The sequence below is a fragment of the Acomys russatus genome, chromosome 19 (genome assembly GCF_903995435.1).
Source record: "Acomys russatus chromosome 19, mAcoRus1.1, whole genome shotgun sequence".
NCBI classification, from domain to species: Eukaryota; Metazoa; Chordata; class Mammalia; order Rodentia; family Muridae; genus Acomys; species Acomys russatus.
In genome coordinates this window covers 62,921,174-63,063,510 of record NC_067155.1, presented here as the reverse complement: position 1 = coordinate 63,063,510, position 142,337 = coordinate 62,921,174, and the positions used below count along the sequence as shown (strand labels likewise).

Below are 142,337 nucleotides of genomic sequence, written 5' to 3'. Positions count from 1 at the left end.
GAGCTCAAACCACCAGATGTACCTCCACCCAGAAAGGGTGGTCCACGTCCTTTCTGCTGGCTTCTGCGGGGCACTGCAACCATGTACACAATAACAGACAACAAATACAGGCCATGCAAATTCTCAAAACACAAACACACACAGACACACCCAACACACACACACACAACACACATAAAAGGTGGCCACCATGAGTCAAATGACGCAAAGGAAAACACAGAAAAGAAGGGAAAATTACAAAAGGTAAGGAGAAAAACAGTTGAGCATCCATGTTCCAGCCAACTCCATGTCAGCGGCCATGACAGCAGCAAGCACACACCAAGAAGGGAGCAGCATTCTGGTCCCCCCGCCAAACCCGCCATGGTGCCCCCTCCCTCCGCCCTCTTTCGCCATCTCGGTCCACTGGCAGTTTCCACCGCACACACAACACATACCTCACGTTAGGCCCTCAAGAGCACCAGCACCTATGGTCTGTGTTGGCGGTTTCCAGGGGTAGGCCACAACAGTTGCATCTTTCGTGCAAAGGAAATTTCAGGAAGCAGCTCGGCCTCCCCTCCTGAGCAGGAAAAGAGGGGAACATGAGGTCAGTGGGGGCGCGTCGTCGCGCTTAGTTAGAGGCACAAGCTGCCTGGAGCTCCCTTTGGTTTTTTTGACCATCCCTTCCGCGAGTCTCTGTGTTGGTGACAGCGGCCTGTTTGGGATGGCGCTCGCTGGACCTTCCTGTGGGTCCAGCTCAGTCGGCGGCGTGCTGGTTATGCAAACCTAAGCACATCCGCGTGTGATACCAGAAACCGATGTGTAAAAACCAGTGTGGTGGTGGGCTTCTGTAATCCCCAGCACGGGGGAGCAGAGCCAGGGAGATGCCTGTGCCACTGGCCAGCCAGTCCCTCGGCCTATTGGGTGAGCTCGGGGTCTCCACTGAGAGATCGTTAGCCTTAAAAAAAGATTACGGAACAGTACTAAGAATAATGCCCAATGGTGAACCCTTGGCCTCCCACACAACACGCATATATGCAAATGTGTAACATAACACGGGGAGTTCTAAAAACCCTAGAGAAAGGGCTTCCTGACAACACCAGGGTTGGCGCACGAATGGGAGTGTTAAGCAAAGCCTAGATGTGACCCTGGGTCCCCAAAACCAGATGCTGGGGCCCTCGGGGACATAAGAACGAGTAAGGAAGAGCCCCAGAAAGAGGGTGCGGGATGATGATAGACTGAAGCGAAAGCAAGCAGTCACTCACTGTGCACTTGTAAATAGGACACGTGAGGAAAACAAGCAGGGATTTGGGGGTGGTCAGGAGGGCCCTCTGAGGAGAACTGACACAATGGGCAGGACAGAATGCATGACAAGGACACTCATCTAGGCCAGTGGTTCTCGCACCTGGGGGTCTGCCGCCCCTCAGGGGCCTGGAAGACCCTTCTAAGGGGTCGCCTAACACACATTGGAAAACAACAGATATGTACAGTATAGTTCAAATAGGTAAGCAAAAATTGCAGTTATGAAGTAGCAAACGAAAATTTTGATGGCATGGGTCACCGCAGCACATAGGAACTGTAATTAAAGAGGCCAACAGTAGTATGGGAGAATGGGAGAACCGCTGCTCTTGGCAAGAAGGTCCTGGGGCAGGAAACAAGCTCTGAGAACTGGCATTGGTGAATGGAGTGTAGCTGGCTGTGTGTATTCCTCAGGTTGCAAAGAGGACGGGTGGGTCCCAGCAGAAACCTCCCCAAAACGGCAGCGCAGCCTAGAACAGAAGCACTGGTGAGCATGGTCTTGAGATTTGTATGATGGAATGGCCCCACAGGGCCCCCCCCCTAAACAGGACATTTCTAGTGTATAGATACTCTCGTGTGAGCATCTTAAAGTTCTAAGGGAGTCTCTCTGAGGCTGGTAAAGTCTTAGAACTAAAATATCTCTGAAAATCATCTATTTTAATTGGTCACTTATAATCTCGTGTTTTTCCTTTGTATTCAGTTACACATTAGCTCTTTTCCTTGTCGTTTTGACAAGCTGTCCCGCCTGCCAAAAACAGCATAGAGGGGTAGGGGTGGAGAGGAGGGTTTTAATATGTGGGGCTCACGCTGAGGAGACCCGGAGATGGGGTTGTGGGTGGGGGTGGGGGTGGGGGGTGGGGGGGGGGGGGGGGGGGGGGCGGGGGGGGGGGGGGGGGGGGTGGGGGGGGGGGGGGGGGGGGGGGGGGGGGGGGGGGGGGGGGGGGGGGGGGGGGGGGGGGGGGGGGGGGGGGGGGGGGGGGGGGGGGGGGGGGGGGGGGGGGGGGGGGGGGGGGGGCGGGGGGGGGGGGGGGGGGGGGGGGGGGGGTGGGGGGGGGGGGGGGGGGGGGGGGGGGGGGGGGGGGGGGGGGGGGGGGGGGGGGGGGGGGGGGGGGGGGGGGGGGGGGGGGGGGGGGGGGGGGGGGGGGGGGGGGGGGGGGGGGGGGGGGGGGGGGGGGGGGGGGGGGGGGGGGGGGGTGGGTTCCCAACAACCCAAACCACCCACCAAACCACCACAACCCCACCACCCCCACAACCCCACCAAAACACCACACCACAAACACCAACACCACACACAAACCCACACCAACCCCCCAACCCACCCCCACCCAACCAAACCCCACCCCCAACAAAACAACCCACCAACCCCCGCCAACCACCCCCCCCAAACAACCCCCACAAAACCCCACACAAACACAAACAAACCACCCAACCCCCAACCAACCACAAAACCCCCAACCAAACCCACCCAAAAAAACCACCCACCACACACAAAACCCCACCACCACAAAACAACCCACCCCACCCACCAAAACAACAAAAACACCACCAACACCCACCCCCAAGGGCGACACCCCAACGGCCACATGCCCAGGCAGAGAGGGAGAACATCTGAAGCACCTTTGGGGGTCTAAAATCAACATTCAATTGGTCTACAGATGTGCTCATTCCTCTGAAGGGAAACTGGCGGCTCTCACAGAGGACCTGGTCGTTGCTCCCAGCGCACACGTGCACACACACACACACACACACACACACACACACACACACGCACAACACACCAAACACACGCACACACACACACCACCACACACACACCCCCACACACGGAGGCGCACACACACCATCCGGGACCCAGCTCTTCAAAGGATCTGACCCCTCGCTGGCTCTGCAGCCACCAGACACATGTGCGACACAAATACAAGGGTGTGTTGGTGTCCACTCCATTACGTCCCAGAGACTGAAGACAGGATGAAACAGGAAAACAAGAACGAGCAGTAAGAGACGGCACACAGAAACGCACCAGACACTCATTAGCCTCCGGTTACTACAAAGTCTCCCCTGAGATCCATACGTACTAATGGGAAGGTTTTCGCTCTCGTTCTGAAGCTCCAGGGGTCGTGTGACGGGATGGTTTCCCTATTGCCTTTGTGTGGGGCATGCTTCACGGTGGGAGCGCAAGGAGACTGAACTCTGCCTGCCTCGTGCCAGCACTAAAAGGAAAGGAACCCTCAGGGGGTCACACGGGTCCTTCAAGCCCCCATCCCTCACAAGGTCCCTTCCCCTTTTGAAGGTGAGGCGCGCCCCCGCCCCACGCTGCCACACTGAGGACTGGGCCATAGCCGACAACGACTCTGGGAGGCGGGGGAAATGTCAGAAAGTTGTCTGAGTCACAACCGCTCCACGACATAAAAGATGACAAAAAAAAAAAAAAAAAAAATACTACAAAGTTACAAAGAAAGTAACATCCAACATAATGGCAAACAACACTTAATCCCGGGACGCAGAGGTAGAGGCATGAGATCTCTTGTGAGTTTGAGGCCAGAGCCTGGTCTACATAGAAAGTTCTAGACCACAGGGCTACATAGTGAGAGCCTGAATAACAATAATAATAAATAATAACAACAACAATAATAAGGAATACAGACCACTTCAAAGCCCAGGTTTTCGTCGCATCACATCACCAAGACCACCGGTGTCCTCCAAGGCAGGGAAGGACACAAGGGTTTGCACGTCACAGGACCCCTCTGCCTCAGCGCTGTCCCAGTGTGCTCCCTCATTCTCCTGGGAGGCACATCGGGTCTGCCGCCACACACACACAAGTAACAGGCAGTGCGGCCCAGAGCTCTTATAAGCCCCCGCCTGTCAGCTCTCTCGCTTGTTCATGAGTGACATCTGTTGGAGAACGGGCTCCTTCTGGCGTTTCTCATGAGAATGGTGTCCATAGTGTTGATCTGAAATGTCTCATTCAACCTCCTCTTTGATGAGTTTCACCAGATTGTTCTGAGAGGACTCTGTACAGATGCTTTAGGATGGAGGAAGGATAACTGTTAGCCCCACCTCCCCCTCTGCAGTCCCTGTGAGATCATCAGCGGGGCACAACCGCTCTGTCCTCTGCCACCCACCCCACCCCCCCACCCCCGACTTTGCCTCCCCCCAATCCCCACCGCATATATCCAAGACTGAGAGGCTGTGAAAGCCCTAGTCAAAGCAAACCCTTCCTCCCGGGAGCGTATTCCTGCGCGGCAATTTTGTCACAAGTAACATAAAGGTCATGCAAACCCTCACCTCCGCCTCCGCGGCTCGGAAGCCAAGGGGCTGTGGCTTGTGGTAAGCCAGACAGCTGGCCAGAGGTCCAGGAGAGTCTTCTTTCTTTTGACTTCCACCTCATAGAAGCACAACCCAGTTTATACTGTACCCTGGCGGCACGCGAATCCTGGGATCTAACGGAAGCCCTCATAGGTTGCTGCGCCCCACTGAGGCTGTCCTGGCCCTAAGGTCCATTCGTCTGCGGCTCCAGAGTCCTGACCTCACACAGAGGAAGCCAGTCGGGTTGAACCTGAGGCCTTCCAGAGAACCTTCGGATATAGCGAGATACCTAAGTCGCATTCCGCGGCCGTCCGGAATCAGCCTCATCTCCAAGGGCACGGGCAGAGTTTTACCGAGAAATCGCACAGAACAGAAGCCTGCGCTGTCATTGAGTAGGCATTGTCGTTTAAAAAAAAAAAATGTTGGTTACAGTGTGACCCCTAAGAAAAACAAGCTGCGATAGACAACGTATCTGTGCATGGGTGCATGCACATGCGTGTCTATGTGAGCACGCTTTCAAGGTTGGTGTCATCATGCTGCCTCATATTTGAACATGTACACTGTGTTGTGTGCCGTGTGCATTTGCATACAATTGTGAGTGGGTTCCACACATGTGTGGGGAGGACAGAGGCCACAATCAGTGTCAGCCTTTTGCCTCCTCGCCGTGCCACCCCCTTATTTCGTGAGGCGGGTTTCCTCCCTGACCTGAAAGCTCATAAGTCAGTACAAACAACGACAAGCAGCTCCCGCACTTGACCCTCTGGTCCCCGCCCTGGAGTAGAAATTGCCACCAATACCTGGCTTTCAGTCCCTGCTGGGGACTCAAACTCAGATCCCCCTGCTTCCTTGCAAGCCTATACGTACTGAGCCAACCCCTCCCCATGCAGGGCTGGTTTCAGCGTTCAAAAACAAATCTAGTTTGGCAGTTTGCTTGGCTCTGTCTTGGAGCGTCTCTTCTCTGCTGCCTGAGGAGGTGCAGCTGGGGCAGGGGGTGTCCTCTCGGGAGTGCTAAATAACCAAGAGCCTGCACTTGCACTTGCTGCATGTTGTGTTTTCAAATCCGAAGAGAAACCTCAAGCGCAGCCACTGAGTAAGCGGCTGCCCGCAATCGAGCGTTTTACACACACACACACAACACACACACACACACACACACACACACACAACCTACTCGGCACTGGCCACCCAGGGGAAGACAGGCAGTAGTACACTCAGACTGCCAACAAGGATGCATTTCTCTCTACGGGGGCGGGGGCGTTTTTATTTTCCTATGAAAAGAAAAAAGAAAATATTGTACGCTGAAACTGCATGTTGTTTGTGGGGTTGTTTCACCTGCCTGGGCCTGTACACCAGTCCTCCACAGTTGCAAAGCATGCGGGAAGCGGAATGCAAACACCCGCTGTGCCTGGTATCTCCAGCCAGCGCACCGCTTCCGGAGACAAGAATGCTTCCGAAGGCGCCTCACACACGTTGGCGTCTCTTCCTTGATGCTTTTAAATAATGTCCAGCTTCAGTCCAGCCGTGGTCTGCAGCCTGCTTCCGGGGGTGCCACAGACGTGGGGCTCGGCTGCCCCAGCTCTGCCTACCTCTACCTGGTCGTTCCTTCATGCGGCTCCATCGTTGATAGCTCTGCTCACCGATTCTCACACTCGGGATCGCAGGGTCCACCTCCACGGCTTCTCCCCTGCTTACATTCTCTCAGCATCCTACCTGAACTGACACGATAGCAGCCTGGCTTGTCTCGGCGACCCCTCCAGTCACTCAAACCATCTCTAGAGAGTTAACTGGCAATGACTTTCGGTCAGCTTAGAAAAAACGCGGGCGGCCGCCCACAGCGAAGAGTGTAATCCCATTCTCTCTAATGAGTTTGTTTTTTTCGTAATCTGCTCCAGTCCCAGGTTTTCTTTCTGGGCAAATGGACCTGTTCTTCACGTCATGGCGGCCTGTCTTGGCATCTCTGAACAGGCCACTTGTTTGTTTGTTTGGTTTTCCGAGACAGGATTCTCTGTGTAGCCGGGCTGTCCTGGACCTCGCTTTGTAGACCAGCTGGCCTCGAACGCACAGGACTGTGTGTGTGTGCACACGCGCGTGTGCGTAAGTGTGCTCGCGCGCACATGCCTGCCTGCCACATCTGTGTGCATGCGTACGCATCTGTCTGTGTGCATTTGTGTGTGTATGTGTCTGTGTGTCTATGTGTCTGTGTGTGCATGCATGCTGACATGCCTACGCCAGAAGCCACTTGGAAGGAGCCTTGCAGATCTGTATGCACCTGTCTGTGTGCATTTGTGTGTGCAAGTTTGCGACTGTGTGTCTGTGTGCATGTGTCTGTGTGTCTGTCTATGCATGCATGCTGGCATGCCTCCGACAGAAGCCGCTTGGAAGGAGCCTTTCAGATGTGTGTTAAGAGTCGGATCCAGGCTGCTCTCTTCCCAGCTCTTCTCCTCCGCCTTCTGCGTCCTTCCTCCCTCTGGGACTCCCGCCTCCACTTGCTCTCTAGTCCCAAGTAACCTTCTCCTCCTCTCATTCTCCATTACCAGAAAGGGTTCTGCTGGGTGTGGTGACACATGCCCTCAGAAAGCCAAGCAGGAGGACCCTGCATTTGAGGCAAGCTCAGCTACACAGCGGACCCTGTCTCAAAACACTGACACGCTAGGCTGTTGTGAGCATCAGGTCAGGGGCTGGGGCAGGTGGGAAGAAGAGCTGCTGGGGTGTCAGTGAGGTCACGCAGGCTTACCCAAGGGTCGCTTGCATATAAACCCTTTCTGGAATGAACAGAGTGCAGAATTTTGCAGGAGCCTCCTAGACTCCTGGAACCTGTGGCTCTTGTGTGGCACCATCACTTCCACAGACCGCGTGTGTCTCAGACCTAGTTAGGGTTTGGAACTTGCTCCAGCCCGAGCCCCGCCCCCCCATCACACCTCTGCCCTTGCCTGTAGCCATGTCATCCTACAAACTCAGCATTACCCTAACCTTAGGCAGATCTACCACATGCAGGGAGTCACCAGAGAGCCAGGAGCTCATGTGCTAATTAATTAAGTCAGGAAATCTCCCACTGAGCCCCTCAAAGGGCAGGTACGAGGGACACCAATCACCATCCATCCATCCACCCACAAATCCCCACGCTCCGGCCGCCATTCACTTAGGGCGATGTCCTAAGGCATGCTGTACATGAGGCACAGCCTACCCCCACCCCCAACTTCACAAAACATTCTAGACAGGGCCACTAACGGCAGGCGGTTGTTTGACCAGAGGGTGTTACCCAGCCAAATGGCACAGAAGTCCTACACTAGAGTATTCACAGAGTGAGTGTGTACATGGGGGGGGGGGGGTTTTGCTCTCCCAGAAGGGTGGGGTGCAGCTCAGTGGGTAGAGTGCCTTCCCTGACCCCTCCTCAATCTACAAAGCCCCAGCATCCTCTAAACCAGGCATGATAGCACATACCTGTAATCCCAGCCTTTTGGTGGTGGAGGCAGAAGGATTCAAAGTCCAAGGTCTTTCTGGCTATGTAGTATGTAAAGCCAACATAGAGTACATGAGACCTTCTCCATCCGCCACCCCCGCCCCAAATGAAGTAAAGGATGCTGGGAAATAGTCTGAGACCCTCCCCCGCCCAAGAGGATAGTAGAGCAGGGAACAGGTACAGAGATGAGACGAGAAACAGGCCATGGGAGGAGGGGGCCGAGAGAGCGTAGGAAGGAATGTGATACGATCCCATAAACCTTGTGAAAAGAACTCATCGCTCCTCAACAGAGATCTTCTGTCCCTTTAACATGGTCCCAAGTAAGGCCAGAGAGGGCGTGGGGGCAGGTAGGGCAGACCTTTCTGCAGGATTCTTCTCATAAAGGTCTTTAAAGGAGAACCAGGAAGGAAACAAGTGGTGGTTCTGTAGCTACCACCCTCCGTTTCTCTAAACAAACACACAGCGAGCAGGCTGGGGCCATCCTGGGAAAGCAATTCCACCCAGTAAGTAGTCCTTGGAAAGAGAACAGTTGACTCTGCCTCATCTCAGCGGAAGTGCGGGACCCACGTGTCCTATGCAAATACAGCCACAGGCAAACTAGACATTGAGCTGACTGGCCCAGGGCCAGGGTTCCCCAGGTCCCCAAGGAGTAGGGAGGGCAGAGGCACTGGCCTCTCTCTGGCCTTGGCTGCCTGCTCCTGTGGCTCCATCAGCTCAGTTACTGACATGTGGGCACGAGCGCATGATCAGGGCTTTTCCCCAGCTGAACCGTTGTTCTAGAAGCGTTGTTACAGCTATACCACCCACCTGGAGTGGAAGCCAGCGCTCCTGTGATCACACTCAGCACCAAGACCAAGTGAGAAAGTGGTTTCCTGAGACTCAGAGACGGATCTGCTACTCACCAGTTCCCAGAGGCTCCATCGGGCCACCGCCAGGCTCCTGATGCGACTGCCCTTGGGTCAACTGCTGCTGTGTGTCAATATGGCAACTCTCTTGACAGCCCCATGCAGCTCGTACTGGCTGTCCTCCCCGTCTCTGGGCCAGGAGTTTAGCTGGGGTTGGCAGGGTCCCTTCCCAGGGTCTCACAAGGGTAAAGTCATTCAGGGCTGTGATGTCATGGGAGAGTTAACCAGGCAAGAATGCAATTCCAGGTGTGTGTGTTTGCTGTGACCTATTGCATTCTGGCCTTGGATTTTCACTGACAGTGGTTTGAGGCTGAATTCTCTGCTCCTAGGGCCTTAACTCTCCTTTCCTTGCTGCAAAGGCCCTTCCCAATCTGGTGTCTTGTGCCTTCTGAGGGCCTCAGGAGAGGAGGAACAGCAAACACCAAGTGCAGCCGTGCAGTCAAATCCACTCATGTTGGCAGAGGCAGGTTGGCTCCAGATTTTCCGTGGCTCCCAGAGTTCTCATGCCACCCCCAAAAACACTCTGTCCTGCACTCCTTCTTCTCAGAGACAGGATCCCTTACAGGACCCCAGGCCACCCGCACATCTGGTTCTCCCTCTTCCTCACGTTGGCGTCAGGGAGGTTAGAGTCCCCTGCCCTGGTGTTTAGATCCTTCCAAACCCCTGATGGCTTGCTTTTTCTCTAAGGACATTGGGGACACTCACCACCTCTGTTTCATTTACAAGTGGCCTGAGTAAAAGTGACCTGGTTTGTCTTGAGGCTGGTCTCCTGGGAAGGCACTCTGCAGAGGGCCACCTCCCTCCCTCCCTCCCTCCATCCCTCCCTCCCTCCCTCCCTCCATCCATCCATCCTTTCAGTTCTACCACACAATTAAACCTCTTTCACATTTTCTTTGCCCCTCCACAGTTGAGCACACTGCCAGTGTGTGGTAGACTACATCAATTACCCTGCTTAGCAGGTATGCTTGGACTCACAGGGAAGCCAACAGACTGCACAGGTGGGCCCAAGGATGTAGAATTCCACCTTAAGTGCCCCCACCAGCTGCCTCCACGTGGATTGGGGCATCAGAAGTGGCATCCTGATTCCTAAGCTTAATTCAGTCACCCCTGGAATGCTTGGTTCTCAGGAATCCGTACGTTTCACCCAAGACTTGGGCCATTTGGTCCAGCCCAGAAAAGAACTGTAAGCTGCATTGTCAAATAAGGTGCACCCAGTGCAGTCAGATTCTAGAGAGAACCTCATACACACAGTGGTGTTTTAGGTTTCAGGAGATATGTTAGACACTGTGTGTGTTTGTTACATGTGGTGTGTGTGTGTGTGTATTATGTGTGTGTGGTGTGGTGTGTGTCTATGTATGGTACATGTGGTATGTGTGTGTGTGTGTGTGTGTTATGTATGTGTGGTGTGGTGTGTGTGTGTGTGTGTGGTGTATCCATACATGTACACAGAAGTTCTCATACAAACAAGACCAGCTGTCACCAACTGAAAGGAGCGTTGGTGGGAGCTGAGAGAGGCAAGCAGCCATGCGTGGGGTGGTCACGCGTCCACTGAACCCTTTATTCTCCTACACGTGCCCTGCCATGCCTATCAACACCAAGCCCATATCCAGACCCTCGCGCCTGAGTTCACAGGGCAGCAGTCATGGGAGTATGGGCTGAATGCTGGGTAATGGGACCCACTGGGTGCTCTAAGCAGGCACTGTGCTTTTACAGTTAGTAAAAACATGCTTTGAGGGCTGGAGAGATGGCTCAGTGGTTAAGGGCACCGACTGTTCCTCCAGAGGTCCTGAGTTCAGTTCCCAGCAACCACATGGTGGCTCACAACCATCTATCATGAGATCTGGTGCCCTCTTCTGGCCTGCAGGTGTATATGTGGGTAGTGCAATGTATACATAATAAATAAATAAATAAATCTTTTAAAAAATAACATGCTTTGAGCAGGACAGGCTCATGGGCGTGCAGAGGGACTCTAGGCGGGCAGGAAACAGTGCTCACGTATTCTGAAGGATTCATCTCCGGCTACCTTAAGTGAAAGTCAAATTTCTGCGGCGGCGTAAATGGTGGCTTGTGTTGAGCAAGCACGTCAGATTTCTGGACCATAGGGCCTTAGGGGATTGTGGTGCCACCTCCTTCCAGAAGCATCAAAAGCCACACTCAAGAAAACCCAAGCTGGGGCTGTGGAGGTGCCTCAGCCAGGACACTGATGGACATTTATGCGTGAGGACCTGAGCCCTCGCCCCCACAGTACTCATGTGGAAAAGTCAGGTGGAAAAGCATGGCCCTGCAGTCCCAGCAGGGAGGAGGCAGGCACAAGTGGATCGCTGGTGTTCACTGGCCAGCACAGGCTAGCCAGCCGAATCAGCCAGCCCAGGCTAGCCTCAGACACCAGAGCAGACAGCATGCCAAGACAGAATGCCCAACGGTGAACTATGCTCCACACACACACACATGTACCCAATCATTACACACACACACACACACACACACACACACACACACACACTCCCCCCCCGACATGTACCCAATCATCACACTCACACACACACACACACACCACAAAGAGAAAAGAGATGGCTTGGCACTTATGAACACGGATCCCTCTTGCAGAAGATCTGGATTTGGTTCCCAGCAGCCATGTTGGATGGCTCACAACCATGTGTAACCCCTGCCCCAGAGGGTGTCACGTCCTCTTCTGGCCTCTGCGGGCACTGCACTCATGTACACATACAGACACACAAATACAGGCCATGACAAATTCTTCACACACACACACACACACACACACACACACACACACACACACACATAAAAGGTGCCACCATGAGTCAAAATGACCAAAGGAACCAGAAAGAAGGGAAAATGACCAAAGGGAAGGGAGAAAACAGTGAGCATCCATGTTCCAAGCGGCCATGACAGCAGCAGCACCAAGAAGGGAGCAGCAAGTTCTTGTCCCCCCACCCGCCATGCCCCCTCCTCCGTCCCTCTTGCCATCTGGTCACTGGCATTTCCACGCACACCACACATCCTCACTTTAGGCTCCTCAAGAGCACCAGCACCTATGGTCTGTCGGTTTCCAGGGGTAGCCACACAGTGTGCATCTTTCTGCAAAGGAAATCTTCAGAGAAGCAGCTCTGGCCTCCCTCCTGAGCAGGAAAAGGAGGGAGGAACATGAGGAGGGGGGCTCGGCTGCGCGCTGAGTTAGAGGCACAGCTGCCTGGAGCTCCCTTTGTTCTTTGACCATCTCCTGCGAGCTCTGTGTTGGTGACAGCGGCTGTTTGGGATGGCGCTCGCTGGACCTGGGGAGTCAGCTCAGTCGGCGGAGTGCTTGTTATGCAAACCTAAGCATCCGCGTGTGATACCCAGAACCGATGTGTAAAACCAGTGTGGTGGTGGGCTTCTGTAATCCCAGCACTGGGGACGCAGAGCCAGGGAGATGCCTGTGCGCACTGGCCAGCCAGTCTCGCCTATTGGGTGAGCTCGGGGTCTCCCACTGAGAGATCTTATCCTTAAAAAAGTTACTGAACAGTACCTAAGGAATAATGCCCAATGGTGACCTCTGGCCTCCACACACGCATATGCAAATGTGTACATACACGTGAATTTCTAAAAACCCTAGAGAAGGGCTTCCTGACAACACACAGGGTGGCGCACGAATGGGAGTTAGCAGCCTAGATGTGACCCTGGGTCCCCAAACCAGATGCTGGGGCCTCTGGGGACATAGAACAGTCAAGGAAGAGCCCCAGAAGAGGGTGCGAGGATGATGAGACATGAAGCTAAAGCAAAGCAGTCACTCACTGTGCACTTGTAAATGACACTGTGAGGAAAACAGCAGGGATTTGGGGTGGTCAGGAGGGCTCTCTGAGGAGACACTGACACATGGGCAGAGGACAGAAGTCATGACAAGGACACTCTAGGCCAGTGGTTCTCGACCTGTGGGTTGCCGCCCCTCAGGGGCTTGAATGACCCTTTCTAAGGGGTCGCCTAACACCATTGGAAAACACAGATATTTACAGTATAGTTCATAATAGTAGCAAAATTGCAGTTATGAAGTAGCAACGAAAATTTATGGCTGGGGGTCACCGCAGCATGAGGAACTGTATTAAAGGGCCACAGTAGTAGGGAGATGGAGAACCGCTGCTCTTGGCAAGAAGGTCCTGGGGCAGGAACAAGCTCTGAGAACTTGGCATTTGGTGAATGGAGGTTAGCTGCTGTGTGTCTTCTCAGGTTGCAGAGGACAGGGTGGGTCCCACAGGGTCAACCTCCCCAAACGGCAGCGCAGCCGTAGAACAGGAGCCCTGATGTGAGCAATGTCTGGATTTGTATGATGGAATGGCCCCCACCCCTAACATGACATTTCTATGTATAGACTTCTGTGAGCATCTTAAGTGCTAAGGAGTCTCTCTGAGGCTGGTAAATCTTAGAACTAAAAATAGTCTCTGAAAATCATCTATTTTATTGTCACTTAATATCTCGTGTTTTCCTTTGTATTCAGTTACACATTAGCTGCTTTTCTTGTCGTTTTGACAAGCTGTCTGCCAAAAACAGCATAGAGGGGTAGGGGTGGAGAGGAGGGTTTATTGGGGCTCACTCTGAGGAGACCCTGAGATTGTCAGGCCCAGGCAGAGAGGGAGAACATCTGAAGCACCTGGTCTAAAATCAACCTTCAGGGGCTACAGAGGTGGCTCAGTCTCTGAGAGGACTGGCGGCTCTCACAGAGGACCTGGGCTTTGCTCCCAGCGCACACGTGCACACACACACACACACACACACACACACACACACACGCACACACACGCACACACACACACACACACACACACACACACACACACACACACAGAGGCTCACACCATCCGTGACTCCAGCTTCAAAGGATCTGACCCCCTCTTCTGGCCTCTGCAGCCACCAGACACACATGTGCTACACAAATACAAATGGTGTGTTGGTGTCACTCCATTACGTCCAGAGACCTGAAGACAGGATGACAGGAAAACAAGACACGAGCAGTAAGAGACCACACAGAAACGGCACCAGACACTCATAGCCTCCTGTTACTACAAGTCCCTGAGATCACAGACGTACTAAGTGGGAAGGTTTCGGCTCTCGGTTCTGAAGCTCTCAGTCTGTGACTGATGGCTCCTATTGCCTTGTGTGGGGCAGTGCTTCACGGTGGGAGCGCAAGGGAGACTGAACTGCCTGCCTCGTGCCAGCACTAAAAGGAAAGGAAGCCCTCAGGTCACACAGTCCCTTCAATCCCCATCCCTTCAACAAGGTCCTTCCCCTTTGAGGCGCCCCCTCCCAACGCTGCCACACTGAGGACTGGGCCCTAGCGACACGGACTCTGGGAGGCTTTGGGAAATGATCATAACAGTTTGTCTGAAGTCACAACCTCTCCCGACATAAAAGATGACAAAAAAAAAAAAAAAAAAAAATACTAAAGTTAACATCAACATAATGGCAAACACACTTAATCCCGGGACTCAGGAGGTAGAGGCAGGAGGATCTCTTGTGAGTTTGAGGCCAGAGCCTGGTCTACATAGAAAGTTCTAGACCAGCCAGGTCTACATAGTGAGAGCCTGAATAACAATAATAATAATAATAACAACAACAATAATAAAGTAATACTAGGACCACTTCACAGCCCAAGGTTTTCGTCCATCACCATCACCAAGACCACCCGGTGTCCTCCCACAGGACAGGGAAGGACACAAGGGTTGCACGTCACAGGAGCCCCTCTGCCTCAGCGCTGTCCCAGTGTGCTCCCTCATTCTCCTAGGAGGCACATCGGGTCTGCCGGCCACACACACACAATAACAGGCAGGGCGGCCCAGAGCTCTTATAGCCCCCGCCCTGTCAGCTGCTCCTCGCTTGTTACCTGAGTGACATCTGTGGAGAACGGGCCTCCTCTCTGGGCGTTTCTCATGAGAATGGTGTCATAGTTTGGATCTGAAATGTCTCCTTCAACCTCCTATTTTGATGAGTGTCCCCAGCTGTTCTGAGAGGCTCTGTACAGATGCTTTAGGATGGAGGAAGGGATCACTGTGTAGCCCCACCTCCCCCTCTGCAGTCCTGTGAGATCCTCAGCGGCACACCTCTCTGTCTCCTGCCACCCACCCCACCCCCCCCCCCCCCCCGCCTTTGCCCTCCCCCCAATCCCCACCGCATATTCAAGACTGAGAGGCTGTGAAAGCCCCTAGTCAAAGCAAACCCTTCCTCCCGGGAGCTATTCCTGTCCGGCATTTTGTCACAGTAACATAAAGGTCATTCAAAAACCTCCGCCTCCTCGTCTTCGGAAGCCAAGGTGGCTGTGGCTGTGTAAGCCAGACAGCTGGCCCAGAGGATTCCGGGAGATTCTTCTTTCTTGACTTCCCACCTCATAGAAGCACCAAGTCTATACTGTACCTGGCTTCACGCGAATCCTGGGGATTCTAACTGAAGCCCTCATGATGTGTGCTGCCGGCCACTGAGGCTGTCCGTGGCCCTAAGGTCATTTTTTCTGCGGCTCCCAGAGTCCTGACCTCACACAGAGGAAGCCAGTCGGTTGGACCTGAGGCCTTTCCAGAGACCTTCTGATATAGCGAGATACCTAAGTCCATTTCCTGCTCCGTCCTGAAATCAGCCTCATCTCCAAGGGTCACTGGCCGCTTTTACCGAGAAAGTCTCACAGAACAGAAGCTGCGCTGTCATTGAGTAGGCATTGTCGGTTAAAAAAAAAAAAAATGTTTTTTACAGTGTTGACCCTAGAAAAACAAGCTGCGATACAACGCATCTGTGCATGGGTGCATGCACATGCGTGTCTATGTGAGCACGCATTTGCAAGTGTGTGTCATCTATGCATGCTCATATTTGAACATGTACACATGTGTGTGTGCACGTGTGCATTGTGCATACAAATTTGTGAGTGTGTCCACATGTGTGCGGAGGACAGAGGCCACATCAGGTGTCATCCTTTTCCTCCGTTCACCCCCTTATTTCTTGAGGCAGGGTTTCTCCCTGAACCTGAAGCTCACTAAGTCAGCTACAACGACAAGCAAGCTCCCCACTTGACCCTCTTGTCCCCGGCCCTGGAGTAGACATGTGCCACCATACCTGGCTTTCACGTCCCTGCTGGGGACTCAAACTCAGATCCCCCTGCTTCCTTGCAAGCCCTATACGTACTGAGCCACCTCCCCATGCCAGGGCTGTTTCAGCTTTACAAAACAAATCTAGGTTTGCATTTTGCTTGGCTCTGTGCTTGGAGCGTCTCTGCCTGAGGATGTGCAGCTGGGGCAGGGGGGTGTCACTCGGGAGTGCTAAGTCACCAAGCCTGCACTTGCACTTGCTTCATTTTGTGTTTTCACAATCCTAAGAGAAACCTCAAGGCTCAGCCACTGAGTAAGCGGCTGCCCGCATCAGAGCGTTTACACACACACACACACACACACACACACACACACACACACACACACACACCCTAGCTCTGCACTGGCCACCCAGGGGAAGACAAGGCAGTATCACTCAGACTGCCAACAAGGATGCATTTCTCTCTACGGGCGTTTTTATTTTTCCTATGAAAAGAAAAAAGAAAAATATTGTACGCTGAAACTGGGCATTTTGTTTGTTTGTTTGTTTCACCTGCCTGGGCCTGTACACCAGTCCTCCACAGTTGCAAAGCCTGCTGGGAAGCCTGAATGCAAACACCGCTGTCCTGGTGATTTCCAGCCAGCGCACCGCTTCCAGGAGACAAGAATGCTTTCCCGAAGCTCCTCACACCCGTTGGCGTCTCTTCCCTTGATGCTTTTGAAATAATGTGCCAGCTTCAGTCCAGCCGTGTCTGCAGCCTGCTTCCGGGGGTGCACAGACGTGGGGCTCGGCTGCCCCAGCTCCTGCCCTACCTCTAGCCTGGTCGTTCCTTCATGCGGCTCCATCGTTGATAGCTCTGGCTCACCGATTCTCACACTCGGGATCGCAGGGGTCCAGCCTCCAGCTGCCTTCTGCCTGCTTCCATTCTCTCAGCATCCTACCTAACTGACAGCGATAGCAGCCTGGCTTGTCTCCGGCTACCCCCTCCATGTCACTCAAACCATCTTCCTAGAGAGTTACTGAGGCAATGGCCTTCGGGTCCAGCTTAGAAAAACGCGGGCGGCCGCCCATCAATCAAGAAGTGTAATCCCACATTCTCAGATGAGTGTTTTCGTAATCTTGCTCCAGTCCCATTTTTTCTTTCTGGTCCAATGGACCTGTTCATTCACCCCTGTCTTGGCATCTCTGAACAGGCCACTTGTTTGTTTGTTTTGGTTTTCCGAGACAGGATTTCTCTGTGTAGCCTTGGCTGTCCTGGACTCGCTTTGTAGACCAGGCTGGCCTCGAACTCACAGCGATCCACCTGCCTCTGCCTCCCGAGTGCTGGGATTAAAGGCTGCGCCACCATGCCCAGCCCACTTGTTTATTTTTGTTCACCTCTGCCTTTAATTTTAACTGTTTTCCTAACTGGGATTTTCAGCTCCCTTCCCTGTGGCCCACATAACCAGCGCCTACCCATCTCATCTCTCCGCCTCTAGTCCTGAGCTAACCCTGCCGTTAGGGTTTGAATCTGAAACAACGTGCCCGAAGGCTCAAGAGTTGAGTGTTACTAGCTGATGGCACTGTTTGAGGGAGGGTGTGACACCTTCCGATGGAACGTCTCTAGCTCTGTCTCCTCTTCCTGACCCATGTCCAATGAAGTCTCCTGCCACGGAAACCCCACCACGACTCCTGCGGATAGACTTAGTTCTCTCAAGCTTTGAACAAAGAGAGACCGTTCCTCCCCAGGCTGTTTCTGTCAGAGGTTTTGCCACAGTGACAGAAAGGGAACTGGGCCACGTTGCCCCCTCCAGGCTCCTGCCACACTGCTGTCAGGCTTCCCCTGGCGTTCTGTAGCAGGGAACAGTCTCCAACTGTGGTAGCCTACAGGAAGCAGACAGCGAGGAGCACTGAAGCCACAGAAAGAAAACCCAAGACGACCTGCATCCGCGGTTCTCAGCCTCCCCAACACCGCAGCCCTTTAATACAGTTCCTCTTGCTGTGGTGACCTCTCCCCCCCCACCATAAAATTACTTCCATTGCTTCACCACTGTAATTTCGCTATTGTTATGAATGGTGGTATAACTGTCTTACGTGCAGGATATCTGATGTGTGACCCCGGTGAAAGGGTTGTTTGACCCCCCAAAGGACAAAAAGGGGGTGTGACCCGCAGGTTGAGAAGCCCTGATCTAGAGCATGTACAAAGCCCTAGAATGTGACAAGGGGTAGAGTTGTCACCAAGGACCTCAGAAAGAAAGTCCAGGACCCCGTGGACAGTGCTGTGAACTCTGCTAACCACGTGAAGGGGGGTGGGTAGCATTCTTCTGTCTTCTAGAAGCAGAAGAGGGACCATGGCCTCAGTCACCCTTTGAGGCCAGCGTTGTTCTGATTCCAAAGATGGACAAAGACGAGGATAAGGTGGAGACCAGAAACATGGGAGTCTCCACTTCCCTCACATTTTAGAATACCCAATAGATATCTTGGGGTTTGGAGCCAAGTCCAAACCCCAAATCCATTTACCCAGCCACCATGTTCACATGGCCTGCCGGCTGCTTTCCACGTGGGGCAGCTAGGGCTTGTGAGTCTCAAGTGTGCAAGAACTGTGCTTCATAGATGTGTCCATGTGATTACATAACACAATCTGACCACACACACACACACACACACACACACACACACACACACACACACCCCTTGGTCACTCCCTCCTCATCAGTCTCCTTTTGTGTCACATATACAGACGTGAGCTTATGTGTCTGTATAAAACATAGGATCCACAAATGAGAAAAAAGAATTCAATATTTGTCTTTCTGAGTTTGACTTAAAACGCTGAATATGATCATTTCCGGTTGCATCATTTTCCTGCAAATGACATCATTCATTTTCTTTATGCATTTCATTTTTCTTTATTTGTGCTTCTGTTGGTGGCTGATTCGACAACTCAGCTGTTAGGAACAGCACCGCAATAAACATGAACGGTGGTGTCCTAGTTTCATTTCTGTTGCTGTGATAAAATACCTGGAAAAATGCAACTTACAGGAGAAGTGTAACTGGACTTTTTTTTTTCTTTTACTTTGTGGGTTCCTTACTCTCTTCCACCCTTCCAACCCCCAACCCTTGGTAGGAGAAAAAAAAGGATGGAGGGAAAAGGGGGGCCATCACTATCGTTAGACAACCTCCTGCTGATCAGGGGCACTGAGTTCCTTGGGTCAAGTTTGACCTTTGCCATGAGGATATTCAATTTCTTCTCCTACTCAGTTTGTGCATGACCACTGGGAAAATGGCAACAACAGAAACCAGCAATCAACACATCAGGAGGAGGAGCAGCAGCTGCCACAGCCTCGGTCAGGGATCTAGTACTTTATATCCCCTCTCAAGAGTCCCCAGAATCCCAAATGCCAGACACTTGCAGAAACTATCTGCAGCTGACAAAATTACACCCTTGCTAGAGCACCAGGCAAAAAATAGTCACCTGCTGTGGACCATCTGAAGCATCCCTGTATCCTACACCTGGGATTAAATGCAAAAAAAAAAAAGTATTCCCAGAACATTTCCATGTCTTTAAAGAAATGAAAAGCTCTCGCTACAGAAAAGAGAGCTTATGTCAGGTTATATATAGTGTCAGGGGCATCAGGATGATAGGTGCTCCAAATGGCTAGACGCATCACACCCATAGTCAAGAGCAGAGACGAGATGAGTGAATTTACACACACTCCCTTGCTTGTGTTCAACTCCACCGCTCTCTACCACAGCTCAGGTTCCCCTGCCTAGAGGATGGTGCCGCCCACAGAGGGCTGGGCTCTTCCCACATAGGTTAACCAAATAAAGACCACCCCCCACAGACGTGCCCCATGTAGACAAGCCCTCATGGAGACTCCTCCCATGTGATTTGAGGTTGGATCAAGTAGACGGTTAAAGCTGAGATAGGTTATCTCTCAAGTGTTCATTTGGAGTCCTTTGAGCAAACACACTGGAGTGGTTCTGTTCTCAGCTTTTGGGGAACCTCTACACACGGCTCTACGCTGATTTCCACAGCAACTGCAGGAATTCGTGTCCCCAAGCCCCATCCAAGGGTTCCCTTCTCTCTGCTTCCTCGCCAACATTTGCTCTCTTGTTTTCTTGATGACAGCCTTTCCGGCTGGAGCCAGAGTGAGTCTCAATGTGTTCTTAATTTGCATTTCCCTGATGGCTAGTGGTGTTGAACATTTTCACATGTTTACTGGCAGTTCCAACTGGATCAAAGCCCTCGGTGTCAGACCTAAGCCTCTGAAACTGTCAGAGGAGAAACGCAGGAAGCACTTCAGGATATATAGACACGGGCAGGGTCTTTTCTGCAAAAGACTCAGACATGAAAGAGACAAGAGCCAACGAGTGGGCTTTGTAGAATTAAAAGGCTCCCACCCAGCACAGGAAACAGCTGCGTGAAGAGGCAGCCCACAGGATGGGAGAAAAATCTCTGCCAGCTACACTCTAGCAGACTAATATCTACAATGCACAAATAACTCAGAATGCTTATACCAAGAAATCAAGCAACGCCATCGGTAAACAGGCTACTGAACAGACCGGTCTCAGCAGGGCTGATGTGCCCCTGTGTGCTGACACAGTCTGGCGTGACACCACACGTGTGTTCAGAAAGCATCACCATTCTGAACACTGTGGAGTTTACATTTTGGGATTAGGAATGTTGCTCTGTGGTTCACATGTCCTCACCGAAGACGGTCCCCAAGAGAGGCACCGCGGCCACCAGCAGGACATGCTGCCCTCTCCTCCTTACCTTGGTCCTCCTACTCCATACTGGCTCTGCCTGTCACTGTACCTTGGGCAAGTACCTACCCAGAATCCTTTGCCCTGAGCTTATACTTCCTGGATAACTCCAGGTGATGCCTGAGCTAGGAGGACGTGGCTTTATGTCTCTTTGCCCCTGGCCACACATTCAGCACCTAAAATACCATCAGCACATAGCATCACTCAATGCATAAATATTTGTGAATGTAAAATAGATCTTTGGGGTCCTGTGCTCCCCGCTCTTCCTGTGCACTGTTGCTTCATTTCCACTCCCCTATAATATAGATGCCATTTTTTATTTGCACTTTAAAGATGGGGTCTCAGGCTCAGAGATGTCAAGAGACTTGTCCAAGGTCACCCGGTTGTGATTGGAGCACAGACATGTCTGGTCTACGCTCAGGCCAAGGCGCTGTGTTCGGATCTTACACCTGCTGCCCTCTCCACCACGGTTAGTCATTCAAAGATCTTATTTCTATTTTTAGTTATGTGTGTGGATTTGTGCAAATAGGTGAAATAAACTCAGAGACCAGAAGAGGGTGCTGGGTCCCCTGGAGCTGGGGTTTCAGCTGGTTGTGAGCCACTCCATGTGGTGTTGGAACTGAACTCAGATCCTCTGGAAGAGCAGCAAGAACTCTTAACTTTATCCCCTGCATTTGTGCAGCATGACCAAGGCCCTGGGCTTCATACACAGTGCTGGGTCTGCTTTGCTGGAGAGAGGTTTCGCATAGCTTCTAGCAAATTCTCAAGAGATCATAGACCACCCAAAAAACACAAAGAGCCATATACCAGCTTAAAAACAAAAAAGCAAAAAATTCTGTATGTGTGTGTGTGTGTGTGTGTGTGTGTGTGTGTGTGTGTGTGTGTGTTTTCATGGGTATGAGAGTGCATGTGTCATAGCAGGTGCGTAAGGTCGGAGGTGACAGCAGGTGTCAGTCTTCACCTTCCACCTTGGTTCAGAGGCCTCACAGTAGGAGATCTGGGATTACAGATGCTTGCTGCCACGCCCAAGGCTTCTGTGCATTCTGGGAACTGAACTCAGGGCCTCATGTTTTGGGACCAGGGCTTTACCCTTCGCTCCTGCCACATGCCAGCTTTGCTGACCTCCGTGCTCGGGATCCAGAATTTGATCTGAAGGGGTTTTTTCCCCTCCTCTCCCCTCCCCCTCAGGAGGCAAATGCTAACTTCAAATTTAAACTTTAGACTCCAAACTGAATAAGCACAGGTGCTCTAGAAATGGGCCCCAGGGACCCAGATGGCCTTAGCATCTGAAAAAAAAAAAAATCAAGAAACAAAAAGAAAAAAAAAAATCAGAAAGGAACATGAATGATTATGTTTTCTCCTCCTGTGTCTTAGAGCAATGCCTTGGACTCGCTTTGTACCCTGATGACCTTGAACTTGGCCTTGAACTTTGAGCCCTCCAGGCTCCCCCAAGGGACAAGTACCAATGAAGTCTCTACGTGTCTCCATAATCAGGGATGGGAAAGTGGGTGCCACATCCCATTGGCCAGACCTTGGTCATGTGCTCCTCACAGACCGGAGATAGAGCCAAGTCTAGGAACTCCCCGAGGACGGAGGAGGGAACTTTCATGAGGAAAACCTGGTTATTAGCAGAGATACAGCGGCCCGGCACGAACACACACTGCCATGCCAAAGGTCACATGCTGCACTGTGCCAGGCGGGCAGAGTCCGTTTGGAGGCTGGAAATATGAAAGGCTGCGGGATCAGGAGCACAGGAGGAGTCAGAAGGCAAATCCTAGACAGTGACATTTACCAGGGATAAGTACAAGCTTGTGTTGGGGCCTTTTAAATGGCACACGCGGTGTAGATGGGTTGGTTTGTAAAAAAGCTCAACAGAAATAAAATTAACAGATTCCTGTTGCAAGGAAACTAACCGTGAGTCAGAAGGGAACCTCCTTATCTTAGGCCATTCTGAGAGAGAGGTAGCGGGGCAGGAGGTAGTGCTGTCTAACCTGGGTCCTGAACTTGGTTTTGTCTCTCTCTTGCAGAGGAGCGTGCCCAGGCCAGCGGCTGGAGCTGGGGACAGCCTGCGGGGCGTGACTGAAGAATTGGACTTTTTTTTTTTTTAACTTGTGAAGCAGGAGAAAAAATGACAGAACCACAGAGAGCTGACACTTGTAAGAGAACAAGGGGCTGGAGCGATGCCTCAGCAGTTAAGAGCACTGGCTGCTCTTCCAGAGGTCCAGGGTTCGATTCCCAGCACCCACATGGAGGGAGGCTCACAACCATCTGTATGTAATTCCGGTTCCAGAGGCTCTGGCACCCTCTTCTGGCCTCCAAGGGCACGGCGCACATGTGGTGCACAGACATATATGCAGGCCAAATACCCACATATTTGAAAATAAATAACATTTAAAAAAAGAAAGAAAGAGAGAAAGAAGGGACGCTTGTGAGCTCAGTACACTAGGGGTTCAGTCATTGGCTGCATTAACGGAGGTGCCACAGTCGGCCCACATTCCAGAAGGACGCTTAGAGAAATTCAGCCTTCCCAAAACTCCCTCTGTCTCAGTCAGGGTCACTACTGCTGTGATGAAACACCGTGGCCAAAAGCCACTAGGGGGAGGGCAGGGTTGATTTCACTCACAGTTCCGTAGAACAGTTCATCGTCAAAAGTGGTGAGGGCAGGAAGCCAAGCAGGGCAGGAACCTGGAGGCAGGAGCTGATGCAGAGGCCGGGGGTGGGGTGGGGTGCTGCTCACTGGCTTGCTCCCTCTGGCTTGCTCAGCCTGCTTTCTTATAGAGCCCAGGACCACCAGGCCAGGGATGGCCCTACCTATAATGGGCTAGGCCCTCCCCCATCAGTCACTAATTAAGAAAGTTCCCTACAGCTGAATCTTAAGGAGGCATCTTCTCAATTGAGGCTCCCTCCTTTCAGATGACTCTAGCTTGTGTCAAGTTGACAGAAGACCAGCCAGCATGGCATCTGGTAGAACTCTAGAGTAGAAGAGGTTAGAACATGTCAGACTCAACGCTCGCAGCCTCCTGTCAGATGCCACACAGAGCCGCAACAGGCACAAGAGCTCAGTAGTCCAAAGAGCTTATGGCCTTCAGGAAGCCAGCATCTTACTTGACCCAAACACCTCCCTTTGCCTCCTCGAAACATCAGCTAATCCTAGAAAAGAAAGCTTTAGCAACACAGGAGAGCGTGCTCAGAGCCTACCCTGTAAGACCTACAGGTGTGGGGGGGGGAGTGGGGGGGGAAGTCTAGGATCCTCCGCACTTCTTTCTTTGTTGCCACAAAATACTTGCCAAAGGCAACCAAAGGAAAGGGCTTGTCGTAGCTCCCAGTGGCAGTGCACAGTGTGTCGAGTGCACAGTGGGTCGTGGCAGGGAAAGCAAAGTGCTAGGAGCTCGGCTGCTCACCATGCGTCACTGTCAGGGAGCAGCGCAGGTGGGCTCTGGTGCTCTCTGCGTCCGTTTTTCTTTCTCTTTGGCCCCGGACTGTGGCCCAGAGGTGGTGCAGCCTGCTGGGAACCCCCTTACTGGGCACACCCAGTGTCTCCTCGGCGACCCCAACCCCAGCCCGGTTACTATGATGACCAACCATCGCTGCATACGCAAGGCCAGTATCGCCACTTACAAGCCTCCACACAGAGCAGGTGTGAGCATATGTCTTACCTAAGGGGGAACTCCTGTGTTCCCATGGCCGCTGGGCAGGGTGCTAAGACAGAGAGTTCCAGAAGTCCTCTGGGCCTATTATCACTTCCACTTTTGTTCTTTTGGTCCACTGAATCTCAGAACACAGGCCAGGGAACACAGCTCCACCTGCTATTGGCTGGTGCTTTGTAGAGCAGAGGCACAGGCCATTGAACTGAACTACAGCAAGCAATAACCCACCAGCTTCACTCCGCCTCCAAGCTCCTCCACCTCCGCCCTTGACATAAGGATTGGAAGCACCGCCCTCTGTGTCTTTGGAGCATGCACACTCACATGACTAGGTAGCACATGGGCAGACTAAGACGAAGGAACACCTCCAGCGCAGACTTGTTACAAAACCAGGTCACACATTCGGGTGGGCACAAGGGAGGGATGTGGAGGAGACCGCGGGCCTGGCCAGGGCTTTCTGGGCAAACAGATGGAAAGGCATGCCAGGAGAGGGGGCAGTCTTCCTGAAGGCACAGAGGCAGAAAACTGCCCAGGTGGCATGAGAGGGCGCCAGAGAGGGATGGAGTGGCCAACCAGAGGCCAGGATGTTAAGGGGTCCTGGGTGCCCCACAGACAAGCTTGCCTGTGTCCTGAGAGCATGAGGAAGAGTCTGGAAGGCACTAGGTGGAGGTTGGTGGCAGCCAGGTGAATATTCGAGAAGATCTTGGGTCAAGTAGAGGCAGACGTTGCAGGCGCGGGGGGGGGGGGGGGGGGCTGCTTCTGGGGCTGCAGAGAGTGACTGGGTTGGGGAGGACAGTACTGACATGGTGATAGCCCTCAGGGAGATGGTGGCACCTGGGCACGGTTGCTCCTCTCATCCGGAAACTCTGACAGCACAATGCTCGGCAGGCAGCTCCAAGCTCACACAGGCATGGAGCCAAGCTTGCCTTCTCTCAGCTTTTATCACTCCCCGGTCTTTCCCAACTGACACCTTATTCTCTGGAAGCCATTGAGAAATGGGACATACAGAAGTCTCCAGAGGGAGAAGGAACTGCCGAGGGCCCACAGCTGTTCACACATGGGCACACAGCCTTCTCCACCAACCAGCACACACACACACACACACACACACACACACACACACACACACACACACACACACACCCCTCCATAGGCACACAGCTTTCTCCACCAACCAGCACACATACACACACACACACACACACACACACACACACACACACACACCCCCTCCACAGGCACACAGATTCTCTCTCACACACACAGAGACAAAGAGGCACACAACCTCTACGTACACACACACAAACACAGGCACATGCAAAATATGCACACACACACAGAGGCATGCACGTGCACACATGGGCGCACACACAGGCACACAGCCTCTCCCCCCACAGGCATAGGATATGCACATTCTCAGGCACACAATGCACACATGGGTGCACATGCAAGCACACACACAGACACACATATAAACACACATGTACACACAGGCACACCCCCTCCACCACCCTCCCGTCTCCTAGGGGATCTGGTTTCCTCCTGGGTCCATCTGCTCTAAGTCTTGCTGGCTTGTTGCCATTTCACATAATTAATTACTTCAAAGCACAGAGGCCCTCCATGCTCGCAGGGCTAGGCGCCAGCTGGCTGGTGAAGGAGCGATTTGCCGTGGCTCCCACAGTAGGGCAACTTGTCCAAAGCCCCCCAGTTTCTGCAGAAGCATCTGCTACTGGCTTGGCAAGGGCCAAGTTCTTGCAGTAACTTGGTGACATGGGTGGCACTTACAGACAGTGAGGCCACACCACTGTCCTTTACCATAAAAGGGAGTGAGCCCAGCCAGCTCAGCTGGGACCCGATGTCATTTATCCTTGTCACTTAGTTGCTAAGCCCAGAAGTTGTTCATCCCACTCCAGCAGGGGTGAGGTGACTGGACTTCAAAATCTTTGGAGAAAAGGGAGAATAAAATTAAAGTGGCCGTGGTAGAAGTACAGCTCAAGAGTACAGTGCTTTCCTGGCACTCACAAAGCCCTGGCATCAATTCCCAGCACCTCACAATAAAAACAACTAAATAATTAAGTGGCTGAACACAGCCCAGGAGCCTGAGTCCAAGATGAGGCCCCACGCTTTCTGAATTTTGCACACGGTAGAGTCTGCTAGAATTTCTATTTGCCCAACCAAAAATATATATTCACCAACAATCCCCTAAGTGCAAACATGCCTGAACCCCAAAATGTATATTCACCAACAATTCCCTTAGTGCAAAATGCCTTGAACCCCAATAAACAGCTAGAACTTTGTCAGCTGCAGGTGGTGGAGAACTTGAGCTGCGGAAACTGGATGTAATTAGTTTCTGCGTTTGAACTGCCCAGGGTCTGTGTAGCTTGGTCCCAGGACTCCAGTGGTTTGTTGTTGTTGTTGTTTTTTGAGACAGTGTTTTTCTATGTAATAGCCCTGGCTGACTTGAACTCACTTTATAGACCAGTCTGGCCTCGAACTCACAGCGATCCGCCTGCCTCTGCCTCCTGAGTGCTGGGATTAAAGGCGTGCGCCACCAGGCCCGGCTAACTCCAGTGATCTTATCAGGACCCTTCTCTCAGGTTCAGTTTGCATCTCAGAGTCAGGTCCCTGTAAGGAACCCACGCCCATCCTGAACTCCAGGGCGAAGCCTCCGTGTTCTCAGGGATCCAAGCCTGGCACACCCAGGTTGCCCCACACTGAGGCCAGTGAGTGGCCCGCTGAGCAAGAACATTCCAGTCTGCATCCTGAGTGTGGAGAAAGCTTCCTGGAAATTTGGAAAATGGACATGAGTGAATGTCTGCACCTTCATGAGTCAGGGGCTCTGTTTCTACATAAAAAGAGACGTGTACAAGCATGTTGGAAGCACACATGTGTGCATACAGGGCCCCTTGCTAACATTCCAGAGTTCTCGAACCATCCCAGAGCAAGGTTCCTGGCCTCTGAGAGCCGAATGCCTCTGTTACAAAAAGAGCAATGTTCCTTAAAGCCAGAGTAAGAGAGAAACAGAATTCTAATGACATCATCCGAACCCAACCCACCGCCCCACCCCCCACCTCCCCCTACCCCCCTATCCCCACCTCCCCCTACCCCCCTATCCCCACCTCCCAGATGAAGCCACACCTGAAAGTCTGCCTTTACCAGGCCGACAATACACATAGACCTTGGGCACCAAGAGCCGCCTTCTCAGAGCAAAATCAACCTTGGCACCTCCAAGGCAGCAGCCTGGTCCTAGGAGCTCTTGCCAGTGGCCTTTGCCTCTCCTAACATCCTTTCCTTGCTGAAGCCTGCTCCCTGGGTGGCTGTTTGCACCCTCAGCATCCAGGCTTGGATGGTAAGTCACACCCACACATCGCTCCACTTAACATCCCAGGTAGCCGTGAGGAACCACACAGCTCTTAGGCCAAGAACCCAGTCTATCAGCACCAAATGAACCCATCCGTGCCTACAAGGGCAGAGAGGGCTTCACCTCCCATCATGCTTTGAGCTGTGGTTGTTCTCAGGCATTGTCAGGGCCCTTCCCTTGGGGGGACCGGGGAGAGAGCAAAGGACACAAGAAACCAGTTCTAGCCCCACACTGTCCCTGCCCACGCTCTGGTTTCTCCCCACAATAACCTGCCTGTTTGAAGGTGGCCTGTGCAAGGCTCTTTTTCCTCTGGGGAGGGGGGAAGAGGTGTATCTAAAATAGGCCAGGGCCTGGGCCTGTGGCCAACTGTGGGTGAAACTGGGTCAGGCTTGGGGGCAGGAGCTCAGGGATGGGCAGCTGGACAGCTCCAGTTGACTGTTCTCCCTTTGTGCTGGGCGCTGGGCTGTGCACTCAATATTTGTGACCTCCTGAGCCCTCCCTTGTGCTACACTGGAATGAATGCATTGGGATCTACAAATTACAGAGGGGGAAACTGAGCCTTAGGAACTCAGGGTGCAGGGCTCCAGATCCAAAGTCCAAACATGCAGTAAAGCAGATCCCGCGGATAGCTTGGCCACCTGGCATCTTGGTTCTTGGCTCAGACTGACTGACGCCTGGGGGCCTGAAGCCGTGGCTGCTGCTTCATTTACCAGGTTTTAAGAGAGGTTAAGGAATGAGAAGAGGCTAAGATCATGGCTTCCGTGCAAACGGTTTTAAGTTTCGAGTAAAACAGAGAAGTGTTATCTTGCTTCAGGCGTGGCTGGATCCAGGTGTCGATGCAATTTCCTTCCTTTCAGACCTCTCTTCCTCGGCAATCTCTGCACTACTCCGTCTATAAGGCAAGAGGACAGGTGATTGGATCCAAACTGGATCTCTCTCCTCTCTCTCTCTCTCTCTCTCTCTCTCTCTCTCTCTCTCTCTCTCTCTCTCTCTCTCTCTCTGTCTCTCTCTCGCTGTCTCTCTGCCTCTCTCTTCTCTCTCTGTCTCTCTCTGTCTCTGTCTCTCTCTGTCTCTCTGTCTCTGTCTGTCTCTCTCTCTCTCTCTGTCTCTCTCTTCTCTCTGTGTGTGTCTCTCTCTGTGTCTCTCTCTTCTCTCTCTGTCTCTCTCTGTGTGTCTCTCTGTGTCTCTCTGTGTATGTCTCTCTCTCTCTCACTCTCTGTGTCTCTCTGTCTCTGTCTCTCTCTGTCTCTGTCTCTCTCCCCCCCCCCCACATATTTCCCCCTATTCCTTTCCCTCCTCCTCTCTCAGCATCTATATAACAATCTAAAGAAAGGTTTGGACTAGTGATATGCCATCAGCAGTGGGGACACCAAGGAAGAGATGTCGCTGTCAAAGCCAGTGCCCCCACCAAGGCCAGGGCAGTATAGAACAAGGTCAGAGTAGGAAAGTTCCCATCATACTTTGCTTTCCTAGCACAGCCCTTGACCTGTGCATCCACTAGAGTTAGGAGTTAGACTTTATTTCAGAGCACACAAGAAGAGACTGGGTTTGGCTTTCAACATCAAGATGAGACTAGGTAGCTAAGTCCAGCCTCAAGGAAGGTTCCTGCCTTCTAAACCTTAGCAGGCACTGCAGCAGAAGGCTTGGGACCATTCACACACACCTGGCAGCAGGGGGGGTGGTGGTGGTGGTGGTGGTGGTGGTGGTGGTGGTAGGCGGGGTCTCTTCTTGTACCCTGACTATGGCACCAGCTCCCTGGTGGAAATGCAAGGTGTGTAGGGCGGGGGGCGGAGGGACAATAAGCCCGAACCCTGACATCCACATGCAGGACTCTGGCAACATTCCAGATCCAAATGAGAACAGCTAGCAAACGCCATGCTAAGAGTCTCTGGGAGGTCTGCCACGGCCTCTAGATGGCGTGCTGTCTCTAACCCTGCAGACCTGACCATAGGCCCGAGTCTCAGCAGCCCTGACAACACCCCGGCCCCAGTGCAGTCCCCACAGCCCGCCTCTGCTTGCTCTGCATAAGCTTCTGTTTTTATTGCTGCACACAATACTGACAAAAGCAGCCCCAGGAAGGACGGGGCATACTGCAGATCCCAGGTGACGCACAGCCCATCACGGTGGGAAGGCTTGGTGACGGGGTGCGAAGCCGCTTTCACGAGTGAGTCGCATGTGCAGTCAGGAGACAGAGAGAGGCGACGGCTGGTCCCCCTGCTTCTCCTCTTTCTTCAGTCCACGTCCCCAGCCCATGGGACGCTGCCACCCACACTCAGACTAAATCTAAACTTCATAGACACCTCACTCAGAGCTGTGTCTTCTAGGTGATTCCACACAGTCCAGTCAATGAGGAAGACGCCCACCCACGGTGTGCGCTGAGTGGCCCAGGAGGCCCTGCGGAGCCTCAGCACTCTGCAACGCCAGCTCCTTCCAACTCACTGTATCCATCTGTGCTCAAAGTCTTCACCCCCTCAGCTCTGTGGAGGGACCCCAGCGACAAAGTGAGCCTGCCTCGGTGCTGGCTTGGTCCCCGCACAGCTGTCCCCGTCTGCTGAGTCTTTTCTTTCCTTTTGAGATCTGCCCGCTTTGGGCCTCTGAGGAGCAGGTGCCTCCTAACAACTGCAGTTTGCCATGGGTATTTTTGGTCCCCCAATCTTGGGAAAGTGCAGGGACACCGCTGGCAGCCTGGGGAGAAGATGGAATGGCCCCTCTCAAACCCTAGCCAGCGCGTGTCCCGAATGGCGATGAGGGAACAGGACTCCTTGCCCGCCAGGTGACTGTGTGTGAGCCGCCTGCAGACAGAAGCTGAGGACGGTCCATAGCAATTTGGGAGTGGCTCAGGCCTCGGGTTGTGACCCGTGATTCCTGTACAGCTGCAGCTGGAGGTTTCAGGTCTTCTCTGTGTGGCCTCTCCGTAGGTGCTTGAGTGTTCTCACAGGGTGGCAGCCTGTACTCCACAGGGAGAGAGCCAGGGGCCCTCGTGTCAGTTACAATTTGGATACAAGGTTGTCAAAGACCCATGTATTGAAGGCTTGGGCTCCAATTTGTGGTGCCTTAGGAGGCGGGGCCTAATGGGAGGAAGTTAGGTCATTGGGGCTATGAAGGGGGTATATAGGGACACACACACACACACACACACACACTTCCTGGCTCCCATTATCCACATACTTTTCACCACAGGCCCAAAGTGAAAAAGTCTATGCAGCTTAGATAGAAACCTACAAAACCTTTCTTCCTTGTAATCCCTTTGTCTCCGGTATTTTGTCACAGTGGTAGTCCTATCCCTACTAGGTTCTGCCACCTCTCAGCATGCTCTCTGTGTGACAAGAGTCAGTGAGTTCAGGTTACAGCCAATAACACACCCCATCTCTGGAAAGAAAGTCAGGGCGTGCCTGCAGGCTCTGAAACAGAGCAGACACAATGGAAGAATGAAGCTCAGCTCCCAGTGTTTCCCTTCTGGGACGGTCTCCACTCTACATGGCACACACGGGATGGAGGGCCGCCATCTACCCTTCCACACAAAATGAGTCCTGTGACCTTCTCAGGCCAAGAGGAGGCTTAAGTGACCATTTGCCAGTCCTGAGCCTAGCCCTCGGGAGTTGGCATATTGCCACTCACTTGCTCATCTGCCACCATCAACAAGAGACGAATAGGCCCAGGGTAGCCCACTGACTCTATTGGGGGACCCTAGACGTGGGGCAGGAGGTAGCTATCAGCCTGTGGGACAGGGGTTAGCTATGCAGCAGGGTCCAGCCTGGCCACGCCCACTCTCAGGATACACAGGAGCATAAACATGTATTATCCTGTGGTCCCGGGGTACAGATGTACAGTACAGCCTTACTGCGGTCACTCTCCAGGGACCCACCCCACAGGCTCAGCAAACAACCCATGCTGAGTTGACGTCCGCCGTACTCCACAGCTGTGTGGTCCTGGACAAAACGTGTAACAACCACGCCAGCTCCCTAACGGGCATTTCATAATGTTTAAGATCACATCTCAGAGTGAGCCGACTGAACTGTACATGCCTGTAAGTCCTGTATTTGGAAGACTGAGGCAGGAGGATTGTAGCCCAACCATGTAACAAAACTTGACTCAGTGGAGGTAGGGGGAAGGGGCTGATGGAGGGTGGGAGAATGAGAGGAAAGGAGAGAGAGAAAGAAAGACAAGGGAGGGGAGGTGTCCTAAGGTGTCCTGCGCTCTCCGCATTCCACATTCCCTGACAACTCACCCCTCTCCAGCTGGACCCAGAGCCCCACTCCAGCAGGGCCTGTGAGCCTCCTCCACTGCAGGCCCTGGCTCTGCTCCTGGTGTCTCGGCTCCAGCCTTCTGCCTCCCTGGGCCACACAGTGGCTGGTGGGCTTATGTCTACAACAGCCACACTGGGCTCCCAGCTGGTTCTCTAGTCATGGCTGGGTGACTTTAGAAAATGACTAGAGCTCTGTGCTTTCTCCTTAGCTGTAAATGGCTAACGAGATCCAAATGGCTCGACAAACCAGGTGACCCTAATGACATACAACCGCCACCAGGTCAACTACCACCCCATCCTGGCAGGTGATGTAAATGACAGCTCTCAGCTGGGGCTGGTTCTAGGATCCTGGAGAAGATAAAGTAGGCTGTCCGGCCCTTGGACACAATGTTGCTAGCCAGGCGTTTGCATAGCTCATGCCCTCCCACACCCCACAGTCATCTCAGAGGGCTGACAGTGGGACCCTCGCTGGAGTGCTGTGGTCCTTGATACCTGGTGATCCAGGGAACAACTTAGGGTGAAAGTAATCCAAAATGTTTTTATTCGTTTCTTCTCTGTTGCTGTGGTAAGACACCAGGGCCACTGCAAGTTATAGGTAGAGGGTTTATTTGGGCTTTTAATTCCAGGGGGATGAAGCCATCGTGGTGGGAAAACATGGCAGCAAGCAGTCAGACCAGAAAGCCAAGTGCTAGCATCCTTAACTGCAAGCAAGAAATAGAGAGAGCAAAGTAGAAGTAATGCAAGGTCTTCTAAGCCCTTAAAGCCCACTGCCAGTGACTTACCCCACCACCCACCGCCCACCGCCCACCACCAGTGATGTACTTACCCCAGCGCCCACCGCCAGTGACGTACTTTCCCACAAGGCCTAGCTTCCCAAGCCCCGTGCCACCCAAAGCTCTAGAAACAGCGCCAACTGGGAACCAAGTCCTCAAATGCCCAGGACTATAGGGCACATTTACTCAAAGCCACCACAATGCTCAAAAATACGGCCCTTTCTAGGTGGCTTCGATCCAACTGTAGTTGAATCAGAGGGTACGGGGTCTCGGATACAGGAAGCGCCACGTGAACTGATGGCATCTGTGCTCCACTGGAGCTGAAAGGCTGAGCTTCCCCCTCAGACACCCTTGGGCATCAACCGTAGCTGTGGATGCTGTTTAACGGGTCTGCTGGAATCCTGCCGACTACGCCAGTGGAATCGCTCCCAGGAACTGAATGTCTAGTAAAAATGTCTGCTTCTCCTGTCTCCACTAACCTCCTTTCTCTCCTATCTAGGGTAGGTGGGTTGGAAAGAAGGTGTAGGCGTTAAAGAGCCCCAAATAAAGTAGGTCTGGGACAGTTCGAAGCCTACACTAGGAACCTGCTTGTTCACCCTCCCCAGAAGCTGTGCCCACAGGGCCACTGTCGCCTGTGTGTTTCAAGGTGTGCTCCTCTGCTCTGGGCACAGTCTGTGGCAGTAAGCGACTTTGGGATGGGAATTCCTCAGACGGGACGCAAACCACAGACTCAGGTGCTCTGACTCCCGCAGTGGGTCTCTGTGAGGGTGACGGCGTCCAGCGAGTTCCTCCCTCCCCCTCCCTTTCCATCTTTTATTCCAAGCTTGTTTTGATCTTGTGGTTGCCAAGATACCAGTGCTTGGTGGCAGTTTCTGAGAGGCCGTGTGGTCCACTTTGTATGAGGTCCACTCCCTGCAAAAACACAGTGGGGGGCCAAGCTTGGGGTTCAGGCCAGGGCACAGGAGGGAGGGACAGGGTGTATGGTGGGGACTACGGGATGAGGGGGGCAGGTCCCCAAGTGCTGTGACATTTAGCAGAGTCCACCCAGCCAACTCCCGGCCCTTTTGAACCTGTCTCTTTCCTCCAAGATGACTGCAGCACATGCCCAAGTAATGCAAGTTCGAGGCCAGCCTGCACAACTTTCTGAGGCCCTGTTCACAAATGAGATTTTGGGGGGAAAAAACTGAAAGGTGTGGGGGAACAAAGAGAACCAGGGGTGTAAATCAGTGGTCAAGCATTTGCCTGGCATCTGCCTGGTTCTAGATTCAATCCCTAGCTCTGCCAAGATAGCAAATAGATAGACGATAGATAGATAGATAGATAGATAGATAGATAGATAGATAGATAGAAGATAGATAGAAGATAGATAAGAAAGCTGTGTGTTTTGAAGCACCATAGAGCTTCCCATTGCATCTGAGCCTGTTTTTATGTGTCAGTTAACACACACACACACACACACACACACACATACACACACATGCACACACAGTCTACATTTTTCTGAACAAACAAAACTGGTCACAACAGAACGCAGTATCTGTGGGAACTCTGTAAACAAAAGTATCTGAAGCAGAAAGCAGAAGAATGCGCTCTGACTCATCGGCTCATGTGGGGAACAGGACCACAGAGTGTGCTCACAGGGGAAACTCTCGGGTCTCCCACACAAGTCTCCAGAGGTCTCGCCCTGCACCCTAGCATCTGCAGAGACATGGAGAAGTCTGTTCATATTTTCCACACATTGGACACCCCCAAGCATTAGCCAGATGTGCTATCCTCAAGGTTATGGCACCAGGGGACACCAAATTTGTCCAGGACTCCCCAGTGCACAGCAGCCTGGGTAAGGTGCTGTCAAAGAGAGGCAGTAGTGGATGTCTCTGTCCCCCTGGCACCTTCTTGGTGCCTGTCTGTATGTTGGTTTTCTTGTTTGCTGCTTTGAAAACAAAAGCAAAAACAAACAAAACAAAACAAAAACCCCAACTTCCTGAATAAGTCAGGGCTAAAATTCAGTTCTTTTCATTGAAAAACTGATGCCAAGGTAACAGTTAAGAGGCCAAATGGGGTTGTCATCGGTACCCCACATATGTTCCCTAGGTGACGAAGGTAGCTGCTCCACAGCGGCTTGTCCTGTTCCCCACAGCCCCCCATCTGAGGCCAACAACTGTGGGCAGTGCCCAAATGCGCCCATGAACAAGGGGCAAGAAGCTAGGGGTGGGAATGGGGGGCAGGGGGGAGAGAAGGGGAGGGGAGCGAATGTGTGTGTGAGCAGCCATGTGTGGCAGGTGTGGGCAAAAGAACACTACAGAGCTCGTCTCCTCTGTCTCTTTTTATTTATTTTTGTTTGTTTTGTTTAGTTGTTGTTTGTTTTTTGAGACAGCCAGGACCTCATGCAATTCAGGCTGGCCTTGCACTCCCTACCTAGCCAACAATGACCTTGGACTTCTGACCCTTCTGCCTCTAAGACCCAAGAACTAGGAGTCCAGATACATGCCACCATACCAGGTCGATGAGGTGTCAGGGTTGGAACCCACGGCTTCTCTCATGCTCCGAGCAAGTGGCGGTCCACCTTCCCCAAACCGCTCCTCTACCTGGAAGCCCCACCCCCATCCACTTGTAGTAATGGCTGTGTACATACCAAACACACATGTACACAATAAATGTGTGCCTTGGTCTATGGGAGCACAGAGGATCAGACCAAGGGACTGAGGCTTTGGGCCTCAGTTTCCCCATCTTAGCATGGATAGTCTTGACCCTTAACCCTGCCATTCTAAAAAGCTTACATTAAAGCATACACATAGGAGATACAGACAAGTGTGTACTTCCCTTAACTTGGCCCTGAAGTGTCCCCCACCCCCACCCCTGTAGCCGGCCTGACCCCACCCAGTGTCATGACCCCCCGCCTAACTGCCCCTAACGCTGACAGCTCTCACTTGACCACTTGCCAAGCTCAAGTCTGAAGATGTTCCTCTTTGGCACTCTGATGTTGTGAGACAGGGCACAGCCCAATGACACGCAGAGAGGTCCTGGAGTGAAGGACACCTTCTCCATGCCCGGCTGGCAACACAGCCATGGCCGGTATGAGACACGTCAGACACATCGGTAGCCCCATTCCCGTGTCCCGGCAGCTGGACCCCGAGCGGGGACTCCTGTTTCACACACTGCCCTCAGCCAAGCCGAGCAGACCACACACATCCTGTTTCCGGGGAAGAGAACCAAACACACACACAGTCCTGCTGAATCCCATGACACATGCCAGAGTCTGTGCTCTTGGAAGAGACTCGCAAGTGTTCGGCAGCTGGTAGATAGTGCTCATAGGAATAGGAAAGCCATCTGACTTCAATAACCTGGCTGGTTCCGCCATAGCCTCCTACCCTCACGTGACTGATGCTAAGTCACTCATCATCCATCTGTTTATTCATCATTCATTCATTCATTCATTCAAGCAAGCTCAGCCGTGCACCAGGCTCTAACGATGCAGAGCTGGCATCTCCCTTCATAGAGACCTCAGCCCAGGAGAAGGGCATGATCAAGGAATTAGACAAAATGATATAAAACCACCTTTGTGGGTTTGGAGAGATGGCTCAGTGGTTAGAGCACCAGCTGCTCCTGTGGAGGACATGGGTTAAGTTCCCAGCACCCACATGGTACCTTACACCCTCCAGTTCCAGGGGAATCTGATACCTCTTCTGGCCTCTGAGGGCGCCAAACATGCATATCACACACACACACACACACACACACACACACACACACACACATACACACAAGTATACATATATATATATGTAAAACAATGATACACATAAAATAATGAAGTAATTAATTAAACAGTTATTTTTTCAATCTGGAGACAGTATGCCAGACCACCAAGATCCCTACAAGAAGCCTCCAGAGGCTTTGATCTCCGCTATCCATCCCCTTTACCAGGTATCCAGCCTTAGCCAGAGAGGTTGAGGTGCACACTGGGGGGGGGGGACGCTGCAAAGCACCCACAGGCAGCTGGGAAAGTGAGGAATCTCCCAGCTCTAACGCGGTGGCTCCCACATCAGAGAAATCAAGTAAGCCAGGCGCTGGCGGCTTCTTCTGTGCTGCTGGGAGCTTGCCGGTGTGGCAAAAGGTCCAAAAGCTGGTGCTGAGTGATACCAACCTCACATAAAAGCCATCAGCTCTTCGCGGGTGAGGTCCCTAGGGTGTGAGTGAAGGAACACCCCAGTGTGGGCCCTCGATGGTTCCCCCCTGCTGAGAACATCCGCGTTTGGAGACGGGAGGGCTCAGCTGGGAAGGAGAGGAGGGTGTCTTTGCACCTTTGCCCAGCTAGCAGCTGCCGCACACCTGCTCTGTACCAGAGACTGTGTGATGCAACACAGTTGCTGACTGGGGGGGGGGGGAGAGGTTGATGAATAGATGGGGGTCTAGTGAGGGTGGGAGAGGAGGGTTACTAAGGATGAATAGAAACCTCCTACTCTGAGCCTAGAGGAAGAAGGGAAGATGACTGAGCGAGGGACCCCAGTTCAATGCTGAACTTCTGACTTCCAGGTGAAACATTTTGGAAGACGTTAACAAGCCAGCACCAGATGTCACCTGAGGCCTATAACAGGGCCACCCCTGGGGAATTCCTAGAGAGAGGCTGTCTGTGTACTGTCTAGTTTTATGTCAACTCCACACAAGCTAGAGTCATCTGACAGGAGGGAGCCTCACCTAAGAAAATTCTTCTATAAGGTCCAGGTTGTAGTCAAGCCTGTGGGGCACTTTCTTAATTAGTGACTGATACGGGAGAGCCCAGCCATGGTGTGTGGGGCCATCCCCTGGGCTGGTGATCCTGGGTTCTATAAGAAAGCAGGCTGAGCAAGCCAGGGGGAGCAAGCCAGTGAGCAGCACCCCTCCACGGCCTCTGCATCAGCTCCTGCCCCCAGGTTCCTGCCCTGCTGGAGTTCCTGTCCTGACTTCCTTTGATGAGAAGAGTGATGAGAACAGTGTAAGCTGAATAAACCCTTTCCTCCCCAGCTTGTTTTGGCCCCGGTGTTTACCGCAGCAATAAAGACCCTACAAAGGCTGGCTTACTGATCAGAAATGTAGGAACGCGAAGGGGTTGCAAAGTTGCCAAGTCCAGAGCCAAATTGTCTCGGGGTATCTTCAGCCCTTTGATCTATGCTGCCTTTCTCTGTGCCTGGCCCAGCAGCCTTTGCGGCCACTAGGTACCTCCTTTGCAATGTCCACAGACAGACTGAGACAGGGATCAGACGCCTGGCACGGAGCTCGGATGTGCCGCCCCCCACCCCCGCCGGCGTTGCTGCAACCTGCTACCTTATGCCACCACCAATACTTAAAAAGTGCCTTGATTGGTGGCTTTTCTTTTGTTCTGTGACTACAGAACTTCACGAGACACTGGCCGTGTGTGAACGTGGTGTTTAGGGATGACAGGACTGTGTTCCCAGGCCACACATCAACTCTTTTTGAACAATGTTTTTATATTTTAAATGCTTGGGGGCCGGGGGGGCGGGGGGAGTGGAACCGAAGTTTTTTGTTTGTTTGTTGTTTTGGTATAAGGGAGAAGGAAATTCAAGTTTCAGATTCCTGGAGTTTCATGGAAACTGGCTAGCGCTGTGGTTTACACACGCGCGGGGCCCTTCCTACAGAAGACACCTCTCACCCAGCTCTTTTCTAGAAAGGCTCGTGGGCGCCCACGCGAGGCAGTCAGCGCAGAAGCCTGGAAGAAGCTACCCTAACCCCAAGAGATCCTGCTGTGAGGAAGACAAGAATAAACATTTTTCATTTGGCCTCCGCGGCTGTTTGTGTTCTGACTTTTGTTACAGGGATTGGAAGCATACGACGAAAAGCTGATCTTTCCCTGCAGGTACCTTGCGCTGCCAGAGTCTGTGCGTGCCCGGCACGCGTTCCTGCGTGGGACCCGGAGGGCTCACAGCGCTGCTTTGGGGGCGTGAGGTGGAGTGGGGGGGAAAGAGTGATGGGGGGAGCGAGGCCCCGCCCACCTCGGTGACTGACGGTTCGTTGAGGGTGGCGCTTTGCTGACACCTAGTGGCCAGCAGGAGAAGTGGCTCCCAGAGGTTTGGGAAGAGGGTGGGGTCCAGAAAGGATGTTTGTGGGCTTCCAGGACAAGTCGGGGGATGTAAGGAGGGAGGGAGGGTGATGGACAGATCACACTCCACAGTGGCAGACAAACGGGGGCCAGGGGTTCGGACCAGCCACCAAGTTCTGAGTCCAGGTCCGAGAGAACCTGTAGCGTTCTGGAGTTCACAGACCCCGTCCTGCCCCCACGGAAGCCCACTCCTGATGTCCCCAGTGTCTCAGCAGAAGATTGTGTATGGTGAGGGTGGCTATCACCAGATGTTCTATTGGCTGGTGGGACCTGTGTCCCACTCACACAATCTGGACTCCTCAGGATAGTGAGGAGCCAGTCACAAAGATGTCACTCAGCTGCACCTTCCTCCTGGGGCACTGGCCATTGCCATGAAGGGAGGACAGAGGACGCCAGCACCCCAAGGAGCATCCACCTGGGTGTGTCCAAGTCACCTCAGCTGGGGCCCAGCCAGCTGCTCATTCAGCCACGTGAGCTTTCCCTGCCCAGAGCCACCCTCGGCAACCCACCTCCCCCAAGTGCAGACCTTCAAACAAAAGACGTGACTGTTCAAAGTTTTACCACTTACTTTGTGAGAAGCTGATCATTCAGCAGTGGGTAACTGCTTTCCCTGGCAGCACCCAACCCTCCTGGGCACCCACGTATCATGGCCATCGTCACGCACTCCTAATCTCTCAGAACCCAACCAGCCAAGCCGCTTTGTTGTTGGGTGTTTCGTTTGGTTTTGGTTTTGTTTTCAGAGACAGGGCTTCTCTGTGTAACCTTGGCTGTCCTGGACTCACTTTGTAGAACAGGCTGGCCTCGAACTCACAGCCATTCGATCTGTCTGCCTCTAAAGGCCTCCGTGGACCACTGGGCCTGGCTCTCACAGCCAAGCCTCTCAAGCTTTGTGGGTGCAGGCAGGGCTGAGGCGTGGGGGTTGGGGGAGGGGATATAACTCACCATGCCTCTTGATTGCCCCACTTTGCACATCTGTCCATTTGCCAGGGCTGCTGATTACCTCGACTTCACCTGGAAAATTCCACACCTCTTTAGACATTCTGCCCTCACCTGGCTGGGGAAGGTGGATGGCTCTTTTCTGTTGCCACCACCACCTTGGGAGTTTTCTGTGGGTGTGGTTTCTGTTTGATTGACATACTGGCAGTTCAGCTCCTCCCACAGGCTGAGCGGAGCCTGCTCCACCTGTCTGCTGCCCCTCGCAGCGTTCTTAGGACTTTCTCCGGTGACAAAAGCAATGCACCCTTCTTAGTGTGGTGTGTCAGGGCTTCCTAAAGGAACAAATAATGACGTAGTAAATACATAATAAAAAGAGATTCATTCTGCTGGCTCAGACAGCCAGGCTATAGTCCAGCAATGGCCCCTCACACCCTGGAGAGAACCCAGGAGCCACCAGTTCACAAGGCTAAATGCCCGGAAGCCCCGGTACAGCTGTGCAGTCTGGGAGGTTCCTGCAGAGCGGCTGGGCTTGGCTCCACATAGGAAAGCTGAAGACGCTGGAGTCTGGGGTCCGAACAGGGTGAGTCAGCGGCAACAGATACTCTCGCTCATGCAGGGGCGAAGGCAGGTGGGCCCACCCTGATCTCATCAGTGGACCTCTTTATACCCAGGCCTCCCATTGGAAGGTGCTGCCTCCCTCGTGAGGGTGGTCACCACCCTCAATTGCTCCACAGGTGAGTCCAGTCCCCTCAAGCTGGCAATGAGGTCAACAGTCGCACATAGCTCTCCATGACTGCGTGTGGTGTGTCTGTGTCTGTTTTCCCTTCTCATAGGGAAACCTCGTGTTGGATTAGAGGCCCCTACTCCAGTGCCATCAAATTACATCTGCTCCAGCCAACATCCAAATAACGCCCCTCCCCCTCCCCCACAATTTGAGCTCCTGGAGGCCCGGTGAATGATGATGCAACTGGATCTACAATACCCAATCACCTTGGCTCAACCTCCCCATCCAGTTTAGTCTCAAGAAGAAAGTATCCCCTGAAGATGGTGGTTGAAAATGAGCAAGGAAATGGAATGTGTAGTGATTCCCTCCTGCTGTGGGTCAAGTGGGACTCCTGCTGCAAACAGAGAGAGAGACAGAGACACAGGGAGAGACAGAAACAGAGACAGACAGAGACACAGAGAGACAGAGAGACAGAAACACAGAGGCAGAGAGACAGAGACAGAGACAGAGACAGACAGACAGAGACACAGAGACAGAGACAGACAGACAGACAGACAGACAGAGACAGAGACACAGAGACAGAGACAGACAGACAGAGACAGAGACAGACAGACAGACAGACAGAGATAGAGAGACAGAGACAGAGATAGAGAGACAGAGATAGAGAGAGACAGAGAGACAGAGAGAGAGAGATTGGTGCTGAATGCTGATTTGCAGCTGAGGGGCCAAAAAGATGCTCAGTGGCTAAAAGCACTGGCTGCTTTTTAGAGGACCTGGGTTTGATTCCCAGCATCCACAGTTCCCAACCATCTGTAATTCATTTTAGGGGGTCCAGTTCCCTCTTCTTGGATCCAGTACCAAGCAGACACTAATGAGGTGCACATACATACACACACAGACAAAACACACATACACATAAAATGAAATAAATAAATCAAAAACATTTTTAATAATAAAAAGGAGGCCGGGGGCTGGAGAGATGGCTCAGTGGTTAAGAGCACCGCCTGCTCTTCCAGAGGTCCTGAGTTCAATTCCCAGCAACCACATGGTGGCTCACAGCCATCTATAATGTGATCTGATGCCCTCTTCTGCAGATAAAGCACTCATATACAATAAATAAATCTTTTAAAGTAATAAAATAAAAAGGAGGCAGGATCTAGAGCAGGGAGCCAGAGTCACTGGGATGCCATCCTGGGAAGTCATGACTCCAGTCTGGTGGGATGAGGGGCGTCCTTGCCAGAGTGACCTCAGAGTGACCTCAGCCCCTTCCGTACACAGTTGCTTCCCTGCCATTGCTCCACCCTGCCACCCTTCCAAGGGGACTCCTGTGTCCAGAGGAGGTGGCTGCTGGCCTGAGGAACTAACTTCTTGCTTTGTAAGTAGCCAGCCTCTGGTATGTTGTTATAGCAACTGGGCACAAACTGATAATGCCGCCTCGGTGTCCCATTCTTCCATGTTGGAGAGGGCGCTTCTAAAGAGCCTGTAGATGGACAAGAGCACCCGAGTGTTCCTGCAGACTGCAGCCTTGGGGACCCCCACCTACAAAGTAGAGCTTGGTAGCAGCGGGGGCAGAATACGTAGGAGGCGACAGGGACAGAGCATACAGCCCAGGAACAGACCCCATGTGGGTTTCTTCCCCTGTAAGCCAGCAGCTGCCTAGAGTGGGAAATAAAAAATAAAAAAACCAAAGGAGAAACTGGGTCTTACTGCCTTCAGTGCACAGAAATCACCTCCAGGAAAAGGATGAGCATACACTGCGAGCAAAGCTCTGGGGCATTCGAGGGTGCTGGAGACTGGATTTGTGTCCTGGGGTTAGCAAGACTTGTAAGGCCCGTGCAAGCCATAGGGGGGAGCTTGAGGTCTGAGTCTGTTCAATTTTAAGACAATACCCATAGCTAGCAGAGGGGAGGGGCGGAGAGTTAGACCGCAGCGCCCACCTCACACCGGAAGCTACAAAGGGGAAGAGGACCAGCATTGCCCACACGTGTCTGTCATCTCCATCCCTGCTTATCCCTCCTAGGAGCACCTTGGTTCTGAGAGGTCACCTGGGTCAGTCCTGTCAGTGACCTCCTGGGTTGTGATCTCCTAGCCTAGCCACACGGGGGACCAAACCAACCCCAACACAGAGCAGTGGAGCCGAGCATGCACGGAACACGTGGCTAAAGCTTCTCTCAAGATGTGGCAGACACAGCAAGGCCTTGCTTGGATCCTCCACCAGACACAAAACAACTCCAAAAGCCATGGTCCACTCTGTAGTAATGACTGGGCGGTGACAGTGGCAGAAGGTGGGCCAGGCACCTGTCACCCATCTTGAGAGTCACTGTTCACAGACATGTTTGAGCGTGAGGCTCAGAACGTCGGCCACATTGCCCACATGCAAGGTAAATCAAACAGACAAAGGCTCAGAGAGGCCGCTGGTGTGTTCTAGGTCACACAGCTACGGAGCGGCAGAGATGCAGGATTCAACGGGGCCTTATCGCAGACCTCAGCCCAGTTGCCTGCTAACTGCCCCTCTCCCTCCCTTTTCCTCCCTCCCCACACATATGTACACATGTGCACACACATGTGCCCCAGGCACACCCCATGATAAAAGATCTACAGCAAACAAGTTGCAAGCCACACTTTATTCACTCTGGTTGTCAGGAGGCTCCGGGGTGGTGGGCCTGGCTCCTGGGGAGGGGAGGGTCAGGGCTTTAGCTGGAGGAGTGGAAGGCGCCTCGCTGGTGCCACTGCATGTCACGGATGCGACGCACAGACTGCACCTGGGGGTGAGGGGCCCCGAAGTCACTGTTGTCCTTGTAATCCCCTTTCTCCAGCAGGTACTGCAGGCCACGGTAGCCGGGATATTGGTACCCAACCCACCTGAAGGCAGAGGTGTAGGGGGAGAGACGTGTGAACTGAAAGGAGAAGCCGGTGGGGGTGTCCTGACATCAAGAGGTGTAGGGAAGACCAGGACACCCCGCTGTACCCCAATCTCTAACACTGCACCTCTCCTTGCTTCCCTCTCCTGATGGGAAACTCACTATCTTCCAGCACAAACTGGATATTCCACAAAAGCTTAGACTCACACGGGCACTTGTGCCCCCTCAGGACATCTCCATCTTGGCCCCATGCCTAGCAGCAAGGCTCAGGGTGAGGGGGAGACAGTGAAAACCCTCTATTCAAGCCTTCACCCGGCAGAGCGTACTTGGAAACGGCAACCTTCTCCAGGCTGAGAGACCTGCCCAGAGGACACTGGACACCTCCACTCCTGCCCTGCCGTCCTGTGCTCTGTCATGGCCACATTCAACAACAGAGACCAGGAAACCACCGCCTCAGAGGCCTCCTCTCACCACAGGGCCGCTGCACCCGCAGCTTCTTTGGACGGCTTTTGGGCTCTCTTTGCCCTGTAATTCTAACCCTGCCTTGGCATCTCGGCTATGGCTGTAGGCTGCCGACTGTAAGCACCACCCCAGTACACACTGCCTGAGGATCCGCCTAGGACTTCCTGTGTGCCCCCGTCCATAGGCCAGAGGCCAAGGTCATGTGTCAAAGGGGAGTTCCTCTTTGTCACTGTTTGCTGCCTCAGGGGTCTGTAGAGGCGGAAACTTTGCCTTCTCCTCCGTGAGCTACAACCAGTCCACCTGTGTCACCTGCTCCCTCCACCCGCCTGGGCAACCCTGGGGGACACAGTCAAAGACAGGACTTCCCATAGTCTACAGGCTGGCGGTTCCCACCCCATGGTCTGCCAGGACTCAGGGTCCTGGAGGCTGAGGTCTGGGGTCACACTCACGTGCCGCTCTGCACGCGCACAGAAGACACCTTCTCCTGGTACCCATGGGCGTGGAAACTGGGTACGTCATCATCTACGATCTCCATCTTCTTCCCGGTGAAGTTGGGGTTCTCATACAGAATGATCTTGTGCTCTTGGCTGTCCTGTGGGCGAACAGGGTGGGTGGGGCCTGGGGGTGCCCCTCCCATCCTGTCCCACCCTCCCCACTCCACCCCCACCTCTGCCAATACGCCCGCCTCACCGTGGGACAAAGGCTGGGGACTGGATGCTTATGGGACTGGCGGGCTCAAATCCTGTTCTCAGGGAGCATTTGATTCTGAGACTCTGGGTCCCCCCCAACCTCCAGCTTTTGGGTTCCTCCAGCCCCCTCCCGACTTCCACTTCCTACTTCATAAACAGCAGCGACCTGCACACAGACAGCGTGCTGGCTTCTGGTGGCCGCAGCAGGCACAGGGTCTCCCACCATCTCCAGACCTACCGCCCCTTTAGCTCTTGTTCCATCCTTCCAGCAGTTCCTTTTTTTTTTTTTTTTTTTTGAAATTGTTATAGTTTTTCAGATTACATCTCCATTGTTATCCCCTCACTTGTATCTTCCCACTCCCCTGCCTTCCTTCCTTCCTTCCCTCCCTCCCCCCCCCCCCCTTTTTTTTTTTTTTTTTTTTTTTTTTTTGTCCCTTTCAGCAGCCCCTATACCATGCGACACAAGAGAAGACTGAGGCTCAGAGAGGTCAAGTGACTGGCCCAAAATCACACAGCCGAAAGGAGCAGAGTCTACACAAGAGCCCATGTCTGCGGGGAGCTCTGGGAGGCACAAGTTTGGCTTTGGAAGGTCTGAGCACAAAACTGAGCATTGCTGAGTCTCTTTCCCTCCTCAACAGTTCACACGCTAGTAAGAATCAGGGTCCGAAATAGACCAGAAGCTCACACTGGCTGAGTCCTGACTAGAGGTTAATGCACCTTCAGCTCCCTCCTCATGATTGCTAACTGAGCCTGGCCCTAAGGGACATGGCCCACAGGATATCACAGTTGTCCTGGGAAATGGCATCGCCTGGAGCTGGGCTAGGAATGAGGGAGTCTCCGCCAACAAGAACTAAAGCCCCATTTTGAGACGAGCAAATAGGCTCGCAGAGGCCAAATGCCACAGTGGTGGGTCACAGCACAGTGTGGGTCACAGGTCCCCTGGGCCCTGTCCCTCTGGCCCCATGGTTCAGGAGAAGGCAGGAAGACGCGAAGGGGCTTACCACTTTGATGGGCCTCAGGGAGCTGAGGGAGTCTGTCCTCCGGCTGCTGGTCCAGGAGTCCCAGCGTGGGTATTCACCCTTTTCAAACACAAACTGCTCGCCTTTGCAATTGGCCTGCTCATAGCCCACCCAGCTGAAAGGCACAAGACAGGGCTAGTGAGTTCCTCTGCAGGCATCCTGGGGCAGGGCCTGCCAGCTCAGCTGCACCAGCCCCAAGCACAGAGATGGACCTTGGTTCTCTAGAACTCAGGCCCCACCGCCCTCAACACCTGCAGTGCACAGGAGAATTGAGTGACAAATCTGAAGGGCAGCTTGGCTACAGATAACAACACATACACCCTGCATCCTAAGACCAAGAGGATGCTGAAAGCAAGAACCAGTCCTGAACACAGAACAAGAGCTGCACGGCTCTGTCTAGTGACACTGGCCACTGGGCACAGCATGCATGCCTGAGCCTGGAGACCACAGCCAGGCACCATCGGCTGGCTGTTGAGCTCTGGACCATGAGGTCACCCAGGCCATATAGCTTCACTCACAGCAGGCTCCAGAATCGATGCTTCCGTTGTCTCTTTATATGTAAACTCCTGGAGTCACGGTAGAGAGACACCTAGTGGCCACTTAGTGCTGGTGAAAGTGGATCAAGACCTGCCTGTGACTTGGGACATCAGCTGCCTTGTAGGCACTGTGGAAACTATTGTATCCCACTTTTTAGGGAACAGCAGCAAGAAAGCGAGTGAGCACTTGCTAAGAGCATGTGATTTCCCTACAGATATTTTCTGCTGGTGATTGTTGAATCCAGGACGTGACACTGTGGGTGTGAGGTGGGACGCCTTGAGACGGCGTGGCCCATAGAGGAGGCGGGAACCTCAAATGCCTGGGGCTCTCCAGGGCAGAGACCATGACCGTGGTGGCCACTCAGATCTAAGTCAGTTGGTGAGAGAGGCAACTGCGTCTGTCAAGCACACTAAAAGGAAGATTTACATCGGATGGAGCGAGTCTGCTTTAGGCTCTGTGATCTTGAGAACGGCAGTCAGAGCTCCAGCAGGACTGGACAACACTGACTGTCATGATGTCGCTTACAACACCTTTATATCTCCATTGTTACATCTCTAGATGTAGCCTAGGGCTCGAGCCTGCACCAGCCAGGGCTGGGTGGATAAATTAGGAAACACATACAAAGCCACCACACAGAGTGACAGACGACACAGGTCCACAAACTCAGCTGGACACACATATGAGCAGGAGATCTGGCCGGATGTGAGTTACTGGGCTCTAAGCCCAGGAGTCCGAGGTGGGGCCCTGCTCTGAAAGATGACGATGTAAAGTATGACTTATGACACGGGTAACGCTGTGCTGTCTCCTGACACTGCACAATACCATCCAAATACAACCTTAAAAACACCCAAAGAAGCAACAATATGAAAACAAAAACAAGCCAGAAAAAAAAAATCTAGATTTATGGCAAAATCTTAACGGATATTTCTGAAGGGCAAGCTAGAGTCAAATTTGGGGGCAAAAGGATGACTTTTTCCTGTGCCATTCCTTCTTGCTATTGAGCACGTATTTTAAGCAGTGCACAAGAATTTTTTTTTTTCCTTGAATTCCAGAATTCCGGGGAGTTCAGAACCCACCTGGGCCAAGTAGTGAGACCCTCAAAAAATTTAAAATTTTAGTTTTAAAAATTAAGACATATTCTGAGAGAAAGAGTGTTGATATATATAAAATAGTTTCCAAGGGCAACAGATAGCTCAGTGGTGGTGGTGGTGGGGGTTGCCAAGCATAGGTAAGGCCATGGGTCTCACCCTCAGTAACTACCATCACCATTACCCTCACACAACACACACACACACACACACACACACACACACATGCGTGATCAAACACACAAAAACTTATTTTCAATATTAAAAATTTGCTTGGGAAATCATCCCATCAAGTGATAAAAGTGGATGAGGTCAGAAGTGATACCCAAAGGGGGAAGACTTGAGTTCTCCTGAGGCATAGCCTGGTTCCCTGCACACGTTAGTAACTGCACCTGCTCAGGCTTGCTAGACTCAGACTCCAGGGGGTCATCACACTCAGCAAATTCTCCTAAAACCTGGTTGGTGCAGGACCCCTGAACCACCAGATATACTTGTCTACTGACTTGTTGGGGTCACTGGTGTTCCCAAACTCAAAAGCCATCTAGAGAGGAGTGCTGAGGGAGGTGAGGGACACCATGGCCTTTGTACACCTTACTGCATGGCGAGGGGAGAGGCAGCCCCCCGTAATTACATCTCCTGTCTTGAGCAGAGATAGGGCCTGAAGTGTGACAGCAAAGGTGTGGAAAGTGCATATCAAGAGAGAGAAATCCAAGGTCGGACGCCACACAGCCTAGAAGCTGCCTGGCTGGGACTTGAGCCCAGCTTCTCTCTGCCTCCTAAACATAAGCTCCCTCTCGGCTGCCAGACCCCAAAATCCTGCCCCCATCACTGCACAGCCTAGGAGCACAGAAAGGTCAGACAGTCCCGATTCAACACCCTGACTGGTGTCTCTGACAGCCCCAGGCTGGGTGAGACCCCCCTCCCTCCCAAGACACTCACGGTCCAGCCTGTACCAGGACAGAGCCTGTCTTCTCCATGCCGGTCTCTTTCAGGTTGGGGCAGGGCCCGCTGAGCTCGCGAGAGTGGCCCTGGAAATTCTCCTGCTCAAAGATGATGATCTGGAAAGAACGAGAGAGGGTTGAACAGGGTCCGAGCAGCTGGCTCAGAGTCCCGGGGTTGCAGGCTTTCGCCCCTCCAAGTCAGAACAGGCATAAAGCGTAAGTGAGGGCCTGAGACCTGGCGCCTGCAGATGCTGCTCTCTGAGCCTCAGTTTCCCTGTCGGTAAGATGGGTGGCAGAGCCAACCAGGAACGGGGGAAGCTGTCAGGATGGCAGGTGTGGTGGTCAGCTTTTGTGCAGTCACGGGAGACTGTGTGTCTGTGAGGTGCTGGAGATGACACCAGGGTCACTCACGCCACATGCCCAGCAGCCACTCTCCCCTAAGCAATACCCCAGCTTCTCATGAGTACATTAACTGGGGCACCAGCCACAGATCAGGGTGTGAACTTGTGTGATACAGCAGAAACAAGCAGACAGTGTGCAAGCTGAGCATGCACACCAAACCTGAGAGCGGGACAAAAGGCAGTTTCGTGGCACTGATTCTAGGGTACAGCAGCCCAGACGCTACATGCCACTCAGCTCTCAGAAGGTGCAAAATCCCCCTCCACAGACACCACACAGCCCTTCCTGTGTCTCCTGTAAACCCCCACGTTCCTGGGCCTTCAAGCCTCTACCCATGGCAAGCTTCAGGACTTCCTGTGCCCGGCATAGGAGATGGATCTTGGTAGAAATCCTCCTCTTACCTCGAGCTGCCCTCACATGAGCCCTGGGCAGGGGGCTCAGCAGGGTCCCAGTAAGATCCCAGTAAGACCATGCAGAGTGAAGAGACCCACAAGGCCTTGCGGCCGCGAGCTAAGTATGAATAGAGTCCATGTTTGCAGCTCCACTTTAGGACAGGAGCCTTCCCAGGCACTCAGCCCTGTCCTCAGGGCCTGCAGCCACTGCTGGTGGAAGAAGTGGGCAGGAGGGGGGTGAGGCATGGGGTAGCTGCAGGGTCAGCAAGGTCAGCCCTGGCTGGGAGAAAGCACTTCTGTTTCCCAGGCTCGGGATTACTGGGATAAAGGGAGCAACAGGAGTAGCCAGGAGGGCTCAGGGATGGATTCTGTGGCTCAGTTCAGCCTTCACGGTCACTGGCCCCTCCGCACAGCAGTGGAAGGCCCCCTGGGAGGAACCGCACTTTCCAGCTCGGCAGAACCTGTTTGCAGGGGGCACCAAGAAGATCTAGAATGTGGCCTGGGATGTAAGGGCTTCCTGGGGAGTGGCCAGTGTGGAGGGTCCAGCTGCCCATGCATTTAGGAAGCCTTGGGTCCCAGGAGTGCTGTACCCTGTTGCCGGTGTGGGAAATACTGATGACTGCTGTTATTAACACAGTTATTGTTTCTATGGAGTCGACATTCTTTCCTATTGGTTAACCCTTGAACCAGCACTGCCCATTGCAGAAGCCACTAGATGCACAGCCCTGCACACGCAGCTAGCTGGAATGTGGGCTGCTCAGAGGAAGCACAGATCTGAAGACAGGCAGGGTGGACGTGAACTGTTTAACAAGGGAGAATATAAAAATCAATTAACCTGTTTCTTTCTTTTGACAATTTCCACTGTGACTGTTGATAGATTTTAATTATGTATGTGTTCACGATATATATGTGAAATCACTGTACATCTGTGACATAATAAAATATATGTGCTGTCACTATATATATGTGATGGCACGGTGTATTTATGATGTCACAGTGCATATGTGACATCACAGTATGTGTGTGGCATCACTGTATGTATATGTGATGACACAATGTATTTATGACATCACAGTGCATATGTGACATCACAGTATGTGTGTGGCATCACTGTATGTATATGTGATGACACGGTGTATTTATGACATCACAGTGCATATGTGACATCACAGTATGTGTGTGATGACATCACAGTATGTGTGTGATGACATCACAGTACTGAAGAGCTGTGCTCTGAAGCTAGCCACCTCATTTTTCTTCAAACTCGCCCAGCTCATTGGCAACCTTTGTGCCTCTGCGCATGCTGCTCCCACTGCTCCATTCTCTGCCCCTATGTTCACGAGGTTGCTCCATCACGTGATCCCAGTCACCTCCTCATGGAGGTCCCTACTAAGCACTAAGCTGACACACCATTTGCTGTGTACGCCAGCCCTCAGGATCCCCTTAACCTACTTAGTGTTCAGTGCCTTCCTCTCCTCCAGGCTATAGGTCCCCTGGTTGCTGACGTCACCCACTGAAAGGGAAGCTCATGGGGAGGGAAATGAGGAGGTGGGGGCTGAGCCAGACTGGGTGTGGCCAGCCTTTGAGGTTGGAATAAGCGCCACCCCCTCAGAAGTGTAGGCATCAGAACGCAAAGCAGCCTCTGGAGAGGGAAGGTGGCGGGGCTAAGCCTGGATTGTTCTACATGTGACTGACACTCCCCATTGCATAAGGCTGATGTTCAGAGAAGTCAAGCCACTAGTCTGGGCCACACAGCGGGAGTGGGGCTGAAATCCTCTCCAGTTGGCACTGGGTCTCTGCCCCAGTCTCAGGTAGGCCCATGCACAGTAGCATGTGGGGCAGCAGAGAAGCAGAGAAATTTAATTCTCTGAAGTCTGAAGGTGACACTAGGTATCTGGGTGGGAAGGGGCATAGGGAATGAGCCCCAGGTGCGAGGCTAGCTGGGAGGAGGGGCACAGGAGCCCCAGGTGTGCAGCTAGCTGGGGGGAGGGGCACAGGAGCCCCAGGTGCGAGGCTAGCTGGGAGGAGGGGCACAGGAGCCCCAGGTGTGCAGCTAGCTGGGGGGAGGGGCACAGGAGCCCCAGGTGTGCAGCTAGCTGGGGAAGACTGAGTCCCCTGAGGAACATGACAGAGAAAGGGCACCAGGAAGGAGGAAGCTGACCTTGCAGAGGGGACTGACCCACCCTCCACACACACACACACACCAGCAGGGTACCCACCTTAGGATCGAGGGGCTGCGGCTTGCCCGCCTGCATCTGGTGGTCTGAGGCCATGGTGGACTCTCTGGTGTCGAGGTGACCTGAAAGAAATGACAGAGCTGTATGAGGCCCTTGTTGGCTCTCGGCTTTCAGCTGCCTTAGGACTTCTGGGCCAACCCTGGTACAGCCCTCAGCCCTTTTCTCTTTGGCTTGGTTTTAGATTTTTCTGGAAGCAGCCACCTGGCCTCTGGCCTCACCTTCACTGGGAATCCAGCCCAAGTCTAGATGGAAGAGTTCTCCCACTCTCTCCCTTAATTTCTCTCACCTATTTCTAGACTCTTGTGTTGTGGAGTCATGTTGGAAGGCTCCCCTGTGTCCACTTCCAGCTCGTCAAATTCTCTACCTTTTAGGTGTTGAACTCAGTTGGACCAGACCAAGTGCTCACAGCAGCTGAAGGGCCACCCATAAGTCCCATCCTCTCCCAGTGCCTCAGTTTCCTGCTCCGTACACCAGGAAAGCAATAGAGGTACCTCATTATCTCTGTGAGCCAGGACTCCAAACACACAACTGGGTGCATCTGACTGTGCCCTGGAACACACACACACACACACACACACACACACACACACACACACATTGCACCCAGGAGGGGACAGCCAGGGTGGCATGATCAGGGCCATTTCCAGGGGACTTGGTGACACCGAAATTCCAGTGCTCAGAAAAAAGTGCCGCTGAGTTCAGCCCATAAGTTTCCCCCAAGGCCGACCCGAGGGAAGCTACAATGACTGACATGAGGAAGCTGTCTCAGCGACCTAGACGTGCTCAAGGTGAGGCCACCTCTGGATCACAAGCCAGATGCATCTTCCTTTCCAGCACCCAGCAGGAAAGGGGTGCTGAGAATCTGGTTAATACATTAATGGGGGAGCCTTGTCCAGGCACTGGCTATGCACCAGGCCAGTCTACTATATTGCTTCTTAACCGATGGCGGAAGGGCTTTGACGACCCCTTCTACCCACTTAACAGAAGGGGGAAACTGAGTCCAAGTGCTGAAGTCACTGCTCCACGCTTCCCAAAAAGGAGGAAAGAAGAGCAAAGGGCAGAGCAAGCGGCAGAAGCCTTCTTACCAGATCGCCAGCCCCCGCGAGTGCCGTGAAGCCCAGCTGGTGGGAGGTGGTATTTATACCTTCCCCAGGGGAGCTGGTGCCAAGATGGGTGAGCACTGCCTCCCTGCGGAAAGCGGGGTGAGAATGCAGGCTAAGCCTACACCAAAGCCCGGGTCAGCAAATGCCCACAGACATTGTGTCTCCACACAATAATGTCATTAGCTTTCAGATTCGGCTGCGCCAGTGTGTCAGGCGGCCCGGGCAAGGAGATGCCCAGTTTGCATGCATCAGCCATCCTGCTGCCAGGACGGGGCCATGCCAGGTTCACGGGTGCAGTCACCAGGCTTGGGGCACAGCAGACAGAGGCCATCTCAGTGTCCCTGGGGAAAAGCAAGCAGAAGGGACACTTTAGGAAGAGACCAACATTCATTCACTCCTCCACTCCTCCACGTCATCCTGTGCCAATCCACCCACCTACCCACCCATGCATCATTCACTGGCCTGGCTCGTTTTATGTCGACTGGACATAAGCTAGAGTTATATGAGAGGAGGGAGCCTCAACTGAGACAATGTCTCCATAAGCTCTGGCTTTGGGACATCGCCTTAATTAGTGATTGATGGGAGGGGGAGGGCCCAGTCCATTGTGGGAGGGGCCATTCCTGGTCTGGTGGGCTTGAGTTCTATAAGAAAGCAGGCTGAGCAAGCCAGTGAGCAGCACCCCTCCACAGCCTCTGCGTCAGCTCCTGCCTCCAGGTTCCTGCCCTGCTTAGGTGCCTGTCCTGAAGTCCTCCCATGACGAACAGTGACAGAGAAGTGTAGGCCAATAACCCTTTCCTCCCCAACTTGCTTTTTGGTCATGACATTTCCTTACAGCAATAGAGACCCTGACTAAGACAGTGCATCTACCTAGATTCTTGTTATTCAGCCGGCAATCTCACCAGCTCGCCAGTCACCACGAGTGCAGAACGACTCCTATTCAGCCGCAATTCACTAATCTACCTATATATCATTCATCCACTCAAACGGCCCCCATCTGTCTATCCATCCATCCATCTACTTAGCCATAATTATCCATCCCTGTCTATCTGTCCATCTGTCCACCCACCCATTTGTCTGTCTGTCCATCCAACTATCCATCCACTTATTCACCATTTTATCCACTCACCTATCTGTCCATCTGTTTCTTCACTCATCCAGCCATCCACTAGGGACAAGTTCTGTTCTTTGGTCACTGACAGAGTCCTCCTCAGGCCTGTCCGAGTCAGGCACCCACACTTCGTGATAAGGAGTTAGCATGGGAGAAAGATCTGACAGCAATGGGATTTTATTCCAAGAAACCAGATTAACAATTCAAGCGTACTGAGTGTGGCCAAAGTAGGCTAGGGCCTGATCCTGCAGGGACAAGGTGGGCTAGGAGGCTGGCTGAGGAGTAAACTTCTAAGGGACCCTGGCTGCCCATGTCTGCTGTCCTTCAGTGGGGTATGACTAGGAATGGGTCCTGACGTAAGAGAAGTCTCTCCGAACTTTACTGCTGTCCCGCTGGAGCTCATGTCTTCCTACAGCCCAGGCTGTCTTGACCTTGAACCCAAGGTCATGCAAAGAGAGAGATGGTACTGAGGCCAAGATAGCAAAACCTCTCTCATCACTTTTCCATTCTCTCAACAGCCACACATGCGCCCGCGCGCACACACACACACACACACACACACACACACACACACACACTTACACACTCACACACATGTACACTTACACCTACCACATACACACCAGATAGTACACAAATACACACACATCACATAGTACACACACACCTGTGTGTGTTCCTGAGTCCTCTGCCCATGCCGTTTCTCACATGTCCCAACACCCTTCCTCATGTATTTCCCACCTGCAGGTCATCATGAGGGCAGAGGTGTCTCCTGCCCAGCTTGCTTTCTGTGCCATCTTCAAAGCCTGGAGCCTGACACAGACCAAGCATTAGAAAATGCATGGCTTGAAGCAGCAGACACCTGGCATGTAGAGATGAAGAGAATGTGAGAGATTGGGGATGGGAAAGGGGGCTATAAAATGTTGTTTGTGAACCTGACCCAGGTATGCAATGCATGAACTCACAGCAGCTGTGGCTACAAGGTCCAGCCAAGTCAACATTTCATGCTCAGGGGAGGAGCAGATACTGGGCCACCCCTCGTGGAGGAGCTGTTGGATTGGGTGGCTGCTCGAGGAGGGAGAGCCATGTTTCCTCAGTGTGTGGCTACCGGTTGGCTGTCTGTTGTCCTGGTGATGTTTTATGATTCGTAACAGTAGCAAAATTACGGTTATGAAGTAGCAGTGAAAATAAATCTGTGGCTGGGGTCACCACCACAGGAGGACCTGTGTCAAATGGTCAACGCGTTGGAAGGGTGAGAGCCGCTGATCTAAGGTCACCCAAGAAGAGAGACCCTCAGTTAGAGAACTTCCCCTTCATGCTGGCCCACGGCTATGTCTGCGGGACATTGTTTTGACTGTTAATGTAGGTGCATGCAGCCCACTGTGGTGACACCATCCCCAAGCAAGGGGGCCTGAGCTGTGTAAGAGAGCCAGCTGAGAGGGAGAGCAATCCGGCAGGCACCATTCCTCCGCGGGTGAGCTGTGCCTTGGGTTCCTGCCCTGACTTCCTCAGTGATGGCCTGTGGCCTGACAGTATGAGATGAAATAAATGCTTTCCGTCTCTAAGTCAGAGCGTCTTTATCACAGCAACAGAAAAGCAAAGTAGAACATCCATGTAAAGTCAGACAAGCACGTCACCCTGTTAGCATACAAAGTTGCTTTTGTTTATAATAAATCACAAATTTATATGCATGTGAAGTATTGTCTTAAATATATATATACACACATATACACACACATACACACACATGTATGAGTGTTCTATACGCATGTACACCTGCATGACAGAAGAAGGCATCCCCATATAGAGGATTGGGAGCCACCACATGGCTGCTGAGAAGTGAACTCAGAACCTCTCAAAGAGCAGACAGTGCTCTTAACTGCTGAGCCATCTCTCCAGCCGCTGTCTTAAATAAGGATAAATTTCTAAATTATCAGGAAATATTGACTGTTTTGTGTCTGTAGCCCCGCCCCCACCCATCACATAAAAGAATTCTCAGGTGAAAGGATCCTTAGTAGAAAACATCTCAGAAGCCTCCTCCCCCCCTCCCACCCCTGCAGTCAAGTTTCCTTCTTCAAACCAGGATGGGGTAGGGCTAAGTACCTAACACATGGCTATTATAGTGTTGGGTCAGTCCTTTCTCAGAGGAGGCAGACTGGAAGCCATCATAGAAAGCACTTGGTGGCCTCATCCCTGAAGAAATTCATTGCTTGGGCCAAACCATCTTCTGAGCTTTCTATGTTTCTTGTTTTCTGGCTTGCCATTCAAAGGAGGACATGCTGGGGGGACAGGGTCAGCAGCAGCCCGAGCCTTTGTATTCAGTTGATTATCCATTGTCCATTCAGGTCACAGAGCCTCCCGATAGTACTCGTGGGAACTGATTCACATCCCCTCCCCAACCTGAGTACAGCTCTCTGCTGACAGGTCCACAAGCTCTCGAAGCCCTTTGCTGTTTTGCAAACCTTGTGTGGAGGGAGCTACAACTTAGCTACCTCTGCACCCTCTGGACATGCACAGGCTCAGCCCATAGTAGGTCCTCAGAAAATGTGTGTGCAGACTGACTGAGAGAGAAAGAAGGCTCTACCCAGAAGGAGGAGTCAAGACCAGAGCCCCAGGCTGGACTGTTTACTGGGGTCTTGGGAGTGCCACAGGCAGAACACAGATAACATTTGAGATCAGGTTGTCATTGGGGCTTCCAACATCAGTTCATGGGCATGCTAGGTCATGTGACTCCTTCTAGCCAAATAACCTTGCCACAGGCCAGTTCTGAGTGAACTCTTTAAAAGCTCTCTCCTCCTGCATGTTTTTAGGATGGCAGAATCTCTGCCCAGAACACCCATGTGTAACCAAGCTCCTGCTGACCAGGACAGGGGTACGAGGGAGAAACATGAGGCCCGAGGCCCTGTCAGTACAGCCAGCTCGACCGATGCCCAGAAGAAAAGGCTCGCCTTCAGTGGCTGTGAAGACAGCAGGCCTGGGTGAACCTTTTGGACAAACACAACATAGTCCTTAGATGAAAAGCAGTGGGGACTCAAAATGCTTCTTAGATCATCCAATTGGGAAGAATCCATTTTCTTAACCAATGTATGTTATTATAATTTATTAACCGAGCGTACGTCGTCACTTATAACCCGACCAACCAAAATAACAGGAAATGAGGATTAAGGACCACAACAACAAAGCCGTAAAGACATCAGTTCTGAGGACCAATTCTCCTGGCGTAATTGGCAGGATTTCTTCTGCTGGAACCTGGACTACCCAGAACCCAGAACCTCAGCAGGAGCCGGAGCCCCGAAGCCTTCCCTCGAGTGGTTCTCTCTAGGAGCGTCTCAAAGTGCAGCGACCAACAGCCAAAACTATCCCAAGTCTCCAAAAAGCCCACCTCCAGTTCTGGGCTCATTTATATAATCTCCTCCCAGAGTCTGTTCATGGGATCTTTTCAGCTGGCAACAATCAAGCTCCCACAGGAGGTGGTTGGTCTTCAAGTGGATTAATATGACCTGTTCTCTCACAAGACGGTTCCGATCCCACTCTTGGGATTGTAAAGAAAATAGGTTTATCTCTCCTTCAGGAATCTATCCAAAGGGACTGTGACTGTTATCTGTAACACCCCTTTGGTGTCTTGAAATGAAATTAACTACAGCCCATCTTCACACAGATTCTCAGAACAAAGCTGTTAAGAAGGCCTATCTTTAACTGGGCTGTACAGACTGCCTTGATACAATGTCGCATTAGCTACCGGCTTCGACAAAGCCGGGGCAGGGTGAAGAGAAAGGCAGGTGGCTGGCCTACCTTGAACTGTAGGCTAAAGAATGGTGCGATACAATGTTGCAATAGCTTAGGGCTTTGACAAAGCTAGGGTCGGGTGGAGGAAGGAAGGCAGCCGGAGGTTTCTGTTTTCAACCGGCACAGCATTTGGCTAGGGCGTTATTATTGAGTGAATGTGCGTTAGTATCTCTCTACCTTAAGCTTGTTCAAACACCATGAGAAAAAAATGCCTGGGTGCCAGGATGGTTCTACCTGAGGGGTAAGGACCCTGGGCTAATCAAGTGGCAGCTCTGGGGAAGTTTCCTCCTCAGCAGGAGACCTCAGAGCCAGCTGCCTGGCTGCAGAGAGCCCTGAGCTGCAGCCAGGGGCATAGGAATGCTCAGTGCACAGGGAGGGCAGTCATAGCTGCCTTGGGAGTACCGTGAAGGTCAGCACAGTATTAGCAGCCCCTGTGTGGGGACAAGGGGCTTCGGAGCAGCCTGGGAGTCCTGGTCCTCCCCCTTGAAAGCTGTGCCACTGAGGGCAGCGCATGTCAGCTCTCTGTACCTCTGTTTCTCTGCAAATCAGATTGGTTTCAGCTACGGCAGCCCTATGCTCTGGTGGCTTATGTCCCTCTGCCTCCAGCAGGGCATGGCACTTGCCACATAAAAGAATAGCAATGGGTTTAACTGGCAGATAGGAGAATACGGGAGACATGAGTGACACGGGCACGGATGGGAGAAAGGAAGGACAGACAAACTGACAGATGGAAGGAGGATAGATAGCTCTATCTATGGATGGATGATGGATGGATGGATGGGAAGATAGATGGATGGTAGCAAGGATATATGAATATATATGATGGAAAGAAGAAAACATAGAAGAAAAAGAAGGAAAAATGGGTAGATGACAGATGAGTGGGTAGGAAGATGGATGGAAGGACGGATAAATGAACAGATGAGAGGGTGGACAGGCAGACGGACAGCTGTTCAGATGCAGGCACTGGTGGCAGAAGTAAGCTTGTGGCAGAGAAGACGTGGTCCTCAGCTGACAGGACTAGATTTGGGCACAGACGCACCCCCTCCTCCCTGCCTTGCCTATCTTGGCCCCTGAAGCAGCCCCACCACAGGAAGTGACGCAGACAGGGCAGCATGGCTGGTGGGCTTTATTGATCAGGGTCGGGAGGGCACACCGGCATTGTCCCCTAGGACCCACATCCTCAGCTGCTCAGGAAACAGCCACGCTTGTGCCACTTCTGGTCACGGATGCGTCGCACGGACTGCAGCTGCGGCTGATTGGCGTCCCACTCATTCCAGTGGCGGAACTCGCCCCGCTCGAACACGTATTGGCGCCCACGGTAGCCGGGGAACTCATAGCCCACCCACCTGAGGAGAATGGGTGAGTGAGGTGAGGCGCGTCCCTCCAGTCGCCCTCCACGCTGCTGGTACATCCCTTTAAAGCTCTTTAAGGCCTGCATTTGCTATGCCTCCCACCTATCTCAAGTCCTCCTTGGCTCCCCAGCGCCCCTGGGATGAATCTAACCATCCACCCTTCTCCAAGCGTCTCTTGCCTCACCTCTCCACACATTCCATCCCCCAGCCCTTCATCCCACCGTGCGGCAGAGTCTGAGCCTTCGAACCCGCCATCCCTTCTGACTGATCTGTTCTTCCTTGCCTGACCTTCTATCTCCTGGGAGGTCACACATACCCCTGGGGCTCTCAGAGGCACCTCTACCAGTGTGCCCGTCACACTCACCATCAGACTGACGTAACTGAGAGAAGGGCTACCCAGCTCTAAGTGCCCACAGGACCCCCATCCCTGCTGCTCAGGAAAAAGCCACCGAGTACACTCTCAGCATCACCTTTCCAGGCTCCATCCCAGGTTCAAACCCACAAGGGAAGGGAAAGGCAAGGTGACCCCGAGGTTTTGTTAGGGGAAACAGCAAGCCAGCTCACAGCTACTCGCTCCAGACTCTGATAATAACAGAGACTGTAAGATCAAGGTCACCCTGAGAATTCAGGTCTCCAGGCCTAGGAGTTAGGGGAGCCATAGGGACCTGGGTGTAGACCACACGGTGGGGGCTAGTTACAAAACCAAAACAACAAAACCGGCTAGGAGTCTAGGCTGCCTAGGAACCTCAGTGGAGCAGGAGGCTGGTGCTGAGGCATTCTCATGGGGGGAGGGGAGAGGGAGGGGGAGAAAGGCAAGAGAGAATAAGGAGGGAGAGAGGGGAGGGACGGAGGGAGAGAGAGGGGGGGGGAGAGGGGAGGGAGGGAGGGAGAGAGAGAGAGATTATGAACTTGTGCACAGTACTGGGGATAGAGTTCAACTCTTGAACATTGTTTGGTTTGGTTTGGTTTGGTTTTTAAGAAAGCCAGGATTTCCTCCCAGTAGCTCTGGTTGTTCTGGAACTCCCTCTGTAGATCAGGCTGAACTTGAACTTACAGAGATCCACCTGCCTTTGCCTCCCAGGTGCTCTGATTAAAGGCGTGCACACTACCGTGCCCTTACCGCAACTCTTGGATTTTTGAGGCAGGACCTGGCTCTGGAGCTCAGGCCACTTTTGAACTCTTACTCTTCCTGGCGAGCTCCTGGGTGCTAGGATGTTGGACCAGTCCACCACTTCCTCCAGCACGCGGGCTCTGAGTGCGGATGGGCTCAGAGCCACTGGTGGCTGTGGTGAGCCTGGTGCTACAGGAACAGCCACCAGGGAATAGGGCTGGAGTATAGGGGGCTGGGGGTTCCCTTACGTCCCATTGATGACTCGGATGCTGGCCACACGGTCCTGGAACCCGTGGGCCCACAGGCTGGGCACATCATCATCCACTATCTCCATCTTGCGCCCACTGAAGGCTGGGTTCTCAAACAGGTGCAGCTTGTGGTCTGGGCCATCCTGGGAGAAAAGGTCAAGGGTGAGAGGGGGCCACAACCAGAACAGGGAGAATCTTTTCAACGCAAGAGAGCAGGCCTCAAGACAACCCCACCTCCCGCGGCTGAGCAAGACAGGGGAAGGCGACTGGACAGATCTCATTCCACCCGTCTTCACCACCAGAAAGAGAAACTGAGGCTCAAAGGGCACCACAAAGACTTAATGTTCCAGCCTCCTCTCTCCTAGGTTGAATCTGGCTTCATCTTCCTGGGTTCTCTTCCCCTGCTAGCTAAAAACAACTCTGTCCAGACACTGGGAGGAGGAGCTGCGGTGGCTTCTGTGTGGATGGAGCAGTGGTTTGGTGGTTCAGTGGCCTCACAGACCGTGTCCCCTTCAGGAAGTGTCAGGCAGGAGTGCGGACTGTCTTGAAGTGATTTTCTGGGCTTTTGAGCTCTGTGTTTCTTTTAGCAGTATTGATCTGATGAGCCTGGACTATGAGGCCTCTTGGGTTAATTAGGTTACTATGAGAGGGTCCAGGGTCATGCCCGGATAGTTCAGGACTGGGATCCTGTGCCCTTCCCCAGGGCCCACTCAGCAGCCAGCTTTTTCTCCCTCCATACCATTGTTGAGGAAAGAATCTGAGGCCTGTCCAGGCAGGATCGCAGTGGCCACACACACACACACACACACACACACACACACACACACGGATAGCAACAGCCCTGACTCACAATGTGCAAAGGCCGGAGAGACAGGAGAATGTCACTGCGTCGGCTGCTGGACCAGGCATCCCAGCGAGGGTAGTCCCCCTTCTCCAGGACAAACTGCTCCCCACGGAAGGCCCTGCGCTCGAACGCCAGCCACCTGAGAGTGGTAGGAACAGGGTCACCTCTGGGGTGGCTGAGCAGGGACCCACATGCAGGAGAAAGGGCATACCTTGACTGCACACCCTCCCCATCCCTAACCCAGGACAGATGCCCTGTACAGCCTGCTGCTAGGGGGGCTCCGGGACTGATGCCCTAGTCCAGAAGCCTATCAGGGACATGCTGAGAGTCCACGTGTGTCCACGCTTGGGAGGAGTTTTGATAAAAAGAAAAAAAAATCCCCTAAAGTGACTGCCATAGGCTGACCAAAAGATCCATGGGTGAGGGGCTGGAGCTCTTGCTCAGCAGTTAAGATCACTGACTGCTGCTACAGGGGCCAAGGTTCAAGTCCCAGCACAGATGGCAGCTCATGGCCGGCACAACTCCAGTTCTGGGAGATCCAGTGACCTCTTCTGGCCACCAAGGGTACTGCAGGCACTTGGTGCCAAGGCCTGCCCTTTTCCCCCCCCCCCCCCCCCCCCCCCTTGTATCCACCCATCCACTTTGCTTCCCTTGCTCTCTGAAATCCACACCACTGTTTGTCCTCAGGTGAGGAGACACAGCTGGCAGACATGCGGCCCAAGTTTATAAACAGAAAGTTCCAGAACCTAGACTTGATCTCAAGGCCAGAGCTCAGTGCCCTGCACAAGGGCCTGCTGCCTCGAGGGCGAGCTCCAGGCACCTAGCTTTTCTGGCCTCAGTTCCCTCTGCTACGCCAGTGATAAAAAGGGCGGAGCCCTCCTGCTCTAATGCATGTGAAACTCTACAGCCTGGTGCCTGTGGAGAACAAGAGAGGGTATGGGGTTCTCTGGAACTGGGGCTACAGAAAGTCGTGAGCTGCAACGTGGCTGCTGGGACTTGAAGCCAAGTCCTCTGCAACAACAGGAGTAGGTGCTCTTAAGTGCTGAACCATCTCTTCAGCCCCTATTTATATAACTGTATACAGCTGGTGTTAATTTGGTGTTTCATCTCTGAACTGGGCGCCAGCTGGCCTCCCTCCTGTTCCTGCCACACACCACAGTGATCTAAAGCCAGGATTCTGACGTTTTATGAATCGGGAAACTGAGGCAAAGAAAGGCAGGGTGTGGTCTAAGGGCCCAGGGCAGAACTGGGGCTGAGGCTGGGGCAGTGGGCACTGGCCAGGTACTCACGGTCCAGACTCCACTTGGATGGAGCCCACCTTCTCCAGCAGGCTGTCGGTGAGGTTGGGACACTCGGCTGAGAGCTCACATCGCTTTCCCTGGAAGTTCTCTAACTCATACACAGTCACCTGGAATGACAGAGGTGAGAGCCTTGCCTCCAAAGTCCCTCCCTCGAAACAGCAGGGGGCGGGGCACCTGCTCCCCCCCAGCCTGAAACACACAGGTCTGCAGCGCCCCCTGGTGGCCACAGTGAGAAATTACAACAATGTCACAGCTCCTGCCTATTAAAATCACCAGAGCAGACTCAGAAATGCCCACATGTTCCTACATTCCTTCACCCCATCCATGTCAGACGCTCCCTCCAAAGCCTCAGCCTGGCTTGGAAGGGACAGAGTCAGCAACGCCACACTTCTCCCATCTGCCAGACAGGCTCCTGCCATCCGCTTTATCTCAGGACAACTCTAAGGCCGAGGACAGCTGGCATCACTCCCATTTTAAAGATGAAGCTGTCAGCGCCCAGAGACACCAAGAGACTCATGCATGGCCACACAGGAAAGGCAGAGCTTGAAGCTGCATCCCCTGAAGCCTGGTGCTCCTGTGCTCCACGGAGTTGTTTGCTGCCCTCGGCCCTAGCCTGAGGTCCCACTGAGTCCCAGGTACCTTGTAGCTGCCCCCAAGGCCTCCGTGGCTCTTGCCAGCTGCAGCCTGCTCAGGTGCACTGTGCTGCTCTGCCATCTCTCCAGGGACACTTCTGCCTCAGACCAGAGCCGAACCAGGTCACCAGCTCCTCCCAGCGGTATCAGGTGCCGACGTGACTGGAACCAAACAGTAGCGAGGCCCTTGCTGCCCATGGCTCGTAGCCATGAATTAAGATCTGTAGTCAGTCAGTCAGCAAACACCCCCTGGCCACAGGCTCCGTGCCATGCATCTGGCCAGTCAGTGGAGTTGGGGAATCTCAGGGACCCAGAGAAGCAAGAGCACCTTACTGAGGCCACAGGGAAGAAAGGACTCAGACCAGATCGGCATCCTTTCCACCCCGACACTAAAATGCTCTCTGCACAAGGATGGACATCTCTATTGGCCTCTCTGCAGCCTCAGTGACCAGGACAGGACACCATTGTCAGGGTGGACAGCAGACCATAGCAGGCAGGAAAAAACAGAAAGACTGTGGAATGGGCCTGGTCTTCGGAACCCATTTCGTCCATGAAGCTGACTGCTCACCCTCTTGAGTGCTTGCTCTGTGTTCTAGGCTTTTGCAGAGTGGACCCTGGCAGGCTCTCTTAGCTTTAGGGACAGAGACACAGGATTCAGGCTCTGCAGACTTCTGCACACAGGCCTGTGCACACATACACTGTCCTTCACACACCTGTCCCTGATCCTTGTCTCCCTCATGGCCTGTCCTGGCACAGTGGTGTGAGGCCCATCAGCTGCATCTAACCACTATCAGCAGGACATGGGGCTTGGCCCACCTCATGGGGTCACCCCCATATACCTGAAGGGTCCTTTCCCATCCTCAGAGCCGGCCAGTCCTTGGCCCCTAGCCTACACACAGTTTCGTGCTCAAACCCACAGACAAGGCAGTTCCCCAGGTCCATCGGCAGTCAGGCCTAGAGGCAGTCTTGCGTCCTGAAGGTCGGTCAGCCCCTACTCTCAAGTGAGCCGGGCACCAGCCATGCACACCCATAGAAAGCCGAGGTTGCACCTTCCACAATGCACACGTCCCCCCTGCCTCACCCAGTCCAGTACAAACCTGCTTCAAGGGCCAGCTGTCCCCAGACTGGCCTGCCTCCAAGGCCGGCCTATTTATGGGCATGTTCTGTTGGCCCAGCAACATTGTGGCCTGCTGAGATAGCACCCTGTCCACCCAATCCTGTCCGGGCCATTTCACCCTAATGGGAAGGCTGGGGAGGCCCCCAAGGCCAGTCACCTCCGGCGCAACTCTGATGACTTCCTGGGGACTGATGGCTTTTGCTGGCTTTGTGGGAGGCCCGACAGACTAGACAGAGGGCATGGAGCACAAACCCCTCCTGTGACCCCCAATTCTCCTTCTCGAGTTTCTCAGGGCCATAGGGATGTCAGCATCCCTAGACAGGTGCAGGCTCTGGATCTTGAAGCAGGGGACTCTTGGCTCCATGTGCTGGGCAGCCTGAATTTGAAGCCAGAGCACCACGAACGCCTTTCTAAATCCACGCAGACACTCACACGGCTGTCACCTCAGTGAAGATGTGATCCTCCTGAGAGCAGCACATATGAGTGGCAGCTGTCATTTATAGAAGACCTATTAATGGGAGTTTGGTGTTGATCTGTTCTCAGCATCTTTAGGGGAGAAGCTTTGATCTTCATATTAACAATGAGGAAGAAACTGTGTTCAGAAAGACCACATCAGTTACTTAGCATTACATAGCTGTTTGCTGTAGGCTCAAATCCTCAAGTCAGCCTAAAACCTGATTACTGGATCCTTGGGGGTGTTATCAGTGACCACACCCCCCCAGACTCTGAATTTTAAAGATCCCATGGCTGAGGTGGGTCACTTATGTCTCAGGGTCATAGCTACAAATAGGTTTGGGTTTTGGTGTGTGAGTATGTATTCTCTGAGCGAGTATGTGTGTGGCTGGGTGGAGCTGTGTGTGAACACAGGCCAGCGGAGTCTGGTGGCCTTCCCTATAGCTCTTTGCCTTATTTCTGAGGCAGGGCCCCTCACTGAACATGGAGCAAGGCCCAGAGGCAGCCCACAGGCATCCTCCTGCCTCAGTCCCCAACCTCTAAGACAGGATCCTCCGTGTAGCCCTGGCTGTCCTAGGACTCACTCTGTAGACCAGGCTAGCCTTGATCTCGGAGATCTGCCTCCTGAGTGCTAGGATTAAAAGGCATGTGCCACCACGGCCTGGATCACCACCGCCTTTTCATGGGTTGCCAGAGATCTGAACTTGGGTCCTTGTGCTTGCACAGCCATTTACCATCGCTCCATCCCCACAAACTAATGTGTAAGTTATCACTAGGTCACTGTGACCAAAATGCCTGACAGAAACAAGGGCAGACAGTTTCAGGCTGCTCAGGCCAGGGTTGCTAGTCTCCACACACTTATAGAGCGTCTCATGGCAGGAGGTGTGTGGTGGACAAAGTTCTTTGCCTTGAGGCAAACCACGGAGCAGAAAGACAGACACAGGATGGGGTCAGGGCAGAACGCTCTGGAAGACCAGCTCCCTGGCCACTTCTTCCAGTCAGACCCACCTCCCAAGGACTCCAAAACTTTCCAGCACTGCCATCTGGGAACCAGCTGTCTACACATGAGATGACGGGGGATATTCTGTGACAATGCAGGGTTTCTTTCTCCTGAGACTGTATGGCTGGGGGGGGGGGAGGGGGGAGAGGGGAGGGGGAGGGGGGGAGGGGGGAGAGCCAGTGCGGTTTGTTGGTTTGGCATGAGGGAGGCCAGCACCACACAAACCAATACTCCAAAGCTTCTCACTAATGTGGTGGCATTGTCCTGTAACCCCAGCACTTGGGAAACTGAGACAGGAGGATCAGGAATTCAAGACTAGCCTTGACTACGTTGCAGGTTTGAGGCCAGCCTGAGCTGTCTCAAGGAGAAGTCATGTGAGCACAGCATACATCACATGGCTGTCAGTTTATTCCATACCCCCAGAGCCCTGCCTACCATGGACTTTTCACACCAATGGCCACTTCCTGCCACAGGTAACAGGGCCAAGAGAGCTTCCTTTCTGAGGCAGTTGTCTCTGGCTGGGATACAAAGAAAAGAACAGTGCTGGGGGCAGCATGGCACCCTCTCTCCATTGGACCCTTCAGTGTCCTGAGCACTCTGCCATCTCAACACTTCTGCCTGCTATCCCCTAACACACAGCTCTGAACATCAGCACCGCTGCCCTCCAGAGCCACACCACTCTTAGCAAGGATGGAACAGGGCATTGCCCTGTGAGGGGGCTTGCTGCTCAGTATCTCTACCAAAGCCTCTAACCACAGTGCTGGAGAGTTTTACAACTCATCGGAGAAGAGGGAGCCTCAATTGAGAAAATGGCTCTAGGGCTGGAGAGATGGTTCAGTGGTTAAGAGCCCTGTCTGCTCTTCCAAAGGTCCTGAGTTCAATTCCCAGCAACCACATGGTGGCTCACAACCACCTATACTGAGATCTGGTGCCCTCTACTGGCGTGCAAGCTAACATGCAGGCAGAACACTGTATAAATAATAAATAAGTCTTTTTTTAAAAAAAGAAGAAAGAAAGAAAGAAAGAAAGAAAGAAAAGAAAAGAAAATGGCTCCATAAGATCAGGCTGTGGGCAAGCCTGTAAGGCATTTCTTAATTATGATTGATGGGGGAGGACCCAGGCGTGGTGGCCCTGGGTTCTGTAAGAAAGCAGGCCAAGCAAGCCATGGGGAGCAAGCCAGCAAACAGCCCCTCTGTGGCCTCTGTATCGGCTCCTGCCTCTGGGTTCCTGCCCCGCTTGGGTTCCTGCCCTCATGGCTTTCGATGATGAAGTGTCATAATGGAACCGTGAGCAAAGTCAGCCCTTTTCTTCTCAATTGGATTTTGATCGTGGTGGTTTCATCATTACCTAAGACAACTATAATGCCTGAGTAGCTACTGACTAGCACCTCTGGGGGCTTATATTGTCAACTTGACAGGACCTAGAGTCACGCACAGGAGATGCCTCTGGGCACACCTGCGAGGGGTCACCTAGCTTATGTCAGCCTCTGGGCACACCTGCGAGGGGTCACCTAGCTTATGTCAGCCTCTGGGCACACCTGTGAGGGGTCACCTAGCTTATGTCAGCCTCTGGGCACACCTGCGAGGGGTCACCTAGCTTATGTCAGCCTCTGGGCACACCTGTGAGGGGTTACCTAGCTTATGTCAGCCTCTGGGCACACCTGCGAGGGGTCACCTAGCTTATGTCAGCCTCTGGGCACACCTGCGAGGGCTCACCTAGCTTATGTCAGCCTCTGGGCACACCTGCGAGGGGTCACCTAGCTTATGTCAGCCTCTGGGCACACCTGCGAGGGGTCACCTAGCTTATGTCAGTCTCTGGGCACACCTGCGAGGGGTCACCTAGCTTATGTCAGTCTCTGGGCACACCTGCGAGGGCTCACCTAGCTTATGTCAGTCTCTGGGGCACACCTGCGAGGGCTCACCTAGCTTATGTCAGTCTCTGGGCACACCTGCGAGGGGTCACCTAGCTTATGTCAGTCTCTGGGCACACCTGCGAGGGGTCACCTAGCTTATGTCAGTCTCTGGGCACACCTGCGAGGGCTCACCTAGCTTATGTCAGTCTCTGGGCACACCTGCGAGGGGTCACCTAGCTTATGTCAGTCTCTGGGCACACCTGCGAGGGGTCACCTAGCTTATGTCAGTCTCTGGGCACACCTGCGAGGGGTCACCTAGCTTATGTCAGTCTCTGGGCACACCTGCGAGGGGTCACCTAGCTTATGTCAGCCTCTGGGCACACCTGTGAGGGGTTACCTAGATTATGTCAGCCTCTGGGGACACCCGAGTGGGCTTATATAGATTAGGTCATCTCTGGGCACACTTGTGAGGGGTCACCTAGCTTATGTCAGCCTCTGGGCACACCTGTGAGGAGTTACCTAGATTATGTCAGCCTCTGGGGACACCCGAGTGGGCTTATATAGATTAGGTTGTCTCTGGGCACCCCTGTGATGTTGTATTGTCAGCCTCTGAGCACATCTGTGAGGGATTTTCCAGATAAGGCTAATTGGTGTGGGAAAGTCCATTGCAATGATTAGCTTTCATTTGAAACTTGACAAAACCTAGAATCCCAGTGAGGGATCATCTACACTGGGTTGCCTGTGGACACATCTGTGGGAATTGTCCTAAGCAAGATCATTGATGTGGCAAGTCTCACGCTAAATGTGGGCGGCACCATTCCCTAGTCAGGGCGTTAAGCTGCTAAGGGTGGAGAGACTGAGGTGGGCAGAAGGAAGCAAAGCTACCCTCATGTCTCTCTGCTCTTGAGTGTGAGCAGCCAAAGTTGTCCCTGTGGACGGGGCTGACACTGGGATTATAAACCAAATACATATTTTCTCCACAAACTGCTTCTCTTTGGAGTGTTTTATTACAGCCACAGAAGTCAAACTAGAACACCCACCTTAAAAACCTGGACAGAAGGCCATCTAAGGGATGAGCACTTGCGTTTGCCTTTTGCTCTCTACCACAGCTGCCTCAGAACCCAGCTGCTTCAGCCTCCTAGCACAGACGGAAGACCAGCGGCTTCCCAGGAGTCCTCCAGCTCCAGACGAGGCCCACTGAGGTGTCCGTGTCACGACTGAGCAGAACCCACCTTCAGCTTCCCTGGTGTGAAGACACCTAATGTCGGGTTGCTTGGGTCATACTGTGAAAGGCAGCCTAATCCGTGACCTTTGAGCACATATTCATCCCCCCAGTCCCACCCTCTAGAAAACCTGAGTATTCCCGAGTAGACTGTTCATCAGCCTCCCTAGATATGCTGTTGACTAGCATTCCTGGATAGTGTCAGTTTGAGACAACACAGAGCCAGCTGATAAGGGGATCTCGTTGACCACAAGGACCTAGAGGCATCTCTGCAGGGAATATATCTTGAGTAGTATTTGACATAGGACGGTTTGGCTCGCTGTGGGTGACACCAGTTCCCTGTCAGGTGGTCCTGACTAGCTAAGCATGGGCCTGAAAACAAGCCAGTAAAACCAGTAAGCAGGGCTGGGTATGGTAGCACATGCCTGTGATCCCAGCACTTGGGAGGCAGAGGCAGGCGGATCGCTGTGAGTTCGTGGCCAGCCTGGTCTACAAAGCAAGTCCAGGACAGCCAAGGCTATACTGAGAAACCTTGTCTCGAAAAACCTAAAAGAAAAAAACTAAACCAAACCACCCTGCCTTGATGGCCCTTCCTGCTCGAGTCCCTGCCTTGATGCCCCTTCCTGCTCGAGTCCCTGCCTTGATGCCCCTCAATTGAAGGACAGTGGTGTGGAAGTGTTGGCCAATTAGACCTTTCTCCCGTAAGTTGCTTGTGGGTAGGGACTCATCACAGCAATGGAAAAGAAAACCAAAACAGCTAAGTTATAAACATCCCTAGCTAGGTTGTTGGTTAGCATCCTTGGGTATTCTGTTGTTTCATCTCTAGGTTGGCTACCAACTCCATCCCTGGGTAGGTTATCAACTGGGCATCATTGGGTAGGCTGTCGATTAACTTCCCTGAGTAAGCTAGCATTTGTCATCCCTGGGTAGGTTAGCAATGGGTAGGCTGTTGATTAACTTCCCTGGGTAGGCTAGCACTCACCATCCTGGATTGATTATTGACTATCATTAGGTTCATTGTTGATTAGCACCCTGACCTCTACTTACCAATGGCCCTAGCATCTCCTCTCTCCTGTAAAACTCGAGTGTTTCCACCATTGCCAATGGCCTCCCTGGGACAACCCTCCTAGAGACCATCCCACCATAACTCTTCCCACAAATGCTGCCAGCACGCGCGCGCGCACACACACACACACACACACACACACACACACACACACACACACACACACACACGATTCTGTAGCTAAGAAGAACCAGCACAGAGAGACTCTGCAGCCAGAAAGGAGCAGAGTGGGGATTCTACTGTCTTGAGCGTCAGTGATCACCAGCTTATTTCTATATCTCCCAGGATGAACGGCCACACATCGGGGGGGGGGGGGGGGGGGGGGCCAGAGTCTCCTTCCTGCTGCCCAGACACAGCTCAGTACAAAAGCAGCCTTGACTGTGTGTGGGAGGGCAGGACCCAGGGTTGCCTACTCACAGACACAAGCTTCAGCAGCACAACTGACATGAAAACTTTATTTACTATTTTTGGAGCCTGGGTGTGCCCACCTTTGCACATGCAGAGCTCACCCCATTTAGTGCAGTCGGCTGGATTCCCGGCTGCCTGTCTGTGCCAGTAAAACTCTTACGGTGACAAAATATAAAAGCACAGGGGACATCCGGTCACTGTGAAGTCCAGGAAGCCCCATCTGTTTTGACAATAAAAAATATAGGTTTTTATAGATGAGTTCTCAGTCACGCAGCTAGGTCCTTCCTGGGACTCGCTACGGTGCCCACCGTCCGCCTTCATCCCAAAGTCCTGCAGCTTGTGGACTGGTAAGGCAACTGTCAAGAGCGCCACAGACGGGACGCGCACCTTGTGAGTCCTTCCTAGCGTGACCCGAATATCCCAGGCAGGACCCAGAAGGACAATTAGGAAAATATATACCCTATATTCACATATATAATTCCATTCTCCCACCCCAGCATACAAAGCGTGTTGAGGACCACGATCCTTGTAGAACAGAGTAAGAAAACAACTTGGTACAAATGCCTTCTGTGTATCAATATATCACCTCTGCAAGCCCCATATAACAGAGTCTGTAAGGCGACACGGGACGACATTAAAAAGCAGAGATTGTCCTCCAGAGACTAGCAGAGATTTTTTTTTTTTTTTAAAGCTGGCTCAACGCTGCCAGGGATTGTCACAGCATAGGTGACATTAAAAGTTTAAGGAGATGCTTGGAGGGTAAAGGACGCAGGCTGTAAGGTCCCCCTTCCTGTGGGAGCCACAGAGACAAAGGGGACGCTCTGGGGTGTAATGGGGGTCCGAGACGGGGACAGGTGAAGTCACGTCCCCCTGCCTGCTGCCTTCTGACATGGCCTCAGGTTTCTAGAACATGACTTCCCTAGATTGGCAACAGGGGTCCTCTCTCACTGAGGGGCTGGAGGCCAGGGAAGACTCAGAAAACAGAGAGGGGCTGCTAGTCCTCTGGGACTCCCTCCTCCTCAAGACTGTCCCCAGCAATGTCGGGAACTCGGGGTTAGGGTTAGGATCTGCTCCCTGTCGACACGTGGTGGGGCAAAGGCACATTTGGAGGGTACAGCATCTCTGCGGCCCAAATGATTTGCCAGGGCTGAGTGTTAAGAAGGGGTGGGCGTGTTTTCACTTTGCAATCAAGCCTAGATCTTAAAAGCAGGATTGACACAGCAGCCCTTACCCGGCTCCCTGCCACACACCCCCAGGACCAGTTGGGCTTCCCTCAGGGAAATCCCACTAGGATTTTCCCAATCCCTGCTCAGAGCCTGAGGGCCTGGGCCTATCCCCAAGGCTCTTTGCTTTAGCAGTTGCCTCCTAGAGGCGGCCTCATTGTAGGAGAGAACCTTCGGCTTGTTCCCCTAGGATACAGACCCCTCTGACCCTGTCTGTCCCTGCATCCTACCCAACCCAGGCCTTCAGATAAATTTTACACTAGGCTCCCGAATTCCCCAGGGCCACTGGATTCTCTGTTGTAGCTGAGGACTCCCCACAGTGTCATGCAATTTCACACTCAGGCCTCTGTATGTGAGGACAGGGCAGGGGGGATTATCCAAATGCCAACTGTCAAAACGCTAATGGGAAAAGAGGGAGTCTATGGAGCATAGGTGGGGCTCTGCAGACAGCCAGAGTTACCAGGAGGGGGGCTGCGGGGAGAGGCAGGTGTCTGAACTGCACACCTGACTAAGGCATATTAGGTTCCTTTAAAAGGAGTGTCCTGGTGAAAGCAAGGAGTAAGCAAACAACACACTCCTTAGCCCCAGAGTCCTCGCCTGGTTTAGAAAAGTGGACTAAATGAGCCAGTCACCCATGCTCAGCATTGCCTGTGCTGCAGGGACCCTAAAAAGGGGTGGGGGTGGGGGGACATGGTCAACCCGCACCACAAGGGTCACTCCAGGCCCAGTGAGGTGGTCAGATCTTGTGTTCTGGAGGGATGGAGGAAAAAAAAAAAAGATAAAAATTCTGGCCCTGGGCCAGTGCCAAGGTCAGCACGTGGGAGTTCACGTGGAATCAAACTGATTTCTTGTCAATCAAGCCTGAGAGGTCACAAGACAGACAAGGCAAACTCATTTGGATTCTACTGTGCCTTCCGGGATAGACAGGAGCACCTCCCACCACCACGGCTTCTTCCTGCCCGGTACGGAGAAAGGAGGCCAAGGGGAGTCAGAGTCAAAGCCCACTGTTCCTTTGTCTTGTTCTTCTGTCCCGGGCCTCCAGCTTTTTCGTGTAGCCAAGGATGGCCCTGAACTTCCAAGCCCCCTCCTCCTACCCGCTAGGTGCTAGAATCACAGGTGTGCACCACCACAACAGATTTATGTGGTACTGGGGACAGAACCCGGGGCCTCCTGTGTGTTAGACACACACCCCACCCACAGAGCCACACCCTTAGCCCTGTTTTAGAGCAAGTCCCTGGCAGGCTACTGGGTCCAAATCGCTGCAGAACACAAAAATGGATTCTAAAAACAAAACGGGAACCATGGAAGCATCTGTAAGGAGACTGAACCCTAAATGATTTTGGGGGGTGCGTGTCCGCTCACCAGTAGCTCATGGAAGAAAGGGGATGCTGTGTGTGAGCAGATGCACAGCATCAGGTGTGGGTGAGGCCTGCAGTCTCCATGGTGCTAAACACCTCAGCCCACAGGCACCCCAAAGCCACTGAGCATGCCATCCTTCCATCACACCCTTCCAAAGGGAAAACAGGCAGAGGGGGAGAGGCAGAGCGAGAAGACAGAGAGGCAGTCACGGAGGGAGAGGCGGGCCTCCACCCCATTTGCAAGTAATAGATTTACAGAGAATGACCTTTGCCACTGACGATGCCAGGGCAGCGGTGGGCACAAGTGCCAGCCAGGCAGGCACCCATCAGAACACCAGACCCAGGGCCCTCCACAGCCGTGGGCCACCTTGGACCTGCCCAAGCATGTCACCAAGGCAAGGTTGGAAAAAGGTGTCTGGAAGGAAGCTGCTGGCACGGTGGGCAGCTGGCCTGGTGCGTCAGTGTTGGCAGCTGGTGTTGGGGCTTCCGATGTCACCTTGAACTTAGAAAAGGGAATAAGATGAGTGGTGTCTAAAGCACAGAAGCTTTGAGAGTGGCTAAGGAGTCAGGCCTGAGCATCAGGCTCGAGGTTCCCGCTACAGGAGACTTTCAGGTGCACAGATGGCCCCGGACAATCACTCCGCCAGGTGGGTCATGGACGGCGGGGTGGGGCAGGGCCTGCATCTGTTCTGAGCTGACTTAGCCAGGCGTTCTCTCCTGGAGGATACGGGGATTCTGAAAAGATGGGAAAGAAAGTCGCCCATAGCAGGTCTGGTATGAGCAGCCAAGGCACCGACCGTTCAGACTGAGGTTCGTAACCCCTGGGACTAAGGGGCAAAGGCCACCCCGTGGAGATCAGAGCAAGCCAGACACGGACAAGGGTGGAAGTCCCAAGGCAACTGGACACTGTCCATCCACCCTGCAGTCAGCGCTGAAGCACACGCACGTTATTGCTTTATCCCCCTCGAAAGCAAACACTGAAGTGGTGAGATGCAGGCCAACTGTGCGCTCGGCCCCATGGGAAGGACAGGTGTGCGGACTGAATGACAGGTGTGCTTATAAATCTGAATGCAGGATCTTAGTGGGGGGAAAGAGCCAACCCAGGAGACACCATGTCATGCTGGGGCAGTGAGTGGCCTTCGCCATCCGGGATCCTCGCAAGGTTGGCTGTCAAAGTCTTTCCAGAAGGAGAAGAGCCTAGGTCTGCTTCCCCAGCTGGGGAGCCCTGTGAGGTGTACGTGGAGGGTAGGAAGGCCGCTGTCACACCAAAGGCCAATCCACAGGCCTGGACACATCCGCAAGGAGAGCTGGAAGATCCTTCTGAGGACTGGAGTCGGTCCTGGGGCAGGGTCTTGCTGTGGGGACCCAGATGGGGCTCAGCACAGTGTCTTCAGGGCGGAAAACCCAGGCACATGAGTGTGGCCAGGAAGGAGCGGGTGGCTTGGCCTTGGTTCAGACGTCTGGCGGTTAAGGCTTGAGTTTAGGGGTGCAGCGATGTCCCGTCTGCAGAGAAAAAAACAGTGCTTTGTTAGCAGAGCACTGGGCACGGTTCTCCTTATCGGGGCCTTCCCTCCTGTGCTGGGGCTCAGGTGCACCCGGGTGGGGCAGAGGGCTCCACCTCTGAGTGTCACCACTCCCCAGGAAGGATTTGGAGGGAGGTGAGGACAGACCGGCTGAGGAGAGCATCGAGGAGTGCACTCTGACCAGACACAATCATGTCACCTCAGAGCCTCAGCTTCCTCCAATGGGCTGTTGCAAAGTCCCTACAGAAGGCTCTAGACACCGTCAAGCAAGAAGCATAGGGCGCGTCAGGACCAGAACACTACCCTGTGCCCACACGCTAAAACTCTGTGTCAACACTGACAGACAACACAGAATAAATGCAAGGCCCTGAGCCCTACATCGCAGCCCTGAGCAGACACGCTTAGGAACATACTTAGGACATGATTCATTTGTCCTTTGGATTTGTGATATATACACATGTCCATCCACATATGTAATTATATGGCACATGCTGTAACATGTCTGTAACATTCCCGCACAATGTGCTAGAAATTATCTAGAGTGCAACGGACAGAGCCAGGCTAAAGGAGCCCTGTGAGGCCTCTGTTCGACACTGGCCTAAGTTCTGAGTTCCAGGGCAAAAACAAAACAAAAGAAAAAAACAAGCCCAAAAAAACCAAAACAGACCAACAAAGCGGAGCCTGCAGACTCTAAATAACGCCACATCCACTAGGGCTAGACCTCGGGCCTTGCTGTTTGTGATTCAGGAAGTGGCTCTCTCCTTACCACACCCAGGCCAGCTTTTACAGCATGCGCCCCACTCTCCTACGTCGGAGGGTCCATCAACGTCTTATGTCCTCAGGTAGCCTGGGGACCCCACAACCACATGGCATTGACGACCCGTGCAGGTGTTGAGCAGTGCATACACCCGATCTGAGTGTGTGACTTCTAAATAAACTGAGCCGGCCCTACCTGTCTGTGACACCCCAATTGGCACCTTCAGCCAAGCCTGGGGTGATGAGCTCCACAAAGACCGGATGTGCCTCTACTGAGCATGTGCAGATGTGTCAACATCCCCTGAGGCAGCAACAGGACTGACAACACTAACGCATTGGGCGTCAGAAACCGTCCAGGTAACTTAAAGGGCCGGCAAGATGGCTCAGTGGGTAAAGAGCTTGCTGTGTAAGCCCTGGAGACGCGGGTTCAATCCCCGGGCCCCACAGGCAGGTGGGAGAAGAGAACTGACCGGAGTTGCCCTCTGCGCACGCACAGTCCGTCTTCACCTCCCTCCAGGGTCCTGCCCCACCCGGGTGCACCTGAGCCCCAGCACAGGAGGGAAGGCTTTGTGTACCGTGTACCTATACAATAGTAAATGCAATTTAAACCAGCTGTGCTTTCAAGTGCACAGGAGGGCGCGTGTGGGTTACAACCAGCACTTTAGGGTCCTCGGGTCTCGGTGTCAGTGGACGCCTCTGGATCCCAGGTGATGCCGAGAAACCAACTATATACAGCCTTGAATTGATTGTTCATCACACAGTTTGTACACTAGGAGTTCCCTAAGACTCCGAAACTTCTCTGGCTGAGCTGACCTTTTATGCCCTCAACTTTCCCAAGGGCTTGGAGGGCAACAGAAAGGCCAAGGGTATGAAGTCAGAGGCCTGGTTACCCAATGCCCTTTGATAGGTTCCTTTTTTTTTTTTTTAAGATTTATTTATTATTATGTATACAATACTCTGCCTGCATGTACACCTGCAGGCCAGAAGAGGGCACCATATCTCATTATAGATGGTTGTGAGCCTCCAAGCAGTTGCTGGGAACTGAACTTAGGATCTTTGAAAGAACAGACAGTGCTCTTAACCTCTGACCCATCTCTCCAGCCCTCAATGGGTTCTTTACAGGAGCCCAGAACCTGGTCCCTGTTCCCTTTGTGTGACCTTCTGAGGCCCCCACGCCCCAGGCCCTCATTTTGGGGTCACGAGGCTCTTCCCAGGTCCCCAGCACAACCTGCCCTACCTGGTCAAGCTTGATTCTCGTACAGACTCTGCCTCTTCTTGGATTTCAGCTCCTTTAACCACTGGGGCGAGGGCTCCTCTGACCTGAAATCACAGCAGAGTGAAGTCGACTGAGAAGGTCACGGAGTCACCCATTTCCCAGATGAGGCATGAAGTGGTCATGTGACCTCTGAGGCTGTGCTGCACAGGCCTCACCTGGCCAGGGTGGGGCAGCTGCCTCCTCCCTGAAGGGCAGCCGACCAGGTAGGCCTCCCGACTCTCCCAAGTCAAAAGTGCTTCCCAAACATAAGAGGAGGCAGGGCGCATCAGCTTCCATCGGGTTCCAGGAAACCCAGCCTGGAGTTCTGGGTCAGGTGGCCTCTGGATCCTGCCACGTTCCCTGGGCTGCCGTTCTACCCTCAGAGTACAGAGTGCACTCTCAGGGACCTGATAATTCCCATGTACCCCTACCCCCGACGGCACACAGCACCCCGCAGCATCCTGATCTTTCTGGAAGCATCCTCATCCTCATCCTCACCTCTCATCTTTCTCTGTGCTGGAGGGCAGCACCCGACTGCCCAGCACCCCGGGCTGGAACGGTGATTTAGGGGTCTTGGGCTGGGGCACCCAACTAGGAGATTCACCAGGACTGTCCACTTCTGGCCTCTTGTGGAGCTGAGCCTGAGGAGAGAGATGGGCCGAGTGTAGCCGGCTTCTGTCTGGGGACAAGCCCCATCTATCAGCGCTCTCACAGCGACACTTCACAAAACACTGGGGACCCTGGGCTGCAGGGGGATCCAGGCAGGAAGTATGGGGACTGAAAAGTCAACTGCCTCATCCCAGGGGAAACCCCAGCAAATGGTGGAGGAGACTGTACCCTGAGTTTGGAGGACAGGTAGGAAGGGGTAACTTAGAATAGTGAGAGATTCTCAAGGGAGAAGGTAGGCAGTGCCGTATGCCTGTCATTCCAGCATTCAGACAGCAGGGGGAGGCAGGAGGGAGGAGGGGCGTGCAGACTGCTCTGGGAACCAGGTACCTTTAGCACAGCTGGGTCCATGCCTGGGAACACAGGCATCCTCTGGGGATGGCTGACAGGGGTCCTCTCCACCCTGGGCGGCTCTTCATCCGATTCATCCCTTCTAGGCAACTTCTCTTCTGTTAAGAAAAGCAGTCCAAGTCATCGGTGGAACCTCCCACGGCCCTGCGCGAAAATGGGGACGCGCCTAGTCCACTCTGCACTTGGCACAAGCCCCCTCTGCGCTGTTCTCTTCCTCAGACTCTGCCACCTGCTGAGAAACAGTGGCCATAGGCAGATGCCTCCTCTGGGGGAGGGCGCTGGCAGACCCTCTGGCTCCTGTCACTTTGACAGGGGGCAGAAGGGATGGCAGAAAAACAGGGAGCAAACCGGAGTACTGCAGGGTCTCCTCGAGGCACCATCTAAGTCAGGCTGGGCCGAGGGCTTCCTGGTGACTCGTTAGCAGATAGGGAGTGATGCCTCCCTAAGAATTGGCACACATGTCCTGCAGCCCGGGCTAAGCTGGACACTGGACATGCTCAGGAAGGTCAGCCCCAGCCTTTCATAGCCCCTAGTCATGTGCTTCGGACTATGGAAGCCGCAGGTTCTGTTGCCAGGTCCCTGTGAGGGATCTGTGCGCTTCTGTCCATATGAGGGGCTGTGTTTGTTCCTGGTGGCTTGGCGTAACAGATACTTACTCACTGATTTATTATCAATCGTATGAATTCACGTGTATGTACCAGTGTGGGGGTCGTGTGTGTAAGTACACACACGATCTCAGGCATCTGCCTCAACCTCTCCGTGCTTCATTATTTTTTGAGACAGGGTCTCTCACTGGACTCAGAGTTCAACAATTCGGCTGGAAGAGCTGGTCAGCAACCTTCAGGAATCTGTGTCTGCTTACTCAAGGCTGGGGTTACAGGAGTACATGGGTGCTGGGGATTTGAACTTGGGTCCTGGCACTTGTGAAACAATAACTTTACACACACACACCCAGCCCTCACCAGACATTTAGCCTTCGCTTGCTCCCAACACAGACGGGCCATGCTTGAGCATTCTTTTAGGTGTCTCATCAGAGGCCACACTTGTGGCCACACTTGTTCTGTAGACCAGGCTAGCCCCAAACTCAGGGATCTCCTAGCCTCTGCCCTCTACGTGCTGGGATTAAGGGTGTGCATCACCACCCCAGCTCTTCGTTTTGTTTTGCTTTTTAAAGAGTCACAATATATAGTCACAGCTGGCCTGAAGCTCACTCTGTGGGACAGGCTGGCTGTGCATGGTGAGTCTTCCTGTTTCTGTCCCTGAGCTGCTGGGACACTGCCACACACGGACTCAGAACACACTTCAAACCCCACTTACGGCAAGTTCTACAGGAACAAGAAATCACAGCTTCCTGGGTGGCTGTGAAACAAGCACTTTACCCACACCCCAGCCCCCACCAGGGCTCCCTTTAGGCCTTCACCCCACACCGGCTCGGTGCAGAATGCGCGTCGGACGCGGACGGGCGCGGGAGGCGCAGGCGGGCAGGGCAGGCAAGGTCGGGCGTGGAGGCACAGACATACCTGTGGAGTCCTTGAACATCCACATGCTCTGTGACTCCTCTTCCAGGGGGGACCGGCTCTCAGATTCACTGAACTGACTGCGACGGAGCAAGTGGTTGATGGGCGCCCGGCGGCGGCTTCGCTTACTCAGCTGCACCCGGGTCTTGAGGGCACTTGAGTCGAGGACTGAGGTTTGCTTTTGGGGGAGGCGAGAGGGAGGCAGGAAGAGTCAGGGGAAGGTGCCATCCACAGGCTGTGTGCGGTGTTTTCAGGGGTACACGGGGCTCTAATGACCCCTCAGCTTCCCCCATGGAAAACACGTGGGGCCCAAGAACATCACTGGACACACAGGACACGCGGGACACAATGGCACGCAGCCTGTGACATCACACAGGCCTAAGAGCACATGCACACCAGAAGTCCAATCCACACTTGTTTTCTGTTTGTTTAATGAAGAGCTGAGTGTGCCTCTTGAGTTTTATGACAAGCATGTTCATGGAGTCCCTGAGGTATTCAGTGTAGCCCTATGATAATCCCGGGTGCAGGTGGGAGGGAGGGGAGAGATCTACAGAGCACCAATAAAGGGGGTACTTCCTGAGGCAGCTCCAAACGGTCCCCACAGGACATCCAAGACATGGTACCATCCCGCAGGAACCTCAGTTTACCCCATACTTAGGGCCACCGGCATCTGGGCGGAGTCAGCAGCCATGTCAACTGGCTAGTCTAAAAGTAGGCAGGGGGTGTCGCCAGTCCGTACTAGTTATCAGTACAGGTATGGGATGGAGCCGTCTATCAGGGACCCAGGGCTGTGGATGCAGCCATTGTGGCTGAGGATTGATTCTAAGAAGGCGTACACAGAATTCTAGAAGGAATGTCCAGCAAGACATCTGTGTCATTTGACCCGGATCACATGTGCACATGAGCTGCAGCAAGGCTGGGCACCAAGGAGACCTCAGTACACCATTGCCGGTGTACTGAGAGGTGGCACCATGCCTGTTTATATGGCACTGTGTCCTGGAAGGTTGCTCTTGGGTCTTTCTGTCTTACCCTGGCTGTCCTGGACTCACTCTGTAGACCAGGCTGGCCTCAAACTCACAGAGATCCACCTGCCTCTGCCTCTCTGAGTGCTGGGATTACAAGCGTGCGCCACCACGCCTGGCTAGTTCTGTCTCCACTCTTACCTAGAGATTCCAGAGGAAAGGCCTTGGCTATGTGTAAACTGTGAGTCCACTTGGAGGCCCACTCAAGCAAATGCCCCCTTAAGGCATCTGGAGCATCAGCTGCCCAAGAGTAAGGCCTGAGGCTTGGCCATTAGGAGCGAGGGTCACTTGTAGGCTATAGTGATAGTCCCATCCTTCATCCTCCATGTAGGCTCTAGCGATGGTCCCATCCTCCATCCTCCATGGAGGCTATAGTGATGGTCCCATCTTCCATGGAGGCTATAGTGATGGCCCTATCCTTTATCCTCGATGGAGGTCAGGGTTTCTGGAACAGGGTGCGGGCCAGTTCTGTCCCTAAAGGGCCTAAAGCCAAACACTCTGTAACCTGGGGCTTGGGATAGTGGGCACTTGCTGGGTGGCTGTGAGTGGGACCTAGGCAAGCTCAGTTCTGGGGACCCCAAGATGAGGTCTGTGCCTAGAATGGCTATCACAGGGAATCCTTCACGCCTGACACCATGTTCTGCTGAGCAAGGACCAGGAGAGGTTGTTCTCTGTGCGTGCTGTAGGCAGGCCCCGGTCTGTTCAGGGCAAAGAGCAGCAAACCCCAGGCAGACCTGTGATACCTGTGATCACTTCTGAGGCTGTGGAGTTGGGTGTTGGGGCTTATGACTGAGGAAGGAAGTCAAGCATGAGAGAGGTGGGGGTGTTCACCCCAAGACACACAGCTAGCATGGGGAGCTGTAAGCAACAGGAGGGTCCATGTCAAAGGCTGCGTCCTATGCTCACTGGAGGGGTTCCCTGCACACTGAGCCTGTCCTGGAGAGGTAAACCCTTTAATAAATGACTGTTTCCATCCCAGACGCCTCCCCTGCAGGCTTACATGGATGAAGGAGAAGTCATCTTCTCTCTCCACAGAGCAGACGTCTGATGGGGGCGGCCCCTCTGGGCCATCTGTGGACTCCAGCTCAGAGCTGGAGCGGTCCGCGCTGGAGCTGCGCCTGTCCCTGGAGCCATCGCGCTGGTCCACTGATGTGGACTCCGTGTACGAGGACAAGTGGCTGCCTGGGGGCTGCTGTCCTGGAGACGTAGCGCTGCTGTCGGGAGACGGGGACTCAGGGACAAAACTGCAAGGGAAGGCAAGGCAGAAGGCGACAGTGGTCACAGAGGGTCCTAGACCACCAAATCCCATGCACAGGGTGTTGTGAACCTGTGGTGGTGGCTGGGGGTGGGGGGCTTCCTGGAGGACCCTCCTCCTGGGAACAGAGTCAGGAGTCCATTGTCCCATGAGCCACCCACACACGTGCAGAGTAGGATGCTCCTCAGATTCTAGAAACTCCACACCACCCAACACAGGAGCTGCTGAGCAGAGGCTCAGCAAGACTCAACCCAAGAGTGATGGTGGCACACCAACCACGGGACCTTTGTAAAGACAAGCTCACTTCAACCACTCTAGGTGCTCCTTTGATGGCTGTACAACACCCAACACGATGCGGGGTCCCATGTGGGCAGTTCATGCTGCATTTCCACTGGGCAATGGCAAGGCAGGTCAGAGGTCAGAGTTCCTTAACCATCAGCAGAGGCAGCTGGGCCTTAGGCTTCCTGATTCAGCCCAACAGCTGCCTTGCTCTCTCAGCCAATCAGTCAACCAGCCAGACAGAGGGAAGGGCCACTCGAGCCTGAGGGAAGTATCATGCTCCAAGCAGCAGGGGGCACTGCTGTCCAAGGCAAGAGAGCCTGGTCCTGGGAGGCTGTAGTTCCCCCAGCAGAACAGCAGGGGGCGCCCACCATTCAGAGCACCAAGGTCTCAAGGTCTTGAGACAGAAGGGGTGGGGTGGAGGGAAGTGGGGTCTTCAGAGACCATGGGGCTCAGGGTCCCTTAGGAGACAGGCACAGATCACCAGCGAGTTGGGTGTTCCTGCAGGGATGCTTACAAACACTTGAGGCAGCTCAGTACACACATAAGCCACAGGTTAGGAAAGAGGCAGTAGGGGTCCCTGTAGCAGCAGATGACAGAGCACCTGCTCTTCCTGTGGAGGAGGAAGAGGCCCATGGGGAGATTTGTCTCACTCAACCTGCACCCCATGAGGGAGGGGTGAGCCCTCTGTCACCCCACTTCAGCAGTTTCTAATAGCTGCCCCAGGAGTTCTCTGCCAGCCAGGGAGAAGAGGTTCTGCAAGCCATACGCATGCTCACGTTGCTTATAGCCTAGTTTGTGGAGTATGCATTAGCACGTGCAAAAACACTACACACACACACACACACACACACACGCACACGCACACCACAGAAACGCAGTTCTGACCCTGGGGCCGAAATCGGTTCTTTGGTTTTGCACTTAGATGGTGAGTGGTTGTTACTGTTTACTGTGGTGCATGTTTGTTTCCTGGCTTGGGGTGGAACCCAGGGCTGCTGTCTGCGGGTCTTCAGCATGTTTCCATAGTGGGAAAACACACAGGGCACACACTACACTCACAGTGCTGTGTGGCTGGCCTCAGCGTCTCATCAGGCAGAGCAGGCTTTGACATCGTGACATGCCACTGTCATCTACCTGCCGAGCTGACCTCAGATGTGTGTGGAGATTGGCAAGCCTGAGAATGTTTTGCCAGCACAAGGTCCCCAGCCCGTCACTCACACACCACTCATCTGTCTCCTGTTCACATGGCTAGTGGTATGGACTCAGTCTGTGACAGTGTGGCTGTCTGTCCTGCCTACTCCTGGCTGTGCCCAGGCTGCTTGCCTGTCGATACTTTGTTCGTTGTCTCCATCTTTCTAATGCCCTTTGCATAACAATGTCTTCTTCCCACTACAATTTCTTAAACTACAGAGATTTCTGAGTCAGCCCCCTGTGGACTCTCTGCTGGGTAGTTTTATGTCAACTTGACACAAGGTACAGTCATCGGAGAAGAGAGAGCCTCAATTGAGAAGATGCCTCCATAAGATCAGACTGTGGGCAAGCCTGCAGGACATTTTCTTTGTTAGTGATTGATGGGGGAGGGCTCAGGCCATGGTGGGTGGAGTCATCCCTGGGCTGGTGGTTCTGGCTTCTATAAGAAAGCAGGCTGAGCAAGCCATGGGGAGCAAGCCAGTGAGCAGCAGCCTCCATGGCCTCTGCGTCAGCTCCTCAGCTCCCGACTCCAGCCCCAACTGCCTTTAATGATGAACTGTGATGTGGAGACGTTAACTACATAAACTCTCTCCCAGGTGTGCCCCATCCGTGTCTCTTGCAGCCTGGCACCTCACCCAGGTGTGTGCCTACCTGCCCCCGTTCTGGGGCTGGTCTGCCCAGGTCCCATACTGGCTGTCGGCTTCATGCACGAGGGTGTCGGTGTCCTTGGCCTCAGGTGCTCGCCTGGAGAAACACTGCTTCAGCTGGTTCTGCAAAGACATGAGGAAGGATTCAGACACGATCACCGGCCCCATGGCACCCAGGTCCCCGCTGCCCTCAGACGTGGCTCCCCATGTCAGAGCAAAGGAGACCAATGCCCCGTCTGCCAGGACACCACAGGAAGTAGCACTTTCCAGGCTCTGATGTGTGTTCTGGCACAAACTTCTACCACCACGGACCAAGCAGTTCCCGCGTCCAGGCCTTCCCACCACAGCGGGAACAGTGAGCGGACAAAACCCCTCTCCATGAGCCAGAATCTTGACACAGTGACAAGAAAAGCCACCAACGCAGAGCCAGGGCCAGGGCCCCTCTGGGTGTCACCTGGCCCTGTCAGTGTCCCTGTCCAGCACAGTGCAGTTCCAGAAACATTAAGTGAGCCTGTTCCCGTCTCCCAGCATGGTCCTGCCCAGCAACCACACAGCACTGACCCTGAGTCTGCATCACGTCACCTGACAGGAGGCTACCTCATGGAGCTCCCTCTAACAGCTGAGAGAATGACTTGCAGGCTGGCATCGAGGGGACAGGCCATCACACAGAGCTGGCTGCAGCCCTGCCCAGTGCCTGACATTGGGGGCAGCAGCTCATTGGTCACCATGAGACCTGTATTGCTGATTCCCCACTCATCCAGGTGGTACATGAAAGGCCTTGTCCTGTACCATCACCATGGAAACCAGCCACCAAGCCCTAGAGCTCTCCAGAGTAACCAACGGTGGCCTTGGGCAGGGCCATTTGCTCAGCAGTGACTCAGACAGTCCCTCGGTCTGGCCTTTCATGGTTCTCCCAGCCATCACCTTCAGTGACAATCTGGGGGTGCGTGGGGAGGGAGGAAGGAGAAGACCTTCCTGGCATGGCTGTACCCCTCTTCAGCTGGTCTCAGCTGAGCCACAGAATACACCAGGGTCTCAGGGCCTGGGCCCACCCACCTCTGCTGCAAAGGAGTTACAACGGGAACTGGGGGGAAATGGGGGGAACTGGGGACAAGACTCAGTGGTAGAGCATATCTGTCAGCATTACATACACTCACTTATACATACATACATGCACACACACACACCACAGAATGCACGCACACATACACACACACACACACACACACACACACATCATATGCACACACATATCCACACGAACATTTTATAATAACCCACCATCCAAACAAAAGATCCTGACTGGCTCCAGCCTGGGCCTTTCTGTGGGTCAGTCACTCCACATGTTCCTTGTGGCCACAGAACATCCCACTGTGTGGGACACGGTGCCGGTCACATAACCAGTCCCCGGGGCGGTGACTGCTAAGCAGCTTGTTGTTTTCACACTCAGCCAGCCAAAGGGTGCACATCCTCAGGCTGCCAACGCGTCTCAGTGCGCACTCCCTTAGACACTCTGAACACAGAGTGGCCCAAGATGACTGATGGCTGTCCTGTCCTGTGGTAACACAGGGGACTGATATGCATGGCATGCTATGGGGGTGGGGGGGCTCCAGCTGCAACACGTGGCATCCAAGGTCAAGGGCCGTGTCCGGGGCCTGGCACCCTTGACTTCTCCCTGGGACTCAGGAGTGGATATGGCCCTGCTGGGAGCAGGTGTCTCAGATCTAGTCCTGCCGTGACTCCACCCCACCTCAGTACCAATGCCCTCTGGAAGTTCTAATGGCTGCAAGGCTCCATAGTCAGCCACTTCCCAAAGGACTTACAGCACTTAAACTTTCTAGAAAGTCCTACTTTCAAAGCTTGCCTGAAGGCAAGACCTGCTGACTGAGTTACTTCTCTGCTCTGCCTGAGCTCGCTAAGCAGCAGGATGCCGGAGCCAGCAGATAGGCAAGCAAGCAAAGGCTCTCTGCAGAAGCTGCCCCTGGGAGTCCCCCTTCTGAGACAGGAGTACCTATATGGCACTTCCTGTGACATGAACGGCGAGACTGTACAGTGGCTGTGGCCCTCTGCACAAGTCTGGCTTGAATAGCAGCTGAGACCTCTGGTGACAAAGGAGAAAATCCTACTTCAGCCAAAGGTAGAAGAGAGAGGATGAGCCTGAAGTAAGACAGGGGGCAAAGGATCAAAGGCAGCACCCTCCTGGAGCAGCCGGAAGCCACTGCCCCCCTCCCTCCCTGCAGCAGCACAGATCTTAAGCCCACTGGTCCCTAGAAGCCTCCCCACCGTGACTGAATGCTGAGCCCTGCTTTCCTGGCCTCCTCCTCCACACAGCTGCAAGCCTCCATCTCCCCAGCACTGCTCCCCCCTCTCTGGAACCCCCCTGAATCCCTTCTTAAGTGCTTCTGAGACAAGAGCCTGCAAAGGACACCTAGTGTTCCCTGCTGACATGGGCAGGTGCATGTCTGAGAACACATAACAAGCTTGGTGGGGTTGGCTCACACATGCAATCCCAGCACTTAGGGGACTGAGGCGGGAGGATTGCCATGAGTTCAATGCTAATCTGGACTATACAGTGAGGTCGAGGCAGAGCTTTATTGCAAGAACCCATCTCAGAAATTTAAAAACAAAGCTGGGCGTGATGGCACACATCTTAAAGTCCCAGCAGAGGAGGCAGAGGCAGGTAGATCTCCGTGAGTTCAAGGCCAGCCTCATCTACAGAGTGAGTCCAGGACAGCCAGGGCTACACAGAGAGACCCTGTCTCGAAAAACAAAATTTAAGGACAAACATAGGCACAAAAACCATCTACAAGCAACAGGAAGAAGGGCAGGGGAGCCGGGTCTAGACAGGGCCATGCCATCAACACCAGACCTCTGCCACAGCTCTGCTAACTCTCAAATGAAGGGGACTGAATCCCAGACACCAGACCCTGGAGACCCCCTGGGAGACCATTCACCCTGCATGTCACCTGCAGAGGAGGAAACCAAGGCACAGGAACTGAGCAGAAAGTACGGTAGCTCTCGGTTTCCAAGATGGGTGAGAGGCAGGGCCTGGGAGGTGGGGAATCTGTGTGTGTGTGTGTGTGTGTGTGTGTGTGTGTGTGTGTGTGTGTGTGTGCGCGTGTGTGTGTGTGTGTGCGTGTGCGTGCGCGCATGTATCCCACAACTCTCTCCAGACCCCCAACCAACACCTACTTGCTCCTCCTTTCCCACAATGCTCCAAGAGGTTCTGCTAAGGAAGCACACAGAAAAACAATGCTTTGAAACCCTCAGGGAGGCCAGCATGGCAGAGTGCACCTTCAACCCCAGCACACCTTTAATTCCAGGCAGACAGAGGTGGAGCTCTGTGAGTTCAAAGCCAGCCTGGTCTACAAAACGAATTCTAGGACAGCCAGAGCTATTACACAGAAACTCTATCTTAGGGAGAGAGAGAGAGAGAGAGAGAGAGAGAGAGAGAGAGAGAGAGAGAGAGAGAGAGAGAGAGAGACTGACCTCTCAGGAATCTGGGATTTGAAAGCCCACTGCAGGCTCAGCCCAGCAACCTGCCAAGCCCCAGGCAGGACCACAGGGTTGGAAATTCCTCCCCAAGGTTTGTACTGGAGAGACCAGGCTAGCACACACTTCTAACATTTGGCTAAAACAAGTTAGAACACATGTCTCCCAGCTTAAAACCTGCAGGTTTAGCTGAATCAGCAGGGTTAGTCCCAGAAGGTCATTTCAGAGAGATGAGCAAGCACACGCGCCAGGTTCCAGAACACAGCCACTCCCAGGAGGATTGGCCATCATTGCAAAACACGAACAGCAGCCTAAACCCAGAAGAGGGCGGGGACCGTGGAACGTGGAATCCATGTTGTGCGATTAAAAAAAAAAAAAACAACATTCGTACGGATGTTTGTCACCATAGAAAGATGCGTCCTGAACACCAGCTAACATAAAAACAGATAATTCTGGGCTTGAGAGTGAGGCCATTCCTGGCTTAGCATGCATGCTTGGGTTTCACCCTCCTGAGATATAATGGGACACAGCAAACATGACTTCTTCATTCTGTCTGTTATAACACCGTGAACTAAGAACAAGTCACTTGTTAATCTAGCCCAGGCTCACCGAGCTTCTGCACGGCGCTTAGACGGCACACTTTGGGGTCTCTGGGCTAATGGTTACTTGTCCATTATTAAGAGGGCAGTGAAGGCCAATGTGACGCTCAACATCACTGTCAATTTGAGAGGGCCTAGACTCGCCCAGGAGATGCACCTGTGGGCTTGTCTGTGAGGGGGTTAAGGTAGATGGAAGGCCCACCACACAGGAGAGCAACACCGGCCCGCGGGCTGTGGTCTCACAATGGATGATAAGGAGAAAGAGTGAACACCGGCATCCCTTCTTTCTTCCGGGCTGTGGGGGCTGTGGGTGCCGTGTGACTTCACTCTCCTGCTGCCATGCCCGGCAGCCTCAAGCCGCTTTCCTGGGTGTTTTGTCGCAGCGACAGAGCAGTAACTAATACACCTGACATGTAAACAGCCACCCCCACTGAGTGCCACGAAGCCAGATTACAAACAGGAGGCTGGGAAGACTGTGTGTGGGGAGCTTTGCTGACTCCTGATCTGCAGCCCAAGCCCTTGGGGGAATGCCAGGCCTGTGGTAGTTGTTGAGTAAATACATTGAGGATACAGGTCTCTGTATGTGTGTGTGTGTGTACACACACACACACACACACACACACACATATTGTTTTTTTTAAGTATATATATATAATGTTTTTTAAGTGAGTAGGAATGAGTTCCCAAGCCAGGGAAGCTGATAGGGGGGGGGGGGGGGAGGAATAGGGGGAACGCTGTGCCTGCATGTATTTGAGCATCTGACATATCTCCCAAGAAAGAGCCTTGAGCCAAGCGGCCGCAGCTGACAGTGCAGTTCCAAGGAATTCAAGAAGCCTGCCCCCTCACCCCCAGCCACCCCACACCCAGCTGTGTGTGGATCCGTGCAGTCATGGCCCAGTCTGCCCCTCACCCCCAGCCACCCCGCACCCAGCTGTGCGGATCTGTGCAGTCATGGGCCCAGCAGGCACGGGGACACCTGCTTCTCCTCCCGTGCCCAGGTCACCCTGGGAGCACTAACGTCCTGCTCATTACTCGCCCCAGTGAATCTAGCTGACCTCCAGCCAGGTCCCGCCCTTCTCCCAGCCTTAGCTTCCCCTCCTGCTGAGTCACTGGTATGAGACTGATGGCCTCAGTGGCCCTCTGTCGCTTCAAATGAAAAGACAGTGCCCACCCCTAGGGGCTTGAACCAAATCTGGCTTCAAAAACACCCGGTAGATCAGCTAATAGGGTCTGGCCATCAGCAGCTCAAACTCCAACCTTCTGCACTGCAGACAGGAAATGGACTTGTCTCTATACTCCCATGTTTAGAGGGTGAGCAAGCTAACCATTCTGAGCAAGATTCCGTGACCCATCAGCCCTAGACAAAGGCAGCTCTGCCAGTTGCTAGCTGCAACAGCCCTCTGCAACCTCAGTTTCCCCACCTGGAAAAGGGGGTATGGGGTGTTCAGGGCTCTGTGGAAGTCTATTAAATATCTCACTGGAGTTTGCACACACGTGGCATGTGGGCAGGGCAGAGCAGAGGCCAGTACCTGTTACAGTGCCCACGTCTGCTGGCCAGCTGTTCAGACATGCTAACAGAGTCACCATTCAGCTAAGACCCCCTAAGTCCCTTAGGGCCCCAACACTGCCAAGGTCCCCTCAGTGAGGGCAGCAGGGGAAGGACCCTTGTCACAGAACAACCTGGGCCTCAGATCTGCTCGGCAAGGAGCCATCACCACAGCATATGGGCTCTGGCAGAGACACTCTGTCTCCATCTCCTTGGGACAAGCTTTTCCCCAAGTGACAGAACACGTCAGGCAGCTGGTCTGCAGGAGGCGGGTTTGGTTTCAGGGTTGGGTGTGTAGACCAGGCTTTCGGGAAGGCTATAGAGGGAGGTGACAGCTGGGCTGGGCGGCTGGGTCCCAGAGAATCCCCGAGGCCTGCGCTCTGTATTTCAGATAAGAACATAAAAACACTCTCGGCTTACACTGGAGCTGTATCCTGAGAAGCGGGGCTCAGGAAAATACCTGAGGTGTAAAAACACCACAGACACCCCTCAGCCACTGCATGTCCCAGCCTAGCCTGGCCTAAGCCAACAAGGGAAAGTCCACAGGAGTCGACTCACTTCCTCCTTTTTATACAGGCCAGAGTCCCAGCCTAGGGACTGGTGCCGCCCACAGTGGGCAGCTCTTCCTATGTCAGTTAACAGAATCAAGATAAGTCCCCACAGGCAGGCCTGGAGGCTCAAAACTGTGAGCTGGGGGAGGGTGGGTGCTAGGGTCTGTTCAGCCTTAATCCTGAGGGCCATGTCCAGAGATGCCCACAGGGGCAAGACGAGAGCAATACTGGATAGGTGACTGACGGAATCAACCCAAGCACCGTCACCTGTCTGCTCTGCAGTGTCTACGAGCATCATTAGCCTTTCGGCTTGTCACCCAAACCTTGCTGATACGTCCCAGAGTGTCTTTTTTTCACATCCATCCTTAAATTGTAGCTCTTACTGACTTTGTCGGTATGTCTGTGTGCCATGTGCATGCAGTTCTCCCAAAGGCCAGGAGAGGGCATCAGATCCTCTGGAACTGGAGATAATAAGATGGTCGTGAGCCACCACGTGGTTGCTGGGAACTGAACCTGGGTCATCTGGAAAAGCAGCCAGTGCTCTTAACCACTGAGCCATCTCTACAGGCCCTGATTAACTCTTTATGGAACAGGCACTGTGTGGATGGAGTCAGAGGCCAGTGGGATACATCTTTCAAGTTACAAGAGAAGTTGATTCTGCAGGAAGCAGGGACCCTCCGCCCAGAGCCAGCAGCATTCCAGAAAGGTCTTTCCTCTTACACAGAAACAATTGGATTTCCCTCTTAAGTCTAAAGAAATGCTTTAATAATTTCTGAAGTTTATGGTAAGGAGCCACGTTTAACCTAAATTATTGAACATGCTGTAGGGGAGCCATTTTGTTGTTAGAAAAGTGAGTTAAAAGGAGAGAGCAAAGCACACAACCAGATAGGAAACAACCTCAAAGGCATACTGTCCAGAGGAAAGCAAGGGTCTGAAGAGATGCCTGAGCTTAAGAGCACCTACTGCTCTTGCAGAAGACCCAAGAAGACCCAAGTTCAAATCTCACACCCAAATCAAGAGGCTCACAACTGCCTGTTGCTCCAGCTCCATGAGCACTGATGCCCTCTTCACACACACTCATGCACACGCATGCACACACTCGCATGCACGCACACACATGCACAAATATACACACATAGGCACGCACACACAAGCATACACACACACGCATACACACACGCACACACACTCGCATGCATGCACACACATGCATAAACATACACATAGGCACGCACACACACATGCACATACACGCATACACACACACACACACACACATCGATAATTTTTTTTTATGGAGGACAGCAGGGTAGGAAAAGAGGCAGCTTTAGGGAAAGACAATATTTGAAAACAGACAGAGGTACCAGGCCCCGAGAAAACGGCAAGAACACGAGGAGCCAGTGGCACTGTGAGGGAGAGGGAGCCATGCCCTCTTACGCTGCCTCCTTGTGCACTCTGCGGCACATAGGACGCCAGGCTTAGGGGGCCTGAGGCTATGCCATCTCCACCACCTCCTCTTGGTGGAATCTGCGTGAACAGAGCCTCCTCACCACCCCCCAGTGCCTCTTCTTTCTCCCCCCAGAGCCTCCTCGTACCCCCCACCCCCAGGGATTCTTAAAAAAGCCCAAGTGAGCCAAACTTGACTTCCTTTTTCAAACATCACATGCCAACTCTCTCCTGATTTATTTTGGGCAAGGGACAACTCGTCAGGCGACAAAAGTTGCAGCCGGCATAGAAGTGCGAGCCCAAAGCAGCAGGCTGGGTGTGTCACCGTGGCCTCAGGACCAACCCCCCTCCGCCCCCCGCCCCCCATCCCTCCAAAGTGAGAGTGAAGTCTCTCTTGGACTTGACGTGGCCACGAACTCAGCCATGACTTGCGGGGGCAATGGCTCTATAATATCGCCACATAGCACATCCTCAGTGCTCCCAACTCACAAAGCTGATCTATACAAACACAGATACCTGCCCACACAGGTACAGACAGAAATGTGTGCACCCCAAACACACACACACACACACACACACACACACACACACACACACACGTATGTACAAGCACATATAAATATACACTTAAATGCAGACACACACACAAGTACATACTACAAAAAATGTGTGTACATCTGTAACTCCCAAATGCCATCGATCATCCAACTCACACACAATACTATAGATGCACGCACACAAACACACACAAGCACATACACGTGGAAGACACACCTACAGCCATACTATAAACATACCCACACAAACACTGTTAGTGACAGGAAGTACTACCCCATGGCATTTCCGTAAGTGTGCCTGACTCACATGGAGCGGCTCATGGTTGTGTGGGCATGAAACCATGTGGCCACTGAAAACAGGGGAAGCGCCAGCAAACCGACCAGCTGGTAAGGGCATTTGCCACCGAGCCTGGTGACCCGAGTCTGACTTCCGGTACGCACACGGCCTTCACATTCGCACCACAGAACACACACCAGGTAGGAAAGTAAATGAAAAAGGAGAACCATGCTGGCGTGGGAGACCACAGGGGTGTGGCCAGCGGGGGCGTGGTGGGGTGGGTCAGAAAGAGCAAGGACAGGAAGGGTGCAAGATGCCTGCCCTGGGATGGGGGGGAGCACACTGGAAAGGTTTCCTGTCAGAAGGGAGTGGACTCTCCTGGGCCTCACTGGAGGGGAGACCACGCACAGACAACCGCAGCAACCAGACAAAGGGCTTCAAGCAGGGCAGGACCCATGACCTAGGCCTTGAAGGGGACCAGAGACGAGGAAGTCTGTGACTGGGGGAGGCAGGGCAGGCCTGTGGTGGGCAGTGGCCGCGGGCCTCTGGAGCAGTGGTCCAGGACGCAGGCTGAGCAGAAGAGTTCAGAGGAAGTCCCAGATGCTGGGGAGGAAAGCTGGAAGTGGCAGCTCTGCTGATGAACACATGAGCCCAGAGCAGTGGGAAGGAAGCCAGCTGACCCACCATCTTGCCTGAGCCAAGAGTTCTGTCTGCTCTCGCTGCCCAGCCCTGGGCGATTTTCACAGACCTGCTAGGATCCCGGGCTCCCTGTGCCTCACCCCACAGCGAGCTCCACTCTGATCCGAGGCTCAGGTTGGGATGGCCCTGCCTTTGTGGGCTTGTCATATGGTTGGAGGGTCATGATTCGTCAGGAGAGTTCGGCAGCCCTCGGGAGGCCTCGGCCACAGGACACCGAGATGAGTCTCCCTACTCCCCATACATGTCAGCATGTGCACATGTGTGTGTCTGCATATGTAGTCAACATGTGCACATGTATAAGTTCATGTGTTCATGGGCTATATGTGTACATGTGTGTCTCCATGTGTACACTGCTGTGTGTGCAAATGTCTGTATGCAAACATGTCTATGGGTATATGGTTCCATGTGCATGTGTATGTGTGAGTGGCCAGCCAAGGCAGAGGGTCCCAAATCATCCACACTGTGTGAGTGGTCACAGACATGGCTGTCTATATGGACCATAAACCATTCCCTTCAGGGGTGAGGCTCAAACCCAGAGCTGGAGAAAGGCACAGCAAGTGAAGAGTCTGTGACTCTCGGAGTGTTGGGCCCTGGGGTGAGGGACCACTCAGCACAGCCCCAAACTCAGGGTTCTGCAACCAACTGGCAACTGCCCCCCAACCCCCACAAGCTCCACAGAAGGAAGGGGGCCTCCAGAGTCTGACTTTTGGGGCAACAGAATGAAGTGCAGAGAGGGAATAGAGAGGAGCTGGGGAGCCAGGGACAGGAAGGGAAGGGGGAGGTGGGGATGAGCACCCACATGTTCCTTCCCCAGCGCCTCTCTGCTCCCCAGAAGGCAAAGGACAAGGCCTGTGATGTTGTGGTGACCAGGGAGCTGCCAGAGGTTCTGGGGCAGGAGAGGCAGACCCAGACCTTGGGCCTTAGAAGCTGGGTGACCCTGGGCCAGTCACTTCACCTCTCTGAACCTCAATGCCCAGCACTAAGGCTGAGAGTGGGGGGCCAATCAGTCACGGAGCCTGTGGAGCACTAAGTCAGGCACACAGGAAACGCTCAGAGGGACTGCCTCTCAAACCTAAAAGGCAGGATGACTTACAGAGCTTTCAGGAACTAGGTTGGCTCGGGATTCCTGGTAGGCACGGCAGGAGGCGGAGCTGCTGGACAGCAGGAGGGGTTTATAGGAACCTTAAAGCAGCAGATTCCAGAAAACAAAGCCCCAGAAGCAAGCTTGTGCAATCCCGAAGGAGGACTCTGCTGCGCAGGCAGCACCCCAGGTGACAGGACCCTCCCAGCCTCCTCCCAACACTAGCCTCTTCAAGACACCACACTCCCACTCACAGGCAGCTGGAGGTCCCAGGCTGGCAGCCATGGTGTGCTGGCTGGCTCCAGGATTCAGCGGATCTGGCTCTGGCTGCTCCTCACCTGGATGCCTCCCCCACCTCTGAGCAGAGGCGGTGGCCTGCACTCCACCCCCCCCCCCTGCAGCCACTCCAACCCGCAGTCCTTTACAAGCTAGCAAACTACCTGCTTCCAAGGCAAACACATGGTGCCTACTCTACGCAGATAAACATTAAAGTTAAGCTATGCATGCAGAGCAAAAAATGATCCAGGGACCATCAGTTGGCGGAAGGAAGGCCAGAGTCACTCAGCTCCTGGGAGCCTCGCACTGTACTTGGCTCTCACTTCCAAACACCACCTGTGTGCCCACTGTCCCACGTAAGACCCTTTGCTGGCCCATCTCATCAACAAGACACTTGAGTGTAAAAATCAAATTTGAGGCTTCAAAATTTCTGCTTCAGACAGGGGTGGGGAGACACTTGCCAGTACCTCAGGCCTAGAACTCAAGCCTCAAGGACAGTGACTACCCAGACACTCCAGTTAGAGTTAGAGTGCAACCCAGGCAGCCTCCACACCCTCATCAGGACTTCCAGGTGACAGAGCTAGCAAGCTCAGTCCTGGGAAGGCTGGGGGTTCAAATGCTTCCTTAGAAAGAAGCCAGAGCTCTGTCTGTGGTGAGGCCTTGCAAAATAATAACAACAACAACCACAACCCAACAACAACCACAACAACATAATTGGTGCTCAGAGCTTGCCTAGCAGACAGGAGACCCTGAGGTCCAACACACACACACACACACACACACACACACACACACACACACACACATTGATGAGGGGATTGTGTTTTGAGCAGCCTGTAGCCTTATAGCAGAAGCTGAGGAACCCAAGCTCCAGGCTCTGCTGCCCACTGACCATGGGGCTGTGAGCACTTGGCTTCACCTTTCTAAACACAGTAAGAACCACTAAAATTGGTGTGTGTGTGTGTAAATATATATATACACACATATATATATTTCCCCCCACTCACTGACCACAGAAGACATTCCAGACGATGAAAAATGACAACCTGGGTGAGGTCTCAAATGTGTCCGTAGACCCTGCATCCAGGAGCAGGGCACAGCCTCCATTGTGGGGGACAGCACTGCTCGCTCGCCAGCCTGGGTTCCCAGGGGCCCCAAAGCTACCCAGGACCTTGTTGGGGGACCGTGGCTCCTGGCATTCTCAGCTGGTTCCTGATGTTCCCCTTCCTTGAGAAGCTCAGGTTGGGGTCACTGGGTCTCACCTGTCCCTACCACCAATGTCCCCAGGTCTCTGCACTGAGCCTATAGGGACCCAGGGCCATCCTGTATCCCTGACAGTGAGTCATGGTCACTGTCCCTACCAGGGAAGGAGGACCCATAGGCCTGGATGTGTCCAATCTAGGTCCCTGCTCCTCCCCACCCTCAGCCTCCAGCACAGAGCTAGCTCTGTAAAGATGTTTTAAACTCCCCAATCCAGAGAAGAGCCGGTGGCATTTTCAAGTCTCCTTCCCACTCCCTATTTATAGAACGTGACAAGCAGTGGGGCACTGTCTCCATTGATAATCAGGGAACCCACATTGGGCCCAGCCTCAGGGGGCCTGTGGCTGTCAGGGGGCTCCAGGCACCCAGAATCCCTAAGGGAAGGGGCTCAGTGCAGCCACACCCACACACGGAATGCCAAAGCTGGGGTGGGTGAGATGAGTCAGGTGTCAAGAAGGGGCTCCCCCATGAATTCAGGGTTCGTGCCTCCCATGGGAGGCACACCCCAACTTTTGCTTGGATTTTACGTGACACCGATACTGTCAGGTCATAGGTCATACCCACACAGGGCTCTGGCAGGCCTGGCTAATCAATGCATATCCACACAAGGCTCTGGCAGGCCTGGCTAATCAATGGTGGAGAGACCCAGGGGAGAGAGGTTCCTAACCACCCTGGGGGCGGGGGCGGGACCACAACACACTTGCCTTTATCAACTTGACACAAACTATAGTCATCTGGGAAGAAAGAAGAAGCCTCAATTTAGAAAATGTCTCAGTAAGATCCGGCTGTAGGCAAGCCTATGGGGCCTTTTCTTAATTAGTGACTTATGGGGGAGGGCCCAGCCCGTTGTGTGTGGTGCCATCCCTGGGCTGGTGAGCCTGAGTTCTATAAGAAAGCAGGCTGAGCAAGCCATGGGGAGCAAGCCAGTGAGCAGCCCTCCTCCATGGCCTCTGCGTCAGCTCCTGCCTCCAGGTTGCTGCCCTGACTGACCCCAGTTAAGGACTGTGATGTAGCCATTGGAGCCAAATAAACCGTTTCCTCCACAGCTGTTTCTGGTTAGGGGGTGTCTACACAGCAGCAGATAGCAAATTAGGACAGTGGGTTTGAACCCCAGATGGGGCCCACCTGAGTCACTGTGTCCTTGAGCCCTGCTCTCCTCCTCCGAAACGGGCATAGTAATAGGGCTTGCTTCCTGATTGTGAAGACCAGACAGAAATCTGCCCTGGGGGGTGGAACTCTGAGCTTCCTCAGAAGGCAAGAGAGAAGTGGGGAGGAAGGGCAAAAGGGGGAGGAAGTCCCCTAAACACACTCTGTAACGTGAACACTGTTACACAGGATAGATAGGAAACCAAGATCCAGACAGGTTAATTCACTTGCCCAAGGCCACACAGCACACAAGTTGGCAGGACTACAGTAAACCGTACTCCAAAAATGTCCTGCTGTGAAGGCAGGTGGTGGTGTCTGGGCCCAGGAAAACACCTAGCAGATGAGGTCATCGGAGCCCAGCACCTCACAGGACACAGGGCACCACCTCAGGTCATCTCATAGAGGGCGGAGCAGGCAGTGCAGGAGGACACTTCTTAGAGCCCAGTGGATTCCCTTCAAAGTGAACACCGTTAGCTCCCTAAACCCCACCCCGATGGCGGCAGGCCTCCTGTCCACACTAAAGGCGGCTCAGACCCCATGTCCTCCCACAGCCAGCAGAACTGGTGACCCACAGGGGCCCCCATCTAACCCTTTACATGTCCATGTGTCTATCAGACCCCTGGTTCAGTGGGAAGTGCCAGAGGCAGGGGGATTCCTGTCATAACCACTGTTGGCCCAGCACCCTGACCTGGGTCTGGACACAGATGGGCCCCAGCACTGTAAGAAAGGCAGGCTCCGGCTCGGAAGCGCGCCACACAGCCAGCTTGCTTTTTTCACTTTCACTGCTGTATTCCAGGAACTGAGCAGCGCTCCACGCTGTTTGCTACACTGTGTTGGAAGTGTGAGTGGGCTGTGAGCCACCTGAGGCAGGCCTGTGTATTAGGTGTGTCTGTGACACAGGCTATTGCCAGTGCTGGGGGACCCCTTTCCTTGTCTGCATAGATGTGGGTGAGAGCCCAGTAAGTAACTGGGGCCAAAGCCTCCGTGGCCTCTGCACCTTCAGCTCCTGCCTCCAGGTCCTGCCCTGACTGACCTCAGTTAAGGACTGTGATGCCTTGCCATTGAAGCCAAATAAACCGTTTCCTCCATAGCTGTTTCCGGTTAGGGTATATCTACACAGCAGCAGATAGCAAATTAGGACAGAGGGTTTGAACCCCAGATGTCCTTGTAAATAATATGTTTTATCCACTGATCAATGCTGCATGGGCAGAGCCTCTCTCATCACGTTAGCAGCAGATAACATAGAAACTCCTAACGAGTCAACGTGCTGAGGGGCTGAGGGCTTAGCCGTGTATGGGTGTATCAGCCGTGTATCAGTCCCTGGGGCTCAGGGAACGCCGAGGAGAAAGAGGAGGAGGAGGGGGCTAAAAGATTGTAAAAACAGGAGGATGGGCAGTAGTGTAAGTGCATCTTCTGAAGGACATGCTGTAGTCGCCTGCAAAGACCAAGCCAGCAAGAACAGTGGACAGTGTCCGGGGCAGCAGCAGGAACAGTGGACAGTGTCCGGGGCAGCAGCAGGAACAGCGGACAGTGTCCGGGGCAGCAGCAGGAACAGCGGACAGTGTCCGGGGCAGCAGCAGGAACAGCGGACAGTGTCCCGGGGCAGCAGCAGGAACAGCGGACAGTGTCCCGGGGCAGCAGCAGGAACAGCGGACAGTGTCCGGGGCAGCAGCAGGAACAGCGGACAGTTATGTCCGGGGCAGCAGCAGGAACAGCGGACAGTGTCCCGGGGCAGCAGCAGGAACAGCGGACAGTGTCCGGGGCAGCAGCAGGAACAGCGGACAGTGTCCCGGGGCAGCAGCAGGAACAGCGGACAGTGTCCCGGGGCAGCAGCAGGAACAGCGGACAGTGTCCCGGGGCAGCAGCAGGAACAGCGGACAGTGTCCCGGGGCAGCAGCAGGAACAGCGGACAGTGTCCGGGGCAGCAGCAGGAACAGCGGACAGTGTCCGGGGCAGCAGCAGGAACAGCGGACAGTGTCCCGGGGCAGCAGCAGGAACAGCGGACAGTGTCCGGGGCAGCAGCAGGAACAGTGGACAGTGTCCCGGGGCAGCAGCAGGAACAGCGGACAGTGTCCGGGGCAGCAGCAGGAACAGCGGACAGTGTCCGGGCAGCAGCAGGAACAGCGGACAGTGTCCCGGGGCAGCAGCAGGAACAGCGGACAGTGTCCCGGGGCAGCAGCAGGAACAGTGGACAGTGTCCGGGGCAGCAGCAGGAACAGTGGACAGTGTCCCGGGGCAGCAGCAGGAACAGTGGACAGTGTCCCGGGGCAGCAGCAGGGGTTGAGGATTTGGGGTGTGATTAAGATAATGTGTATAAACTTATCAAATAATAAAAAACATTCTAAAAAACAAAACAAAGGCCTGTGGCCGACCTCCCTGCCTGTGTTTGGAGGACTGTCCCCTTGGACGATGGCACTATGCTAACCCCTCAGACCTCAGGTACCCAGAAGACCTACTTACTGCAAAGCCAGACAGACCCTCAGGCAGCCAGATTTCCCCAGGCTAAGAGAAGACGCTGAGAATCCGTGGTGGGTGCTGCTGGCTTTCCCTCCTAGAAAAGTGGTGCACACGGGGGTAAAACATTCCCATAAATCAGAGCGCCCGCCACTGAGGACTTCCCGTTGCCTAGCAATGAGAGCTGCCGCAGTGCGCATGCCCCTCCCCAGGGGATTTCGAGTGGGTGATATGCCGGGGTGGCACAGCTAAGAAGGGTCTGTCCCAGTACGTGCTTGGTCTCCAAAAGCTGCCTGCCGTGCACCCAGCCCGCCCTCCCCACCCCACTACTCTCAGACAGGGAGAGCTGGGGCTCAAGAACAGAACACCCAGGACCACAGAGCCGCACGGAGCAGAGCTGGGGTCTGGCTCACGCACAGACAACCATTGCCCAGGAGCAGCAGGGCGGCCCCATGAGAACCCTGGGCCACACCCGCAGGAAAATGAGAACCCAGTTCCACATGCTGTCTCTTTAAATAACACTCATCCCCAGATGGCTCCAGGGAGGCTGGGGGCAGCTACAAGAGGAGGCACCCCCGAAATCTGTGGAGTCAAATTTAGTTTTAAGGTTGTTTTCGTTTCTTGCAATACTGAGGATAACAGCCAGAGCCTAGGACGCACCGAGGCGAGTGCTCCCCCACTGTGCCACACTCGGCCCGAGAAGCTCTGTAATAAATATATATAAATCTAGATCTAGGCACAAAGCTCTGTTTTCTTTTTTTAAGACAAGATCTCACGGAGCCCAGGCTGAACTAGAACTATCCATGTAGCCCAGGCTGGCCCAGAGCTACTGATTCCCCGCCCCCCTCCCTCTGACCCACAAGCGCTGGCATCACAGGTACGCAACTGCCAAGCCTGGCTCCTACCACGCCCAGAAGAACCCTCAGTTCACATCTGAATGACTGCTTCAGCAATCATCAAGGTTTCAGGGACGATTTACCCCTGGATCCCACATGAGTCCCCGGGAAGGCCTGAAGGAGAAAGCCACCATTCTAACTTCCTTCGCTGGCATGTTGTCACCAAGAGGCAGCAACTCACCTCACCGTGTTACCCACGGATTAACCCCCAAGCCATCACCAGGTCCCACCAAGATCGTTCACTCCTCCCAGCTCCCTGTCTCACACACCCAACCGGCCCACCATGATCCCAACATGCCCCCACAATCACACTGTGTGGGGAGGGGTGTAACTCAACATGGCTGTCCCACGCTAGAGCATCCTTGCTGGGCCTTCTGAGACAGCCACATGGGCAGGAACATCGGGAAGGTCCTGGGCCAGCCCTTGACACCCCCAAGGAAGCTGACCTCTACCAGTGAGGAAGGCAGACCCTGTCCCACTGAGCCTCCGCGTGGGAAGGCGGCGCTGACACCCAACACCGCCTGTGATATCCCAGCAGAGGACCCGGCTAAGCTGTGCCTGGATCCCTAACCACAGACACTTCCAGACAACAGTAGGGTCCCGTCGGAACCCACAGAGGGCACAGGAATTTGTCACACACCGCGGCAGCTCTGGCTCCGTGTCTCTTGCTCACCAACCCCTGGTCACAAGCACAGCCATGCACTACACGACAGTCTCACTAGCAGTCCCCACGCCTGGAATCTTCTTCCTCCCACAGCCACTCCTATAACTCCACCCTTCTCCCACCCCAATCCCAGGCTTTTCCCGTGCCTCTGTCAGCCCATCTTTTTGCTGCCTCCTTCTATGAACTCCCTCCCGGCCCCAAGTAGAAGGTGTACCACCTTGCTGTCCACCATCCTTCCTGCACAGGCTGGGCCACAGGCATTTGCTAAGCAGAGATAATGCATCCCAGATACACAGTGGTAGGCTGCTCCTCTGGAGACACGACCCTGAGAGGCTGTGCGCTGTGGCCGGGGCCAAGCCTGCCTCAGGTTGGAGGGCTGTCCTCCATTTCTACCTCCTAGGGTCTCCCCAGCAAGCAGGGCTCCCCCACCTTTCCCAGGTCCTTCCAGGGCCAGGCACAGGGAGTGATCTCGGCTCCCCCTTCTCCTGTGTAATTGCTTTTCTGGAATCTCACACAAGGGGCAGCCCTACTGAGACCAGAGAAGTGCTCAGGAGACAGGAAAACAGAAAAATCAACCAACAGGGCCTGGCTCCACGTCCTGGCTCATGCTCAGCTCACAGGTGCCTCAGTGGCCGGCTCTGTACTTCAGATGCTCCCATCCTCCTGTCCGTCTGTCCGTCCGTCCGTCCGTCCATCCATCCATCCATCCATCTTTCCTCCCTGCTTCTGTGACTCAGTTACTTGGTATAGGGACATTATCAGAAACATAGGCCACAAAAGGGAGCAGCAGGACACAGCTGTCATTCCTAAAAATTGCCAAGGAAAAGAGGGCGGGGCCAGGGGACGGTGGAGGGGGAAGCTGAGGCTTGGTTTTCTGCTGGATGCAGGGAGAGATGCCAGCCTCACCCCAAACTTACACATCTTTTCCACTCTGTGGGTAGGAGATCAGAAAGGCCAAGTGCAGTATGTGGGGAGTGTGGAGCTCAGAGCCAGCCAGACCTCAGCTTGATGCCATGTGACCTGGGTGAGCCACTCCATGTCTCTGGGCCTCAGTGTCTTTACCCAGGAGAAACCGCATGAGTATGTGTGAAAGGCATTACAAAAAAACCAAACAAACAATGAAGCTGGGCACACACCTGTAACCCCAGCACTCAGGGAGGCAGAGACAGGCAGATTTCTGTGAGTTTGAGGCCAGCCTGGTCTACAGAGTGATTCTAGGACAGCCAGGACTACAGGTCTTGAAAAAAACCAAACCAAACAAAAAGCAATGAGAGATGTGTTGTGCAAACAGCTCATACCAACTGGCTCAGTGCAGGGCACAGGGCAGACACACCACAGGGACTCACGTTCCTACTCCATCTTGTGGCTTGTACGCTCTAAGCCCAAGATGGCTGCAGAGTCCGCAGCTCTGGATGGATCTCTGGTTCTGCTATGAGTTCCAGCACCGACACTCCGCAGCCGACCTGCTGTGTGACCCTGGTCAGGTCAGTTGGTCCCTCTGAACCTTGGTTCCTATACCTGTCCAGTGGGGTGATACCAGGCAGGCTTAGACCATCACATCGCGGAGCGCAAAGCAGATGCTAACGAGCACTGGCTCCTGTCATCTTGGCTGTGCTGTGGCTGCTGTCTGGCTCTCCCTGGGAAACTGTGGGCAAAGTGAGGAGGAGGCCGCCCCGAGAGGAAACGCTCTCCGTCCTCTTCCGGCGCTGACACCTGTCAGACAGCCGCTGCCTCTTCCACAACATCTAAAAGGTCTTATTTCCCCAATTAAGAGGTGCTAATTAGTCACACTTCTGGCTTCGATTCTTGAGCCTGAAGAGTGGGAAGGAAATCTGAACAGTGTGAAGACTGAGGGAAAAACAGGCAGCGGCTGCTACTAGAGTCGCCCACAGCCATCCCCATAGCGGAAGGCACCAGACCCGGGGGCTGCATCTTTCAGATCCACTGCAAGTCAGGCCGGGTCCCCACCAGACCCACCCGTGGCTGCTGCAGCATCTTCGTCTCAGTGGGCCTAAAGGTGTCAAGATCATACGGCAGTATGTCCCCATCAGTGGCTGGCACCGGACTGTACAAAGGCTAGGGAGAGGAGCTGGGATTGGCATAAACAAATGCCTGTGTGCCAGGCCAGGTGTCTGACAAGGGGTGCTCCCTGAGGCTGGTGTGGCACCTGTAAGGTGGAACAGGCTAGCCAGGATTAGAAGTGGCTGCCGATGGCACTCAGGCACACCGGAGCTGCTCTGGCTTCAGACTTCTCCAATCCGACTCCCAGAGCCTCTGTGCTGGGGACAGAACAGACCTTCAAGCATCTTGGTCTGCCGCAGCACAGCAAAGTCAGCCGCTGGCTTCAGGGTCCCTGGAACGAGATTCCGCTTCGACAAACTGATTATGCCAGGGACAGAATTACCAGCCTTAAAAACAATAAAGGGGGCTGGAGAGGTGGCTCAGAGGTTAAGAGTGTCGCCTGCTCTTCCAGAGGTTCTGAGTTCAATTCCCAGCACCCACATAGTGGCTCACAACTATCTATAATGAGAGTTGATGCCCTCTTCTGCAGATAAAGTGCTTACATGCAATAAATAAAATAAATAAATCTTATTAAAAGAAAAGAAAAGAAAAACAATAAAGGAACAGACCTCATGCAGTCACGTGGCCAGAAGAGGACAGGTGTCCTCTCTCCCCCCACCCCCACCTCCCTCGCTCCTCTCTCAACATGGAGAAACACTTTCCACTCTTCAGTGGCCAAGCACACCTGGCCTATGTCTCTCTGATTAAACTCTATAGGTTTGCTCAATTCAAGAAGGCTCTACTCACGGGTGTCCACCAGGGCCCGGGTACAGGCCTCACATTTCTATCAGACGCAGCCTTGGGGGGCCCTACAAAGGGGTCGTGTGACTCCGGCTGCGTCACCTCACTCTCTGAGCTTCAGCTTGACCCTCTGAGCAAAGAGAGATGGCAGGAGCTTCCTCTTCTGGAATCTTGGGGTCCTGCTGGGCCTGCCCACCTTGTCTCTGTTTGGAGAATGTGGGATACACAGAGCTGCAAGGACATTTCCGTCTGCCCGGCGAGACCAGGGAGGCTGTGTGAGGTTTGTTTCCTACAGCTGGCAGAACAGGCTCTCATGGAATCCAGCTAACTAGCTCTGAGTGGGAAAGGCAGCCAGGGGCATTTCCTACAGTGTTACGCAAGACAGCCTGCACTGCCTGACACACACACACACACACACACACACACACACACTCTCTCTCTCTCTCTCTCTCTCTCTCTGGTTTTCTTTCACTGTGGTTTATTTTGGGGGCATGCCTTGCTATATATGACCCAGGTCAGCCCCACATACAGGATGCTCCTCCCAGGTGCTGCCGCCACACTCGGGACACCCAGTCCTACAGCTGGTGCCGACTACAGAGTCCTGCATCTTGGAAGCACGTGTCCACCCACATCAGCGGCCCTGCCTGAAAGCGGACAACCCACAGCTGGTTGTACACTCTCTGCCGTGGGACACCCGACTCACCGGGTCAGTGAAGAGGTCTGCAGCAGCACCCTCAGCTAAGGTCTGGGAGCGCAGAAAGGCCTGGGCAGTCTGGAGGCAGCTGGTGCCCGGCTGCACAATGAACGGCTCTGAAAGTCCTGCATGGGCACCACGGCTTAAGCGAGTGGTTACCTAACGGCCTGTCTTTTATTCTTTTTTTTTTTTTTTCCTTTTTGATGGAACAGCTTCCAACAGACCAAGGGTTCCAGCAAAGACTCGGGAAGGTTCCAGATGAGAAAAATGAAGCAGGGAAACTGTGACGGCGATGTCCAATTAAGACACGGGGTAGGGGGTGCCTAAGGCCCCTTCCTAGCCCTGACATCCTGAGGAAACACTAGGAAGAGTCCACGTCTGATTTTCCAGCCCTCTAGGATGTCCCTTCACACCCATCTGTGTCCCCGACAGTCTGCAGAGGTATCTTGTGTGAAGGACATGAAGGACGGGACTTGCCCACAGCCACCAGGGTGTCAAGTTGCCAATGCGGGATTTGATCCTGGATCAGCCTTTACGGAGTGTGTTTCTCCATCCCAGGGGCCTCAGGCTGCAGCCTACACCTGAGGAAACCAGTCAGCACCTTTTACAGCACAGCCACCTGCCCCAGTCCCAGACCAGCCAGGGCAGTGTAAACAGCAACCATGTTCCTGCTCTGCCAATGGTCCTATCCCTGGGCCACTATCAATGACTGCAGACGGAGACAGTAGAGCTTCCTTCCCTGAGGTCCTCCATGTCTGTGACTTGTGGAGTGACACCGGCTGAAGGTGGGATGCCTGTGGGAGCTAATGCATATGTTTGCTTTGCAAAGGAAAGTCAGAAACCCCTCCCCCTCCCCACAACTACCATATGGCAACAGCAGTGGGAAAGTTCTTTGGGGGCACTAAATAGCTTTCCAGACCCCTTGCATCATCTTTAGGACAGCCTCATGAGGTTCTACCACCACCCTCTTAAGTGAGGAAGAGGAGGAACACAGGGGCAGAGCGACCTGCTCCCCAGCCCTTGAGGGGCTGGGGGACAAGTAAGGTTGGCCCTTGGGACCACAAGGAGGAAGGACCCACCCCACCCCCATGCTGACCACGTCCCTGAGGTGACATCAGCTCTGGCTGGTGTGGAGGGTTCTTCACCTGCCTGGCACAGGGCTGGCCAGTCAGGGGCCAGGACGGTGACTTCATCGAATGTCCCTTGGGAATGAGCAGCCCAGAGTCAGCTGCCCAGCCCCAGAGAGAGAAAACATGACACCAAGTTGGAAGCAGCGGGCACCAACTCAGGCATGTGCCAGGCGCCCTGTGAACTTAAACCCCAGACCTGGGGTTTCTTGATGCCTGACTGGGGGGAGGTGGTATCTCAAGGAAGCTTTAGTCTGTATTTCCTTGAACACTTAAAACAAAGTAGTTACTGGCCATCTGCCTGCCTGCCTGTCTATAGGTCTTCCTCCTCGTCGTCTTCTTCTGAAAACTGTCTTTTCAACTCAGTAGCCATTTGTCGGTTGGCAGTTTCATTTCCATGGCCCTGGTGCCCTGAAATTCTGTGTAGATTCGGAACGTTCGCCCCTTGTCTGAAGCGTGGCCATCCTGTGGGCTGTCCATCCTTCTGGCAGTTCCCCCTTGCTGCACAGAAACATTCTTTTCATGAGGTCCCATCTGTAGACATTTGGGGCCAGTCCCTGTGCTGTTGACGTTCTGTTCAGAAAGTTCTCGCCAACCCCAACGTCTTTAAGAGTGTTCTTGTGATTTCTTCTAGAAGTTTCTGCACTTTGGGTTTTCGGTTCATATCTTTTATCCACTTAGAATTGACACAGATCTCATTCTTCTGCGGGTGGGTATCCGGTTTTCCCAGAAACACTTATTGATTGGACTCTCCTCCCCCGACACACACCCCGCCCCCGTATGTGTTTTTGCCTCTTTTGTCCAATCAGATGGACGCAGCTTTGTCAGTTCATTTCCGGGTCCTCTGCTCTGTCCCTCTTGTCTGTCTGTCTTTCTGTGCCTTTGTCAGCAGAGTTCCACAGTATAATCTGAGGTGGATATTTTAACAGCTCCATCCATGGTCATACTCCCTAGGGTTGCTGTGGCCACTGGGGCCTCCCTTGGCTCCACATGATTCTCTGTGTTGTTGTTGTTTTCCCTTTTCTAAATCTGGGAAGTATGAAACTGGAATTCAGTCAGGTGTTGCATTAAATCTGTCCACCAGTTTTGGTAGTGCGGCCATTTTTACAACTTTATTTCTGCTGGTCCAGGAGTGTGCCAGGTCTTTTCATCACTCAGTACCTTCTCTGATTTCTCTTTCCGGTGTAGGGGCCTTTCTCTTCTTTGATTAGGTGAATTCCTAAACAATACTTCCTAAACAATATGTTTTTGGAGTTATTTTGAATAGGATAATTTTTCCATATTTCTTTCTCCGAGAGTACACTGTTGGTAGATTTAAGGCTACTGGTTGTTTTAATTGATTTTTGTCTCCTGTCACGTTTCTGTGTTTGTTAAGTAGAAGTTTTCTAGTAGATTCGATAGGGCATCCAGTGGGCAGTGAAGAATAGGACATATCTAGGTGTGTCTCCAGCCTTGGCTCTCCTGGGCCAGCTATGCTCACACTGGCTTCAGCTCTTCACGCCTTCGACTCTCCTGCCTGATGGAGGAATGGCGGCAGTATGTTGTGGCGTGTCCACCTCCCATTTCCTCTTTCCACTTAGGAAATGTTCCTTAAGGCCAACCCTCGTCTGGGCTTGGTGGGAAGGGTGGGGCTGCAGCCTGGAGGTTCCCTCTCTTCCAACCCTTCAAGCCCGCGCCCTCACATCGCACATGGTACGTACCGCAGGTGCCTCCGCACCGGCTTCCCCAGGAAGAGCCCAGACATCTGAGCAGCTGCGACTTCTCACCCTCCTCACTGATGGCCCTGTGGCTCCAATCCCTCTTCCTCGGCCTGTGTGGAGAGCTCTCCTGCAGTAGCCAGTTATGTGACCACAGCCTGGAAGTGCGGCTCTTTCATTTAAACATCAGTGGACAGAGTCACTGACATCCAGCTTACGACGCTCAGAGCTCTGACATCAAACATGGTGGCATCTGAACACGTAACCATCCACTCCTCACTCAAGAGCGACGTTTACAGCGCGCCAGAGGAGGGGTGAAGACAATGCTCTAGGTCTTTAGGAGGTTACATAGCTACACACACCTGTCAAAACCAACCGAGCTAACCCAGCATGGTGGCGCACGCCTGTGATCCCAGCACTCGGGAGATCGACGGATCTCTGAGTTCCAGGCTAGCCTGGTGAGTTCCAGGACAACCAGAACTACACAGAAAAACAGTCCTGAAAAGGGAAAAAAATGACCAGCTGTGGCCAGCCCAGAAAGGAAGGTACACTGTCCCCAAGAAGAAATGGACAGGCTCTGTCCTCAGCCCACCGGCCATTTCCTCTTGGGAGCTCGTTTCCCTCCCTTCCTATCACCTTTAAAAAGATGGACTTATTTTATGTGCATGGGTGTTTTGCCTGTGCGTGTACTGCGAGCCGCTGTGTATGTGCCGGGAACTCAACCTGAACTCCCCCACAAGAGCAGCAAAGGCTCTTGACTGCTGAGCCGTCTTCCCAGCCCCCCTTGTCCCTTCCTTTAAAAAGCTATTTCTACCCCAGGCCTAACTCAGGCCTGGCTTTGCATCTCCTGATGGCAGCTGGGGTTTTCATTTAACCCGGACTGCAAATTATCCTTGAGTTTCAGAAAGGGAGAAAAGGTGAAAAGGGAAGAGAATAAGAAACATGATGGGACGGAGGGCTGTGGGGTGCCCTGCCTGAGTCACACTGGGGGCTGCGCTGCTGGGAGTGGGCTCCAGAGTGACACGAGACCCTCTCTGGCTGTTACCAAAGGGAAGAGGCTGCCTAAGAGGTTGTCCTGTTCCTGTGACACTTGCATGCCTCGGGGCCCAAGGCATAGTCTCTCATCAATTCAGCTAAGAGTTAAAAAAAATAATAAAAAATCAGAGGCCTGAGGGTGTGGCTTAATTTAAAGCACCTGCCTAGCATACTAGAGCCCTGAGCTCCATCCAGTACCATAAAAATAAAATACGTGACCAGCCTAAGACCACTGGCCACTAAGGGGACCCTCCCTTATGGTTGTCTCAAAGATAAGGGTAAGGTCATGCTCCAGTTTAAGTTCTCAGTGTCACAGCACCACCCTGGTACACAGTAGGTTCTCTGTACAGGGTGCACACATGAGCTCCCGACTGCCTTGGCACACAGTAGGCTCTCTGCACAGGACGTGTGCATGAGCTCTCCACCGCCCTGGCACACAGTAGGCTCTCTGCACGGGATGCACACATGAGCTCCCCACCGCCCTGGCACACAGTAGGCTCTCTGCACGGGATGCACGCATGAGCTCCCCCAGCGAGCGGAAGCTGGAATGCAAATCATTTCCCAAGAAAGCTGGAACCTTCCTTTAGCAACAAGTCCCATCAGCCCAGAAAGAGGAACCCAGGAAAAACCCAAGTGGTAGTGGTGGGGTCAAGTGTCAGCTTGGCTGCTAGAGGCTGAGAGCATCAGTCAGCCCACTGCTGTGCCCAGAAACCTCCACAGAGGACAGGGCCATCTTGGCTGACAGTTCAGGGGATACAGTCCGTTGGAGAAGGGCAAGGCAGCTCCGCGGCGGCCTTGTGGGACCGAGGAGCTGCCTGCTTCTTCTGAACAGCGTTCAGCTCACATTCCCGTTCTTTCCTTTTCACCCACGTTCAGGACAGAGCGCTCTTGTCAGTCAGCACCTCCCAGACACCCCACGGGTGTGCTTCATGGAAGTCCCCAACTTTCTTAGTCCAGTCAAGCTGACCACAGCATCTTCTTGAACTCTGTAACCCTCTCTGCACTCCCAGGAAGAAAGCACAGCTCCTCTGAGCCCTGACCCTTCACCTGACGGAGCTGAGATTTCGTTCATTCATTCATTCATTCATTCATTCATTCATGTTTTCTATATGACATCACAGGAGTGGCCAACACTTTCTAACAAGAACAGTAGAAAGCCAGGCACGGTGACAAGCACATGCCGTCTCGGTACTTGGGAGGCAGGAACAGGAGGATAGCCACAAGTTTGAGACTAGCCTGGTCTACATAGTGAGTTGCAGATCACCTCAAAAATAACAAGCAAAAGAACTGCTAGACAGAACTGGGAGGAGGCACCGAAGCATCTGCGACCAGAGCAGAAGTAAGGCCGTCGCATCCCCCTTTGCTCATTCGTTCGGCTCCAATCTGTTCAGTGATGAGCTGTCTGTGTCCTGCAGCGACATCATCTGTGGGGACCAGCCCCCATGCCTGATGGAGCTCCAGGGCCTCAAACCACGTGCTGAAGGAGCATCCGGGGGCTGTTCCTTGAAGGGGGTGCTCATGTGACTGTACTGACCTGTGGGACCTGCGACACAGACACGTCCTGAGACCCACCCAGACGGTGAAGCATACACGAGGACTCTGATCACTGGATCACATTCTGGGCACGTCTGAGATCTGCCACAGTTGAAGTTCAGTTGCGTTTTTGAGCCCGCTTTGTAGCCAAGGACAGAATATGTCAAGGCCATGGTCTTAGACACAGCAAGTGGTAGGTGCAGGACTTGAACCTCTGTCGCTTCCGTCCTAGCCCCTACCCTACAGCGAGACACCTCTTCACACGTTTTGTGGAAGGGCGCCAGGTTTTAAGAGCTGGCTGAGGTATGGAAGACCCCTGGGCTGCGCGTTATACTAAAAGGTGGGACTCATCCTGCTGGGCTCTGTCCAAGAGGCCATGCCCATCACCATCCCCCTGCAGAAGGCTGATATCTACTCCTGAGCACAGAAAACACCTCCGGTATGGGCTGGGACACATCTGGCACCACTCCGCCCAGCCGGGTATGGAATCTCTGTGGTTTAACCTCCCCGATGTCCGTCTTCATTAGCTGGAAGATCGTCAGATGGCCAGGTCAGCAGTGCCAGGGAAGGGACAGGGGTGGGGGGTGGGGGCAGGTCAGAGTGAAACAGTGGTCCTTGCTGGGGTGGGGGTGGCACTGGCCCTGTGACACTGCTGCCTGGGTCCCTCTTCGCCTTTCTCCTGGCCCTGACAAAGAGATAGTTGCCATTCTGCAGGTCAAACAGTACTTTTAAGTAGGTTGGGCCTGGAAATGCCCGCGGGGCCTGTGTGCTGTTGTCAAGGGGTGTGTGTTTGTGAAGGAAGCCCTGCAAGTGTCTAGAGAAGAGAGCAGCACCAGCCAGGGGGTGGAGGGGGGATGGGGGGGGAGAGGGCAGTGGGGGGCGGGGGTGGGAATATGGGGTAGAGATTAGACAAAGCTCTGTGGAAATGACACCTGGCTCTGGGCATTCATACACACTGTGTGTGATGGCCGCTCAAACTTTCCACTACCCGGAAGCAAGGTTCCCATTACAGCTGGGGAAACTGAGGCTTGCTCAGGATCTGGCTCAAGCTTGTAGGCAGGTAAGGGATTGAAATCTGAGCCGGATAGCTGAGGTCCTGAGGGTCACCCCAGAGCGTCCAGCTACAGATGGGAAAATGAAGTCCAGAGCCGGCACTCTGGCCTGGGGGAGGGCGGGTTCAAGGTGTTTCCACTGAATAACGCTTCTTTCTGCATGCCTGCCCAAGGCAGCAAATGCACGCTGCCATCAGCTCCTCACACAGCTGACTACAGGGCTGCCCAAGCAGGAGCTGCACAGAGGCCCGCAGTACTGCAACGGCAGCATGTGACTACGGAGGCCCCAAGTCCGTCAAGGAAGAGCTCCTGGCCAAGCCTCTGCCCTGGGCAGTGTTTACTCTGGCTCCCTGGACTTGCTTAAAACCTTTATGGATAATAAAGCCATTTACTCATCACCGTGTGGGCGGCTCTTCAAACCAGCACCAAAGGTTCCAGAACCTTCTTGGCTCTTCCTGCTGAGATGTCTGCTGAGGGTGGAGAGAGCAGCTGCCTCAACATGGCCAACCCCTCCAACCCCCCCAACGCCCCCCCCCCCAAATCCACCCAGTTCTCTCTGCAGAACAAAAGGCAAATACCTTGAATAGAAGAACAGGCTCCCAGTTACTAACCGAGCAGATGTGGAATTGCAGATGTGCCCTGGGGCCCTGCAGAAGAGCTGGTGAGAGATTGGGGGGCGGGGGGGGGGGGGGGGGCGGGGGCAGGGAGCTACTGGCTTTGGCACAAAGCAAATATTTGCACGTGAAGCCCCACAGCCCAAAGTGGGGTCTCACAGACCCTGAAAGGAATTTGCAACCTGTGTGTGTGCGAGCACGCGTGTGCATGTGTCCAGACTTGTCAATCTCCTGTGTGACATGGGGGTGACATGCGACTTTGGCTACATCTCCTGCTCCCTCTGGGCTCTGGCCCAGCAGGTCACTACAGCAACACGCTCTGGGTTGAACACCATGGCTCTGTTTGCAGTGGGAGAGAACTGCTTTTTCCAGAGAGACTCACCCCAAATGACACCAGAAATCAGGCTCTCTAGCTAAAAGTCAGGGTGTTCCCAAGTCGAAGGCAAGAGCTACAGCTTTGCTCAGGGTCAGAAAACTGGGACCAGGTGGCCAGCTAGGACCCAGCGGGAAACAGGCTACACTTGCCCTGCCAGCTCCTACATGGGACTCCGCAGGTGCACCGCGACGGTTCTCAGATGAAGTAATTTTCTCTTCCAGACGTCTAGGAACATTTGTGGCTATCAAAGCTGGGGTGGGGGTTGGGCATGGTGGTGCACACCTGTAATCCCAAGACTCGGGAAGCCGAGGGAGCTAGCCTGGGTCACAGAGAGGTTAAGACCCCGAGGTTAGGTAGCATCTGGTAGGCAGAGACCCAGACTCATGGTCAGCATGCCGTGTGCAGGACATCTTCCACAATCAGAATCCCCCAGGCCTACTGCGAGCAGCCCCAGTGTCAAACCTGGGCAGCGCCAAGCCTTGTGCATCAAGGCACATGAACCCTCAATTCACCCAGACCACGGACGAGGTGAAGGGTACGGACTGCAAACTCCACAGCTGTAGAGTCACCCGCTCCTGGGTCTCGAATTAATCATTTATAAAACAAGGTCAACAACATTCTTACCCACCTGTGACGGTCAACAGTGACTGTCAGTGTGAAAGGACTGAGTAGGGGACATGTCTTCTCAGGGTGCATCTGTGAGGAGGCTTCTAGGCTGGGTTACCGGAGGTGGGAGACCCACCCTAATGGGCTGCGGTTCCACGGTGAATGGAAGGGAGAAAGCAGTCAAGAACTTGACTGTGGACGGAGTGTGACCAGCTGCCTCATGTTCCTGCTGCCACGATGGACTGTGCGCCCTCAAAACTGTGAGCCGAACTGAGCACATCCTTCCTAAAGTCACTCTTGAGAGGCATTTTGTCACGGCTTTTAGAATAGTGACTAAGGGCATATGGCCACCTGCTTAGGTCAGCTGGGATACCATGAGCTAAGATATCCTCCCACCTATCAAATGCCCTCAACCTCCAGCTCCACCTCTCGACAAACAGGGCACACAGCAGCCCAGCCTCAGGTGCGGTCTGCAGGGGTAACGCTGCAGAGAGCCACTGGGCCAGCTGAAAACCACAGGACTGAGACACGCCCGCCCTGTGTCTGGCTGCCTGTCACTGTGGCCCCACATGGAGTGGGAGGACTCCTGCAGTATGCTAGTGGGGATGCCAGTGGCACCACTGTCCTCTAACCTGTGGTAAGTGCATCCCAAGGAAATGGAGGCACATGTGTCTGAGGTCCCACAGTTGGTTACTGACAAAGTCAGAATTCAAACTGAGAACCAAGTGAAGAGAGAGCCAGGCCGCTGGACCCAATTTAAGTGGTGTCCCATTTTCTCTTGACCAAGGATGGTCAGCAGGAAATACCAGATCAGTGTGTGTGTGTGTGTGTGTGTGTGAGAGAGAGAGAGAGAGAGAGAGAGAGAGAGAGAGAGAGAGTGTCAGTCTCAGATATCCCAGGCTAGTCCCAAATAATTCATTATAGCCAATAATGACCTTGAACTCCTGCCGCTCCAGCTTTACCTCGCCCAGGTCACGTGCTGGGATTACAGGCCTGCAACACCACACCCGGCTTGTGCAGTGCTGGGACTCGTACTCAGGGCTTGGGGCAGGTCTAGGCAAGCACTCAAGTCACTGAGCCGCACCCCAGCCCAGACTTGACAACTTCCAATACCTTATAACATCTGCCTCAGGATCTTCCTTTCCAGCGCAGGACAACGTGACAGGAGGCCTTGCCAGGAGACAAGGCCCTTCCCTGAGGCTCTCTCCTGTGTGTGGAGCCCACTGTTGTTCACGGAGCCTCCCACACACACAATGAACGTATGAGCTGTGGATCCAGGCGATGTTCCCCGGCCCAAGCACCAGGCTACTGCCAGCTCCTAAAAGGGTGGGTTGTTCAAAAGCCTCTGGCATCCTGAATGCAGGCCAGGAGCCCAGCCTCCTTCACAGGCAAGAACCCCGAGAGGTAAGAAAGGCATCCACTAAGATGGACCCTGAGTAGGCTCCTTGACCATTCATGAGGGTCTAAATGAGAATTATGTATCTGTTACCCAGTGCCGTGTAACAAATAGCCTCAATGACCACTAAGGCCTTCATGCTGTCTCCAGAGCTACGGATCAAGGAGGGCATTTGATGAATGACTACCTGGGGCCATGGGGAGGCGGGGGGTCACAAGGCCGGAGGTCAGCTGTTGGCCAACATAAAATTCCACCCACAGCCTGGACACCTGCTTTCAGGTACACCCTCTCAGCCTCGGAAGAACCAGTTCCCCGGTACCTAGTGAGTCTCCAATCTCTGCCCCGTGGGCCTCTCTGTAAGGCTGCTCCAGGATCCTGTGGCATGGCAGCCACTTCCACAGATTGACTGCACCGAGATGGAGGAGGATGGGGAGAGGGAGCTGAAGCTCATCTCCTCCTTGGCACTGGTAAGCGCGGAGGCAGGCATTTGTCTGCACCGTGACATCCGTGGCAGCGGCAACCTTTTCTGGAAGCCCTACTATGTTCAGGGCACTGTACCATATGCTCCTCACACCTGGCCTCTACGTCAGTCACTTCTTCTGCATCTCCAGGAGGAGGAAACCGAGGCATAAAGAAACCACGAAACCTACCTACCTCATCGGCAGGAGGCAGAACCAGGCCTCCAGGTCCCTGACACCGAGGGGCTGGCTAGCAACCCCAGAGGCGGCTGGGAAGTTCCTAGGAGCCGGTGAGGTGATTGAGGCTTGTCACCGCTCACAGTTTCAGACCATCACAGCGGGAGGGTCAAAGTGGCTCACCTCCCACAACCCAGGAGGCAGACAGCTCAGCCGCCTTCATATCACCTGCAGTCGCCTACACCCAGGGACACGCTGCTCTGCCAGCCAGCTCTAAAGGCTTCACAGCCTCCCAGAACTGCCACCGGCTGGGAACCGAGGGCTCAGACAAATCAGTCCAGCCGTAATGTAATGCCGCCCAGCACCATTGCTAAAAGTTATTAGAAACCTACAATTAAGTCAAGTTACTGGAGAAAGTGACGGCTTGCTTTTGCTGTTCCTCCTGACAGGGCTCCCTATGTTGCTAAGGTTTTGCCCACTGAGAGCCCTGAGGACAGGTCTGTGCAACCACATCTGCACGTGCAGCCACACCCACACTGTTCAGTGCTGGGTACGCCAACATTCTATCAACTGCTAAAATCCTTAACCTTTGTTTTGGCTTTTTGAAGCAGAGCGTCATGTAGCCCAGGCTAGCCCTGGATTCCCTATGTAGCCAAGGATATCCCTGAACTCCTGATCCACCTCCTTAGTAGTAGGATTGAAAGTGTGAGCCTGGAAATCTACGATCGTCCTATCACCATTTATGCTTGTGTGTGCACGGTGAGCATACTACAGAATAGGACACCTCCCAGCCAGTGTCGAGTTGCCTCGGCTGGAGGGGCCCTGAAGTGATTACACCACAGGAACGGGCAGCGCTTCGGACCAAGGCCCGCACAGCACTGAGACGAAGCTAGTGTGAGCCATTTTCACAGCTTCTACACGTTCCCCAAACGCAGTGGTCCCTGCAACGACAAGGCACATTCCAGGCTTCCTTCCTGACATGCTGGGCTTCCTGTGGAGGAAGCAACCGGCCTTTGTTTGGACAAAACATCTCATCTATGGAGCCGCTGATGGAAGAAGGAAGTGGGGGGGGGGAGTTGCCTCAGACACAGGCTACACACCCCATGCAACCTTCCCTGAGTCTGACAGGGGAAAATGCCCAAGTGCCCAGACGGACAAACGCAGTAGGGCCACAGCATGGCACCTGAGTACTAAGGCTGCCAGCCAGAGTCATGACAACCTTCAGATTTCTCTTAGGGGAGGGGCAGGAGGTTGGGCGGGGGGCGGTTGTTTGGGAGAGGAAAGGGGAGAAAGCCAGGAAGGAAGCACCTCAGATGCCAAGTGGACCTCATCCACGGGCGGCCGGGGCTTTGTTTTGTTTCTTCACATGTTCCTGTATTTTCCACATAGAAAGCTAACATGCCCCACGCTGGGGGCAGGGAGGTCGACAGGAGCCCAGCAGCTCCCAGGGGAGCAGCCAAGTCCTTTGCAGGGGCCCTCTATGCAACTCCAGAGGCACCTGCTCTGGGGCTGGCCCAGCCTCGGGCCCCTCGAGGTCCATAAAGGGAGCATTGTTCTCCATCAAGTGACATCACTCTGCCGCCAGGACGGTTGAAAAGAGACCTGAGGCTGGGAGGGGTCCAGCCAGGAGGAAACTGTCTGTTCTGCCAGTCCTCGGACAAGTGACATCATGCCAGCCCTGCCTGGGGTGTAGCTGGAAGCCTGGATACCTGGCAGGGGGCTCTGGGTGGGCAGTGGCAGGAGAAGGAGGAGGGGCCGCACTGCTGAACGGAGACCTCTCTGTAAGGGCCAGTATCCAGGAGAAAGGCAAAAGCTGGGCTACCACACAGTAGGTGCTTAAGAGATGCAATGTATCTATACCCAGTACACCGAAGACACTCAATAGTTCCCATGCTGGGAACACAGTAGGTGCTCAATAAGGAAACAGTTCTGTTCTCACCCCAACACTGCATTGACAGCTGCAGCCAGGTCCTGTCCATCTATCTCCCTGTCGCCCTGACAACCCTGTCCCACTTCACTCCGCTAACTCCACCCTGGCCATCCTGCGGCCCTTCTTGCACACCAGCCTCAGCCCTGCCGGCCTGTCTCAGGCTTCCCTTGGTGGATTTAGTGTCACCTTGTGACTTCACTAACCACTCCTGCTGCCCCCCAAGACCCCCTCCCCCAGCCACTCCTGCTGTCCCCCGACACCCTCCCCCAACCACTCCTGCTGCCCCCCAAGACCCCCTCCCCCAGCCACTCCTGCTGCCCCCCAAGACCCCCTCCCCCAACCACTCCTGCTGCCCCCAGACCCCTCCTCCAGACACTCCTGCTGCCCCCCCAGACCCCTCCCTCAGCCACTCCTGCTGCCTCCCAAGACCCCCTCCCACAGCCACTCCTGCTGCCCCCCCCAGACCCCTCCCACCAGCCACTCCTGCTGCCTCCCAAGACCCCCTTCCCCAGCCACCCCTGCTGCCCCCTGAGACCCCCTCCCCCAGCTACTCCTGCTGCCCCCCCAGACCCCTCCCACCAGCCACTCCTGCTGCCCCCTGAGATCTCCTCCCCCAGCCACTCCTGCTGCCCCCCCAGACCCCTCCCACCAGCCACTCCTGCTGCCCCCTGAGATCTCCTCCCCCAGCCACTCCTGCTGCCCCCTGAGACCCCCTCCCCGAGCCACTCCTGCTGCCCCACCCCCACCCCCTCTCTCCTGCTGCCCTTTGCACTTCCTTTGGAGGCAGAACAAGCAAAGTCACTCTTCCCTGGCTTGTTTGCTTCCTCTGCCTCTGTTTCTGGCAGCCCTGAGAGACAGAGACCCCTCAGGTGGCTGCTGGCCCCGAGGCGTGGCAGGGAGGAGACATCCAGCGACAAGGTAAGTTCTCTCAGCCGCCTGGTGCGCGCTCACCCTGCCTCTCCCAGGAGAGAACCCCGGGCCCAGTCACTCATTCTCCTTGAGCCACAGTTTACTTCAGGGCAGACATGAGAACTGAGGTGGGAGGGAGGGAGCCAGGGCTAGACCACAGAGCAGTAAGTCACGGCTTCCCGGGCCAGGTGAGGCAGAGAGATGACCTGGCCCTCGGGCTGTTGGACGGACTGACTGTGCTGGACAGGGAAGGGCCTGGTGTGATGAAAGGGACAGCGGCCACAGGGAGACATGTGTGTCCACCCTACCACACGTGAAGCCTGCATGGGAGGCTTCATTTGGAAATAAAGGTCTCCACAGGTCAGTTAAGCTAAGGGCGTGGAGGCAGGGTCACGCTGCCTGGAAGTGTACAAAGTGTGCTTGACTAAAGGGTACCACGACAGGTAAGGGCAACCTGGGGCAAAGGCAGTGGGGCCCAGACCTGTGGGCTCTTGCCTAGAAAGCACTCAGGAAGAGGCTGGCTCTGTGCTGAGATGTGCGGATGCAAAAGGGATGTGTCTCCATGCACCTACTGTGTGCAACAACCGGAGATGACCAGGTACACGAGGCTACACACAGACTGCACACAAGCGCTGCGCTAACTTATAGATGGGACTTGGGCATCTCAGGTCTTGGCACTCATGAGAGCCCCAGGACCTAATCTCATCGCTAAGAAAAGATGGCTCGTACAGCAGGAGGCAGGCTCCGTCACCCACCACACAATCACAGTACAGCAGGAGGCAGGCTCCGTCACCCACCACACAATCACAGTACAGCAGGAGGCAGGCTCCGTCACCCGCCACACAATCACAGTACAGCAGGAGGCAGGCTCCGTCACCAGCCACACAATCACGGAGGACCCCAGTTCACAGACAGGAACGATAAGGCAGTAAGGGTTGATATGACACACACGTGCGCACACGCACGCACACACACACACACACACATATACACACACGTCTTGTTCTTCCTCATGCCCAACCTTCACGAGACTGACACTTCCATGTACTTCAGTGTCCCCCAAGGCCCCACTCTGTCCCTCCCACGGCCAGTTCACTAGGCCTCTAACTGTCCAGCCTCCTTTCCCTGCACAGTGACCCTTCCTGCCTCCTGGGAGACTGGGCAAAGTATTGTTTTCTTTTCCTTCTTTTTTATCTGGGGCAGCTAGAGGCCAGCCATCAGCCAGTGGCTTCCAGGCTGGTGTGGGATAGTCCCAGCTAGACTGCTGTAGATCCTCCTGTAAATGCAGCCCGAGGCCTCTTCCTGGTTGGATGGAGCTGGGGGTGGAGAGGATGATTTCCCGAAGCCCCACCTCCTCCGGACTACTCGCTTTGCTGCTTTAGGAAGCTCCCACCCATAAGACAAATATTTAAGTCAAGTCTAGAGTGAAAGGGGTGTGTCAGAAGGCATGGTTTGAGGGAGAGGGCTTGGTTTTCACACAAGTGAGCCATACAAAGCTCAGGTGTCACGCCCACCCATGGCATCAGTGCTCCTTGCCCACCCACCACGCCATTTCTCAGAGGGCAAATGAAGGCACACAGAGAGCACAGGGCAAACACATCTGAGAAGAGGCCGACTAGGATCCGCAGCAAAACATGAACGCATAAACTGGGCGGTGGTGGCGCATGCCTGTAATCCCAGCACTGGGGAGGCAGAGGCAGGCAGATCACTGTGAGTTCGAGGCCAGCCTGTTTACAAAGCAAGTCCAGGGCAGCCAAGGCTACAGAGAAACCCTGTCTTGAAAAACCAAAAAACAAAACAAAAACAAAAACATGAACCCCCATACCACACAGTAGGACATCTGGGCACCCATCAGATTTGCAAGTGCTTACCTACTGTGTGCCAGCAGGGCGCTGACGGCATCTCAAAACAAGCCCATGGTCCCCTCAGTGGACAGAGGAGGAAACTAAGACTTAAGGATGGGGTGAGCCTACGCCAGCCTTGCCCACCGCACAGCGGAGGCCAAGCGTTAGTGGGCAGGCCTAGAAGGCCACACTAGCTCACTAACGCAGGTGCCCCGCGTGACAGCAAGCAGCCTGAACACTCTGTGTCAGTCACTAATTCACTAATTCATGGGCCTGGAGGCTGGCCTGTCACTGTATGAGCATGTTCCACATGCACAAAGACCTGGGGCAGTGACTAAAGTCACACAGCACCTGAAGGGCTGGGGCAGAGGGCAGTGAGCAGAGCCAGCATCCTGGAGAGAGGCCTGGGGAACGGAGCACAGAGGAACTGACAGGGGCAGAAGGACGCTGAGAGAAACAGACACAAGGTGAGCTCCCGTCCTCCCTCAGCCAAGACCCACCCTTCAGAGAATGGGTGGGGCTCTGTCTTGTGAACTCAAGCCCTAAAGGAGCGTAGACCCTCCCCCCCCCCACACACACACAAGGAGGCGCCCCTGACAGCCTCATGGCATGGCTTCTGGCCTGGGTGAGCCCTTGCCACTTCCTCTGTGACCCAGGCCAGCAGAGGGCTCAGCCTGGAGTGCAGCTCAGTGGGCAGCCGTGAGCTCTTGGGGGGCCTCCCTGTGCAGAGGGGTCTGCTCAGAGTTTCGCCGGCCAGCACTGGTCACATAATGACCGCTGGCTCTGGTGACTGACAAATAGAGGTGCCTAACCCTGTGCCTGGCCCTCATATGCCTGTGAGAACTGGGCCAACTTAGCCTGGGGCAGAGGCCTGCTGTCTGAAGACGCTGGACACTCCAGCTAAGCTCAGTTAGTGTCCCTGAAGTTATCAAAGGTCCGAGGAACCATGTGCCAAGAGGCGGGCAGGGAACTGATCTTCCTGCCTCCAGCCAGGCTTCCCGCATCTCGCGGCAAGCGCCCACGCAGCCGCCCTTCCATCTCCAGCCACTTCTCCTCACTGGCTATCCAAGCCAGTCTCCCAACCCTTAAGAGACGTGGCATAGAAGCAAGTATCTGGGCCCGAGCAAGCTCTCCGCTCTGCCATGGCCTGGCTGCTCACACAAACCACCTGCCCCTGGGTCCCCTAAGGCTCCTCCCCTTGGAGATCTCTCAGGGTCTCACTTTTAATCAATGGCAAACAGACAACAACCTTAACTTGGCAGGCATGTGACAAGACCGCTTGGTCACCCTGGGAGGGCTGGAGGAGATGGAGCAGGTGTCAAGTAAACTTCCCTAAAAATAGAGATGTAAGCATGTGTGGTGGGGGCTGCACTGTCCCCAAGCAGCCCTGATCACAGACGGAGTCTCTGAGCTAAATTCCCCACCAGCTTCAAGGGGGGGGGGGGCTGCTGCAGGTCCTGGGGCCACTCTCATCGCCAAGGAAATAGTCCCTCCCTGGTGCCAGCAGCAGGGAAACAGCCCCCTCCCAGAAGTCTGAGGGAAGGGACCTACCTTCCCAGGGTTGCCCTGCTGTTTTAAAGCACACACATCGACACCCCCCCCCCCCGCCAGCTTACAAGATCAGGGGTCTCCGAGTCCGGCTGCCTCTTCCTGAGGGATGAGAACCTCTGCTGGCTGCGGGCGGAGAAACGGCGGAAGGACTCTCGGCTCCGAGAGGCCAGGTGTCTGAAGGAGGAGGCTCGCTTGAAAGGGGTGCGACCAGCAGGCTCCCCGCTCCGCTCGGAGCCCACCGTGGCTGTCACCAGGTGTAGGGCCTCTTGGAAGGACCTCCTCACCGTGCCCACCCACTGAGTCATGTGTGTCTGGGCCACCGAAAGCTTGTCGCCCAGGTAATCCATGAGATCAGCCTAGAAGAGGGGGCAGGCGGAGGCAGTTAGGGGGCCAGAGCTGCTGGGGTCCGGGTCCTTCTTGGGGAGAAGTTCTGGGCTCCAACGAAAGACTCAGCAGAGCACATCAGCCCAAGTAAAGTAAACATCGCCCAACAGGCATCCGCGGGTCACAAAACAGGGACAGCGACCAGGTCAGCAGGTGACCACCAGCAGGAACATCAAGTCAACCAAGCAGGACGTCCAGTTCTAGTCCCTGGGGCTGACCCTTGCTGAATTCAAGGAGCAGGAGGCTGTGAGGAGCTGGGGGAGGTGGCTGGCACTCCAAACTCACTTCCCTCCTCGCAGGTGGACCTCCCGTGCACACCTGGAAGCCGCCACCCACCTCAGTCCCGCTGTCCCCTCCAGGCTCTTCTCACCTGAGCTAGGCAGATCTCCAGTCCTCTGGCTAGAGGCTTTAAACCCCAAGTTGAACCTGCTGGCCGGCAGGCAGCGCGCTCACTTCCGGAGAGGCAGCCACCCAGCCCGGGTCCCCTGGCCCGGCGGCCCAGAATGACATCAGCCACGTCTTGGCGAGGGGCGCACAGCCCAGGAATGCAGGAGGGGCCTCAGGAGGTGGCCGCCCAGGGAGCTGGCGTCAGCCCCAGTTTTGTTTTGGTTTGGTTTTTTCTCTACCCACCCCCCCCAAGTCTCAACTCGCTCGATGTCCCTCGGGGACTTCATGTGCTAGACTGCCTACCCACCCACCCCCAGGCAGCGCTGTGCAGAAATGCGGCTGCCCGGGCGCGCGTGTGTGTGCGCGTGTGGGGGCATGTGCGTGGGAGGCGCGGCTGCCCCCGGGAGAGGCGGAGGGACTCCGGATCTGGCCTGTGCCTCTGGGGCCTCAGGTGGAGTCTGAGGACCTGTGGCTGGGTATCAGTCTGTCTCCCTCTCCTGGCGGCAGCTTCCGTCTTCTGCTTCCTCTCCCTGCATTTGCAGAGCTCCAGGCTAAGCCTCCTCCATCAGCTCCTCCCTCTTATCCTCTCAGCCGTCCCACCCCACCCCCACCCTGCTGCCTCTCCAGGAGGACAGAGGATGTAGGTAACCCGCCCTGAGCTCCCCTTAGGGGTGGGTCTGGGGCAGAGGTGCCTGCATTTTTTTTGGTACAAGCAGGGTTACCATGGCAACTTGGGGGCACAGCATCTGCCCCTTCCCTAGGCTGGGCACAAGGAGCGATGGGGATGATTCAGGAGATCACATGAGCTCACTGGGTTTAACCCTTAAGGGCTGGAGCTTATGGGGTGTGGGGTGATAAAACAGAAGAGGGTGAGCACTGGGCAGGGAGGGGCATCAGTGGAGTGGGGCCCACGCCCCTCTCTGTCCCTTCCACAGGTGAGGGCTCACTCGTCTGAGGTCACACTGCAAGAAGGTTATCAAGGTCTGCCTGGGTTGCCACCCTCTCCACTGCTGCTGTACAGCTCTGACCCTGCACCTTGTCCACTGTGAGGGCTCAAAAATATTGACTATTCAAATGCCAGGCCAAATCCAAGGTTGAGATACACAGCAGCCCAACTGCCTGGTGCAATCTCTGCACCACCCCTCTTGCCTCAGCCCTGAATAAATATTTGCTCTCTAGACACCAGACTTGCCAAGGTGAGTTTATCTTGAAGGCCTCTCTGACAGTACATGCAGGCTTTTGCCTCCTCATCTTCCTCTGCCTCCTGTTCCTGTGGTCCGTCAGCTCTCATTCATTTGACGGTGAGAGCGAACGCCTCCTCCAGCCAAGGCATGTGGCCACGCGCTATGGAGGGTCACAGGGATGTCTCATGGCTACTGACTGACGCCACACCTCCTGAGCCTGGGGAATGCTTGAAGGGTCACATTTGCAAAAAGGGAGACTGAGGCCCGGACACCTGAGTCAGTGCAGGCTTCTGGGTGGTGGGCTGCCTCCCAGAGGCTTCCGGGGATCCCAGGGCCCCTCCCACAGCGCATTAGTGCTGGTCCTGTAGATCAGCAGTGAGGACAGATCTCCAAGGTGGCTCCGGGCATGCAGGCGGCAGCCATACTGGATGCTCAGGTGGAGAGGACCACAGAGAAGAGACCAGGGCTCCAGCCGGAAGCCAGCACGTTGGCAGGCCACAGGATGCAGGCAGGTACCCATCCCCTGTCAAACCTAGAGGACAGGAGCCAGGGCCAACTTCCTGACTAGGGTCTCCTGGAGACAGGAAGCTGTGCCGCTCAGCCTAGTGCCCTCAGCCTCAGAAGATGCACAGAGGTCCTGAGGCAGGCCAGGATCTGGTCAGCGGGGGGGGGGGGGGGGGGGGGGGGGGGGGGGTGGGGACAACTGTGAGGGTAAAGAGGGGATGGCTCACAGCGGAGAGAGGCCTCATGAGGTTGGACTGTGTACCCAGCAGGTGAGATGTCACCACAGCCTGCACCCCTGCATACAGATGAAGAACCACAGCAGGGGAGTGCCACCTCCACTTGTACCTGTCTCTTTCCTGGCCCTCAAAGGCTGCTCCACCCACGGTCACAGTCAGGGCCTCTGGCCTCCACAAGGAATTCGCAGCAAAGTCTTGCCTCAGGCCACTTCACAGACCTCCCTAGGTAACCAGGGACATGCAAGGGACAGAAGGGTGAAGGAGGGGACCCAGGTGTGACAGGCCATCTGGCCACAGAGGTGGAGACTGCTCCAGCCTTTGGTGGGTGAAGGGGGACTGTGAGAGAGGCTTCAGGAGGGTTACAACACATGTAATATTTCTTAGAGGAAGCTAAACACCCCAGATCAAAGGCTGCCCTGTGAGGACAGACAGACAGGCTAAAGGTGGGGACCATGTGGCAGCTGCTTTGAGATCACCTCGGACAGACGGGTCTTATGAAGTGGACAGCTCTTCCGTGTCCCTGGCAACATTTTTTTAAAGATTTATTTATTATATATACAATATTCTCCTGCATGTAACAACTGCAAGTCAGAAGGAAGCATCAGATCTCATTCTAGGTGGTTGTGAGCCACCATCTGGTTGCTGGGAATTGAACTCAGGACCTTTGGAAGAACAGCAAGTGCTCTTAACCTCTGAGCCACCTCTCCAGCCCCCTGGCAACATTTTTATATGACTTGAAAATGCTTGGAATTAGAGGCGAGGTGTGCATGACTGTTGACCTTGGACGTCACACTTGAGGATCCGCTGGGAACGAAGACTACGCAGATGATGCTACAAACGTGTTCACCACGTAATGGCCAAATAGGAACAAGAAGCCAGACGCTCAGCTGGATGGGCCGGGCCGGATGGTTCCACCACTCTGACACTGCCTTTCCAGGACTGATTCTCTGTCTCTGTCTCTGTCTCTCTCTCCCCCTCTGTCTGTCTCTCTCTTTCTCTGTGTGTCTCTGTCTGTCTCTCCCTCTGTCTCTTTCTCTCTCTCTCTGTCTCTATCTCTCTGTCTCTCTCTCTCTCCCCGTCTCGCCCCCCCCCCCCCCCCGTTTTTTGAGAAGGGTTTCTCTCTGTAGCCTTGGCTGTCCTGGACTCACCTTGTAGACCAGGCTCGCCTGGAACTCAGAGAGATCCACCTGCCTCTGCCTCCTGAGTGCTGGGATTACAGGTGTGTGCCACTGTACCCGGCTCTGATGCTCTATTCTTCATGCGATTTTGTTTTGATGTCTAAAAAATGTACTCAAAACATTATTTATCTTGAGCACTGAGGGTTCTGTTGCCTCCTGGCCCTACGTCATGGCCTCACTGGCTGTCCCCTGCCCCCTGCCCTGCACTGGATTAGCTAAATCAAGCCACAATCTATAACTGGTTTTAATTAGCTGTGTGCTGCTAAGCAAGTAACTAAACCTCTCTGATTTATTTCACAAATGAAACCAAGTGCATGTCTGTCATGGATGCAATTGGTTGACCTCTTCCCGTCCCTGCTTCAAGGGGGCACACTTGACCTTTTGCCTATGAGTCCAGCTGTGCTGTCCGGATCAGAGCTACGCACTCACAGGGGTCACCCCAATGGCTGGTCAGCAAAGAACTCAAAACCCAGGTCTCCTGTCCACAGGAAGACCAGCCTGGGGCCATGCTGGGGCAAACCTCAATAGACACCTGTGTGTCCCCAGGTCTGTCCCCCGTTCAAGTCTATGGCCCGGCCTCCTCCAAGCTTCACCTGGGAGTTAGCCACCAGCACAAGAGTCCCCACCTGTCCCTACATACAGACCCTGGGCCCAGAGCACTCTGCCACCATCATCACTGTCCCCTGAGGACAGGCTGTGGCCCGACACCAGAACACCCTGTCCCACACCATACATCACGTCACGGGCAGGCACTACTGTGTGATGTCACAGTGTTGCCATTACATCATCAAATTACATTACCGCGCAGCACTGTGTGGACTCTCTGTCACTAAACTGCGTCCCTGTCACACCTCATCTTCTACTGCCAACAGGTACAATAAGCTCCATCCCATTTTACAGATGGACAGCACAAGACAGGGAAAAAGTGACGTGACCAGCCCAGTGTCACACATCTGTAAGTGGTGGAGCCGCCAGCTCGGCGCAGGAAAGGCGGTGAATCTCGGCAGTGAGTCTCCGATGGAGAGGCAGGAGCTCAGGCGCCCGAAGAGCGCGGGGAGCCAGATGCCTGCTGCTGGCGCTGACTTCCAGTGTCACCACGTGGCTCTGGGAGCAGGGCTATAAAAAGCGTCACTCCTGAATCTGGGGCAGCACAGGCATCCCCCCCAGAGGGCTGGTTCTGCAAATGCTATTCTCTCCAGGAAACTCTAGGGACACCTCAAGGCATTCTGAAAGCTAACTGTATCTTCCTTATATAAGGAATCTGCAAAACGGGGTGGGGGGAGCTGTGGGGACCTGGAAGGAAGTGAGGATGCCAGCCTCAGTGTGAGGGGACAGAAAGCACATGGGTCTCAGGAAGGGAAGGATCTGTCATTCACTCACTCACTCATTCATTCAACAAACAGTTATTCCTTACACATCCGAGCTGACAGGGAACGGAGCTGTGGTGGGTTCCTGTGCAGCTCAGCTTGCCTCTCTAAATCTGAAATATTAAAAGAGAAGGGTCCCCACAGGCCACCTCAAGCCTGGGCGCCACCCTTCCCCCCCAAATCTGGCTCAAGCGTACACCTTCGTCAAGGTTTCTTGGTGTAGGGGAAGAGAGAGCCAAAAGGGAAGGACATGTGCCTGTGACCCAGGAGCCCGTGGACAGAAACAGATGTGGAAAAGAGCAAAAGTCCCCTGAGGAGATGGGCTATCTGGGAGGGGGTTGGGTAGGTGCATAGGAGTGCTGCTGTGAGTACTGAGATGGGAAATGGCCGGGTTTAGCCTTGACTCTGGGAGGCTCACACACTGCGTGCAGTCAGGCCCCTTCCTCTTAGACGGCCCTCGGCCTCCAGGCTGCTTCCCACTCTGCCCAGCTCTCTCTTATCTCAGCCTCTCCACATTCCTTCCTGGGCCTCGGCTCCAGGCGAAGGAAGTGGACTATTATGCTGTGGATAAGACCATTACTCAAAGGTGTTCACCAGCCGGGAGCTGCACACACCTCTCATCTCATTTAACTCTCGAACAACTGCATGAGTGAATTCCCGGCGCGGCACTGAGGTGAGGAGAGTTCAGGGCCACGCTCTCCTCGCTGAGTGGGACTTGGGACATGATTTCAGGGCATTCTGGGTAGAAGCCAGAAGTCACACATCATACCAAGCGCACCCCCCACCCCCACCCAGAAAAGGACCAGCTCTGATGCCAAGTCCTTTTCATGACTATGGCCATACCTCTGTGACTCGGCAGTTCCCAGGGCTCGCAGTGAAGCCAGGAGCTGCCAACAGGTCCCACTGTTCGCCCACCCCCCACCTCCACGCCCATCCAGCTAACAACCTGGAGATGAGTCACTAGGTCCACACGTGGAAGGTGTGTGAAGCCAGGAAAAGGCCAGTCTCCTTCCCTCGGGACAGAGCTTTGTGGCCCTAGACCTGACTCACAGCGTGGGGTCACCTCTGAGGCCAGCAAACAACACGTGCCTAATGGCTGTTCATTCAAGAGTCTGTGAAGGGCTCAATGTGTGACTCCCAGGAGCATCCTTGCCAGTCCCTGCCAGTCCTTGCTGGTCCTTTCTGGTCCTTGCCAGTATGCTGGAAGCCAGCACCACATAAACCAGCCACGGAGGGAGGGCCTGGGATCACAGCACTTAGGAGGTGGAGGCAAGAGAATCAGGACTTGAGAGCCATCCTTGGCTACATGGGAGTTTGAGGACAGCCTGGGCTACATGAGCCCTAATAAGGCAAATGTAGTAAGGTGAAGCCCACTCACTTCGAAGGGCTTCAGTGAACCCAGAGGGTTTGGCCCGGCACACGGGCAGAGGTGGGGGCGGGGGCAGGGTCTGAAGAGACTGCCGCACTTTAGCCGAAGCCCATCGCATCACGTTCAAACACCTCCTGAGAGCCTAGACAGCATCTCAGAGGCAGGCCACACACGCACAGCTGTCCAGGACCCTATGGGAAAATCCATGAGGTGCCTCGGGTTCCTTGCAGCAGGTGCCTGTGGCCCAGACTTTAAGGAGCTGTGGCTTCCCCTCAGCCACTCATCTGCTTGTTCTAGACACAGAAACTGAACAAGCCTCCACCCTGAGATATGCTACAGGGTTCATGCCCTTCCCGCACCACACCCCAACCACGCTGTTCCCTCTGCCTGGGGTACCCTGCCAGCCGGTTCACTCCTGGTCCAAGATCAGTATGTGCTGTCTAGGTGCCTGCTCCTCCAACAAGCCTCCCCCAGATCGCTGAGCATCCTGGGCCATGACTCAGTTTACCAACCAGCTGCTGAGCCTGGGATAGCTGGGCTACATCTGGCTCACCCAGCACCCTCGACAGACACTCCCTGCGCCCACCATGTAAACAGGAAGGACGGAGGCCTGGACCGACTCACAGAACTCCCAGCATCCCTAGGCCAGTTTCTATAGCAACAGGGAAGGAATTCTGATAAGAGGGAAACAGTAGCATCTTGGCCTCCACCTTCAAGTCCACCCGGGTTATTTATAACCACGCCGAGCACGTAGTCACTTCCACGTGGCCACTTCCACATGGCCACTTCCACGTGGCCACCTCCTTGCATTCATTTATTCACCTTCTCCAGCCATCACTTCAGAGACACGCTGTTAATTAACTTGGTGGGGGAGGGGGCCACCAGAAAGGAAGGCTTTCTAGAAATAGCGGTGTGGGCCAGCAGGCTCCCGTGGGAAGCAGCATCTCTCACACTGTGGAGTGCTGTGCGTGGCCTTGCTATGGGGAGGCTGGCATGTAGTCGCTGGCCCCTTGCTGAGGAGACAGGGAGACAGGGCCCAGCGCGGACACGAGGGCTTGAAATGCAGCCTGCTTGCCTGGTACCCAGAGCATCACCTGCCCTGCAACAAGCTGCTCGCCACCCTCCTTCCCACCCACAACTGGATTTCAGGGGTTTGGATCAGTGAACAGCGAGCTACAGAAAGGACTGGGTGAGGTCCCCGGCCCCCCGAGGTTGCTGAGATGTGAGTTTGCCACACTTGGCTGAGCAGCCCCCAGGTAGCACCCCAAGATCTTAGGGTTCCAGTGAGGGTGAAAAGGGGTTAGAATGAACTTGATGAAGACAGTTAGGGTGACCCTGGGTGTGGAGCCCGCTGGCTAGGAGCACAGGCTCAGAGCACAGATGGCTGGAGCGCCGCTCACTGCAGGGATGCGGACCAGCAACCTCCTCTCTCAGGCCTCCGTTCCCACTAGCCTCCTGGCAGATCTGCCTGCCTGCTTGGCTGTAACACAGCACCTGAGGCTGGAGGCTTATAGAGAAAAAGGGATCATGGGTCACCACTCCAGAGTGAGGCGTTGCTGGCATCTGGTGAGTCTTTCTGTTGCTGGGACTGATGCTGATGAGTGAGGTTCAGGGAAGGGCAGTTTGCTCCCACTGGGGGGGGGGGGGATACCTCTTCCCTGCCCCGTACCCTGGTTTTCTCTCCATGATTTGGGAGGATCATGGCACTACCCCAGGTGATAAATACATAGGTTCAGTCAAACCAGGAACAAGCGAAGGAAAGGCACAGCCACCTCCACCCCAGCCTCTGGTTAACGGCTCTGGGCAGAGCTGGTCCTGACTCAAGAGCTCCTCAGAGCTGAGTGCCCGGCGTGGCTCACAGGGCTACCACTGTCTTCTCTGGGTCTTTGCTGTGTGACCCCAGGCAAGTGGCTTGCCTTCCCTGCTTACCTGCATTTGATAAAGAATAAAAACAACCCTTGTGTAAGGAAAACACATATGCACTATAGAGATGAGGACAGAGGCGTGGAGTGGAGGCTGGCAGATGCCTACATGGCGGCCAGTGTGAGTGTGACGCCCATGCTCTGCTAGCTGCCACAGCTCAATTGACAAGAGGATATGGCCACTCTGATGTCCCACACCCAACCCCATCATTTTATCACAGCTCTCGTGGCCCCTCTCATGTCTCAGAGCAGCAGCAATAAGGCTCCTGTGGCAGGTTTCTCACAGCTCCACTCCTCCAACACACACACACACACACACACACACACACACACACACACACACACACACTCGCACATACACACTTGCATATAAACACACATGCACACTCACATACACATACGGACACATGCACATACACTCATATACACACTTGCACATACATGCGACATTCACACACACCCATGCACCCATACACCTCAGGGCACAGTGAGCTGTCACCTCCCCGACTGCTGGGACTTCCAGGTCCCCCAGTCCACTGCAGCTCCCCACAAACCTGCAAACATCTAGGTCTGAGGTTCCCTGACCCAGGACACAGGAGCCCAGATGGATCAGCCTTCGCCCCCAGCATATGGTTCACCTGCCCGGTCCCGCCTCCAGTACCGCACTCGCAGTAGGAGGGGTGCAGTGTTTGCAGACTGCACACATGAATGAAGCCTGGGATGAGGAAGGGATTGGCTGGTCTGTTTGTAATACTGCATCACACCCCCCCTAGCCACCTCTAAGACCCCTCCTGCTGCCCTCTACCCACACCCAGCTCCTACCATCCCCCACTGCCACCCAGGAGGCAGCCCTGCCACCCTCTGCACTCCGTCCCTCAGGACTCCTGAAGCACAGCTTTCTTGCAGGCCATCTTATCTGGGTTAATTGCTATAACCCTCCAGCTCCCAGATCCTGGCGGGGTTGGGGGGATAAGAGTGGGGAGATGGGGCCTGGAGAGATGGCTCAGTGGTTAAGAGCACTGCTTGCTCTTCTAAAGGACCCAGGTTCAATTCCCAGCACCCACATGGCAGCTCATAATGGTTTATAACTCCAAGATCTGACACCCTCATACCAGCACACAAAAATTAAATAAAATATTAAAAAAAAAAAAAAAAAAGAGTAGGGAGATGGAGGTGGGGGTGACACATGGACTGACACCTGAGCAGCCTGATGGGGAGGAACTTCCCTCCTGCCTCAGCCCTCGTAGTGCCACCAAGTCTTCCTAGGATGGCTGGAACCTTGGCAGCCATGTTGGGGGCCGTTCTGTTGTGGTGGAATATGAGGGTAGGAGGAACCCAGGCTGATGGGTTCTCTGCAAAGTGCCAGATGGCGACTATTTTTGTCTCTGCACGTCACCCATAGCTTTTCCACAACCTTTTAAAGACGTAAAGTGTGTTCTTGGTTCACACGCCTTATCTGGCCAACACCATCCGTACTCACGTTCTCCGCAGGTTAGTCAGTCGTGATGGGAGCACCCTCCCTGCTTGGCTGAGAGCCATGAGGCTATTCCACACTCAGCCTCTGACAGAATGACAGCACAGCGAGGGCTGGTGGTCGGCCCGACAAGTCTGAGAGTGGGAGAGCTGGTGAGGCCCGGGGAAGGCTGGGCTAAGCGCCAGCACCACAGCTGGATCCGAACCCAGGCCAAACCTGCAGCACACTCTGATGATGAGCTTCACTCTGTGTACCCTGACCCCTGCTCTGGGGCCTACCTGATGCCCCCAGCTCCCTCTCAGGTTCAGCACTACCTCCCACCACCAGAGGACTCTGGCACCCAGCCCCATCAGCCAAGCTCGCCCACCTGTAAGAGATAAACGGGGGGGGGGGGGGGGGGGGGCAGTCCCCACTGAGCAAGCTCTGGCGGGCGGGGGGGGGGGGGTGTTTCCTCACTCTCCTGGGCTCTGCTGTTGCAGTGGGAGGGGACACCAGCTGTGTCTGGGTGGAAGTGTGGATCCTCCCTGGCTCCCCTTCCCCACAAGCTCCCTCCAGCTCCCACTGCAATCTGAACTTGGCCACTCTTACTTCCCACCGTGTGAGCACTGGGCACTAATTTTCAGGCTTCTGACCCCTCTTGTACTCCACCATGACACAGTATCCCCCGAGGGCCCCCAAACTCAGCTGACCCCCACCCAGAACACACTCAGATACTCTGCTTTGTCCTCAAGAGACCCCACTGTGTCCTCCCTCCCTCCCCACTAGGCTGACCATATGGCCATACAGGCCACTAGGCCTTGGCTTCCCCGAGGACCTTTATGTGCCTGAAACTCCTTACTGAAAAAACTATCTCAATGCCACATCCTCGCACCAATACAAGTCGGTTGAAGGTCTGAGAAGGCCATGTGTGAGAACATGGCTCGCTGTATCCCGGTAGCCGTGGCAACTGAACTCTTCAAGTACAATTTTATCTCCCTCTGACTTTACACGTAGAAACTTGGGAAGGCGACGTCCAGGTCCTCTCCTGGCAGCAGGCATACGGAAACGACCCCACTCGCCCACATAACCGCACGGGGTCCTCAGGCATACGGAAACGACCCCACTCGCCCACACAACCTCACGGGGTCTTCAGGCATACGGAAACGACCCCGCTTGCCCACACAACCGCACGGGGTTTTCAGGCATACGGAAACGACCCCGCTCGCCCACACAACCTCACGGGGTCCTCAGGCATACGGAAACGACCCCGCTCGCCCACACAACCGCACGGGGTTTTCAGGCACAACTGCATGGGGTCTTCACGGTGCAGAAAGCGCCTGTCTGGAGACTGTGAAGGAAAGGCCCAGGGCCATCAGCGAGGTCACATGGCAGAGGCCGGGACTCTGCTCTCTGTGGACTAAAGATCATTGCTGCCCAGGACTCCTCCAGCCCCCAGGAGCCCATGTTCCTGGTAGGAAATGATCTAGAAGTCCGAGAGACCTCTGCACAGTCTCTGTGCCCCTGACTCTCTACCACACAGCTCATCCCCAGCCCTGAGGCCATGGGGTCCCCACAGAAGTGGGCACCCCACATCATACACCAGCAAGGGTGAGTTTGCCTCTCTACCCTTGACCATGGATATGACAGCTGCCACATTCCTGCCTAGATGTCCCTCGACAGAGGCTGGCCGTAAGAGGGCATGCTAAAAACATATCCTTTCTCCCCAAAGCTGCTTCTGGTGAAGGCATTTTATATCCCAGCTGCCATAGAAATGAAAGCAGGGTGCCCATGAAAGGAGACCGGGCCAAGGTGCAGCAGAGGCTCACTGTACACACAGGGGAACAGGTGTCTGTCACCCTTCCTGGCAATGGGCGTGAAGAGTCACCCAGGGATCCGCCTTGGAGTTTGGTACCCATAAGCCCCGTCATCCCACCGAAATGTTTTGGGAAATCATGACAGAAAGACGGCCATGGCCAGCGTGCGTGCGTGCGTGCGTGCGTGCGTGCGTGCGTGCGTGCGTGCGTGTGTGCATGTGTGTACAATGGCAGATGTGCATCAAGGGCCCAGCCTCCTTCCCTATCTTTGAGCTTCTCGCCGAGTGACTAGACGCTGAGCACAGTGACTGCCACTAGCCGTCACGCTCTGGGCCTCACCTACTGAGTCAGTAACCTGAAGCCGGAGTGACAGTGTCGGAACCATGGCATCTGGTGAGACGCTTCGCTGGGTAGCCTGGTCCCTGGGGACTGAGGTTCAGCGCTGTGGCTCACAGGCCCTCTTCCTCAGTCCTCAGGTGGGGCCAGCACCCCACAGGAGCCCCATCTCACACTCAGCACCTGGAGCCCCAGGCTGCACCCTGCCCCTCACACTGCACTGGGGGAAACAGGCCTACAATTATGAACAACAAGATGGCTGCCAGGTTTGCTGAAGGTGCCTCTGGGGTACGGTCCCTCAGAAAGGCGAACAGGATCCCCCAGCCCAAAGAGAACAAACGAACCTCTTTCTGCCCTTTTATGGTGAGAAAACAGAGTTAGGTCAGCAAGATGGTTCTGACTGCAGGCTTGGGGCCAGGCTCTGAGGAAGCCTGGGTCAGGCCTGGGGTCAATGGGCCTCAGCACTGAGACTCCGAGGCTCGACAGCGGCTGCAGGCTGGCACAGCTGCTCTAAATTTAGAACAACTAACAGGGCTGGGAAAAGGGGTCCCAGGGGCGGTGCTGGGGCCTGGCAGGAGGCCACAGCTGCTCAAGAACAGCCTGGGCAGCAGCTCCCAGCGGCCCCGTGGGTTTCCTGTCCACCTGTGTGGACCTGAACAACAGGAAAGGGCGGCAGCAGGGCCCCACCACACCCGCTTTCTTTTTCATTCCCTCTGCAGAGACAGGGACTCTTGGAGGGTCTCACACACACACACACACACACACACACACACACACACACACACACACACACACAGAGCCAGGCCCCCATCCTTGACAGCCCAGTAAGTGTGTGCTAAGCACCTGCTGTATGCCTGGCCCTGTGTGAAAGCCTGAGGAGAAATAAGATGCCAGCCAGCTTCAGAAACGCTTTCATCTCACTCAGTTATTCACTTGGCTCATTGTGTATTTATGGGGCACCTTTGTGTACCCAGCCCAGCTCTTTCACAGTAAAGGAATCCACGAGATATGTCCCTGCCCTCAAAAAAACAAAACAACAACAACACAACTCATTTTGTCATTGTTACAAAAATCACAAGCACCTACTGTGTTCCAGGCCCCGAGGAGTCAGCGAATGGGCTCCACACCCACAGGGCTGGATCCACAGGACCTGTGCTCACTCACAGGATGCATGCCGCACCAGGCAGAGCTGGATGCTCACCTGGTCCCTATGTCAGGACAGCAAGAACCTCTCCCTTTTTCAAAAGCTCCATGAGACTCGGTGGCTAGGAAGAGGGTCACACACACCCTGGCCTGGCAGTGGCAGGGGACAAAGGGACCAAGAAGGAGCCACTTGGTACCAAGAATCACATCTGGGGATCGAGGACCATGAAGGGCCACTTGGTACCCAGGATCACATCTGGAGATCCAGATGCGAGAATCCACAAGAACTCAGGGACAGCCAAGCTCGGGGGAGGTTGAGAAGAACCACCACCCCCATTTCCAACTGTGGAGGCGCACGGCAGCAGAACAGCATGTTTCGTACCCACCACCCAAGTGGCCGAGGAAGTGGGTCTGTGTCCCCTCCCTTGTGGCCACTGGGATCCACAAAGGCCAAGAGAAGGAATGCCGTGGGTCTTCCATGACCGTGGCCATACACACACACAAACGATGCGGTCGTTGCACTGGCTCTCACAGCCCCGGTCCCCAAGTGCACAAAGGCCCAGGTCATGAGCAGCCAAGTTCCCAGAAGATTTAGCTGTCAGTCACTGGGGCACCCAGGCATCCCATCCCCAGCCAGGGACAACTGTGCCTGCCATGTCCTGCTGTACTTCCTGTGCCCAGAATCCATGAGAATGACAAAGCTACATCTTAGAGTGACTTGTCAGGACAAGACATTGGGCACAGATAGGACCCTACGCATCCCTAGGAGGGTGCGAGAAAGCCAAAGGCAGAAGAGCAGGCTCCCTCATGGTATAGTTCTGTGCACCCAGGGACCTTGGCATCGCTGGCCTTCCCGCCCTCTGACCCCTGAGGCTGCCCAGGCTGCTGTGTGGATCACAGGGTGACCTGAGCTCACATGGCACCACACCTGCTCTCCCCTAGCAGGCTCAGGTCACCTATCCTAGAGGACAAAGGCTGCTTTCACTGGGCCAGACTGCTCACGCAAGCCTGGGCAGGTGGGCAGGGCAGGGAGGGCGGTCCCAGCAGGCCCCTCTGGGAAGACAGCCAGTCAGCCCAGCCCCTGGGGCCCTGCAGGCCAGGGCAGCACTGAGGGCTGGCCTTCTGCCTCTCATCTCAGTCGCTCCCAGTCTGTACCTTTGACAGGGTGAGAAGAGCTTTCAGGAACTGCCAATGGATCCCATCAGCTTTGTTTAGCTTTCACAGAGACACACCTTCAGAGTTACAAGTCAGCACAGAGCAGGCTCCAAGGCTGGGCAGCCTGGCTCAGAGCTCCCTCGCTGCTTGCTGACTACTGGGTGATCTTCCGGAGGAGGCTTAACCTCTCTGGATAGATGATACCAGCCCTTACTACGCCCTGGTCACAGAGCTCAGAACATGGCTGAATTCTGGAAAAGCCTTAATACCAGGGGCTATGCTAAAGGAGACCGATCAGGTTGCTAATCCAACCCACGCGGTATCTTTGGGGCTGGGGGTGAGTGCTCATGTCATTCAGGACATCTCTGATCTCACTGATGCTCCTGCCTCACCGCCCCAAGTGCTGGGATCGGGTGCAAGGGCCTCCACACCTGGTGAGGGTCTGCATGAACTGACAGAAGAAAGACTCAAGCGTCCATGAAGCTCACACGGAAGGTTCTGCGAGGCCACAGGTTGGGTGGTCTTTGTGAGCTAAGGCCAACATCCTCACCCCCAACACCATGGTCTTCACTTCGGCCCCCAGAATGCCACGGCGTGTCCTACCCTTGCCAAAGCTTCTCCACTCTTGCGATTCCAACTGGGCTGCATTCCAGCTGCTCTTCCAGGAAGAAGGGAATGAAGCATGCTTCCAGGAGGTGACGTCCCTGTCCCAGCACACAAGGTCGGCAGCCGTGGCGCCTGCACTGCAGCAACAAAGCCATTGGCTGCAGAACCTTCAACACACACGGCAGCCACCAGCCTGCCTGGATTCCCACAGAAAACTTCAGCTTCGTTTGCCTGCAGGGCATTTCGTTTGCTCCAGTTTAAAGTCTCTTTTCTACATTTATCTGCCGGTGCACGTGTGGAGGTGAGAGGCTGAGCTGCAGGACTGACGGGCATCTCCTCTCTGCACATGAGTTCCAGGGCTGGAAGTCAGGTTTGGCAGCAAGCCTTCACCGGGATGTACCACATCCCACATCCTTATTTTTAACTTTTTTTTCCCCCCCTGAGGCAGGGTTTCTCTGCGTAGCGCTGGCTGTCCTGGAACTCATTATGTAAAACCAAGCTGGTCTCGAACTCACAGTGCTCCGCCTGCCTCTGCCTCCCAAGTGCTGGGATTAAAGGCGTGCGCCACCACGGCCTGGCTCTTATTTTTATCTTGCAGTGTGTTGTACATATTTACGGAGTCCTGTGTGACGTGTATGCACAAATACACACTGCACAGCACCCCACTTGGGCGGTGTTACCTCCTGAGATCTACCATCTTGTGGAGAGTTCAAACTTCTCTGCCAGCTGTTTTGGAAATGCACAGGCCACTGTGGTGTCGCCGCGATCCCACTACACTGCCCTTCCACCCACCAGCTGCAGCCCTAGACCATGAATGCTGTCTTCTCCCCCAACACCGTCCCCAGTTCTGGGAGCCTCCATCTACCTCTGAGAGCATTTGCTGAACTGCTATAACTGGTCAAACCTCTGACACCTTCATATCTGCTCCCGAGACAGCCAAATATTTACTCAGTCGCATCTAAACTGCAGTCTCCGGGCACCAATCAGAGCAGCAGACACAGAGACACCTTCCATACTCTCCCTGCCCCAAAGACTGTTCTGTCCCCCTGCACGGTGGTCCCCCACCACTCCCAGTTACTCCCCCTTCCTTCCTGTCCAAGCTTGGAGACTCAGCATAGGCCCAGCCCAGAGCGGGCACTCAATACATAAACACACAACCGGCTGCAGGGCCAGTGAGTGGTGGACAGACGGCCTCCCTGAAAAGAGCATGCTGGGCCAGTGAGGGCAGAGATGGGGCAGGACTCCCAGCATCCTTGCTGGGCAGGGGCACCCCGCCCTCACTAGCTAAGGCCTCTCTTGCTTCTGGACAATCTCTCGGGCATGACCATCACAGGCCAGCACAACTTGGGACCCCTGTGACATTTCCCTTTGCTCCTCAGGGACAAACATGGGACAGAGTGGCCACCAGCTACAGCAAGCCTGTCCTGCTGCTGTCTGAAGCCAGCTTTGCCCTAACAGCACCAGTATGGTTTCTCTTGGCAGCACCCCAGCACCAGCAAGGTACCTCCAGCTTTTACACCCCATGCGCTCACCCCTCAGGCTCCACAGGGGCACAACCCGGAAACCCCACAGACACCAGTGTCCTCCGAGAGTCCGAGCTACTACAAATTGGTTCTGTTTGCCTAGCATACCCATGGCCTGTGATGACCAGCCTCTAGCGACTAAGGTCTGCACATGGTCAGAACAGGCGCGACTTTGTGCTTGAGCCAGAGTCTAATGTAGCCCAGGCTACTATGTAGCCACAGGTGATCCTGAATGTCTGATCTTCCTGCCTCCGCCCCCCTGTACCACCACACATGGGTTATTCAGTGTGGAATGGAACCCAGGCCTCAGGCATGCTGAGCGAGCACTCCACCTACTGAGCCACATCCCCCAGCCCCCAAGGCAATTTCTCACACAAGTATTCTAATCGGCCTTTGCTGCACACACAGGCATGAACTAGGAACATAGACACCTCCTCTCCCCAACACCACTAGAGATTCAGTTCCCACGCCACCCTCTGTGCTGCCTCTGGACGGTGTCTGCAGAAGGGAGCTCAGGTGTGAGCCTGAGAGCTGACCCTATCCCATGAAAGGTGCAGCCTATGCCAGCTTCAGAGGCCGCAGCTTGTTAGGACCAGGGCGCCCTCTAGTGACCAATCTGGGAATCGCTCTGCCAGAGGAGCAGCCTGCAGCAACTCCAAGCTTAGGGGATGTAAAGCCTGCGGCAGCCCCCATTTATTAAGCACCTACTGTATGCCAGCTCTTCCCCCTGCTGTTCTCTATGGTGAGAGGAGGTTTCCCATCTGCAGATGAGAAAAGAGGCTGAAATACCCGAGCACTGCCACTTGCTCACAAGGCAGGAGGGGACATGAACTTGGGTCCAGGTCACTGTACCCACAAAGCTCCCCTTCTTTACTGGAGCCCTGGATCTTGGAGAGTGTGCACAGGAAAAGGCTTTAGGGAAAATCTGATCACTGGATCAGATTCAGGCCCAGAGAAGGCAAGCAATTGCTCAGAGTCACACAGCAGCTGCACCTCTCGCCAGCTTCCCAGTACTCTGGCCAAAGAGCCACCTTGGATGGCATGACGTGTCCATTCGCACTTCTCTGAGCCCCGAATGTCTGAAATCTAGCGAGACTACAGGAGCTGTGGCCTGGAGACAATGCCTGAGAGTTAACCTCCCACGGCACATTAGCACAAAGGCTCATGGGATGGCCTTCCAGGCTTGGGAGCCACCAGCGTCCTCAGGTCTGTTTCCATCTTTCTGACTGTGTGACACATGCCAAGGATGTAGACTGCAGGCAGGAGGGGTCATGGCAGGCAGGAGGGGTCACGGCAGGCAGGAGGGGTCACGGCAGGCAGGGGTCAGAGCAGACAGGAAGGGCCAGAGCAGGCAAGAGGGGTCACAGCACAGTCGGGGCACAGCAGGCAGAGTCTGGGATGTGGGCTAGGGGTACAACTAGAGCACTGGTAAGCATGAATCCAGTGGGAACCATTCAGGTGACATGGATGTGAGACTGTCACGGAGAGGGAAGAGAGGACCAGCCAGGAATCTGCACCTGGGCTGCAGCAGCTGGCAGATCTGTCCTGACTGAAGAACTCTGGGGAACACACGAGGGGCAGGAAGCCTCAGAACACGGCCTGGGGCTTTTACTTCAAGGCTCCTGACCGTCTTGGGGCCCCACCAGGTCGCCCTGACTCAGCCTTGGTTCAGCCTGGGTCTCCCCCTTGCATGGCGGCCAGAAAGATGCTCCAGCCTAAACTGGACTGACGGTCCAAATCTGAGAGTTCTCCCTTGAGGCTCCAGTGACCTCACTGTCAAGGTAGCGCCCTCAGATTGACCTCATGCCCAGCGTCTCCCCCACTAACCACCCCTACCCCGCTGCCTCTCTCCCGTTCCCAGCTCTGCCTCCCTCCGATCTCAGGCCCTTTTTGTGGCTTCATTTCCTGTCAGCCTCACCCTGCCTCACACCTTCTCAGGAGGTCCCGTGGCCCAGCTCAGGCAGCTCCGTCTGTGTATCCTGCCTGCTGCCTTCCCTTCCACAGCACACCCCATCTCCTGAGACACTACCTCAAGTTCTGTGTCTTGGCCACTGTGTGTTGGCTCAACTACCCACTGGCTGAGGTGGCTCCCCTTGCTTACTGAGGGAGCCCCTCCCCCCCACACACACAGAATACAGGGTGGCCTCCAGGAATGAACAAAATGACAGTGCCTGGAGTGTCTCCTACCACAACAGATTGCTGCCACCACCTACCCAGCACCTACTATGACTGCCACCACCTACCCAGCACCTACTGTGGCTGCCACCACTTACCCAGCACCTACTGTGACTGCCACCACCTACCCAGCACCTACTGTGGCTGCCACCACCTACCCAGCACCTACTGTGACTGCCACCACTTACCTAGCACCTACTGTGACTGCCACCACTTACCCAGCACCTACTGTGACTGCCACCACCTACCCAGCACCTACTGTGACTGCCACCACCTACCCAGCACCTACTGTGACTGCCACCACCTACCCAGCACCTACTGTGACTGCCACCACTTACCTAGCACCTACTGTGACTGCCACCACCTACCCAGCACCTACTGTGGCTGCCACCACCTACCCAGCACCTACTGTGACTGCCACCACTTACCTAGCACCTACTGTGACTGCCACCACCTACCCAGCACCTACTGTGGCTGCCACCACCTACCCAGCACCTACTGTGACTGCCACCACTTACCCAGCACCTACTGTGACTGCCACCACTTACCCAGCACCTACTGTGACTGCCACCACCTACCCAGCACCTACTGTGACTGCCACCACTTACCCAGCACCTACTGTGACTGCCACCACCTACCCAGCACCTACTGTGACTGCCACCACCTACCCAGCACCTACTGTGACTGCCACCACTTACCCAGCACCTACTGTGACTGCCACCACCTACCCAGCACCTACTGTGACTGCCACCACCTACCCAGCACCTACTGTGACTGCCACCCCTTACCCAGCACCTACTGTGACTGCCACCACCTACCCAGCACCTACTGTGGCTGCCACCACCTACCCAGCACCTACTGTGGCTGCCACCACCTACCCAGCACCTACTGTGACTGCCACCCCTTACCCAGCACCTACTGTGACTGCCACCCCTTACCCAGCACCTACTGTGACTGCCACCACTTACCCAGCACCTACTGTGACTGCCACCACCTACCCAGCACCTACTGTGACTGCCACCCCTTACCCAGCACCTACTGTGACTGCCACCCCTTACCCAGCACCTACTGTGACTGCCACCCCTTACCCAGCACCTACTGTGGCTGCCACCACCTACCCAGCACCTACTATGACTGCCACCACCTACCCAGCACCTACTGTGACTGCCACCACTTACCTAGCACCTACTGTGACTGCCACCACCTACCCAGCACCTACTGTGGCTGCCACCACCTACCCAGCACCTACTGTGACTGCCACCACCTACCCAGCACCTACTGTGACTGCCACCACCTACCCAGCACCTACTGTGACTGCCACCCCTTACCCAGCACCTACTGTGACTGCCACCACCTACCCAGCACCTACTGTGGCTGCCACCACCTACCCAGCACCTACTGTGACTGCCACCACCTACCCAGCACCTACTGTGACTGCCACCCCTTACCCAGCACCTACTGTGACTGCCACCCCTTACCCAGCACCTACTGTGACTGCCACCACTTACCCAGCACCTACTGTGACTGCCATCACCTACCCAGCACCTACTGTGACTGCCACCACTTACCCAGCACCTACTGTGACTGCCACCACTTACCTAGCACCTACTGTGACTGCCACCACCTACCCAGCACCTACTGTGACTGCCACCACTTACCCAGCACCTACTGTGACTGCCACCACTACCTAGCACCTACTGTGACTGCCACCACCTACCCAGCACCTACTGTGACTGCCACCACTTACCCAGCACCTACTGTGACTGCCACCCCTTACCCAGCACCTACTGTGACTGCCACCACCTACCCAGCACCTACTGTGACTGCCACCACCTACCCAGCACCTACTGTGGCTGCCACCCCTTACCCAGCACCTACTGTGACTGCCACCACCTACCCAGCACCTACTGTGACTGCCACCCCTTACCCAGCACCTACTGTGACTGCCACCACCTACCCAGCACCTACTGTGACTGCCACCACCTACCCAGCACCTACTGTGGCTGCCACCACCTACCCAGCACCTACTGTGGCTGCCACCACCTACCCAGCACCTACTGTGACTGCCACCACTTACCCAGCACCTACTGTGACTGCCACCACCTACCCAGCACCTACTGTGACTGCCACCACCTACCCAGCACCTACTGTGGCTGCCACCACCTACCCAGCACCTACTGTGACTGCCACCCCTTACCCCAGCACCTACTGTGACTGCCACCACCTACCCGGCACCTACTGTGACTGCCACCACCTACCCAGCACCTACTGTGACTGCCACCCCTTACCCAGCACCTACTGTGACTGCCACCACCTACCCAGCACCTACTGTGACTGCCACCACCTACCGGCACCTACTGTGGCTGCCATCACCTACCCAGCACCTACTGTGACTGCCACCACCTACCCGGCACCTACTGTGACTGCCACCACCTACCCGGCACCTACTGTGGCTGCCACCACCTACCCAGCACCTACTGTGACTGCCACCACCTACCCAGCACCTACTGTGGCTGCCATCACCTACCCAGCACCTACTGTGACTGCCATCACCTACCCAGCACCTACTGTGGCTGCCACCACTTACCCGGCACCTACTGTGACTGCCACCACTTACCCAGCACCTACTGTGGCTGCCATCACCTACCCGGCACCTACTGTGACTGCCACCCCTTACCCAGCACCTACTGTGGCTGCCACCCCTTACCCAGCACCTACTGTGACTGCCATCACCTACCCAGCACCTACTGTGGCTGCCATCACCTACCCAGCACCTACTGTGGCTGCCACCACCTACCCAGCACCTACTGTGACTGCCACCACCTACCCAGCACCTACTGTGACTGCCACCCCTTACCCAGCACCTACTGTGACTGCCATCACCTACCCAGCACCTACTGTGGCTGCCATCACCTACCCAGCACCTACTGTGGCTGCCACCACCTACCCAGCACCTACTGTGGCTGCCACCACTTACCCAGCACCTTGTGTGTGTACAGGGCCTTGTTTGTGCCACCTCACCAGATCCTCGGGATGCCCCTCGAGGAAGCTGCTGTACTAATCTCCTTCTACAGATGGCAACAGTGAGTTTCTGGAGCTGAGGCCCTGCGCTCCACTAGGAAGTGAACCAGCCAGGACCAGAAGCCCAAGACCCAGACTCGAAAACCCGCTAGCAGGCTCCCACAGCTCTAGTCAGCCTGAAACCCCAGTGACTCACGTCCTGTGGCCTAAACCTCAGCCCAGGGCTACAGCTGGAAATAGACAGTTCCTCCATGTCAGCCGCAGACCTCAGTGAGCTAAGTCAAACCAGGGCCTCAGCAGGAGCTAAGAGAATGACAGTGACACCCAGGACCAGAGCCATGGCAGAAGCAGCAATGGCTTCCAGGGTGGGCAGCAAGCGGTAGGCAGCACTTGGCCATCTCAGCTCAAGCTCATGGTCTTCAGAGCCCAGCAGCTTTGGACACTGTCCAGAACCACTGAGCACCACTGTGTACCATGGGCCACGCTGGGGAAGGTGGCCTTCCTGCATGGTGGCACTGCACAGTCACAAAACCAAACTCCTTTTCATACACCCCTCCCGCCCCCCCCATCTGAACCCCGGCTCGGCCTCTGCCTGGCTATTGATAAGGGAGTCACAAGGTCTTGAGAGCCTCAGTTTCCCCACTTGTCTAATAACAGCAACAGTAATATCCGCCTTTAAGGTTGTTGTGAGCATTGGCAAAAGCTACACGAGGAGACCCTGGGGGGAGGACAGTCTCACGCGCCTCTTCATGACTCGTTAACTGATGTCACCAGGGAGAGACCACAGGCTGCAGACAGTACGGCTAAGCAAACCCTCTGCAAGAGTGCCTGGGAGGCAGATAGCCAGGCCAGCCACATTTAGACATTTTTCCATTAAAAAAAAAAAAAAAAGCCGATCTCCGCTGGTGAACTGGAATGTGGACAGACGAAACTCAGCCACCTCAGTAGGAACTGGGCAGCCTGTTCCTAGCATTCCACAGTGAGCTCCAGACACAACCAACCATGCTAGGAGCAGTCTGTGGGGCACAGACCCCT

General features: G+C 54.4%; 3 protein-coding genes and 1 long non-coding RNA gene across 5 annotated transcripts; all 4 read right to left on the bottom strand.

Annotated features, from left to right (window-relative positions):
- Window positions 1-43,116: 43,116 nt before the first annotated feature.
- Window positions 43,117-51,190, bottom strand: Crybb2 (crystallin beta B2). The gene is made up of 5 exons (XM_051161970.1): window positions 51,137-51,190; window positions 48,125-48,243; window positions 45,543-45,675; window positions 44,302-44,444; window positions 43,117-43,391 (listed from the first exon to the last, which is right to left on the bottom strand). The coding sequence occupies exons 1-5, from the start codon at window positions 51,188-51,190 to the stop codon at window positions 43,223-43,225; spliced, it is 618 nt and encodes a 205-aa protein (XP_051017927.1). The 3' UTR covers window positions 43,117-43,222.
- Window positions 51,191-58,315: 7,125 nt separating this feature from the next.
- Crybb3 (crystallin beta B3) lies at window positions 58,316-62,791 on the bottom strand. The gene is made up of 5 exons (XM_051161969.1): window positions 62,647-62,791; window positions 61,996-62,114; window positions 60,713-60,845; window positions 59,863-60,005; window positions 58,316-58,497 (listed from the first exon to the last, which is right to left on the bottom strand). The coding sequence occupies exons 1-5, from the start codon at window positions 62,719-62,721 to the stop codon at window positions 58,332-58,334; spliced, it is 636 nt and encodes a 211-aa protein (XP_051017926.1). The 5' UTR covers window positions 62,722-62,791; the 3' UTR covers window positions 58,316-58,331.
- Window positions 62,792-66,629: 3,838 nt separating this feature from the next.
- Window positions 66,630-67,003, bottom strand: LOC127202977 (uncharacterized). Of its 2 annotated transcripts, none has more exons than XR_007832363.1 (3): window positions 66,952-67,003; window positions 66,788-66,828; window positions 66,630-66,746 (listed from the first exon to the last, which is right to left on the bottom strand). It is a non-coding gene; the product is annotated as an uncharacterized LOC127202977 (long non-coding RNA). The 2 variants fall into 2 exon arrangements; XR_007832364.1 differs by lacking the exon at window positions 66,952-67,003 and adding an exon at window positions 66,870-66,916.
- Window positions 67,004-73,433: 6,430 nt separating this feature from the next.
- Window positions 73,434-120,535, bottom strand: Kiaa1671 (KIAA1671 ortholog). Its single transcript, XM_051161723.1, has 8 exons — window positions 119,611-120,535; window positions 82,805-82,923; window positions 80,429-80,672; window positions 78,410-78,584; window positions 76,869-76,987; window positions 76,371-76,513; window positions 75,855-75,937; window positions 73,434-73,841 (listed from the first exon to the last, which is right to left on the bottom strand). The coding sequence occupies exons 1-7, from the start codon at window positions 119,890-119,892 to the stop codon at window positions 75,859-75,861; spliced, it is 1,161 nt and encodes a 386-aa protein (XP_051017680.1). The 5' UTR covers window positions 119,893-120,535; the 3' UTR covers window positions 73,434-73,841; window positions 75,855-75,858.
- Window positions 120,536-142,337: the final 21,802 nt, after the last annotated feature.

Coding starts and splice junctions, on each gene's coding strand:
- Crybb2 (XM_051161970.1), bottom strand. CDS start 51,190: ATGGCCTCAGACCACCAGATGCAGGCGGGCAAGCCGCAGCCCCTCGAT. Junction 44,445..45,542: donor CCCTGAGGCCCATCAAAGTG/GTAAGCCCCTTC, acceptor GTTCGCCCACAG/GACAGCCAAGAGCACAAGAT. Junction 43,392..44,301: donor GTGCGCGTGCAGAGCGGCAC/GTGAGTGTGACC, acceptor CTCTGCCTTCAG/GTGGGTTGGGTACCAATATC.
- Crybb3 (XM_051161969.1), bottom strand. CDS start 62,721: ATGGCAGAGCAGCACAGTGCACCTGAGCAGGCTGCAGCTGGCAAGAGC. Junction 62,115..62,646: donor GCCTTGGGGGCAGCTACAAG/GTACCTGGGACT, acceptor CTGTCATTCCAG/GTGACTGTGTATGAGTTAGA. Junction 58,498..59,862: donor ATCCGAGTCATCAATGGGAC/GTAAGGGAACCC, acceptor CATTCTCCTCAG/GTGGGTGGGCTATGAGTTCC.
- Kiaa1671 (XM_051161723.1), bottom strand. CDS start 119,892: ATGGATTACCTGGGCGACAAGCTTTCGGTGGCCCAGACACACATGACT. Junction 78,585..80,428: donor ATGACTTCTCCTTCATCCAT/GTAAGCCTGCAG, acceptor CTCCCCCAAAAG/CAAACCTCAGTCCTCGACTC. Junction 75,938..76,370: donor AGCACAGAGAAAGATGAGAG/GTGAGGATGAGG, acceptor CTGTGATTTCAG/GTCAGAGGAGCCCTCGCCCC.